The sequence below is a fragment of the Oryctolagus cuniculus genome, chromosome 1 (assembly GCF_964237555.1).
Source record: "Oryctolagus cuniculus chromosome 1, mOryCun1.1, whole genome shotgun sequence".
NCBI lineage: Eukaryota > Metazoa > Chordata > Mammalia > Lagomorpha > Leporidae > Oryctolagus > Oryctolagus cuniculus.
In genome coordinates, this window is record NC_091432.1 from 47,825,215 (window position 1) to 47,958,018 (window position 132,804).

The 132,804-nt window shown below is 44.2% G+C and overlaps 3 protein-coding genes and 2 long non-coding RNA genes across 8 annotated transcripts in view; 2 read left to right on the top strand and 3 right to left on the bottom strand.

Moving 5' to 3' along the window:
- Positions 1-569, bottom strand: part of MISFA (mitochondrial sheath formation associated) — a 3,574-nt gene extending 3,005 nt beyond the window's left edge. The window contains exon 1 of the mRNA XM_051833952.2: positions 367-569. Within this exon, the coding sequence (XP_051689912.2) occupies positions 367-435 (69 nt within the window). The 5' untranslated portion in view covers positions 436-569. The remainder of the gene's footprint in view (positions 1-366) is intronic.
- Positions 570-9,765: 9,196 nt separating this feature from the next.
- On the bottom strand, positions 9,766-11,209 carry LOC138849353 (uncharacterized). Its single transcript, XR_011388103.1, has 2 exons — positions 10,947-11,209; positions 9,766-10,005 (listed from the first exon to the last, which is right to left on the bottom strand). It is a non-coding gene; the product is annotated as an uncharacterized lncRNA (long non-coding RNA).
- UEVLD (UEV and lactate/malate dehyrogenase domains) lies at positions 11,099-66,761 on the top strand. 3 transcript variants are annotated; one of them, XR_007914708.2, is made up of 12 exons: positions 11,099-11,257; positions 21,301-21,385; positions 23,461-23,526; positions 26,910-27,073; positions 35,836-35,971; positions 38,125-38,243; positions 44,821-44,923; positions 51,543-51,687; positions 53,391-53,564; positions 56,322-56,488; positions 63,381-63,441; positions 65,348-65,470. XR_007914708.2 is itself a non-coding variant. In XM_008275125.4 (12 exons), exons 1-12 carry the CDS (start codon positions 11,216-11,218, stop codon positions 66,369-66,371), a joined length of 1,413 nt encoding a protein of 470 aa, XP_008273347.2. In that variant the 5' UTR covers positions 11,099-11,215; the 3' UTR covers positions 66,372-66,761. The 3 variants fall into 3 exon arrangements, 1 of the variants encoding a protein (XP_008273347.2); XM_008275125.4 differs by lacking the exon at positions 56,322-56,488 and adding an exon at positions 66,204-66,761 and having other exon boundaries at positions 51,517-51,687; positions 65,348-65,471; XR_011388084.1 differs by lacking the exons at positions 63,381-63,441; positions 65,348-65,470 and adding an exon at positions 57,951-61,022 and having other exon boundaries at positions 51,517-51,687; positions 56,322-57,591.
- A 2,029-nt stretch (positions 66,762-68,790) lies between these two features.
- LOC103352454 (uncharacterized) lies at positions 68,791-71,582 on the bottom strand. 2 transcript variants are annotated; one of them, XR_519919.4, is made up of 3 exons: positions 71,396-71,582; positions 70,951-71,019; positions 68,791-68,803 (listed from the first exon to the last, which is right to left on the bottom strand). It is a non-coding gene; the product is annotated as an uncharacterized lncRNA (long non-coding RNA). The 2 variants fall into 2 exon arrangements; XR_011388095.1 differs by lacking the exon at positions 68,791-68,803 and adding an exon at positions 70,450-70,579.
- Positions 71,574-116,504, top strand: TSG101 (tumor susceptibility 101). Its single transcript, XM_002721366.5, has 10 exons — positions 71,574-71,782; positions 79,619-79,703; positions 82,016-82,081; positions 86,832-86,995; positions 89,290-89,416; positions 94,584-94,650; positions 102,777-102,868; positions 111,773-111,975; positions 114,854-115,093; positions 116,169-116,504. Exons 1-10 carry the CDS (start codon positions 71,741-71,743, stop codon positions 116,256-116,258), a joined length of 1,176 nt encoding a protein of 391 aa, XP_002721412.1. The 5' UTR covers positions 71,574-71,740; the 3' UTR covers positions 116,259-116,504.
- The last annotated feature ends 16,300 nt before the right edge of the window (positions 116,505-132,804 follow it).

Below are 132,804 nucleotides of genomic sequence, written 5' to 3' on the forward strand. Positions count from 1 at the left end.
CAGAGAGAGGGCCCCATGCCCCAGCCCTGAGGGTCGCCAGCTCTGCGTGATGACTGAAAGGGCTGCTGTGGGGTTCCACCAAACCCCGCCATTGTCGTCCTGCCAGCAACCACTGATGCGCTCGCCCTAAAACCCCGTTGGGTGCTGTCTCCCGCAGACCCTTACACATGTCATCATGCCTTGAAATAACTGAAGTGGGATCCAAGGGAGAAATGAAAACACGTAAACGAAGGATGTCCCACGGGCATGGGAAGAAACCTGCGAAACTCACTCTGTCCCCATCACACCCTGACTTCTGATTGCTGCTGAGACCTCAACTATCTTTCCCGCTTGGTCAGAAGCCCTAACTGGGTAGGGATGCCCTACCGTGAACTCTGGAAATGTGCCCATGTAACATGCAAATCCAACAAAAAGCATCCAGCCAAGCACAATCATGATCAAAAGCAATGGCTAAGATACAGTAGAACAGTGAGAGACTGACTATGCACCGTGCTCATGAGACCCTCAGTTGGTAGAAGTCTCGCGTATCAGTTCTAGTCCTTGGCTCCAAAGGATACACAGACCCCTAGTGGAGAAGCTGGAGCCTAGGCGGGCATTGTGACATCACTGTCGTGTGGCCCAGCCTCTCAACACACCAGTGACTGCCCCCAGACCAGCAGCTGAGCACGAAGTGAGCTCTCTATCGTTATTGCACAGCAGAACTTTAGTACTACTACTATTTTTTTTTTTACAGATTTTATTTATTTATTTATTTGAGAAGTAGAGTTATAGAGAGAAGGAAAGACAGAGAGAGGTCTTCCATCTGCTGGTTCATTCCCCAGTGGCCACAATGGTGGCGCTGCGCCGATCCGAAGCCAGGAGCCTCTTTCGGGTCACCCACATGAGTGCAGGGGCCCAGGCACTTGGTTCATCTTCCACTGCTTTCCCAGGCCATAGCAGAGAGCTGGGTGGAAGAGGAGCCTCCGGGACAGGGATCAGCACCCCTGTGGGGTACCAGCGCTGCAGGTGGAGCTTTAACCTACTGAGCCACAGCGCTGTCCCCTTTCGTGCTGTTATTAATCCCCTCTTGCTGATGAGAAAACTGAGGCTTAATGTAGCCTTCACAAGGGCACACTGCTGGTGCTCCGGATCAGGGCCAAGACGTGGGGCCTGGCTGCCTCTTAGGAAGCTGGGCTCCCAGAGCACAGACTGGGATCTGGAAAGCTGCGTCACTAGGCCTGTGCCAGTTGTGAATGAAAAAACTGACACCTTCCCATTCCTGAAGCACGTCCCCTCCTGCCTTGAGGCCTTCTCACACAATTTTATACTCCCGTTCTTCAACACCCTTGGTCGTTCCTTCCCATTGGTTCTCTTTTCTTCGACATTAAGAAGCCACAGGCACTCAGTTGTTTTCCTCAAATAAACCTCCAACTGATGCTGTGGCTCCTCCCCTAACTTCCTGTTTCTTTTCCTTTTCTGACCAAACTTCCTAAACCAGTGGTCCACATGCCAAGCCTTGCTTCTCAATCCATACTCTTCTCCCACCCATTCCATTCTAGCCAGTCCCCAGTACTAGCCCCATCCCATCATGTTGATGTTTTCTCAGAGTTTGATGCTTTCTCAGAGGTCACCAAAGATCTTCTTTCGTCAAGACTAAGGACCTCACCTTGTTCCCTTTCACCTCCCTGCGCTGTCTCGGTGGACCCCTCCCTTACCCAGAGCTCTTCCAACATACACACTTTCATGTCTAGTATTTTATACCCCCTCTATTGTCATTTTTTTAAATTATGAAAGAGCTCTCATGAAACCATCCAAATATATGTGTGTGTCACCCTTAATACTTTCCCCTCTTCCTCCTCTTGTAACCAGACTGAATCCATCTTTTCCCTTTTCATAGTCTGATGAACAAAAACTAACTACTAAGCTTGTGACTGATTACCGTGTCTGTTCAATTCAGTGTTGCTTGTGAACTCCAGAAACTGCCAGCTAAACTTGCAAAGTAATCTGGCCCTCTCTGGTCAGCATGATCAGGGGTGAGAATTTATTTGAACAGAATGTCTAGGAGTATGAATAAATAAGGACACAATAAGCATAGACCGTAGGCTGAGTAGGCTTCATCCTGGGTAAAGAGACACTGAGATCTCTTTAACACAATACTTCACCTTTCAGACCCCAGCTAAGTCACACTTTGTAGCTGCTTAGTTTTACCAAAGACCCTGCTATTCCGTCCTCATGATAAAGCCAAGCCATTCGGCCGGCGCCGCAGCTCACTAGGCTAATCCTCCGCCTAGCGGCGCCAGCACACCAGGTTCTAGTCCCGGTTGGGGCACCGGATTCTGTCCTGGTTGCCCCTCTTCCAGGCCAGCTCTCTGCTCTTCCAGAGCAGCTCTCTGCTGTGGCCAGGGAGTGCAGTGGAGGATGGCCCAGGTGCTTGGGCCCTGCACCCCATGGGAGACCAGGAGAAGCACTTGGCTCCTGGCTCCTGCCATCGGATCAGCGCGGTGCGCTGGCCGCAGCGGCCATTGGAGGGTGAACCAACGGCAAAGGAAGACCTTTCTCTCTGTCTCTCTCTCTCACTGTCCACTCTGCCTGTCAAAAAAATAAAAATAAAAATAAAAAAATAAAAAGCCAAGCCATCCAACAAGAACAAATAACAAGGGCACAACAAGCGTAGACACTGGGTTGAGCGGGCTTCATCCTGGGTAACGAGATACTGAAATCTCCTTGATGGGCATATTTTGCTTCTTTCAGATTCCAGCTAAATCATATTTTGCAGCTGCTTACTTGTGCAGAACATCCTGCTGTGCCTCCTCATGATAAAGTCAAGCCATCAAACAAGTTTCTCAAGGAAACGTGATGTCTGAGACTGATAAAATACCCTGTAAGCAGATCCACAGTTGGCTCCAGGACTTAGCTGCTCCTGTCCCCCCAGCAGCCCAAACCACTTCTGCACACCTAAGAAACTCCAGATCGCCCTCACAGAGGAGGGTGATCCTAGTCTACCTTCTCATCCACCAGTGGGATTATTGAACGTTCTTTTTCCTTTATCGTCAGTAACATCCTCAACTCCCATCCCATCCTGTAACCAATATTACTACCAGTACAGCATGCAACTCTGTGCCAAAGACTTCTCCATAAATTTACAAGTGTCGGTCTCCACATAGATTTACATAGGGATATAGGTTTTCCCCAGTGTCGTTTAATTAGAGGTGTTCATAATATACATGCCACTGTCAAATTTTGCTTTTCTCCTGTAGCAATACATCACAGACATCCCTCTGGGTCAACTGATAAAAAGATCCTACGTGTTTCATTTTTGTTTTAATAATAACCTTTACTGAGGTATAATTTATATATGATAAATTCATTCATTTTTACTGTACACTGAATGAGTTTCAAAAAAAATGTGTCAATCTCATAACTATCATCACACTTAGGATAGAAAATAATCTGATCATCTTAAAAAGTTCCCTCATGCTCTTTTGCCATTAATCTCCTCCCTCAACTCCTTGGCTCCTGGAAAGAAATAGGTACATTTGTATTGTCTAAAACATCATCTAAGCAGTATCATAACTTTCTTTCACTTAGCGTAAAGCTTTTGAGATTTGCCGAATCTGTTGTATAATAGCATGTTCTGTTTTACCAAATAGTATTCCGTTATGTGAACAGATCTGTTTGTCAATCTACCTGTCAAAGAACATTTGTGTTGTATCCAGTTTTTGGGCTTTTATGAATAGAGATGCTGTAAGTCTTTGTGTGGTGGTCTTCACAGTTTTGATTTGTCTAGGGTAAATACTCAAGAGGGTGATGATGTGATCATATGGTAATTACCTGTTTAAGAGCTTTTCCCAACAGTTAAGATGCCCATATTCCACATTGCAGTACCTGAATTTGACTCTGCTCCAGTTCTTGATTCCTAATTATGCTAATATAGACCCTAGGAGGCAGCAATAATGGCTCAAGTAGTTGGGTCCCAGACACCCATGCAAAAAACCTTGATTGAATTCATGGCCAGTGAACCAGCAGATAGGAGACATCTCTGTCTATGTAACTATCAAATTAATTAATTAAAAGAAAACCTTTCTCTATCATTTGCTCCCACCAATTTGATATTGATATGTCTTTGGTAATTTTCTACATTTCTTCTTGGGTCTGGGAGTTTATGACTTTTCCATCATATTAGAAAATATTTAGGTATTCTTTCTTCTAATATGTTTCCTGTCCTCCTCGCTCCGTCTGTGACTTCTACTGCATATTAGACTAGCTGAAATTGTGCCGTAGCTTCCTGAGGTCATTTTCCCAGACAGTTTGTGTTTTCTTTTGTATACTTCTCGTTGCTATGCCTCGAATTCACTCATCTTCCCCTACACGGTCTAATCTTCTGTTAATGTGTTTCTCATTTGATGTTGTAAGTGCTCTGTAAGTTCAACCTAAAAACAATTTTAAACATTTGAAAGGCAAAGAGATGGGGGAGGGGGACAGAGAAATCTCCCATCTGCCAGTTCTCTCCCTAAATGCTTGCAATTGCTGGGGTTTGTCCAAGCCAAAGTCAGGAGCTGGGAACTCAGTTCAAGTCTCCCACATGAGTGGCAGGGACCCCACTACTTGAGCCACCACCTATCACGTATCAGGGAATTAGCAGGAAACTAGAATCCGAAGTGGAGCTGGGATTCAAACCCAGGCATTCCATATGGGGTGTGGGCATCCCAAGTGCCACCTTAAGTGCTGGGCCAAATGCTCACCCCTAAACTTACACTTGTCGTATCTTTCATACTTCCCTACATTGTCTTCATGTTTTCCTTTATATCCTCAAGCATAGTTTCAAAATTTATAATAAACCTATTAAAAACACTGTTATGGTTTGGCTACTAGTTTGAATGTTAAATGTCCCCAAAAGTGAGGCAGTCATTTGGCCTTATGACACCCACACCCTGTATAAAGGTGCCTGGGTTTGACTCTCAACTCCACGCCTGATTCCAGCTTCCTTGCTAACGCACACTTGGGAAGAAGCAGCTGATGGCTCAAGTAGTTGGATTCCTGCTACTCACATGGGAGACCTGGATTAAGCTTCCCACTCCAGACTTTGGCCTGGCCCAGCCCTGGCTGCTGTGGGTGTTTGGAGAGAAGCGGTGGAGGCGAGAACTCTGCTTGTCTTTCTCTCTTTTCAAATTTAAGTGTTTTGAAACAAGTAAACATGTTGAAAATCAGCATGCATGTTTAACTGTAGTCTTTTTCTCCTCCGCAAAGCTGTCATTAATGCATCTCTCATTCCGTAAGACCTCTAAATCAAGAAACAGATAACACAATTCTAACCTTCAGCTTCCTCATTAGAACTCGGGTAATAACCTGCCCAGGTCACAGGGTTTTGTGAAGATTAACTGAGATAAAGCACGGATAATTCCTGGCAATGTGCCTTCTGCACAGACACACACACACACACACCCCGCCACACACACACACACAAGGATGTAGAGTGCTCTTAGTAATTATACAAGAAAAGAATTGGTGGTTTAGATGGAAGCCCTCTTCCGTAAAAGGCTCCTTTTTTTTTCTTTTTAAAGATTTATTTATTTATTTGAAAGTCAGAGTTACACAGAGAGAGAAGGAGAGGCAGAGAGAGAGAGAGAGAGAGAGAGAGAGAGAGAGAGAGAGAGGTCGTCCATCTGCTGGTTCACTCCCCAGATGATTGCAAGGGCCAGAGCTGTGCTGATCCGAAGCCAGGAGCCTGGAACTTCCTCTGGGCCTTCTAATGTGGGTGCAGGGGCCTAAAGACTTGGGCCATCTTCCACTGCTTTCCCAGGCCATAGCAGAGAGCTGTATCGGAAGTGGAGCAGCCGGGACACGAACTGGCGCTTATGTGGGAGGCAGGCACTGCAGGCAGTGGCTTTACCTGATACAGTCCCAAAAGGCTCTTTGAAGACTTCAGAGCCTTGCTCAGGCCTCGCTGCTAACTTGATGCCTTTCCTTTGATTAATGAACTTCCAGCAGGATCTAGTACACCTTGGAGTCGCTGGGAGTCCTACTGTTTGTAACGTTTGCTAAATCTGGCTGAGGTGCTTCCCTGTAATCTTCCTGCTACCTTGTCTCCCGGCTTCCACTCTTCCCTCCCCCTCCCATGGGTCTCTTCACAACACAGCAGTTTTTATTTTTCTTTTATTTAAAGACTTATTTTATTTATTTGAGAGGCAGAGTTAGAGAGAGATGTCTTCCATCTTCACCCCCTAAATGGCCTCAAAGGCCAGAGCTGGACTGTTCTGAAACCAGGAACCAGGAGCTTCTTCTGTGTTTCTCACGCAGGTGCAGGGCCCCAAACATTGGGACCATCTTCTGCTGGTTTCCCAGGCTATTAGCAGAGAGCTGGATCAGAAGCACAGCAGCCAGGAATCGAACCTGTGCCCATATGGAATGCTGGCACCACAGGCAGAGGCTTCACCTACTGTGCCACAGCATCCCCCCCCCCTTTTTTGGTAAAGATTTATTTATTTATTTGAGAGGCAGAGTTACAGAGAAAGAGAGAGAGAGAGATAGAGATAGGTAGAGAGAGAGAGAGAGAGAGAGAGAAATATGAATCTTTCATCCACTGGTACACCGTCCCCCCCCCCCCCCCCCCCGCCATGGCCACAATGGCCAGGGCTGGGCCAGGCTGAAATCTGGGTCTTCCATGCAGTACTTGGGCCATGTTCTGCTGCTTTCTCAGGGACATTAGCAGGGAGCTGGATCAGAAGTGGAACAGCCAGGATTCGAACTGGTGCCCATAGGAGACACCGGTGCTGCAGCAATGGCTTTATACACTGTGCCACAACATTGGCCCCAGCAGTTATTCTTTTTTTTTTTATTATTTTAAGATTTATTTTATTTATTTGAAAGAGTTAGAGAGTTAGAGAGAGAGAGAGAGAGAGAGAGAGAGAGAGAGAAGTCTTCCACCTGCTGGTTCACGCCCCAGTTGGCCACAAGAGCTGGAGCTGTGCCGATGCGAAGCTAGGAGCCAGGAGTCTCCTAGCTGGGTCTCCCACACGGGTGCAGGGACCCAAGGACTTGGGCCATCTTCTGCTTTCCCAGGCCACAGCAGAGAGCTGGATCAGAAGAGGGGTAGCAAGGACTTGAACTGGTGCCCATATGGGATGCCTGCACTTCAGGCCAGGGCTTTAACCCGCTGCACCACAGTGCCGTCCCCCCAGCAGTTATTCTTTTAACAATCAGTCTATGAGAATATTTCAGACTACTATAGAGAGAGTTTGGAATGCTCCTAACAAAAAGAAATGATAAATGTCCAAGGTGCTAGATAGCCCAATTACCCTGCTCCAATCATTTACGTGTTGTTTACATGTACTGAGATGCCACACTGCACTTCATAGCTATGTGTAATTATAGATCAGGTAAAAATAATTATGTATATTAAAAAAAACCCTCAGATCACACATTACTCCTCTGTTCAAAACCTTCCCATGTCGCCTCTTTCCCTCATAGTAAATGCCTGGGAATGAAGAGCCGGCCCTGACATTGGGGAAGCTGTCTGACACCGACCTCTCAGGATGTGAGAGAAAAATGAATCCAAAATTCAGTCTCTCCTACTCCTCCCTCACAACGCAGATCACTTCCATGACCTCAAAAAAAGGTGGGGGGTTTTCTCCACCAGCAGCCAGCAAGGATTCTGCAGCAGGTACCAGTGGGGCTGTCATGTAATTCAACTCACTCTGACTCTGCCTGCCTGGAGGCAGCATCAGATCCACTGGTTGGGGGGCTCAGTCCCCAAGTCTGCCCGCACTTCACGCCCACGCACAAATTCAGGTCTATAAGACTTTTGTTCAACTAGCTACAAATCGGAGTTTCCCGCCCCCCCTTCTCAGGCTTTATTCATTGGCGAGAGCAGCTGACAGAACTCCGAGCAACACTATACTGACAGTTACTGGTTCAATATGAAGACTGTTTCAAAGGATACAAACAAGCAGACCGGAAAGACGGCGGCGCGGAAGCTTCCGGCCGCGCAGCTGGGGTGTGCCACCCTCCCGGCACCAGAGGACTTCTCGCCGACCTTCCTGCAGGCTTCCACGTGTCCAGCTGTCCAGATGCCCTCCGAACCCTGTCCTTTTGTATTCTCAGGGTGGACATCATTGTCCATGATTGGAGCATAGACAACTATGTAGAAACGCAATAAGTCAGAAAGGGTATCCTCTAATGCTAATAGAGTGGGTGGGGAAAGCCATCAAGGCTGTCTCAGATTCTTAAAAAAAAAAAGATTTACCGGGCCACAGTCGTGGCGCAGCGGGTTAAGCTAATGCCTGCAACACCCACATCCCATAGGAGAGTCCTGGCTGCTCATCAGCTCCCTGCTAGTGTACCTGGGAAAGCAGTGGGAGATGACCCAAGTACCTGGACCCCTGTCACCCACGTGGGAGGCCCAGAAGGACTTCCAGGCTCCAGGTTTGGGCCTTGCTCAGTAAAAGCTGTTGAGACCAATTGGGGAATGAACCAGCAGATGGAAGATCTCCCTCTGTCACTCTGCCTCTAAAGAAACAAATATTTGAAAAAGAAAAGATCACTGTGCAACCCGGGGAACATCTTCCTCTACACGTGACTACTGCTTCTTGCTGATTATAGCTTTGCCTATATTATAGATAATATTTATTGAAATATTCCAGTCACAGAAACATCCATGCTTCCCAACAGCATCCAATCTGGAGTGAAGCTTCATTTACTTAAACCTTCCCTAAACCCTTGATGTGGGGAGCAACTCGGACTAGACTAAGTTACCGGAATTAAGACTTATTCTATGCATCTGCTCTCCCACAATATGGCGCTGAGAAGGGAGTAACAACTTCTACGCAGCTGCCTCTCGCCAATTTGATTGACTGAGCTGCAGGAGCTGATCTTGCTCCTGATTGGAGGAGAGCAGCGTACTCGGCGTGTGGGCAGCCGAGTTGGGATTGGTGGAAGAGGACTATAAAGGAGGAGAGAGACAACATGCACCAGGAACATCTAAGGGGAACATCTATCTGAAGGAACACCTGTGCAGCCCCCGAGAGAGCCGGCCGGCGGTGTGCCGCTCCCCCGCAAAAGTGGGGAAAGTGGCTAGGGGGAACCGCCCTTCCACGGAGGTGGAAGGGACGGTAGCCAACCCGGGAAGAACCAGCAGCAAACCCGGGAAGGGCCGAGCAGACAGAAGAACAGTGCAGGGTCCTGTGTCGTTCCTCCACGAAGAGGGGGAGCGGCACCTTGATAAATTCCTTCTCACACTGTCCTCACTGAGCTGTCCAGCCTTTCCCCACAGCACCTGCTTCCTCTCTGCCAGGAGTGATGAACCCAGCTTGTCCAGAGGTGTGCTGCTGATGGCCTCTGGCAGGACAGCACGGTCTATAAAACCCCACAGAGGTGCTCTGACTTAATCCCAGCTGTCACCTACAGGGCTGGTGCTGGGCCCATCCCCAGAGTCCATGCTAATTAGCTGACTTAGCCATTCCACAATGAATGCGTATTTCAGAACACCATGTTGTACATGGTCAATATTTACATTTTTATCAATTAAAAATTAATTTGTAAAACATGAGTGTAATTTCTAACAAGTCCGGGTGGTGCTGAGGCTGTAGGTCTGAGGATCACACAGGAAGAGTCGCTGTATTCTAAACCATTTGTCCCTGTCACTTCCTCCTCTGACTCAGCTGGTCCACCTGTTATTTCATTCTATGCCAGGCACACTGGTCTCCTTGCCATGCTGAGCTGAGCCTCCCCGGCACATGCCTGTGTTAGGACTGTCCTTTGCTTGCCCTCTCATTTGAAATTCTCTCTCTCTTTTTTTTTTTTTCAAGATTTATTTACTTGAAAGAGTTACAGAGAAGGGGAGCCAGAGGCAGAGAGAGAGAGAGAGAGAGAATCTTCCATCTGCTGGCTCATTCTCCAAATGCCCGAACAGCAGGGGCTGAGCCAGGCCAAAGCCAGGAGCCAGGAGCTTCATCTGGGTCTCCCATACAGATGCAGGGTCCCAAGCAGTTGGACCATCTTCCACTGCTTTCCCAGGCCATCAGCAGGGAGCTAGATCAGAAGTGAAACAGCAGGACTCAAACCGGTGCCCATATGAGATGCGAACACACAGAGGCTTCACCTTGTACACCACCTCGCCGGCCCCCTAATTTGGAATTCTTACTCCTTCACCTTCCAGTGAGACCCACTGATCACCTCCCCCAATCCTTGTAAAACTTTATTCTCCACAACACTTAATCATCTCCTAACATATACTTTCTTTGCCAGATTTACTGTTTTGCTCCCAGTCTACTAATAACAGAAGAGCAGCCTAGGGCAGCATATTTTTATCTATTCCGTTCAATGCTATACCATCAGACCTAGAAAACAAAATAGTTGGCAACTAATAGGTGTGCAACAAAAGTTTTCGGATTGAATAAGTAAATGCTCCTTGTAGCTTTTCATTTTTCCTAACTGAATCAGTGACCTTGGCTTTTCTATGAATACAATCACCGACCCGCGACTTTGTAGCCATAGTGGCTCAAGCCTGGGATAGGGAGCAGCTAAGTAGCCTCCCAAGTCAACGGGAGCAAACGCCTCCAGACATGACTCTGCTGCGGCTCCTCTTCACCTTCCTTCTCCAGAAGACCTCAGTCACCAATCTCCTTCACTCCTCCCATTCTCCCCCCACCTCCCCAAACCTCCCCACCCCACCCCGTCTCCGGTTTTCAACCCCCCCCCCCCCCACGCTGTTTCTTGCTCTTTCACCAACAGGGCTATGGCGCTACCTTACTTAAAAAAAAAGAAAAAAAAGCAACCCCGCCCCCCACGCTGCGCCACTCTGATGCACCTGCTCAGTTCGCTGAAATGGCTCCTGCACGTTGTTTCCCTTTTGCATTCCATGAATTTTGCTTTAACGTTCCACTAACTCCTCCTCCCCAAATTTTTGGTCTTGATCTTTTTCCTACACTCTGCTGAATTTACTACGTTCTTCGGAAAACTCCGAGTGTTACCTCCACCTCCTTTATTGCTTCCACTCGGGTCCTCCTCGTGCCTCTCTTCATGAGTGTCCCCCACTTTCCTTCCAGCCAGCCCCGCGGCCTCTCAGGGTTCACGCGGGACGCGAACTCGAAGCAGTGAACGAGGTGGACTCTAGCCTGCAAGGGGCGTGGTCTTGGGCTGGTCGGGAAGTTTGGTCCTCCGCGGCTTCCGTGCTGGAGCGGGTGCGGAAGAAGGTCCAGGTGCTGGGGTCGTGGAGCGTGGCCTGGGAACCTGGCTAGAGATGGAGTTTGACTGCGAAAGTCTGAGACGGCTGCTCGGCAAGGTGCGAACAGCTCGCTGGGCCGGGGTTGGGGTCCTGGAATTTGGGGGAGCGTCTCCGCCCCTGGCCGGGCTGCTGCTTCGCGGTGCCCCGCCTGTCTGGGCGCTGGAGCCGAGGCGGGCTGGGCAGCAGCCGGCTGTGAGCAGCGATCCCAGGCGGGCAGCGGGGGTCGGAAGGCACCTCTCCCTCCCTCCCTCCGTCCTGGGGCCCGGCCTCTGGCTCCGGCCCAACTCCAGGGCGATTCCTCACGCCACCATCTTCACCCGCCCCAGCTCCCGCCCACCCTACAACCACACCTTTCTCTCTGCTGAGATGACCTGCTCCCTCCCCCGCCTTTGCCACTCGTCCTCTGTGAGCCCCACTCCCGAACGTTGAGTCATTCCCTACTGCCTGCTGTCAAAAATAGCCATGGCCACACTGCGGAGCAATTTTGTGCAAACCTGCTTCTTGGTGTGACCCTTTACCTGCCGCCACACCTGACGGAAGGCCTGGGTAGATGCAGGAATGAAGACAGGGCATGGAGGCCCAGGAGAGGGCGTGCTGATCCTGGACGGTTGAGGAGGGGAAGGCTGACCCACGTTTAGGAAGCCTGACTAAAGTGAGTTCCAGGTCCTTCTTAGGCCAGGCTCTCGTTCCCCACCAGTGCCGGCTGAGGAAATTCTCCTTTTCAACTAGTCTCCTAGTTAAGTGATTTTTAAGAAATTATTTATTTATTTGAAAGGCAGAATTACAGAGACAGAGAGAGACCGAGGTCTTCCATCTACTGATTTACTACCCCAGATGGCCATAATGGCAGGGGGTGGGCCAGGCAGAAGCCGGGAGCCAGGAGCTTCATCCGGGTCTCCCACATGGGTGGCAGTTGCCCAGGTTTTTGGGCCCTCCTCCGCTGCTTTCCCCAGGAACTGTATCGGAAGTGGAGCAGCCAGGACTCCAGCGGGCACCCGGCACCCGTTGGGATGCTTGTGTTGCAGGCAGTGGCTTACCTGCTGAGCCACAATGCGGGGGGGGCCCCCAGTGAGTCTTAACTCTTGACTTCCCCATGCAGAAACCATACATTTAGGTCATTTTTGTTGTTCTTGCCTATGTCTTTGTTGGGGCAGTTGTCAAACCTGTGGGAGGTTTTGAAGCCCCAAGATTGAAATTGTTTATATAGTTGATTTGAATCATATTTTTTTAAGAGATGTATTTATTTCAGAGAGAACATAGAGAGAGAGAGAGAGAATCTTCCATCCGCTGGTTCATTCTCCAAATGGCTGCAATGGCTGGGACTGGGGCCAGTCTGAAACCAGGAAGCAGGAGATTAATCTAAGTCTTCCGTGTGGGTGCAGGGGTCCAGATAGTTGGCCCATCTTTTGCTGCTTTCCCTGGAACTGGTGTTCCAGGCGGTGGCTTTACTAACTTTACCTGCCACACCAAAACACCGGCCCCTGATTTGAATGATTTTATCTACAGTGACAGGTGTTGATCTTGCAGGAAGAGAAATATCACTGTGTATGATTACTACCCTTTCTGTCTCTCATTCAGAGTACATGGAATTAATAGAAATACTCCAAGTTTTGTGGAGAAGATAAATTGTTCAAGGAGAAGAATTGTTAAAGTTGAGAGTAGAAAAAGGACTATAGCATGATTTTAGTGGAACTTTTTTTTTTTTTAAGATTTATTTTTATTTATTTGAAAGAGTTAGAGAGAGAGGTAGAGCCAGAGATAGAGAAAGGTCTTCCGTCCACTGGTTCACTCCCCAAATGACTACAGTGGCCAGAGCTGAGCCGATCCAAAGGCAGGAGCCAGGAGCTTCTTCCAGGTCTCCCACATGGGTGCAGGGGTCCAAGGACTTGGACCATCCTCTACTGCTTTCTCAGGCCATAGCAGAGAGCTGGATTGGAAAGAGGAGCAGCTAAGACTTGAAGCGGTGTCTATATGGGGGTGCCAGCACTGCAGGCCAGAGCTTTAACCCACTGCACCACAACACCAGCCCCTTGGTGGAACTTTAATGAGGGAAAAAGAAGAGCGATAGTTTTCTCAAGGGTAGAAGTAAAATAGTAGGGTAGTAGGGCCATTAAACTTATTGTTACCAATGTATAACATAGAGTATGGCACATAATGCTTAATAGTATTTGTTGGGTGTATAAGTTAAAGAAACCAACCAGAAAGCAGTCAGTCCAGCAGATATTTCTGAGGTGCCTTAGCCCATGCATTAAGCAAATAATAACTTAATTCTAGAAATAATTTTTGTGCAGAAAAGTCTGTAAGTGAACAGTACATTACAAATGAAGTGACTGGTAGAGAAAGTGAAGAATCTTACTGAAGACAAATAAAACCTAAACAGGTATCCCAACTGACCTTTAGAGTCAATGCAATTCCAATCAAAATTCTAACGGATTGTTTTGGGAACTTTTAAAATTGATTCAGAGCCTTTTGAAAATGTAGAAGGTGAAGGCCCACGTTGTGGCATAACAGGTAAAGCCGCTGCCTGTGATGCCACGGTGCCATGGGTGCTGGTCTGAGTCCAGCTGCTCCACTTCTGATCCAGCCCCTGCTAATGACCTGGAAAGCAGCGGGAGATGGTCCAAGTGCTTGGGCCTCTGCCAGTCATATGGGAGAACCCGATGAAGCATCCTGGCTTCATCCTCGCTCAGCCCTGGCTGTTGTGGCCATTTGGGGAACGGACCAGTGGGTGAAAGATCTCTGATCTCTCTTCTCAGACTCTCCTCTTTCTCTGACTCTGCCTTTCAAATAAATCAATATATCTTTCTTTTTTAAAAAAAGTAAAGAAGATCAAGAAAAATCTTGACATTGTTACAGAAGAATAAGTGTGAAGACTTGCTCAACCAAGCATTAATACTTTAGATATTAAGATTTAGCATAGGGGGCCGACGCTGTGGCATACTGGGTAAAGCCGCTGCCTGCAGTGCCGGCATCCTATTTGGGTGCCGGTTCGAGTCCTGGCTGCTCCACTTCCAATCCAGCTCTCTGCTATTGCCTGGGAAAGCAGTTGGAAGATGGCCCAAGTCCTTGGGCCCCTGTACCCACGTGGGAGACCTGGAAGAATTTCCTGGCTTCTGGCTTCAGATCCGCCCAGCTCTGGCCATTACAGCCATTTGGGGAATGGGCCAGTGGATGGAAGACTCTCTCTCTTTCTCTCTCTCTGCCTCTGTAACTCCACCTTTCAAATAAATAAATAAATGTTAAAAAATAAAAAAAAATTAACAAAAAGATTTAGTGGATTTAGTGTAGTATTGGCATAGAATAGACTAACCAGTGAAACAGACTAGAGGACTGAGAATCACATTCATGCACTTTTGGAAACACAATGTAAAACAGAAGTGGCCTTGCATATGGCTATGGAAAAGAGACTGCAGGGACAAGTGATTGTCCGTATGGAGGGGAAACATTATATCCCTACCTCACATAAAAATTCCCAGTGGATTAAAGACTTCAATGTAAACAACAGCTTTAAGACTTTACAAAGACACGGGTGAGTGTTGGGCACAGCAGTTAAGATGCAACTTGGAATGCCCTCATGGGAGTGCCTGGATTGGAGTCCCAGCTGCAGCCTCCACTCCAGCCTGCTAATGCACACCCTAGGAGGTAGCAGGGGATGGCTCAAGTCAGCCACAAGGGGGACCTAGATTGAGTTCCTGGTTCCTGGCTTTGACCTGGCCCAGCCCTGGCTGTTGTGGGCATTTGTGGAGAGATCTCTCCCTGTCTCTCTGCCTTTCAGATCAATAAGATAAATAGATAAAAAAAATTTTAAAGCTGTACAAAGATAAATGCAAGGGAGGATCTTTATGAGTGCAGAGTAAGCAACATTTTTAAAATAAGATGCAAAGCAGAGACTTTTTATCTTATATATATTATTATTATTGTATCTTATTGTGTTGTATCTTATTATATATTATTATTATATATTATTATTAATATAGCTGACAGATTCAGCTATATTAGCATTAACTTATTTATCAAAAGACACCACAAAGAGGCAAATATAATGTTAGATAAAATATCTTTAAAACACATACCTGACAAAGTATTGGTATGTAGAATCTGTATGGCATGTTCACAAGTCAACAGTAAAACCAGTAAATAGAAAATTATTTAAGTAATGAAAAAGCATTTTAAAAAGAGAAAAATCAAAGTTTTCTCAATCTATTAGTCATAATAGAAAAATTTAAATCCATGGTACACAATTCTCTCTCGCTTGATTGGCGTAAATTAAGATAATTTCAGGGGATTTGAGGTATGTGGATGAATGGGAATTTTAAACACCGCTGATGGTTAAATGGTAGTTTCCCTCCTGTGGGAAACAAGTCGGCCTTATTTTGCTATCTTAATTATTTGTGTTCTGTATCCCATCCACCTCTGTGTATCTATGTACCACAGAGAATTCATAGTGATTGAAGAGGGAGACATGTGTAAGGCTACAGCAAAATTATTTATAACTGAGACTTAGAAAGAACTCAAGTGTTCTTGAAAGGAAAAAGGAAAATTTGTTGTCTATTCATACAGTGGAAAATACTATTATGCATCAGTGGAGATGAATGAACTACGACTAAGCTTACAAAAAATACAAATGAATCTTAGCTGCATTGTATTGAGTGGAAAAAATGGAGATTGTATACAAAATTGTATTTTGGGCCGGCGCCATGGCTCAACAGGCTAATCCTCCGCCTTGCGGCGTCGGCACATCGGGTTCTAGTCTCGGTTGGGGTGTTGGATTCTGTCCCGGTTGCCCCTCTTCCAGGCCAGCTCTCTGCTATGGCCAGGGAGTGCAGTGGAGGATGGCCCAAGTGCTTGGGCCCTGCACCTGCATGGGAGACCAGGAGAAGCACCTGGCTCCTGGCTTCAGATCAACGCGATGCGCCAGCCGCAGCACGCCAGCTGCAGTGGCCCTTGGAGGGTGAACCAATGGCAAAAAGAAGACCTTTCTCTCTGTCTGTCTCTCTCTCTCACTGTCCACTCTGCCTGTCAAAAAAAAAAAAAAATGTATTTTGATAAAGCCAAAAGACAAGGAAAACCAAATAAATAATATAAATAAACAAACAAACAGTATGTTGTTTAGGGATACATACATATGTGATAAAACCATAGAGGGGAAAAAATGCAGAAATGAATATACAATTTGGCAGCAGAGGGGTGGGGCTAGGGGAGGCAGCTGATTGAGAGAGTAATGTTATTAGAAAGATTCTAGGTCTGTGCTCTCCAGTATAGTAGCCGCAGGCCACACGTGATTATTTAAGTAAAATTAGATAAAATGTAAAATAGAGTTTCTCAGTCACATTAGCCACATTTCAGTTGTCAGTACCCACGTGTGCTTGTGGATGTTGTATTGAACAGAACACATGCTGATCATTGTCATCGTGCAGAAAGCTTGGTGGAACAGTGCTGTTTTAGAACGTGAGTAGATGATTTACTTCACTAGTATTTATGATTTTTCAAAACGTGTGTGTAGATGCACAGAGAAATATATATTTCAATTTGTATTAAATATTGCACTTGGAAAAACTCTGGTTCGCTAAATTCTGTTTTCTACTCCCCTAGCTAAATTACCATGGATAACTAACTAAAATTTGCTTGCTCCTAAAATGTTAAGATTGAACTTGATCTGTAGATTCCCTCCTGCTAAAAATACATTTTCTGAAGTCATCCCACCAAGTACTCCTCAGTGTATCTTAAATTTGAGCAGTATGATACAGGAGAACCCTTGGTGATCATAAATGCCAATCTCCTGAATAAATTCACTGTAATATAGCAGTTGAAGTTAAAATTTTATTGAACTTCTCATTTTTTCAGTCTTACTGATTTTTATAACACTATAATTGCTTTAGTTTTAGAATTTCTTGGACTGATTTTTCTCTTTAGTGAAGTACCTCTAACCTTTAAGCTCATGGCACTGTTGAAGTCAGACTTCCTTAGAGTGTTAATACAGAACTCTCTTAGGAAAGCTATGCAGTCTGTGTCCTAATATTACACTAAGAAGTTATGTTGAAGGTAACAATAATTTTTTTTTCAGGACAGGTAGAACAAGTCCTTTTTTTCCCCCACGTGTCAAAAAGGCAAATCAGATATTTGATAGTGACATTTGGGTCTTTAGGCTCTAAGGAAGAGGGCTTTTTATCCCTTTTGACATGCTTCCATAGCAGTTTTTCAGTTAAATTGATTCTTTTTTAAAAAATTTATTTTATTTATTTGGAAGACAGAGTTACAGAGAAAGATAGAGACAGAGAGAGAGGTCTTGCATCCACTGGTTCACTCCCCAGATGGCCGCAATAGCTGGAGCTGCGCCGATCTGAAGCCAGGAACCAGGAACTTCTTCCAGGTCTCCTACATGGGTACAGGGACCCAAAGGACTTGAACCATCTTCTGCTTTCACAGGTCACACCAGAGAGCTGGATCGGAAGTGGAGCAGCTGGGAGTAGAACCGGCGCCTATATGGGATGCCGGCACTTCAGGCCAGGGCTTTAACCTACTCCACCACAGTGCCGGCCCTGGTTAAATTGATTCTAATATAGCCCTATCCAGCCATCAGTAATCCCATTTTTAGAGAATGTTAAGGACACAGAAAATAGCTTATACTGTAAACAGAAAACAACATGTTCATGATATGTATATTCCAGGTGACAGCAGTGCAGCGTATTACACATTTTTGTAGTGTTTGAAGATAGAATAAATTTATTCAATTTTGTTGACACTAAGGCTCACTTTGTCCATTGGCCTGCTGGTTTAGTACTGATTAGTTTTTAGTTTCCATGCTCAGTGCTGTAGACAACAATTGATTTCTGTATCTACTCCTATAAATCTACCTGTTTGCTAACTCCTCTCTATAAGGAATATAATCCAATCAAAGGCAAACCTTGTGCCAAGTGCTCTGGGCAGACAGTGATCCTTCCCCTCAAGATGTTCAACGTCATAGACTTTTTCCTCTGTCAAAGTCTTCCTACCTGAGAATGACCTCCCCCTTAATTTTAAAAAGCTTTATTTATTTATTTGAAAGGCACGGAGACAGAGAGGAAGAAAGAATCTTCCCTCCACTTGTTCACTCACTCCCCAGATGGCTGCAGCACCTAGGACTAAGCCAGGTGGAAGCCAGGAGTCAGGAACTCCATCTGGGTTTTTCACATGGGTGGCAGGGATTCAAGTACTTAAGCCATCATCTGTGGCTTTTCAAGCGTTAGCAGGGAGTTGAATCAGAAGCAGTGTAGTCTAGACTTGCAGCCGGCACTCCAGTGTGGAATGTGGGTGTTGCAAGCCATGGCTTAACCCACTGCAACACAACACCTGCTCTCTCTTCCCACTAATTTTCTGCACCATTCTAGACTCTAGGCTGAACTGTTAAGACTCAGTTCCTCCAGAAAGCCTTTCTATAATTGAGATGTGCCTTATGGTGATTTTTCATGTCTTCCCTGTACTGACTGTTGAATACATATATATATATTTAAAGATTTATTTATTTATTTACTTGAAAGAATTACAGAGAGAGAGGGAGAGGGAGAGAGAGAGAGAGAGAGAGAGATCTTCCATCTGCTGGTTTACTCCTTAGTGGGCCATAAGGGCCCAGGCTGGGCCGTGCCCATGCCAAGCCAGGAGCCAGGAGCTTCATCTGGGTCTCCTGGTTGAGTGGCAGGAGCCCAGGCACTTGGCCATTCTACACTGCTTTCCCAGGCACTTGATACTGTCTCATTTTGGTTAGCAGGGAGCTGGATTGGAAGTGGAGCAGCTGAGACCTGAACCAGTGCCCATATGGGATGCTGGTGATACAGGTGGTGGCTTTACTCATCATGCCACCACACTGGTTCCCATATTTTGTTTAATATCTTACTTTAAGTATGTTAATTATGACATTTTCATACATGTTTGTTGAAGTAAGTAGACATTAGAGTTTTATCTCTTATAAATGAAAAATGTAAGGTCAGAGACAGGAGACAGGATCCATTAGCAGTCACCCCCATTTCTTCCCAATCTCCACCCGTCCTAGGTACTCACTGTTCTGTTTTGTTTCTGTGGGTTTGTCAATTATGGATATTTCATATTTGTGGCCTTTTGTGTCTGTTTTTTTTACTTAATATGATGTTTTCAAGGTCCATCCGTGCGGTCACATGAGTGAATATTCCACTTGGTGAATATCCCACATTTTATTAGTTCACCAGTTCATGAACATTTCAATTGTTTTCACTTTTTGCCTGTTGAGAACAATTATGTGGGAGTTTTTATGTGCTTTCTATGTTTCATTTTTCTCGGAGATATACCAGAGAATGGAAATGGTGGGTCCTATGGTAACTCTGGTGTTTTTTTTGTTTTGTTTTTTAATTTCTTTTTATCCACTAGAGAAAGCAAGCGAGCGTGAGCTCCCCCATCTATTAGTTCCTTCCACAAATACTCTAAGCGGCTAGGACTGAGTAGCTGGGAACCCAGGCCAGGCCTCCACATAGGTGGCAGGAATGCAAGCACTTGAGCTGTCGCTGCTGCCTCACGTGGTCTGCAGGAAGCTAGTCGGGAGCCAGAGGCAGACCGTGAACCTAAGCTGTCCATCACAACCGCTAAGCCCAGTGCCTGTCCCTGTTCCATCTTTTGAAGGACCACTAGCTTGTTTTCCAAAGCAGCTGCACCATCTTCTCCCTGGCATTGGTGTATGTGTGCAAGTGTAGGAGAGCTCTGATCTCTCCACATATTCTCCAACTCTTGATACTGTCTCATTTTGGTTCTAGCCTACTTTTTATTTATAGTATGACTCTTCCAACTTTTTTGTTCTTTTTCAAGATTGCTTTTGGCTACTGTGGGTCCCTTGAATTTCCATATACATTTTAGAATCAGTTTGTACATTTTTGCAAAGAAAAAAAGGCAGCAACCGGATTGGGTAGGCATTATATTGAATCTGTTGGATAATATTGACATCTTAACATTATGAAGTCACTGGATCCATTAACATGGGATATTTTTCCATTTCTTTACATGTATTTTGTATCAACAATTTTTTGTAGTTTTCAGTCTCAATTTCATACCTTCTTGTTGGATTTATTTCTAAATATTTTACTCTTTTCTCAGAATAGCTATAGATTCAATATGGTATTTTTCTTTCATTTAATCCTCATCATAAGTGTAGGAGGTGGGTATTATTTCTCTTTGCAGATGAGAAAAATAAATTCAAAGAAATTGCCCACACTACAACCAAGGTTGCATTTCTGGGATGAATGAGGCGGCAGTACACCCAGCGTGATTGCAGTCTCTTGCATACTTTTTAAAAATTTATTTATTTATTTATTTATTTATTATTATTTTTTTGACAGGCAGATTTAAACAGTGAGAGAGAGAGACAGAGAGAAAGGTCTTCCTTTCTGTTGGTTCACTCCCCAAATGGCCGCTATGGCCGGTGCACTGCGCCAATCCAAAGCCAGGAGCCAGGTGCTTCCTCTTGGTCTCCCATGCAGGTGCAGGGCCCAAGGACTTGGGCCATCCTCCACTGCACTCCCGGGCCACAGCAGAGAGCTGGCCTGGAAGTGGAGCAACCAGGACAGAATCCGGTGCTCCAACCAGGACTAGAACCCCAGGGTGCCAGCGCTGCAGGCAGATGATTAGCCAAGTGAGCCACAGCGGCGCCAGCCATCTTGCATACTTTTGACTATCCCCATGTATCCCAGGGTGGGAGGGGGAGGTCCGCTTTCCCGAGTGAGTGAAGTGATCAAGAAAGACAGCTAAATCGTTCATGGTAGTGAATGGCGTCATTCGCTGTGCTCTTCAGGGTGTGTTTGGAGGCAGGCTGATTCAGTATTTAAAGGCTTGGGTCCTGGGTTTGAGTTCTGGCTTCACTTGCTGTCTGACTCAGCAAATATTTTGATTCTCTGGCTTTCATTTTATTCTTCTGTAAAGTAGAGAAATTGTAAGCCCTAACTACCTTGTGGGTCATCATTGAAAAGATGAAATCAAACAGTTAATGTTTAAAAAGCTTAGAGCCTAGAACTCAGTGCATATTGAATGTTCAGTTAAATATTAAATGTAATTCCTGTGTTACTCATAGCTTTATTTTTATTCCATGCTCATTTTTGTCTTTTTAGTACAAGTTCAGGGATCTAACTGTGGAAGAACTGAAGAATGTAAATACATTTTTCCCACATTTCAGATACTCCATGGACACCTATGGTAAGAATCATATCTTCTAGTTTTGCCACATTATTTGAACTTAATTATTTGGCCCTAGAGAGCTTCAGAATCATCATTTCTTATTTTTCCATTTTATCTGATTTTGAGTGAAACAATGTGACCTGTGGTTTCTGAAGAAATGTGAATGAATACAATATCTGTTGTGTTAGTTTCCTATTGCTACTGTAACGAGTCACCACAAGCTTAGCCAGCTTAAAAAGATACAAGTTCACTGTCTTACAGTAGACAGAAAGTCAGCACAGGTTTTTGTGGCATGCAGGTTCAGCTGGGCTGCAGTCAAGGTGTCAGCTCCTTTCTGGAGGCCCTGCAGGAGGATCTGTTTCCTTGCCCTGTCGGTTTCTAGAAGGCATTCAGCATTCCTTGGCTCTTGTTCTCCCTTCTCCATCTTCAAAACCATTGTCTCTAACCATTGTGTAGTCAGTTCTTGCTGTGACCACAGTTGGGAAAGGTTCTCTGTTTATAATCTCAGGGATGTGAATGTTGATGCAAGATTGAGAATACTGTTAGAGAAACCAAAGAAAATCATTATCAATCTTTCTAGAAGGTTATTTTACAAAATAAACTGGGGCCAGTGCTATGTTGCAGCAGTTGAAGCCATGGCCTGCAGTGCTAGCATCCCATGTAGGCACCACTTCTAGTTTTGGCTGCTCTACTTCCAATCCAGCTCCCTGCTAATGGCCTGGGAAAAGAAGCAGAAGATGTCCCAAGTGCTTGCACCCCTGCACCCACATGGGAGACCCAGAAGAAGCTCCTGGCTCCTGGCTTCAGACTGGAGCAGTTACAGCCATTGTGGCCATTTGGGGAGTAAACCAGCAGATGGAAGATCTCACTCTGTCTCTGCCTTTCCTTCTCTGTAACTCTGCCTTTCAAATAAATGAATAAAATCTTTAAAGAAAAAAAAAAAGTAAAGTATTAGGAGCCAACCGCGTGGTGCAGTTGGTTAAGCCACAACCTGTAATACCAGCGTCCCGTGAGTGCCAGTTTAAGTTCCAGATACTCCACTTTCGATCCAGCTCCTTGCTAATGTGCCTAGGAAAGCCTCAGAAGATAGTCTAAGTATTTGGGCCCCTGCCACCCACTTGGGAACCTGGATGGAGTTTCCTGGTTTTGGCCTGGCCCAGCTCCTGCAGTTGCAGCCATCTTGGGGGTGAACCAGCGGAAGGAAGACCTTTCTCTTCTGTTTCTGTCTGTAACTCTGCCTTTCAAGTAAATAAATAGATAAATAAACAAAACTTTAAAAAAAAAGTATTATAAAATGTAGAGATATTTAATTATTGTCATTTGTAACAAATCAGTTATAATCATTTTTATAATCAAAAAGTGTTAACTTATTTTTTCTTTAAAGATTTATTTATTTGAAAGAATTACAGAGAAGAGAAGGAGAGACAGAGAGTTCTTCCATCCTCTAGTTCACTCCCCAAGTAGCCACAATGGCCAGGGCTGAGCCAAGCCGAAGCCAGGAGCCAGGTGCTTCATCTGGGTCTCCCACTGGGTGGCAGGGGCCCAAGTACTTGGGCCATCTGTTGCTGCTTTCCCAGGGTCATTAGCAGGGAGCTGGATCAGAAGTGGAGTAGCTTGGTCTCAAACCAGCACCCACATGGGATGCCAGCACTGCAGGCAGTGGCTTAACCCACTATGCCACAGTGTTGGCCCCCAAATCTTTACTTCTTATGAAGGGTTTTCACGTTATCTCATTTGATCCTTATGACAACTTTGTGAAGCGTTATTATATTTGTTTTATGGGTGACAAAACTGAAGATCAAAGAGATTAAAGTGACTAAAAGTCACTCTATGTGGGGAAGGTGGTCCTAGAACTTGGGACTTATTTTAGTATCAAAGTCCTACATTCTTTCTCTGTACTCTCTGCTTTCTAAGTAAGCAATATCTAATAATTTCTCCTTGCCTACATGTTTAGTGATTGCTGAGTGATGCTATTTAGAGATTGTGTGGTATGTGTATAGGGTTATGCCTACATATAACCTGTGTTTACTACACTCTTCAATACCGTTCTTCCTACTTCTAATGGCACATTTGGGGGCTTTTTTTTCTTTCAGTTTTTAAAGATAGTTCCCAGAAAGATCTGCTGAATTTTACTGGCACTATTCCTGTGATGTATCAGGGTAAGTATGGGCATTTTCTTTCTTTATTTTTTTTTAAGATTTATGTATTTTTCAGCCATAAAGCAGAATGAAATCCTGTCTTTCATAAGAAAATGGATGCAATTGGAGACCATTATGCTTAGTGAAACAAATCAGTCCCCAAAATACAAATGTCTTATGTTTTCCCTGATTTGTGGGAACTAATATGCAGGGTACACAAAATATGTAATGTAAATGAGCAAAACTGACAATTTTGAGATTTGATTAATGCTTATAGTCTATATTCTTGTGGAATAGTGGTTTTTCTACTTACTACTTATTGAATTCCTTATTTAGTGGAGGGTTAAGATTGTGATTATAAAGTAAATTGAAAGTATGTCAGTGTAAAAATGAAAAGAAAAATAAGAAAGGAAGGAGAGAGGGTAGGAGCGAGGAAGGGAAGGAGAGTAGGGCGGGAAGTAGCATAGTCTTAAAATTGTATATATGAGATACATGAAATTTATTCCCTTTATATAAATAAAAAATTAGTTATAAAAAAAGAATTGAATTGGTTTTGTCAAGTCCTAAGCAAATAATAATAAATAAGCCAGGAGCTCGTATAGAAGAGATCCCATGCACATGTACCTAACAAGAACAAGCCGAACCCGAGACTACCAGGACCACAACCTTGCACAAAGGCCAGTGCAACCTTGCACAGAAAATACTCCTGCAAGGAAATATTCATTGTGGCCATGGATTATGGTTTCCGAATAACATATGCCATCCTCTTCATTTTACCTTTAAAAGCTTTCCTTCACCTGTGCCTGTTGAATATACCCATGGGTTCCATGTCATGTGCAGTTTCTATAGTGGTGCTCCCTGTTTATCCCCAAATGAATATCATTATTATTTTTTTTTTATTTTTATTTTTTGACAGGCAGAGTGGACAGTGAGAGAGACAGAGAGAAAGGTTTTCCTTTGCCGTTGGTTCACCCTCCAATGGCTGCCGCGGCCGGCGCACCGTGTTAATCCAATGGCAGGAGCCAGGTGCTTCTCCTGGTCTCCCATGGGGTGCAGGACCCAAGGACTGCACATCCTCCACTGCACTCCCTGGCCACAGCAGAGAGCTGGCCTGGAAGAGGGGCAACCGGGACAGAATCCGGTGCCCTGACCGGGACTAGAACCTGGTGTGCCGGCGCCGCAAGGCAGAGGATTAGCCTAGTGAGCCGCGGCACCGGCCTTATCATTATTCTTTAAAAAAATTTACTTATTTATTCAAAAGGCAGAGTGATGTGAGCTAGCTAGCAAATACATCTATCTGTGAATGCATATAGCCAAAATACCATGCTGCCTTTCATGCATTGTATTTTCTGTTTAATTCCATTCTGAAATGCTGTTTGCAGCCCACTAATTTAATATATTTAATTTCATGACCCATTATTATTTTTTAAAGACTTATTTATTTATTTGAAAGTTAGACTTATGGAGAGAGGGAGAGACAGAGATCTCTTCATCTGCTGGTTCACTCCCCAGGTGGTCACAATGGCCAGGGCTGAGCTGATCCAAAGCCAGGAACTTCATCTGGGTCTTCTTCATGGGTACAGGGACTCAAACATTTGGGCCATCTTCTACTGCTTTTCCCAGGCCATCAGCAGGGATCACAAATCTATAAGAAAGAAATTACTGTTATCCTCAGTTTATAGAAGGAATCCAGGCACAGAGAAGTTAAATAACTTGCCTGAAGCCATATGGCTTGTAAAATGTGGAACTGGGATTTGAACCCAGGGCACACTTTCTCCTGAGCAGCCATGTTCTTAAGTACATATATAATAAGATTATGAAAGGAGCAACTATCAAGAGATATAACAGCTAAGGGAAATTATCAGATTTCTAGTCTAAGGTTAGTTTTCGTACTTATTTTAGGTCTAGCTTTATTCCTGTGTTGTGTCAAGGTAAGTATGGAAGTTTTCTTTTTTTTCTTTCTTTTTCTTAAAGATATACTTTAAAAATTTTTACAAGCAAAGCAGTGAGAGATTGTGGCGTGGTAAGTTTGACTTACCTGGCTGAAACTGGAAGAGCCCACTGAAGTTCCTGTCTCAGCCCCGTCCTTCAGTGGTTTTTTGACCATGTTGTAGTTCCTGTTTAACAGGGCAGCCTGCTTCTCCTGTAGAATGAGAATACAGAAGTGCTTCCACAAGGTGCTATTTCTTTTACTGTTTCCAAAAGATGGTAGACCACTTGCATCAAGATCTGTGTATGTGAGGGTGTAGCTGTGTGAAGATTGTCTCAGATGCAGATTTCGAAGCTCCACCCCACATCTACCAAATCTCACATCTATGGAAGTGCGTGCTAGGTGTCTGCATGTTTTTCAGGTTCTTCAGGTAATTTTGATGGTAAAAAGAAATCACTGGAAAAGGCAACTGTTAGGATTGTTTTCAGTTCTGAGTTCTGTATATCTAACTCAGCTTCACTGTTACAGTATGTGTGATTATTGGGCTCCATGAGGGCAGGTGTCAGACTCAGTTTGGTTCATTCACTCATTTACTTTTTTTTAAAGATTTTTATTTTATTTATTTGAAAGAGTTACAGAAAGAGGTAGAGACAGAGAGAGAGGTCTTCCATCTGCTGGTTCACTCCCCAGATGGCTGCAATGGCCAGAGCTGCACCAATCCCAAGCCAGGAGCCAGGAGCTTCTTCCGGGTCTCCTACATGGGTGCAGGGGCCTAAGGACTTAGGCCGTCCTCCACTGCTTTCCCAGGCCATAGCAGAGAGCTGGATCAGAAGTGGAGCAGCTGGGACTAGAACCAGTACCCATATGGGATGCCAGTGCTTCAGGCCAGGCCTTTAACCCACTGCACCACAGCACCAGCCCCTACTCATTCACTTTTGATCTGTTCATTCTTACTCATATAAGAAGTTTCTATTAAGCAGCTAGTATATATTAGGTATTATATTTGTTGCTAGGGGTATAGCAATGAATAAGACATAATCTCCTGTAGAAGTCTATAGTGTAACAGGAAAACAAATCTGTAAGTAACTAATTTCTATATAGAATTAATATAAAAATGGAGGTGTCCACTCCCTTCCAGGAAAGTTGTAATATCTGCTTGGTTAAGGTACATTAAATTATATAGAGAATATGTTATATTCCAAACTCCTGGCACAGCGGACTGTGTAAATATCCATTGAATCGGATGAACTGGCCATTGTATTAATTGAATTTCCTCAAGTGTTATACTGGTGCTGTAATAAGAACATATTTCTGTTGGGAATGTGGGTGGTATGTGGGAAATTGGCCTTGATTTGCATTAACCCATTATATATCAATTTGATGAACCTACACATTCCTTAAAATGTCTCCTAGCATTATCATGGTATGTATTCTTCATTATTGTTTGAAGATGTGTTTATTTTGTGTCTAATAGGTAATACGTATAACATACCAATTCGCTTCTGGATTTTGGATTCTCACCCTTTTGCTCCCCCAATTTGCTTCTTGAAGCCAACTGCAAATATGGGAATCTCAGTTGGAAAGCATGTGGATGCCCAAGGCAGAATATACTTACCCTATCTGCAGAGCTGGAGCCATGTAAGTTCAATCGGGTTTTCTTTAAAAGGTTTTTATTTTTCTAAATTTTATTTTTGATCCTGATGACACAATTAAGTATAATGCTATGTTTCAGTGTTACTCTTCATATGATCTTTAAAAGTAATTTGGAATTGAGTTTCTTAGGTTCACCCAAGTCCCAGAACCCTTACGACAGCAGCCTGTACAAAGCTGATCTCTGCAGGTCTGGGTGCCAACTATTACTTGCTCGCTGACTTTTTTTTCCCCCTAAAGACTTATTTATTTGAAAGGCAGAGTGACAGAGAGAGGGAGACACACACATACACACACACACACACACACATACAGGCCTTTCATCTGCTGAGTCACTCCCCAAATGCCCATAACAGCAGGAACTCAGCCAGGCTGAAGCCAGGAGCCAGGAACTCCTTCTTTTTTTTTTTTTTTTTTTTTTTTTTTTTTAAACAGGCAGAGTGGACAGTGAGAGAGAGACAGAGAGAAAGGTCTTCCTTTTCCATTGGTTCACCCCTCAACGGCTGCCGCGGCTGGCGCGCTGCAGCCGGCGCACTGCACTGATCTGAAGCCAGGAGCCAGCTGCTTCTCCTGGTCTCCCATGCGGGTGCAGGGCCCAAGCACTTGGGCCATCCTCCACTGCACTCCTGGGCCACAGCAGAGAGCTGGACTGGAAGAGGAGCAACTGGGACAGAATCCTGCGCCTCCACTGGGACTAGAACCCGGTGTGCCAGCGCCACAGGTGGAGGATTAGTCTATTGAGCCGTGGCGCTGGCCAGGAACTCCTTCTGAGTATCCTATGTGGTTGGCAGGAACCCAGGTGTTTGGGCCATCATCCAGTGCCTTCCCAGGTCTTAAGAGGAACCTGGATCAGAAGCAGAGTGGCCAGGTCTCAAACTGGCACTCCAATGTGGGCAGAGGTTCAATTGCTGTGCCACAGTCCCCACCCCGTGCTCTTTGCTACTTGAGAAAGCACATGAAAAGCTACTAGCAAGATATTGGAGCTTTATTTCCTAGTTCCTCACTATTAAAGATTCTTACATAGTATATGTATTTCTTTGCAGTTTTGCTTATTTCTGACCCTTATCATTATGTAATCTTCTGTGATGTGCTTTATTTTAACTGAGTGTAAGTTTTTAAAATTCATCCATGTTGATATATATAACTAGTTGATTTTATGTCCTTATATTATGCAATTTTGTATGCTATATTGTTATCTACCATTATATTGAGCATTTCTCTATATTAAACTTTTCAGAATACATATTTTACTGGTTGTCTGATGATTCATCATGAGTATAATGTATTTATAAGTTGACCTATTGTAAGGCATTTAATGTTAAATATCCCTAAAAGTAAATGTTTGTGTATAGCTTCTGTATCTTTGTTTCCTGATGAAAAATCTCTAAGAATTATTGGATCAAAGATTTCAGGTATTTTAAAGATCTTGTTATGTATTGCCAAACTTACTTCCAGAAGGTAGAAAAAATATGATATTCTTGCTACTAGTAGAAATCAGTATAGAAGGGCACTTTTTAATTAATTAATTTATTTATTTTTTGACAGGCAGAGTGGACAGTGAGAGAGAGAGACAGAGAGAAAGGTCTTCCTCTTGCCGTTAGTTCACCCTCCAATGGCCGCCATGGCCAGCGCACTGCGCTGATCTGAAGGCAGGAGCCAGGTGCTTCTCCTGGTCTCCCATGGGGTGCAGGGCCCAAGCACTTGGGCCATCCTCCACTGTACTCCCGGGCCACAGCAGAGAGCTGGACAGGAAGAGGAGCAATCGGGACAGAATCTGGCGCCCCAACTGGGACTAGAACCTGGTGTGCCGGCGCCACAGGTGGAGGATTAGCCTGTTGAGCCATGGTGCCGGCCCCAGGGCACCTTTTTTTTTTTTTTTTCAATAGTACTCTTGCTCCAATAGACGATATCATTAAAACAAGGCAGGTCTTTGTTTATCTCCATACATTGATATAGATCGATACATCATATGCACTCATCTTTGTACGCAATTAAAATTCTTATAAGAGCATAATTTATAACATACTCATATGTAGTTAGAAAGCCGTAGGGCTGGAAGAAAGGGATAGGTTGAAGTTGAGTGAAGTTGAGATAAATGATTGTGTTGGGAAGATCCCTTCTGTGCTTTTTTATAAGATTTATTTATTTATTTGAAAGAAAGAGTTACTGTCGCTCCCCCTCTTCGTGGAGGAACGACACTAAACCCTGCCTAGGCTTCATATCCGAGTCACGGCACCATTATGTCGCTCCCCCTCTTCGTGGAGGAGCAACACAGGACCCTGCGCTGTTCTTTCGTCTGCTCGGCCCTCCCCGGGTTTGCTGCTGGTTCTTCCCGGGTTGGCTACTATCCCTTCCACCTCCGTGGAAGGGCAGTTCCCCCTGGCCACATTCCCCACTTCCGCAGGGGAGCGGCACACCGCCGGCCGGTTCTCTCGGGGGCTGCACGGGTTCCCTTAGATGTTCCCCATAGATGTTCCTCGTGCATGCCGTCTCTCTCCTCCTTTATAGTCCTCCTCCGCCAATCCCAACTCGGCTGCCCACACGCCGAGTACGCTGCTCTCCAATCAGGAGCAAGTCCTACAGTTAATTGGTTGAACTGGAGGCAGCTGTGCGGAAGCTGTTTACTTCTCTCCCAGCGCCATATTGTGGGAGAGCAGATGCATAGAATAAGTCTTAATTCCAGTAACTTAGTCTAGTCCGGTTGCTCCCCACAGATCCCCCTTTCTTTTTATTTTTTGGCGTTGATACGTGCCTGTCTTCGGTGTCCCGCGGCACACACTCTGCTCTACTTGCTAGAGTTGCCACAGGCTCTTACAAGTCCTATCCATCAGGCAAACCAAATCCGGGTCCTCTCTTCGCCATGTTGTGAGGAGGTTTTTAGGCGCTGATGCGTGCCTGTGTTCGGTGCCCTGCAGCGCATGCTCTGCTCTGCCCGCAGGGGCTTACAAGCTCTATCAGGCAAACCGAATCCAAGCCTTCTCATTGCCGTATTGTGGGGGAGACTTATTAGTGTTGGTTTGTGCCTATCTTCGGTGACCTGCAGCTCATACTCTGGTCGAGCTGCTTGCTGGCGCTTACCGCCTTAAATCAGGCAGACCGAATCCAAGCTTAATATTGTATTGTGGGGAAGCCTTACTGATGTTAATTCGTGCCTGTCTTCGGTGACCTGCGGCGCATAAGCTGCTAGCTGCCCGCAGGTGCTCATCGCCTCACTTGATTAGGCAGACCGAATCCAAGCTCTCACATTGCAGTGTTGTAGGGAGGCCTTTTTATTTCTCTATTTCTCTATCTCCGGGCATTCCTATTTCTCCCATTTTACTTCTATCTTCCAGCATTCCTATTTTTCTCACTTTACTTCTAAACTTCTGTTTCTCTTATCCCTGCGGCTTTCCGGCACCTCGCCCCGCCGGCGGGTTCCCGGCTCTGCGCCGCTTCAGCCCGCGCCTCATCTGCCCGGCTTGGCTTTGCGCGGCTTGGCTTCGCGCGCTCCGCGGTCTCCACGCTTAACCCTTTCGCGTCTGAACCACGGCCTACGCCAGCCCCGTTCCCTATCTATTCACGCCCCGTGCTCTCTCTGCACGCGGCGGCTTCCGCGAGTAACACAGCGTAGCTTACGTGTCCGCCACTAGCATTCAATCTAAGTTCCCCGGGCTAGCCTGGCGAATTCAACCCAGCGTACGTCTCCGCCCCACGGTTTGGCTTCCCGTCCTTTGCTCCCCGGGCTAATCAGACGGATCCCAACCTGGCTTGCGTCTCAGCTTCTAGTTTCAACTTTTCGCCCCCTATTCCCGGGCTAACTTGAGAATCCCAAAGTGGCTTTCGTATCCGCCTCGGCCTGCCCCCCGCGGCTTCAATTTCCCTAACATTTTTCTCTACCCGGTATGTTTCCCCAAGCTTTCCTCCAACAATATTCCTCCCTCATTTCTCCTGGCCTCTCCCCACAGTCCGCGTCCGAGTCTGTTTGTTCTAGCTTTCACTTTCGCTTTCGACCTTAGAGATTTCTCCCAGCTTCCCCCCGTAGTCCGTCTCCGAGTCTATGCCTAGGCTTTCAACAGCTTCTTCCGGCACCTTTCTCGTCCGGCTTTCCCCTAGGCTCTTCGCTAGTCTCTCTCTCCGGTAATTTTCCACTTCTTCCCGTTTCTTCCCTCCTAGGTTTCCTATCCGTCCTAGGTTTCCTATCCGTCCTAGGTTTCATATCCGAGTCACGGCACCATTATGTCGCTCCCCGTCTTCATGGGGGAACAACACTAAGCCCTGCCTAGGCTTCATATCCGAGTCACGGCACCATTATGTCGCTCCCCCTCTTCGTGGAGGAGCAACACAGGACCCTGCGCTGTTCTTTCGTCTGCTCGGCCCTCCCCGGGTTTGCTGCTGGTTCTTCCCGGGTTGGCTACTATCCCTTCCACCTCCGTGGAAGGGCAGTTCCCCCTGGCCACATTCCCCACTTCCGCAGGGGAGCGGCACACCGCCGGCCGGTTCTCTCGGGGGCTGCACGGGTTCCCTTAGATGTTCCCCATAGATGTTCCTCGTGCATGCCGTCTCTCTCCTCCTTTATAGTCCTCCTCCGCCAATCCCAACTCGGCTGCCCACACGCCGAGTACGCTGCTCTCCAATCAGGAGCAAGTCCTACAGTTAATTGGTTGAACTGGAGGCAGCTGTGCGGAAGCTGTTTACTTCTCTCCCAGCGCCATATTGTGGGAGAGCAGATGCATAGAATAAGTCTTAATTCCAGTAACTTAGTCTAGTCCGGTTGCTCCCCACAGTTACAGAGAGAGAAGAAGAGAGAGAGAGAGAGGAAGAAAGAGAGAGGGAGAGAGAGAGAGGGAGAGAGAGAGAATCTTCGATCTTCTGGTTCCCTCCTGAGATGGGTGGGGGTTGGGACAGGCCAAAGTCAAAAGCCAGGAGCTTTTCTGTGTCTTCCATGGGGGTGGAGCGGCACAAACACTTGGGCCATCTGCTGTTGCTTTTCCTAGGCCATTAGCATGGAGCTGGATTGGAAGTGAAGCAGCAAGGACTTGAACAGGCACCCGTATGGGATGCTGGTGCTTCAGGCAGCAGCCTTAGCCTCTATGCCTCAACATGCTGGTTCCAAGATGATCACTTCTTATTTTATGAACATCTTTTGAAAGATGTGCAATTATGTGCATTTTACTCTGTTTCTATGGTCTTCTATATTTTTCATATGTAAAACTTTTAAAAGAAGAGAGAAAAAAGAAAAAGTACAGATACCAAATTGTCAGTAGTATTGATGTTTTACTTTATGAACATATATTATTTACTTACTTTCTAATATAAATAAGACTACCATGTAAATTTAGCATAATGAAAATTGGTGAGTTAGAAGGACAAAAATGGTATCTTAATCTTAGCCTTCAGTTATTTGAGAAATTAAAGTCTTTTTCATGTATTTATCAGTCATGTACTTTTCTTCATTTTTAAAAAAATTTTAAAGATTTATTTATTGGGGATGGCACTATGGTATAGTGGGTGAAGCCACCGCCTGCAGTGCCGGCATCCCATATGGGCACCGGTTTGAGTCCCGGCTGCTCCACTTCCAATTCATTCCCTACTGATGCACCTGGGAAAGCAGTGGAGGATGGCCCAAGTGCTTGAGCCTCTGTACCTATATGGGAGATACAGAAGAAGCTCCTGGCTCCTGGCTTCAAATCAGTCCAGCTCCAGCCATTGTGGCCATTTGGGGAGTGAACCAGTGGATGAAAGATTCTCTCTCTGTGTCTGCCTCTGCCTCTGCATCTCTGTAACTCTGACTTTCTTTTTTAAAGATGTATTTATTCATTTGAGAGGTAGAGTTACAGATAGAGAGAGGGAGAGACAAAGAGAAAGGTCTTCTATTTGCTGGCTCACTCCCGCGATGGCCAGAGCTGGGCTGATTCAAAGCCAGGAGTCAGGAGCTTGTTCCAGGTCTCCCATGCGGGTGCAGGGGCCCAAGCACTTTGGCCATCTTCTACTGATTTCCTAGCCATAAGCAAAGAGCTGGATCAAAAGAAGAACACCTGGGATACAAACTGGTGCCCATATGGAATGCTGTCGCTGCAGGTAGAGGCTTAGCCTACTATGCCACAGTGCCAGCCCTTTCATTTTTTTTTTTTTTTGAATTGTCTATTTATGTCCTTTGTCCATTGTTGGCTTTTTATTCTGCAAATTGTATTTTTTAAAATTTGTTTTGTTTAAGGAATACATTTTCATGCATTTAATATAGACAGATTTGGGAAGGTGATGCTTCTTCCCCCGTTGCAAACAGTATTTTGATACCTGTGCCCTGTTGCAGGAATTCACATATCCTGATTCTTTTCTTTGGATTTCTTTCACATCTCTTTTCATAGTTTTGTCTGTTTAATAAATACTCAATGATAATACTGTAATTCAGATGAGGTTGTGCTTGATTTCAGTTAAAACAGTATTGATTTCATTTTGCTATTCTTAGTCTCTCTATTATAACCTAAGACTAGTCCCTAAACGTTACTACAATATCTAGATTGCCCTATTTGGAAGTACTAAAATACCTTTATGTTCCACATGCAGTTGGGATTATGGAGTTTTGGGGCTGGAAAGAATCTAGAGGTCATCATGTCAAAGGTTGCAGACAATTCCCCCAAGAGATTTGGAGGGCCACATTAAGCCTGAAGAATTTCACTTGAATAGCAAACTGATTGTGTTTTCCTCCCTTGTTGTTGTCCACAATATGAACTTGAATGCCTATAGATGTGCTCTGACCAGTTCGTCACAATAACCTATGCTTGGCAGCTTCACACATTTAATGTTATTTGCTCAATCTCTGAAGGTATTTGATTTTTTGACCCTAATGGCTTCGCTCTTCCTCCCTCCCTCCCTCCCCTCCCCCTCCCCCTCCCCCTCCCCCTCCCCTCCCCTCCCCCTTCCCTCCCCCTCCCCTTCCCCCTCCCCTCCCTCTCTTTCTCTTTCTCTCTCTCTCTCTTTCTTTTTTAAAGATTTATTTTATTTATTTGAAAGACAGAGTTAACAGAGAGAGAGGTCTTTCATCCACTGATTCACTCCCCAGATGGCTGCAACAGCCAGATCTAAGCCAATCCGAAGGCAGGAGCCAGGAATTCCACCTAGTTCTCCCACATGGGTGGCAGGGACTCAAGTCCTTGGGCCACCATCTGCTGCCTTCCCAGGCATATTAACAGGAAGCTGGATCAGAAGGAGAGTAGCCGGGCCTCACACCAGGCACTCTGATATGGGATGTAGCTGTCTCAAGAGCACCACAACACCCGTCTCAATTAAGCAGTTTTTAAATGAGCATACTACTAAATATTCCTAATAATAATAATAAACAACACTAGTTTTACTCTCAGAGCTTATAGTTTCCATGCCTTAATTTTTCTCATATTAGCCGTTTGGGATTTGGTATTCACATTGTATTACTGATGATACTGAAGTTCAGAAAGTTTCATGGAATTTCAGCAAGGTTGCTGAACCAGTTAAATCTAAATATTCGGGAAATATTTTATCATTACTAATTTTCTAATTTGGTAATGTCTGTGTTGGAGAATGTCTTTTTTTTTTTTTTTTTTTTCCTTTTGGAAAACACACTAAAGTAGGAGTAATGGAGTATCATAACCATAGTTTACCCTCTCTGGTTCAGAAAAAAATAGAAAGACTAATAAAGCAATTCTGATAAAATGAAAGCATGTGAGTATTCCAGGTGAAGAATATATATATTGTTTTTGCAGCTTTTCTCTGAGTCTGAAATTATTTGAAAGTAAAAAGATTTTGAAAAAGGAAGAGAGATAGTTCCCAAACCTAACTGTTTACCAATACAGTAATGCTGTTTTCCTATTTTGGGGAGGTGTTGACTTGGCATTTTTCACTCTTTGTTTTTCAGTATTAAAACAATTAAAAGTATAACATCATTTTTATGGTGGCCTTGGCAAAATGAGAACACGGTTGAGTACTCCCCATTGGCTATATCTGAGTCAAAGTACAGGTTTTTTTTGTTTTTGTTTTTTAAGGATTTATTTTATTTATTTGAAGGAGTTACACAGAGAGAGAAGGAGAGACAGAGACAGAGACAGAGAGAGAGAGAGAGGTCTTCCATGCATTGGTTCACTCCCCAATTGGCTGAAATGGCCGGAGCTGTGCCAATCCGAAGCCAAGATCCAGGAGCTTCCTCCAGGTCTTCCCGCATGGGTGCAGGGGCCCAAGGACTTGGGCCATCTTCTACTTCTTCCCAGGCCACAGCAGAGAGCTGGATTGGAAGTGGAGCAGCCGGGACTTGAACTGACGCCCATTTGGAATGCTGGCATTGCAGGTGGCAGCTTTTACCCTCTATGCCACAGCGCTTGTCCCCAAAGTACGGTTTTTGAAGATGTATTCTTCTTGGGACTGGTCCTGTGGCATAGCGGGTTAAAGCCCTGGCCTGAAGCGCCAGCATCCCATGTGGGCACCAGTTCTAGTCCCTGCTGCTCCTCTTCTGATCCAGCTCTCTGCTATGGCCTGGGAAAGCAGTGGAGGATGGCCCAGGTCCTTGGGTCCCTGCACCCATGTGGGAGACCCGGAGGAGGCTCCTGGCTCCTGGCTCCTGGCTTCGGATGGGTGCAGCTCGGCCATTGCAGCCATCTGGGGTGTGAACCAGCTGATGGAAGACCTCTCTTTGTCTGCCTCTCTCTGTAACTGTGTCTTTAAAAATAAAAAATAAATAAAAATAAAAAAGATGTATTCTTTAGCAAAGTTTGTTTGTAACTTTTCCCTTTGTATGTGTTCTACAGCCTAAATCTGTCATTGTTGGATTAATTAAAGAAATGATTGCCAAGTTTCAAGAGGAACTTCCCTTGTATTCTCTGCCGTCATCTGATGAGGCTCGGCAGGCGGACTTGCTAGCTTATATTGCAAAAATCACGGAAGGTGTGTATTGTTGTCAGTCAGGTTGCCTTGAGAATTAGGAGTTTATAATTTTACGTTGTTTATCCTCTCCTACTTCATTTCTTTTTTTTTTTTTTTTAAGGTTTATTTTATTTATTTGGGAGGCAGAGTGACAGGGAAGGAGAGAGAGAAATATATATTCTATCCTCTGGTTCATTCCCCAAATGGTCTCAACAGCCAGGGCTGGGCCAGGCTAAAGCCAGGAGCCCAGAGTTCCATCTGGGTCTCCCATGTACATGGCAGGGACCCAAATACTCAGACTATCTTCCACTGCTTTCCCAGGCAGCTGGATCAGAAGCAGAGAATGAGGGACTTGAACCAGTGCTGTGATGTGGTATTTGGGGGCTGCAAGCAGTGGCTTAACCTGCACCACAGCATCAGCACTTTCTTGATTTCTATAATTAAATACATGCAAATATATGTGTATAATGTATATTGAATCAAAAATTCCTATATATTTATCATAGGGTATTCATATAGTTCCAATGAATATGGTTTCTTAAAATGTAAAAAACTACTCTATACTGACATAAAATAATTCTCATTTTGTTCAGAACCACTTGATATCTATTATTGATACCAAACCTTTATAATATGTTTATATACTTTTTTTTTTTTTACTTATTCAATATATTAGACCAGAAAATCTGTGATTCTCAAGGTTTCTAATTGAGGATAAAGCCAAATACTCAAGGTGAGTGTAATGGCTCAGTGGACTAAACTGCCACTTTGGATGCCTGCATTGAGTCCTGCCTCTGCTCCTATCCAGCTTCCTGCTAAATCACCTGGGAGGCAGCAGATGATAGCCTAAGTATGTGGCAGACCTGCCATGCATATGAGAGACCTGGATGGATCCTGGCTTCAGCCTGAACCAGCGCCAGTTGTTTCCAGCATTTGCGGAGTAAACCAGCAGATGGAAGATCTCTGTTTCCCCCTCCTTCTCTGTTACTCTGCCTTTCACATTAATCAATCATTTTTTTTTTTCTTTTTAAGATTTATTTTTTATTTGAAAGAGTTACAGAGAGAGAGAGAAGTAGAGACAGGGAGACAGAGATCTTTCATCCACTGGTTTACTCCTCAAATGGCCACAATGGCCAGGGCTGGGCCAAGCTGAAGTCAGGAACCAGGAGCTTACTTACTCTGGGTCTCTCACTTGGGCCATCCTCTGCTGCCTTCCCAAGTGCATTATCAGGGGCTGGGTCTGAAGTGTAGCAACTAGGAATTGAACTGGTGCCCATATGGGATGCTGGCATTGTAGGTGGTGGCTCAACCCACTATGCCATGACACCAGCCCCTCAATCAATCTTTTTTTTAAGATTGATTTATTTACTTGAAAGGCAGAGTTACAGACACAGAGAGAGGGAAAGACAGAGAGAGAGAGAGGTCTTCCATCCACTGGTTCACTTTTTTAAAAAAGGCAAATACTCATGTTTTGAAAACTTCAGAGACTGGCGCTATGGTATAGTAGGTTATAACCTCTTGCTGTGCTGACATTCCCCTATGGGCACCGGTTCAAGTACTAGCTGTTCCACTTCCAATCCAACTCCCTGCTGATGACCTGGTAAAGCAGTAAAAGTTGGCCCAAGTGCTTGGGCCCCTGCACCCACATGGGAGACATGGAAGAGGCTCCTAGCTCCTGGCTTCGGATTGGCGCAGTTCTGGCCATCGCGGCCATTTGGGGAGTGAACCAGTGGATGGAAGACCTCTCTCTCTGTAGCTCTGCCTCTCATGTAAATAAATATTTCAAAAAGAAAACTTTATTAAGGTATTAAACATTCTTCTGTGCTATAGACCAGAGCAGTTAAGAGTCAGAATTATTTTTTTTAGAATTATGGAAATACCACTTTTTTAGGATTTTATATTTTTAAAATGTTTAGAAAGACCCTTTCTTTTATTTAGCAGAACATTTTAAGTGAGACTGCTATATTTTTTTCCCTAGAAATCATGTATGTGAAGAATACAAACTTCATACTGCTATGTTTCTTGGATTCATTTGTTCAACAAGTATTTTTTGAGTGCCTCTATGGACCAGCACCACGTTTTCTGAATTATTGAGTAGTGTTTTTTTGAAAATCAGTAAGAAGATTTTTAATGTTATTTTTTAAAATTCTGAGCATAATCACTTTCCTTTGTAGGGGTCTCAGACATGAATTCAAAGAGCTGGACAAACCATGAGAATAAAACAGTCAATAAAATCACTGTGGTTGGAAGTGGAGAGTTGGGTATTGCCTGCACATTAGCACTTTCAGCAAAGGTATGTAAGCATATGGTTATAAATACATCTGTCCCAGCACCATACTCTTTCGCAGTTTATATTAAACATCTAAAAAATGGCAGCATCATTTTGACATGTAGGAAAATGTCATTTTGCCCTACTGTAGGGCTACATTTTTGCCTTATTGTAGGGCAAAAAAGTAGCTGAAAGCTCTCAGTGATGTTACTTCTTAATTAGTAGTTAGTCATGGAATAGGTTTTGAAAAAGTGATTGGAACAATGGTCTCCTCCCAATCCAGCTTGACGTTCGTCCGGCTTAGTCACAAATTCTTTTGTGTTTTCTGAGTCATGCTGCTTTAATTAAACTCTTATTTAATGTAATACTGAATTTTATTTTAAAAGTTTTTAAGTGCTGTAATATTTTTATCATATATAATATTTAATTTTAGCTCTTTCTAAAACTAGCATTTTTCAAAAAAGATTGCCTTTAATTATATAATTACTGTCTTTTAAGGGCATAAATTCTGAGTTGATGTTTTATACTAGGTTAGCGTTTATTTATTTCTTCATCAATCTTTTTTTTCGAGATCTTCTCTATCTAAGTTCTTTTTTATTTATTTATTTTTGACAGGCAGAGTGGACAGTGAGAGAGACAGAGAGAAAGGTCTTCCTTTTTGCCGTTGGTTCACCCTCCAATGTCCGCCGTGGCCGGCGTGCTGCGACCGGTGCACCGCAACCGATGCACCGCGCTGATCCGAAGGCAGGAGCCAGGTGCTTCTCCTGGTCTCCCATGGGGTGCAGGGCCCAAGCACCTGGGCCATCCTCCACTGCCTTCCCTGGCCACAGCAGAGAGCTGGCCTGGAAGAGGGGAAACCGGGACAGAATCCGGCGCCCCGACCGGGACTAGAACCCTGTGTGCCAGCGCCGCAAGGCGGAGGATTAGCCTAGTGAGCCGCGGCGCCGGCTTCTATCTAAGTTCTTTACAGAAAGGCCTACCATCCTCTTCCAGGGAGGCTCAAAAGACCTGCCCGCTCCCCCAGAGCCCAGTGTCATATGAGAGAGGTGGCCTGGAAAAGAATAGCTGTCTGTCCCCTGTGTATTAATTGGGTGGCTGATAGTAGTTTTTCTTTTCCATTAAAATATGATTGCTTTGCCATTTAAATTACTCCCAGTCTGTTTAAAGTTCACAACCTTGCATGTCTTACAGGTAGGTTCTACTTCAGCAAATAATTTAATTATGTGCAGAGAGCTAGAAAATTTTAGAAACTAATGGCTCAGAACCATGTTTGGTAACTTTCTTGTTTCTTTCCTCCATCCTGCATCTGAATACACTGCTCTCTTAATTAGAATTTGGGTTGTTTTCAGTTCTTTTGTTACTAAATAAAATGCTCCCATAAACATGACTTCACAAGTTGCTTATTTTCTTGTCTGAGTTGTTTTCTGTTGAGTGTTCATCATCTCAAAAATAGTGCTAGTGAGTCAGAGGGCACGGGTGCTTTCCTGGTACTTGTTATAGTTTGCTAGGTTGCTCTTCAGGACAAACCGAATTATGGGAGCAATAACAGGCACATCTGCTTGATCTTTGACATCCCTAACAGTACTGAGTTTTATTCTTTTTATTTGTAGTTATTTGTCTACTTTTGGTAAGCACATGAAGGCACCTTAAAGTCATGTTTGTTTATTAGAAGAGTTTCAGTGTCATTACTCATCTGGGGACTGCCCTAGAATGGAACTCTTTTTTTTTTTCATTTTTCTTGATAAACATTTTTATTTATTTATTTTTAACTTTTATTTAAGGAATATAAATTTCCAAAGTACATCTTATGGTTTACAATGGCTTCCCCTCCCCATAACTTCCCTCCCACCTGCAACCCTCCCCTTTGCCTCTTCCTCTCCCCTTCCATTCACATCAAGATTCGTGTTCAATTCTCTTTATATACAGAAGATCAGTTTAGCATATATTAAGTAAAGATTTCAACAGTTTGCACCCATATAGAAACATAAAGTGAAAAATACTGTTTGAGTACTAGTTATAGCATTAAATCACAATGTACAGCACATTAAGGACAGAGATCCTACATGAGGAGTAAGTGCACGGTGACTCCTGTTGTTGACTTAACAAATTGACACTCTTGTTTATGGCGTCAGTAATCACCCTAGGCTCTTGTTATGAGTTGCCAAGGATATGGAAGCCTTTTGAGTTCACCGACTCTGATCATATTTAGACAAGGTTGTAGTCAAAGTGGAAGTTCTCTCCTCCCTTCAGAGAAAGGTACCTCCTTCTTTGATGACCTGTTCTTTCCACTGGGATCTCACTCGCTGAGATCTTTCATTTAGGTTTTTGTTTTTTGTTTTTTGTTTTTTGTTTTTTGCCAGTGTCTTGGCTTTCCATGCCTGAAATACTCTCATGGGCTTTTCAGCCAGATCCACGTGCCTTAAGGGCTGATTCTGAGGCCAGAGTGCAGTTTAGGACATCTGCCATTCTATGGGTCTGCTGTGTATCTCGCTTCCCATGTTGGATCGTTCTCTCCCTTTTTTATTCTATCAGCTAGTATTTGCAGACACTAGTCTTGTTTATGTGCTCCCTTTGGCTCTTAGTCCTATCATTATGATCAATTGTGAACAGAAATTGATCACTGGGACTAGTGAGATGGCATTGGTACATGCCACCTTGATGGGATTGAATTGGAATCCCCTGGTATGTTTCTAACTCTACTGTTTGGGGTAAGTCAGCTTGAGCATGTCCTGAATTGCACATCTCTTCCCTCTCTTATTCCCACTCTTATATTTAACAGCGATCACTTTTCAGTTAAGTTTCAACACTTAAGAATAACTGTGTATTGATTACAGTATTCAACCAAAGTATTAAGTAGAACAAACAAACAAACAAAAATACTAAGAGGGATAACAGATTAAGTACCAGAAGCACAGGCCGTCAAAGCCAAAATTAACATTTGGGATTGCATCAAATTGAGAAGTTTCTGTACTTCAAAAGAAACAGGAGAGTGAAGAGGCAACCAACAGAATGGGAAAAAATATTTGCAAACTATGCAACAGATAAAGGGTTGATAACCAGAATCTACAAAGAAATCAAGAAACTCCACAACATCAAAACAAACAACCCACTTAAGAGATGGGCCAAGGACCTCAATAGACATTTTTCAAAAGAGGAATTCCAAATGGCCAACAGACACGTGAAAAAATGTTCAAGATCACTAGCAATCAGGGAAATGCAAATCAAAACCACAATGAGGTTTCACCTCACCCCGGTTAGAATGGCTCACATTCAGAAATCTACCAACAACAGATGCTGGAGAGGATGTGGGGAAAAAGGGACACTAACCCACTGTTGGTGGGAATGCAAACTGGTTAAGCCACTATGGAAGTCAGTCTGGAGATTCCTCAGAAACCTGAATATAACCCTACCATTCAACCCAGCCATCCCACTCTTTGGAATTTACCCAAAGGAAATTAAATTGGCAAACTAAAAAGCTGTCTGCACATTAATGTTTATTGCAGCTCAATTCACAATAGCTAAGACCTGGAACCAACCCAAATGCCCATCAACAGTAGACTGGATAAAGAAAGTATGGGACATGTACTCTATAGAATACTATACAGCAGTCAAAAACAACGAAACCCAGTCATTTGCAACAAGATGGAGGAATCTGGAAAACATCATGCTGAGTGAATTAAGCCAGTCCCAAAGGGACAAATATCATATGTTCTCCCTGATCGGCGACAACTAACTGAGCACCAAAGGGGAAACTTGTTGAAGTGAAATGGACACTATGAGAAACAGTGACTTGATCAGCTCTTGTACTGACTGTTGATGTACAATGTAATACTTTATCCATTTTAGTATTTTTTTTGTTTTTGTTCTAGTACTATTGGTTGAACTCTGTAATTAACACACAATTATTCTTAGGTGTTTAAATTTTAACTGAAAAGTGATCCCTGTTAGGAATTTGGAAAACAACTAACTGAGCACCAAAAAGGAAACCTGTTAAAGTGAAATGAACACTATGAGAAACGGTGGCTTGATCAGCCCTTGCCCTGACTGTTGATGAACATTTTTATTTTTATACAAGGTATAAAATTTATTTTTTAAAGATTATTTGAGAGGTAGAGTTACAGAGAGAGAGAGAGGTCTTCCATCTGCTGCTTCATTCCCCAAATGTTCCTAATGGCCAGAGCTGGGCCAGCTCAAAGCCAGGGGCCAGGAACAACTTCTGGGTCGGGTCTCCCACATGAGTGCAGGGGCCTAAGTACTTGGGCCATCTTCCACTGCTTTCCCAGGCTGTAATCAGGGAGCTGGCTCAAAGTTTGAGCCAGGACTGGAACTGGCACCCATATGGGATGCCAGCACTGCAGGCGGAGGCTTATCCTACTACACCACAGTGTCAGCCATAAGGTATAAAATTTAAATACAGCAACAATAGTAACATTTATAGTAGTGGTATTAGTAGCACCAGTAACTAACCTTTATTATATGCTTACTAGTGCCAGGCCCTTTTCTAAACATGTGACTCATTTTTACAGTAGCCCTATTAGGTACTGTTGTTACCGCCATCTTACAAACGAAGAAACGGGGGCACAAGAGGTTACTCAATTTGCCCAAAGTCACACTATTAATAAATAATGGATTTGAAGATAGGTAATCTGTTCACCAGAGCCTGTATTCCAGGTCCTTACTACTCAAGTGTGGCTTTTAGATCAACAGCATTGGCATCCCTGGAGGTTTTATTAAAAATGGGCAATCCCAGGCCCCAACCCAGACCTACTGATGCAAAATCTGCATGTTAGTAAAATCCCTAGTGATCCACATTTTTCACTGAACTCTTAAGTCAAGACCCTTTAAAGCACCAGATGATCTGCTCAGAATCACTGCTTTACGCTGCTTCATTGTTGTTGTTGACAAGCATTCTAGTTGTTTCTAATCTTTGGCATATCCTTTATGAATATCCTTGTACATCATGTATTGTGTTATACTACTAAATGTGTGGGATCATTTCCATAAATGAGATTGATGGACTACAGCAGTGATTAAATTTAAACATTATTATGTGTTGAGGTTTTTATAGAAGTTGTCAAAATTTTCCTTTTGTCAACTGTACAGAGTTTATTCCCAGATCTACAGTATACAAGAGTGCTTGTCTTCTCACAACTACTGTTAAACTTTTGGATCTTCACGTCTCTGATAAATGAAAATGGTTTTCTTTGCATTTCCCTTACTGATGTGATTAGCACCAGTTAAAATAGTAGCTATGACTTAGAGAGGACTGCTCTCTGCCACTCCTGTGTCTGGTAATTTAGGCTGACAGTTCTGTGAAGAAAGGCTGAGTTCAGTGACTTGCCCACTGTTACATAGCTACAACTAAGTATAGCAGTTTGTTTTCCTAACCACTACACTTTCTTAGCAATAGTCTGATAGATCTCTGGGTACTTTTGCCCTTGCAGCCCAAGGTTGGAGAGATCCACAGATTCCTACTACTTTGGATAAAGACCTTCCACATAGGGAAAATGACTCCTAGGAGTTCTGCTGTTTACAGTCAGCCCCCTTGCCTTTCAGGGAGCCATATTTAGAGAGAGAAGTGGGGGGGGGGGGCCGAGAAAGAGGTAGGGGTGAGCGAGAGGTGGAGAACAGAGAGGGAGGTGGGGGAGGGAAGTGATAGGGGGGTGAAAGAGAGGTGGGGGGAAGGGGTAGGGGGAGAGAGGTGTGGGAAAAGAGAAATATGTGTTGGGGAGAGAGGTGGAGGAGAGAGAGAGGTGAGAGGGAGGTGGGGGGAGAGGGCAGGAGAGGGAGGGAGGAGGAAGTGGAGGAGAGGGAGAGAGGGAGGTGAGTGGAGAGAGAGGGAGGTGGGGGGAGAGAGAGAGGTTGGGGGAGAGCGCCCTCATCCACATCATTCACTGGTTCATCCCCCCAAAAGCCCACAGCACTTGTGGCTGGGTGAGGCTGAAGCTGGGAGCTAGGAACTCAACCCAGGCCTCCTGTGTAGCTAGCAGGACCTTAACTACTTGAGCCATCACTGCTGCCTCTCAGGGTCTACGTTAGCAGGAAGCTGAAGTTTCTCAGAAGCCAGAGCCATCACTTCTTGGCTGCTTGGCTAAGATCAGGTACGGAAACTGGAGCCCGTTGTCTAACCCAAGCACTTCAGTGTAAGACATTACTCAGACTAAATGCCTGCCCCCAGTCCTCACTTCTGAATGAATTTTTTAAAATCAATTGTTTTGTTTGAAAGGTAGAGTTACAGAGAGAGAAGGAGAAATGGAGGGAGATCTCCTATCCACTGGTTCATTCCCCAAATGTCCACAACAGCCAGGGCTAGGCCAGCCAGCAGCCAGAAGCCAGAAGCCAGGAGCTTCATCCTGTCTCCCAAGTGGGTGGCAGGGGCCCAAGCACTTGGGCATTTTCTGCTGCTTTCCTAGGAGCCTCAGCAGGGAGCTGGATTGGAAATAGAGCGGCCGGGAATTGAACCAGTGCCCATATGGGATGCTGGTGCTGCAGGCCATGGCTTAACCTGCTATGCCACAGCATCAGCTCCCTGAATGAATTTAAACTGAGCAACTGGCCATGTCTACTGTAATGCTATTCTTTTCCTTTCTGTATTTTACAGGGTATTGCAGACAGACTGGTGCTCTTAGACCCCTCAGAAGGAACTAAAGGAGGAACAATGGACCTTGACATCTTCAACCTGCCTAATGTGGAGATTAGCAAAGGTTTGGTTATTTTGTTTTAACATGTTTGCCTTATTTGCTCCTGTGTTTGAATTCTAAAATTTTTTAAAAGATTTATTTATTTGAAAGGCAGAGTTAGAGAGAGAGAGAGAAAGAGAGAGAGAGAGAGAGTCTTCCATCCGCTGGCTGCAATGGTTGAAACTGGGCTAATCTGAAGCTAGGAGCCAGGAGCTTCTTCCAGCTTTCCCACATGGGTACAGGGGCCCAAGACTTAGGCCAGGGCATCTTCTGCTGCTATCCCAGGCACATCAGCAGGGAGCTGGATTGGAAGTGGAGCAGCCGGGACTTGAACCGGTATCCATATGGGATGCCAGAGCTGCAGATGGTAGCCTTACCTGCTATGCCACAGTGCTGGCCCTATAATCTCCCCCCCTTTTTTTTTTTGAAAGATTTATTTGAAAAACAGAGTTACAGAGAGAGGTAGAGACAGAAACGTCTTCCATTCTCTGGTTCACTTCTCAGACGGCCGCAACGGCCAGAGGTGTGCCAATATGAAGCCAGGAGCCAGGAGTTTCTTCCGGGTGTGGGTGCAGGGGCCCAAGCACTTGGGCCATCTTCTACTGCTTTCCCAGGCCACAGCAGAGAGCTGAATGGGAAGAGGAGCAGCCAGGAATAGAACCGGTGCCCATACGGGATGCCGGCACTTCAGGCCAGGGCTTTAACCTGCTGCGCCACAGTTCCGGCCCCTAATCTTCCCTCTTAATACTGCTTTTGCTGTGTCCTGTAAGTTTTGGTATGTTTTGTTACCTTCATTTGTTTCTAGAAATTTTTTAAAAAATTTCTTCTATGATCCACTGTTCATTCAGAAGTATATTGTTCAGTCTCCATGTTTGCATATTTTCTAGAGTTTCTTAAGTTGTTAGAGGAGATTCCTTTTTTAACAAAATATTTATTTATTTGAAAGGCAGCATTACAGAGAGGAAGAGGCAGAGAGAAAGAGAGAGAGAGAGAGAGAGAGAGAGAGAGAGAGAGAGAGAGAGATATCTCCATCCACTAGTTCACTCCCCAAATGGCTGGGCAGATCTGAAGCAAGCAGCCAGGAACTTCTTCTGGGTCTCCCATGTGGGTGCAGGGGCCCAAATACTAAGGCCATCTTCCACTTCTTTCCCTGCATTAGCAGGGAGCTGGATCAGAAGTGGAGCAGCTGGTGTGGGGGCTGGCACTGAGGTGTAGCGAGTAAAAGCTCCGCCTGCAGTGCTGGCATCCCATGTCGGCACTGGTTCAAGTCTTGGCTGCTCCATTTCCAATCCAGGTCTCTACTATGGCCTGGGAAAGCAGTATAAGATGGCCCAAGTGCTTGGGCCCCTGCACCCACGTGGGAGACCGAGAAGAAGCTTGTGGCTCCTGGCTTCGGATTGGTGCAGCTCCAGCCATTGTGGTCATTTGGGGAGTGAACCTGTGTAGGGAAGACCTCTTTGTCTCTCTCTCTCTCTCTGCCTCTGTAATTCTGCCTTTCCAATAAATAAATAAATATTAAAAAAAGAAGAACCAGAAGAAGTGGGGCAGCTGGAGTTTGAACTGGCACCCATGTGGGATGCCGGCACTGCAGGTGGCAGCTTTACCCGCTACGCCACCGCGCCAGCCCCTAGAGAGAGACTCTTTAATGCAGAGACTCTAGAGATAGTGAGGCTGCTTAGGACCCAAGGGAATAATTTTCCTATGTTCTCGTTACTCATCAGTAACGATTGCTTCAGATAACTGAAAGGATGGAGTCTTTAGAATAGAAGCATAGTGCATCCTGCTTGCCACTGGGAATTCAGGGGTTAACTGTTGAATATTGAATGAATATACAGCATCTGGGGCAACTTTCATGTCCCCTTTATTAATTTTGGTTGTACATTTCTGGAAATTACTACTACATAAAATAACTTTAAATATAACATTATCATCTCATAAATTTATCTTATGATATGGAGAAGTACATTAATGACTTAGAGAATTAAAGCTCATTTAGAAATCTTAGTAATGCCTCAGCATGACATCCGTAGATGATTGCAACATACTGATCACTATGGAGTGCTACCTTGCCCCATTTGGATTTTTTTTTTTTTTTTTAAGTCAGAATTACAGAGAAAAGGGGAAACAGAAAGAGAGATTTGCCATCCGCTGGTTCACTCCCCAGGCAACTGCAAGAGCTAGCCACTGGGCCAGGCCAAAGCTGGGAGGCAGGAGTTTCATCTGGGCCTTCCACATGGGTGGCAGGGATCCAAACACTTGAACCATCTTCCACTGCTCTGCCCAGGCCATTAGCAGGGAGCTAGATTAGAAGCAGAGCAGCTGGGACACTAACTGGCACCCCTATAGAATGCCGGTATCGCTGGTAGCAGCTTTACCTGCTATGCCACTGTGCTAACCCCTTGGATTTTTTGTTTTTAAAAGATTTATTTTATTTATTTTAAAGGCAGAGTTAGAGAGAGAAGGAGAGATCTTCTATTTGCTGGCTTCAATGTCGAGAGCTAGAGCAGGCCAAAACCAGGAGCCCGGAACTCCATCCAGGTCTTCCTACGTGGGTGGCCAGAGCCCAGGTATTTGGGCCATTTCCACTGCTTTCCCAGGTGTGTTAGCAGGGAGCTATATTGGAAGTGGAGCAGCTCGGACTGGAACTGGCACTCATGTGGGATGCTGGTGTTGCAGGCAACAGCTTAACCCGCTGCACCACAATGCCAGCCCCAAGTGTCTAGATCTTAGAGGTGGAAAGACAAATAAGGCACAGACAATCCCTGTTCTCATAGAGCTCTTAGCATGTTGATAGAGTACAGAATGAAGCAGATATTTCTCAAACACATGGTAAATGCAGTGAGAAACATTCCAGGTGGAAAGAATGTAAAAAAAAAGCCAATATCAAGAAAATGAGAGAAATATTCTGGGGAATGAATAGAAATGGATTCATCCTGAGCTCAAGGTTTTTTGAGGAGAGCGTTATAAAAATACTGGCTTCTGCGATGGATGTTTAGCCCATCAGTTAAGAGACTCTCTTGTCAGGCCGGCACCGCGGATCTCTAGGCTAATTCTCCACCTGCGGCGCCAGTACTCTGGGTTCTAGTCCCGGTTGGGGCACTGGTTCTAGTCCCGGTTGTTCCTCTTCCAGTCCAGCTCTCTGCTGTGGCCAGGGAAGGCAGTCAGTGGAAGATGGCCCAAGTGCTTGGGCCCTGCACCCGCATGGGAGACCAGGAGGAAGCACCTGGCTCCTGGCTTCAGATCAGCACAGCGCCAGCGGTAGCAGCCATTTGGGGGGTTAACCAACGGAAAAAGGAAGACCTTTCTCTCTGTCTCTCTCTCTCACTAACTGCCTGTCAAAAAAAAAAAAAAAAAAAAAAAAAACCCTCCTGTCATATCAGGATACCTGGGTTCGATGCCTGGCTCCCACTCCTGAATTCAGCTTTCTGCTAATAATAATTTCTGTGGTGAAGGCTCAGGTAATTGGGTCCTTGCCACTCATGTGGGAGATCTGGATTGGCTTCCTCCTGGCTCCTGATTCTGGTTCTGCCCCACCCTCCCCTCTAGTAGTCATTTGGAAAGTGAACCAGCAGATGAGAGTTCTGTTTCTCTGTCTCTGTACTACTCAAATGAATAAATAAATTAGTTAAAAAAATATTGGCTTCTAGAGACTGGCATTTGGCCTTGTGGTTAAGATGCTAGGTTGGGACCCCTGCATCTTATATCAGAGTGCCTGACTCCTGCCGAGTCCATGCCAATTCTGGCTTCCAGCTAATGTAAACCCTGGGAGGCAGTGTGCAATGTTTTAAGTGGTTGGGTCCCTGCCCCCCATGTGGGAGACAAGACTGGCTTCCTGGCTCCCAATTTTAGTCTGGCCTAGCCCTTGGCCATCGTAGGCATATGGGAGAGTGATCCAGTAGATGGGAATGCTTTATCTTTCTCCCTCTCAAATATTAATAATAATTTTTAAAGATTTATTTGAAAGACAGTGTTACAGAGGCAGAGGCAGAGAGAGGTCTTCCATCCGCTGGTTCCCTCCCCAAATGGCCACAAGAGCCAGAGCTCAGCTGATTGCAATCTGGGAGCCAGGAGCTTCTTCTGGGTCTCCCATGCAGGTGCAGGGGCCCATGCACTTGGGCCATCTGCTGCTGCTTTCCCAGACCATAGCAGAGAGCTGAATTGGAAGTGGAGCAGCTGTGTCTTGAACCAGTGCCCATATGAGATGCCAGCAGTGCAGGCAGTGGCTTTTCCCACTAAGCCACAGCACCAGCCCCTATTAATAATAATTTTTTAAATATTTATTTATTTATTTGAAAGTCAAAATTACAGAGAAGGAGAGGCAGAGAGAAAGAGAGGCCTTCCATCTGCTGGTTCACTCTCCAGTTGGCTGCAATGGCTGGAGCTGTGCCAATCTGAAGCCAGGAGCTTCTTCCTGGTCTCCCACGTGGGTGCAGGGGCCCAAGGACTTGGGCCATTTTCTACTGCTTTTCCAGGCCAGAGCAGAGAGCTGGATCAGAAGAGGAGCAGCTGGGACTCGAACCAGTACCCATATGGGATGCTGGCACTGCAGGTGGCAGCTTTACCTGCTAAGCCACAGCACCAGTCCCTATTAATAATAATTTTTTTTAAATACTTGATTTTAAGCCCAAAGGAAGAGATTAAAAGACCTTGGAGCTTGATGGGAAAATCATATGGAATAGAAAGCCTTCCTTGTACTTTTTTTAAGACAGAGAGAGGAAGAGACAGAGAAAGAGATCTTCCATGTGCCGTTTCACTCCCCCAAATGGCCACAATATCCAGTGCTGGGACAATCTGAAGTCAGCAGTCAGGAACTCCATCCGGCTCTCCAGTGTGGGTGACAGGGACCTAACTACATTGTCTGTTTTCCATTGCTTTCCTGTGCACATTAGCAGGGAGTTGGATCAGAAGTGGAACAGCCAAGACTCAAACTGGATGCCATATGTGATATTGACATCACAGGCAGCAGCTTAACCCACTGCACCATAACACTGGCCCCTGTCTTGTGCTTCTGAAAACCATTCAGCTACTACTCTGTTACTCAAAGTCAACCTTGAGAGTGTTTCTTTCTTTTATTTATTTATTTATTTATTTATTTGACAGGTAGAATTACAGACAGTGAGAGAGAGAGAGAGAGACAGAGAGAAAGGTTTTCCTTCTGTTGGTTCACTCCCCAAATGGCTGCAATGGATGGAGCTGCGCCAATCCGAAGCCAGGAGCCAGGTGCTTCTTCCTGGTCTCCCATGCGGGATGCCAGCACCGCAGGCGGAGGATTAGCCTAGTGCCCTAAGGTGCTGGCCCTGAGAGTTTCTATCATTCAAGGTAGAGGGAGCTAGAGGAAAAAAGGAAATATTGGCAGGCTGTGTTGGGGCCAGGTTATAGAATTGTAAACTGAACTGTTGACTAATGTTTACTAACAGGGACAAGCCACCTGAGCTCTCCAGTTGCCAGTTGCCTGATTTGTAAGAGACTATAGTAAGCCAGTGCCGCAGCTCAATAGGCTAATCCTCCGCCTTGCGGCGCCGGCACACCAGGTTCTAGTCCTGGTCGGGGCGCCAGATTCTGTCCCGGTTGCCCCCCTTCCAGGCCAGCTCTCTGCTATGGCCCGGGAGTGCAGTGGAGGATGGCCCAAGTGCTTGGGCCCTGCACCCCATGGGAGACCAGGAGAAGCACCTGGCTCCTACCATCGGATCAGCGCGGTGCGCTGGTCGCAAGCACGCCGGCTGCGGCGCCTATTGGAGGGTGAACCAATGGCAAAGGAAGACCTTTCTTTCTGTCTCTCTCTCTGTGTCCACTCTGCCTGTTAAAGAGAGAGAGAGAGAGAGAGAGAGAGAGAGAGAGAGAGAGAGAGAAAGAGAGAAAGAGACTATAGTACTAACTTCCTAAATATAGCATAATATTTAACAGCACTCTGAAGCCAGATGGCCTGGGTTTGACCTCTGGTTCTTCGACTTTACAGTTCTGTGACTTTGAGGAAATTAATTCACCTCCCAGTGCCTCAGATTCCTCATCTGTGTATGCTAGCATTGCAGGTGGCGGCTTAACCTGCTGCACTGATGTTGGCTGCTCTCTTATTTCTCATCCTGGTAACATCTGGTCACTGTTTTGGCAAGCGCTCACTGTAAAATGTACTGTGTGGTAGAGAGTAAGATAGTTGTGAAATAGCATATGTGAGCTTGAGGGTCAGAGCAGTGAGCTCCATGGACCAGCTTTTCCTAAGTCAGGGGTGGGGAACGTCCAGCCTGCAGGCTGTGTGAGGCCCTTGAAGTCATGTGTTCTGGCCCTGCCAAGGCAACCTCAGGTGAGACTTGCAATTCAATAAATCTATAGCAGGCTAATTTTTCAGTTGATGATTTTGTATGGCCCATGCATGATGTTATCAATATCCAAATAGCCGTTGGCAGAATAAAGATTCCCCACCCCTGTGACCCTAGTCATAACGTTTGCTTCCCTGAAGCGCCCATTGGAACAAGTTACCCATGGATAGTTGGGCTTCAGTGTAATAAAAATCCAGTTAAAACTGAGCCAAAATATTTTAATTTAATGTGGAAGAGAAAAAAAATTTAATCATCAACTAGAGCCGATATCTTGAGCTCAGATTGTTTCTTTTTATTCATCAGATTTGTCTGCCTCTGCTCATTCCAAGGTGGTGATCCTCACAGTGAACTCCTTGGGTAGTTCTCAGTCCTACCTCGATGTGGTGCAAAGCAACGTGGATATGTTCAGAGCTCTTGTGCCAGCTCTGGGGCATTATAGTCAACACAGTGTCCTGCTCGTTGCGTCTCAACCAGGTAAAAGGCTCTGTTTGAAATCAGCATGATTGCCCAGCGCATCAGGAAACCTGCCTTTAATGATAAAAGCCTTAAAGCTTTAAATACCTTGGATGGACTATTCAGTAAAATTGCTCTTATAATGAATAATACTGTATTTCCACATCCTGTCAATTAGTTACTTCTTCCAACTGGCATTAACTACTTGGTTCCAACTTACAGATTTTTATGAAGTGTGGTGTTATGCTTCAGGTTAATAATACCTTCTTCAGGGAGAAAATGGGTAATCCCCCAAGAGAAAAATACAGCGACTTAAGTGAAAGAAAGATACTTTGTTGACTCTGAAGTATCATAAAGTATTAGTGGGTATGCCAGAGTGTATTTTGCATTTTGCAGACCATCTTGGAACTGTTTAACTTTTCCTTTTCTTCAAAAATTTTTATTTGAAAAGCAGAGTGACAGAGAGGGGGCAGGAGGAAAGACAAAGAGAGATCTTCCATCTGCTCGTTTATTCCCTAAAAGGCTGGGCCAGGCCAAAACCAGGAGCCTAGAACAACATCTTGATCTCTCATGTCAGTGGCAAGGGCCCAAGCAATCAGGCCATCTTCTGCCGCCTTCCCAGGTCCATTAGCAGGGAGCTGCATTGTAAAAAAGAGCAGTCTGGGTTCATACCCATGTTCATGTGGGATGCTGGCATCATAGATGTCAGTTTAACCTAGTGCACTACAATGCCGGCCTTGGAACTGTTTTACTTCCAAAAATATTTTCAAAGAGTTAGGTGATACTGAACTTAAATTGGTGAGCCTTTTTTTTTTTTTAACGTTTCCACAATAGGGATCCAGTATACATTTCATATGTTTTTCTATAGCAAGCAGTTGGGGGACCTTGTCTTTTTTTTCTTTTTTAAGATTTATTTATTTATTTGAAAGTCAGAGTTACACAGAGAGAAGGAGAGGCAGAGAGAGAGAGAGTCTTCTATCCGCTAGTTCATTCCCCAGGTAGCCACGACGGCCGGAGCTGTGCCTGTCTGAAGCCAGGAGCCAGGAGCTTTTTCCAGGTCTCCCACACAGGTGCAGGGGCCCAAGACTCGGGACATCTTCTTCTGCTTTCCCTGGCCAGAGCAGAGAGCTGGATCAGAAGTGGAGCAGCCGGGACTTGAACCAGCGCGCATATGAGATGCCAGCACTGCAGGCGGCGGCTTAAACCGCTGTGCCACAGCGTGGCCCCCAACTTTATTTTTCTAATTCCAGACACCTTTCTGACATGTAAGAGAAAAGTAGTTGTGTTTTATTCTTAATGGCATACTACCTAATGGTAGGATGTGAATCAGTATTTTAATTTGTAGAGAAATTCAGGTTAATATAGATGTAGAACAAAATTTGATCAGTGAAAAGAAATGATTGTTTCTGGCCTTCTCTACCCAGTTTTTATCCTCATTGCTTAACCATTCTAGGAAGTTACACTTCAGTGTTTTTTTTGTTATACTTCAGTGTTAACAATTTATATTTAACAACAAGGGTATGTAAAATCTTGTTGAAATCTGATTAATGTTTTAATATACATTAAAAAGTCATTCCTCAGTGCATTCAGGACCCAAGAAGGCTATCTAAAAACTCTAATATGCATCACCTATTAAAATACTAAATATTTTGTTTGTTAGCTAAGGTAGAAGTACATTTTTTAAAAAAAAATCTTTACATTTTAACCTTTTATGCAATATTTAGTGGAAATCATGGCATATGTGACATGGAAACTGAGTGCATTTCCTGCAAATCGAGTGATTGGAATTGGCTGCAATCTGGATTCACAGAGGTTACAGTATATTATTACAAACGTTTTGAAAGCACAGACTTCAAGCAAAGAAGTGTGGGTTATTGGTGAGCAGGGAGAAAACAAAGGTAAGTACTTTTCTGTAGTTCTACTGATAACCTATGTCACCATCCAGATATGTCTGAGAACCCCAGACTTCCGAAGCTTAGTGCTTTTGTTCCATATTTGAGTCTTTAACAGGCTCTGCACTGTGCATAGACTCTTCGTAGGTATCAATCTCATTGTCTTTACTTTTCTATAAGTTTATGTTAGATATTGGGCAAAATCCTCAAGTCAGAGTTTATAGTTTTTTAAATGATTTTCAGAGTCCAAGGTTAAGATAAAAATTCATTTTTCCAGAAACATTTAAACAAAGCATAAATATATACACAGCTCTTTCCTTTACTCTGTCCACCCTTCAACCTGGCTCACCTTGCTTAAGTTCAGACCTTTTCCCCATTTCTCACCTTTTTAAACAGAATTCTCACTGTTTATCCTTTCGGCTTTTTTTTAATCAGCCGTTTTCTCTCTCCATTCCACAAAAGCATTTAGTTCCCTGGAAGGGAAAGCCCGTCTTCCCATCTCAAGAAAATGCTCCTTATATGCTTCTCTCGTGCTATAAGTCCAGATTGGCCCCATGATAAAAATGCTGCTTACCCTCATTTTGTGTGTTTTTTAGTCACTTTTGAAAGTATATGAGTGTCTACTCGCCACTGTATTAGATGCTAATATGATATAAAAGAGCTTCACACTAATAGAGCACAGTCTCTTTCATGCCACTTTATTTTAGACAAATTTATAAGATATCTTTAAAGGTATTTGATAGTATATGATTAGGTGCCAGAATGAGTATACTATCCTTTAACAGCTTAGACATCTATGAGTGAGCATTTAACTTGGGTTGAAATGACTAGAGAACATTCTATAAAGGCCTTTATTGAGCTAGACTTTGGTAGAGTGAATAGGATTTGAATACATGTCATAGAGTAGGAAAGTCATTCCAGGAAGGGGAAACCAGCAGAGGCACTTAGTTAAGTATGGCATGTTCTTGGGATAAAGAATCTGGGCTAGCTCCTGCAGATAAGCCTGGTTAAAATCACATTTTGGAGATCTTGAATAGCTGACTGATGAGTTGGATTCTCAGACATAGAGGAGCCATGGAAATGATATGTTGAAATAGTAATTTGGGTGGCATTGATCATTACTTCATCATTTGAGACCCATTATGATTGCTTTATTAAGCACATCGGTGCTGTGGGGTAGCATATATGCTGTAGCAAATGACCCTCTGCCTGTGAAGAGTTTAATAGAAGAATTGGAGGAGACCATGCATATTAAAAAGTCAAATAGATGTAAAACTATAGTTTCATGAAGCAAATCATAAACAAACAAAATATTTTTTAAAAGATTTATTTTATTTATTTGAAAGACAAAGTTACAGAGAGTGAGGTAGAGACAGAGAGGTCTTCCATCTGCTGGTTCACACCCCAAATGGCCACAGCAGCCAGAGCTGGGCCTACCCAAAGTCAGGAACCAGGAGCCAGGAGCTTCTTCCAGGTCTCCTACATGGGTTCAGGGGCCCAAGGACTCAGGCCATCTTGTACTGCTTTCCCAGGCCCTAGCAGAGAGCTGGATTGGAAGAGGAGCAGCCAGGACTAGAACCAGGACCCATATGGGAATGCTGGTGCCTCAGGCCAGGGCTTTAACTCGCTGTGCCACAGCACAGGCCGCTAAACAAACAAAATATTAACAGTGGTGACATCTGAGTTAGAAGTAACTTAAGGGGGTGAACCAACGGTAAAGGAAGACCTTTCTGTCTCTCCCTCTCACTGTAACTCTCCCAAAATAAATAAATAAAAATATTTATATAAAAAGTAGACATACTTTATGATTGACTTTTTGTATTATTTTAATGTGAATGTACAACTTTTTCAATTAAAAGGATAACTTCATAATTTACAGTTTAGGGGTCAGCATTGCGGCACATCAGGTAAAGCCACTGCCTGCAGTGCTGGCGCCCCGGCTCAATAGGCTAATACTCCACCTAGCGGCGCCAGCACACCGGGTTCTAGTCCCAGTCTGGGCGCCGGATTCTGTCCCGGCTGCCCCTCTTCCAGTCCAGCTCTCTGCTGTGGCCCGGGAGTGCAGTGGAGGATGGCCCAGGTCCTTGGGCCCTGCACCCACATGGGAGACCAGGAGAAGCACCTGGCTCCTGGCTTTGGATCAGCGTGGTGGGCTGGCCTCAGTGCACTGGCCGTGGCGGCGGGTGAACCAACAGTAAAGGAAGACCTTTCTCTCTGTCTCTCTGTCTCTCACTGTCCACTCTGCCTGTCAAAATAAAATAATAAATTAAGAAAAAAAAAAAAAAGAAGTAACTTAAGGGGCCAGTGCTGTGGCTCACTTGGTTAATCCTCTGCCTGTGGCACCAGCATCCCATATGGGCAACAGTTCTAGTCCCAGTTGCTCCTCTTCCAATCCAGCTCTCTGCTGTGGCCCGGGAGGCCCGGGCAGTAGAAGATGGCCCAAGTGCTTGGGCCCCTGCCACCCGCATGGGAGACCAGGAAGAAGCACCTGGCTCCTGGTGTCAGATTGGTGCAGCACCAGCTGTAGTGGCCATTTAGGGAGTGAACCAATGGAAGGAAGACCTTTCTCTCTGTCTCTCTCACTGTCTATAACTCTACCTGTCAAATAAATAAAAAAAAATTAAAAAAAGAAGTAACTTAAAACTATGTGCTTCTTGTATTTTCTAATTTGGTATTATGTAGCACTTATATAATTTTTAATAAACAATTTTAATAAAACATACCAACATTTTAAATCTGTGTAAATCTGTTCTGGCTTTATAGAAGTTCAGTGCTAAAATGAGTCAGGCTGCAGAATAAAGCCTTAAAAACCTGACAGTGTGATTGAGCTGAAATACTTTCCAGGCTCCAAATGCTCTGTGACACTAGACACTAATCAACAGCACCCTAGAAAAGTGTACTCAACAAGAACTTGGCACAGATGTGTTAAGGTAAGGAATGTCTAAGGAAGCAAATAAACCCAAGATGCTGAATTTTCATCACCACTATCGTTTGAGTTCTGGTCCGTGTTGCTATCTTGTCTTGTCTTGCGTATCTCCCACCCTCCCCTCTACTGGAGTGAAATAAATGATATTACCCAAAATTTACATAATGTTTACTCTATGCCCTTACATATTAATTCTATTTTCCTAAAACATTCTTCTCTTTGGAAACTTTCAGAGGCTTCCATTGAGCAAATCATCAAATTCCTTTGCTTGGCAGTTAGGTGAAGCCAAACTGTAGCCCTGATCTTTCCTAATTATAGTTATGAGATAGCCGTGTTATTATAGAGCTGGAAGAGATCTAAGAAGTCATCTATCACATTTTGGTGTATGTAACCAGCAATGAATGCAGGGATGGTAAGAATGACTCGCCCAGGAGCTTATAGCTTTTAGGGTCAAAGAACCCATAGGTCCATGTCTTGTGCCTCTCGGGCCCACCCGACAGCTTTGCTTCTGCCATACACTACATTTACCTTCCCTGGAATCTCTTACTCCTGTCTGCCAGCATTTTCAAATATCCTGAAAGATCTAAGTCAAGCCCCCTTTACACTGTGAAGGTTATTCTGATCATATTACTTAACAGCAGGGATGGGGAACATCTGGCATGGGCCATATAAGGCCTGAAAAGTTATTTGGTCTGGCCCTGCCAAGGCAACCACAGGCAGGACTCAAAATTCAATAAATCTATAGCAGGCTAACTCTTTTTTTTTTTTTTTTTAAGATCTGTTTATTTGAAAATCAGAATTACACAGAGAGAGGAGAGGCAGAGCGAGAGAGAGAGAGAGGTCTTCCATTTGCTGGTTTACTCTCTACTTGGCCACAAAGGCTGGAGCTGAGCTGATCTGGAGCCAGGAGCCAGGAGCTTCTTCCAGGTCTCCCGCGTGTGTGCAGGGAACCAAGGACCTGGGCCATCCTCTACTGCTTTCCCAGGCCATAGTAGAGAGCTGTATCTGAAGTGGAGCAGCCAGGACTTGAACTGGCTGGTGCCCATATGGGATGCAGGTACTGCGGGCAGCAGTTTTACCTGCTACACCACAGCGCCGGCCCCCCAGGCTAACTCTTTTTTTTTTTTTTTTTTTTTTTTGACAGGCAGAGTGGACAGTGAGAGAGAGACAGAGAGAAAGGTCTTCCTTTTGCCGTTGGTTCACCCTCCAATGGCCGCCGCTGCAGCCGGCGCACCGCGCTGATCCGATGGCAGGAGCCAGGATCCAGGTGCTTTTCCTGGTCTCCCATGGGGTGCAGGGCCCAAGCACCTGGGCCATCCTCCACTGCACTCCCTGGCCATAGCAGAGAGCTGGCCTGGAAGAGGGGCAACCGGGACAGAATCCGGCGCCCCAACCGGGACTAGAACCCGGTGTGCCGGCGCCGCAAGGTGGAGGATTAGCCTATTGAGCCACGGCGCCAGCTTCAGGCTAACTCTTAAGTAGATCATTTTGTATGGCTGGCTAATGATATAAATATCCAGATGGAAAAAAGGTTTCCTATCCCTGCTTTACAGTGATTTCTTAATCCCTTCAGCTAAACGCTACTGCAGTCTGTATGGCAATTAACCTTGTATTATCTCATGATATTTCTTCTTTGTTGTACTGCTATTTGTTACCCAGTAATTTTTGTGTTTGTACCTTATATAAACTGTAAATTTTTTTGTTTATTGAAAGTCAGAGTTACGTAGACACAGAGAGAGAAAGAGAGATAATCTTCCATTTGTTGTTTCACTCCCCATATGGCTACAATGGTCAGGGCTGGACCAGGCCAAAGCCAGGAACTAAGAGCTTCATCTGGGTCTCCATGTGGGTGGCAGGGGCCCAACTACTTGGGCCATCTTCCGCTGCTTTCACAAGACATTAGCAAGGAGCTGGATTGGAAGTGGGACAGCCAGGACATGCACTGGTACCCATATAGGAAGCTGGCATTGCAGGCAGTGGCTTTACCTGCTGTGCCGCAATGCTGACCCCTAAACTGTAAATTATGAAGTTATCCTTTTAATTGAAAAAGTTGTACATTCACATTAAAATAATACAAAAAGTCAATCATAAAGTATGTCTACTTTTTATATAAATATTTTTATTTATTTTGGGAGAGTTACAGTGAGAGGGAGAGACAGAGAGAAAGGTCTTCCATACGTATGCTGGTTCACTCCCCAAATGGCCGCAATGGCTGGAGCTGAGCCTATCCGAAGCCAGGAGCCAGGAGCTTCTTCCAGGTCTCCCATGCAGGTGTAGGGTCCCAAGCACTTTGGCAGTCTTCTATTGCTTTCCCAGGCCATAGCAGAGAGCTGGATCAGAAGAGGAGCAGCTGGGACTCGAACCAGCAGCCATATGTAATACCAGCACCACAGGTAGAGGATTAACCTACTGTACCACAGCGCTAGCCCTTCTACCTTTTTTTTTTTTTTAAAAAGGTTTATTTATTCATTTATTTGAAAGGCTGAATTACAGAAAGAGGGAGAGAGAGAAAGAGATAGAGAACTTCCATACTTTGGTTCACTCCCCAAATGGACACAGTGGCCAGTGCTGGGCCAGACCAAAGCCAGGAGCTAGACGCTTCTTCTAGGTCTCCCAATGTGGGTACATGGGCCCAAGTACTTGGGCCATCTTCTACTGCTTTCCCAAGCACATTAGCGGGGAGCTGGATCAAAAATGGAGTACTTGGGAGCCCATGTGGGATGTTGGCGTTGCAGGCAGCAAATGAACCTGCGGTTCCTCAATGCTGGCCCCAAATCTACATGGTGTGCCACATACTTGGTCCCTTTCCCTAAGGGATCACAGTTACATAATGTTCCAAAGTATTCTATACATAGATATAACCTAAAATAGACATCATACATCATTTTCCAGCTTGCCCTTTTACTTGTTGACATGACTTAGAAATGATTGGCTAATAACATATATAGATCAAATTCTTTTTAACTACAGGAGATCCTATAATTTATTTAAGCTATCTCCCTAATAAATTGCAATTTTTGAGGAATAGTTTATGTGTAATATTGAGTAAATAAGAGCATTTCAAGATATGGTTTTATATCTCACATTGTAAAGAGAAAGCAAAAGATGATGTGACTTGATAAATACGTCCTCTGCCTTAACCTAATCTATCAGTGGGAAGAAAAAAAAATAGAACTTGTGAGCTTTTCAAACCCTACCAAAATTCTGTTCATGTTTGGTTAAATGACTTTTTTTTTTCTCAAATATAGGGATTTATTTTCAGAGACATTTATTGAGCACCTGCTTTGCCTGAAGCACTGTGCTGATTGCTGTTAGAACCAACTATGCAGGTGTGTGGTTTTTAGGAAGCATGAAGTCTAATACAGGAAATGGCCAGAAGGCAGAATGGACTTGCTGCAAGACAGGTGTAGGGGAAGTAGGATCAAAGCACAGGAAGGAATGTGATAATTCTGTTTTGTGCTCCCAAATGGGAACCACAGATAGTGGGATGTAGGTACGTGTGAATTGAGATCACCTAAATAAAATAGTTTATGAAATATTTGACACACATAATATATATAGAAATTGTAAAGCATAATAATAGAACAAACGCTCATAGATCCCCACTTAATCAGGAACATTACGAATACCACTGAAGCCACCTGTGTACTTCTCCCCGGTTTGTCTGCCATCTAGAGGAACCATCACATGCCTTACCTTGGTCTTGAAATCAGAAATGGATTAGAGGCTCCCCCTGCTGGCTTCTTGTGTTAACACCAATTAGTTATATTTGCATGACACCATCACAATAATAGCAATTATAATTATTTTTATTGAGTGCTTACTGTGAGTATTAAATGCCTCATATGTCTCAATTGAATTTTAAAAACAACCTGTGAAGGTGGTGGTTTCCCAGATTTATAGAGGAGGAAGCTTGAGCTTGAATGAGGTTAAATAATTTATCCAAGTTTACATATCTAGTATGCACAGTGCTTTTTCTTATATAATGTATCTAAAGCATTTAGTACATTGTCTGGCTGAGAGTAAACACTTAGCAAATGGCAGCTATTATTACAGTGACTGGCGAGACAGTGATGAGTAGAAAATTGGCAAAAGGACATATAAAACTACACTCTGAAGTAAAGCAACTTGGGATTTGGAAACATTTATAATAGCAGCTGTGGAAGTAAAATTAGTCTCTTCAGTATTTCAGAGACAAATGACAGTGACAGCCTGGGGAGGAATCACATGGTACAAGACCTTTAGGATCTGTTTCCTGCTTCCCTCCCCAGTTCCATCTTCTGCCATTCTGCTCTCACTCTATGCCAGTCAGATGGCCACCCTTCCCGGATGGCACACAGTGTGCCTCCTTGCTTGTGCACCCCTGCTTCCTTTCCCTGAATACTCATTCACTTAGCAAACTCTTCTCACCCTGAGTCCCACCTCTCCCATGAAGCCTTCTGTAATTTTCCAGACTAATAAGTTCATCTATTTTAATCATTAGTACATGGTCATATTTATGCCTGTTACATTATTACACAATGTTCTAATTACCTAGCTGTTCATCTCACCCGGGTGTTAGCTTCTTGAGCTTGCAGTAGCTTTAGTAAGTGTGTTTTGGAATGAACAAGTGATCTTGATACCACCTTTTTGTAACCAAATGTTATTTATTTGTACTACACTAGATTAGATGCTAGCAGAACATGTGTTTGGGAGGTGCTATTTTTATTTTTTTATAGAAAGCTTTTATTTAATAAATATAAATTTCTTAAGTACAATTTTTGGATTATAGCAGTTCTTCCCCCATACCTGCCCTCCCATCCACAAACCATCCCACCTCCTACTCCCTCTCCCATCCCATTCTTCATGAAGATTCATTTTCAATTATCTTTATATACAGAAGATCAACTCTATACTAAGTAGGGAGGTGCTATTTTTACCTGCAACATTTAAATCATATATAAACTGCAAATAACTCAAATGATGTTTAAATTTTTTTTAAAGATTTACTTATTTACTTGAAAGTCAGAGTTAACACAGAGAGAGGAGAGGCAGAGAGAGACAGAGACAGAGGTCTTCCATCCGCTGGTTCATGCCCCAAATGGCCACAGTGGCCGGAGCTGTGCCAATCTGAAGCCAGGAGCCAGGAGCTTCTTCTGAGTCTCCCATGTAGGTGCAGGAGCCCAAGGACTTGGGCCATCTTCCACTGCTTTCCCAGGCCGTAGCAGAGAGCTGGATCAGAAGTGGAGCAGCTGGGACACGAACAGGTGCCCATATGGGATGCCGGCACTGCAGGTGGCAGGTTTACCCACTGCGCCACAGCTCCAGCCCCTCAAGTGACGTTTTAGAAATCCAAGGACTGGACTTCAGAAGACAGGGTTAGATCATCTACTTTGAGCGCAGGGGTGAGTGCTCTAAATAATGGAAAAGAACTTCCCTCTGGACATTTTTCATTAATTTTTTTAAAGATTTATTTATTTATTTATTTGAAAGTCGGAGTTACACAGAGAGAGGAGAGGCAGAAAGAGAGAGAGAGAGAGGTCTTCCATCCACTGTTTTACTCCCCAATTGGCTGCAATGGCCAGAGTTGTGCTGATCCGAAACCAGGAGCCAGGAGTTTCTTTTGGGTCTTTTCCATGCGAGTGCAGGGGCCCAAGGACTTACTTATTGTGAATATGCCAGTAATTTAATAAAAGTTTTAATAATCCATGTGAAACCCTTCTGAGTAAAATATTTTTAATTCCTTAATCTGTCCACATGTATTTATATTTTTTCATATAACAACTTTTTTTTACTTATATAAAAACTTTCAAAACTTTTCCATGTTTTTCAACTTAACTATTGTAAGAATGTTTTCCTCTTTACTACCAAATAGAATTATGGATTAGTTCTCTGTTACGTGTTAGTTCTCTGTTGTCTTCTGAGTACGCAACACCTTGGTAACTAATAAGCACGAGGGGACTCGGAAGACTACATGGTCCCTTCCCTCTAGAAGCTTATGCATAGTGTAAGGAAGAGAAGCCTGTGGGTGCATGCAGGGTCCCTGGTTGCTGACACATCAGTGAGTGGCCTAATTTCAAGTGCAGTTTAAATATTCTTATATAGCCAAATGTATTTTTGGTTTTTCTTAAGAAAATACAGATTTGTACCCAAAACTGCCTTCACCCAGATGAGACACAGGTGAATACTGAAATGTCTTCAAAATATTACTGGCAATTTCAATTTAATATTGACGTGGATAGAAATACCAGAGGGGTGTGTGTGTGTGTGTTTGTGTATGGCTTTGTATACGTTGTTTCTACAGATGGTATAGTCAGAGGAAATGGGTAACCCACAGAATGCTCTTAGGAAACAGGAGCCTGTCTCTCTAACAGCTGTGGAAATTCTAATAGAATAGAAATTACTATCTTCCAAAATAGAAGGCCACCAGATTATTCCTCACCTAGTGGGAGAAATGGGTCCTGGTGCAGTCCCCAGCAGAACAGACGTCAAGAGCTTGCAGCATGTGAAAGCCTATTCTATGTATTCTATGGAGCCTGCTGCGGAAAGCTTGCAGCACGTGAAAGCCTATTCTATGTATTCTATGGAGCCTGCTGCGGAAAGAAAGCTTGCTACTGGCACAGCAAAATGGCCCTTGTAGAACTGTTATCGATGAGCAGGAACAGGGCAAGAGGCTACAAGTAGACGTCAGGGATCACCTGTTTGGGGAATTGTGGTTTAGACTTTATTCATCCCAGGCAAGTAGTACAGCACATTCGGTGCCATCAGTGGGGGGATAAACAAAAACTGTTGATAAAAGGAAGGGACACTTCTATATAAGGATTAATAATGGTACCCATGGCTGCAAAAGATCATTTGTGATACCTTAATCCTAAGAGAGTTGTCGGCAAAAATATAATTCTTCCTTTAATTTTTAGTGCCCATGTGGAGTGGCCAAGAAGTAATGAGTCCTAACTCTCAGGTGCAACTGTCCAACAGGTAACACTGAGTATAAACTTGCACTTCTAACCAATAGCCTGTACTTCATAGCTAAAATAACAGCTATTTATGCAGCTGTACTCACCAGGCTTCTGTAAGCAAAACTAGCTTACCAAGGAGTCGTGCTTTATATTCTCAGATTTCTTATCTGAAGGCCGAATCTAAGAGTGCTCTGCAGACTGTTGTAGATAGCACAGTTGACCTTTAAAGAGTAGAGCAGGGCCCTTATTTGTAGATTGTGACTTCTTGCTCCCATATCTGGACACCTGCGGATATCAACAGTTTTCTTAAAATGGAAGAGAATTTGCCATACTGCCTAAAAATGAATATGTATTAATTACACATAAATAATTTTGGAAATCGGTCTAAATGGATAAGACATACAGTGCAGATCCTTGTATCTTTTCCATTATTTGGAGGCCTTCCAGGAGTTTGCACCCCACAGGTTGGATGCTGCATACTCTGTGTTTTCATGCCATTTATCATTTCGTCATCACATAGATTTTTCCTGAAATCTGGTGGTGGTGATTTTTAGCTTTCTAAACCTTCAGCTTATGGTTTTAGAATATAACAAGTGGAAAGAATGTTCTCTTACTGAGTAGTATGTGATATATGTAGTATATTCTAATCTGATTATGACATTTAGTTTTTAAAAGGAATACATTTAAATATTTTTGTACCTTTTTGATTATTTACAAAAAGAATGTATACTTATGAAATTTCAAATACTGAAATATCTATAAAGTGGAAAGGAAAAAGCTTGTGTAATTCCATCTTCCAGAGATAATCACCGGTAGCAGTTTAGTGTCTACATGTCCAAAACTTTTTTCAGTGCTTCTATAAACATATTACCATTTTTTATTATTTTTACAATATACTTATGGCTGTTCATACCATGTTGCAGCTTGAGTCATTTCCTTTATGGTAAATGTTGGTTGTCTTTCCATATTGTACAGGTAAATCTACCTTTTTCTTTTTAAGAGCTATGTAATATTACATTTGGTAGTGATTTATTTAACCAGGCCTCTTTTGCTGAGTTGTTTCCAAATAGAGTAGACATGCTCTTTTTTTTTTTTTTTTTTTTTGACAGGCAAAGTAGACAGTGAGAGAGAGAGAGACAGAAAGGTCTTCCTTTTGCCGTTGGTTCACTCTCCAATGGCCGCCGCGGCAGGCGCGACATGGCTGGCGCATCGCACTGATCTGAAGCCAGGAGCCAGGTGCTTCTCCTGGTCTCCCATGCAGGTGCAGAGCCCAAGGACTTGGACCATCCTTCACTGCACTCCCGGGCCATAGCAGAGAGCTGGCCTGGAAGAGGGGCAACCGGGACAGAATCCGGCGCCCCAACCAGGACTAGAACCCGGTGTGCCAGTGCCGCAAGGCGGAGGATTAGCCTATTGAGCCACAGCGCCGGCCTAGACATGCTTTTGTGTGTTTGTTTGCACATTTGAGCCTGCCACTGTAAGATAAATGCATAGAAGGGGAATTTCTAGATCAGATGTTGCCAGATTTTCCTAAGAGGTTAGATTAGTCTACAGTCTCAATAACAATTATGGGACTGCCTGCTTATACCTTCTCCAAAATTAGTTACTAGTCCTTTTAATTTTCAGCAGTTTTGATAAATAAAACTGGTATTTATAGTTTTAATTCATATTTAGTTAAATATTGATGGCTGTGAGCATCTTTTTATGTTATCAGGCCACGTATAGTTTCTCCCTGTGAACTGCCTAACATCTTAAGAAAAACTTAAGTAATCATTAGACTATTTACAAGCTTTCCTAACAAATACTGTATAACTCTTTTCTGTATCAGAAAAGCATCTAGTTAATACCTTAAACAGAACTAAGTGTGCATATTTTGTGCATTTTCTGAGGTTTTTGTTTTGTTTTGTTTTGTTTTGGTAACCTAGAGCCATGGAACTCTTAAGGGTGAAAGGTCAAAGATCCTGGTCTGTGGGACTGTCAGTGGCTGACCTGGTTGATAGTATTGTAAGGGATAAAAAGAAAGTGCATTCTGTATCAATTTTGGCAAAGGTAATTGCTATTCTCATTTTCTACTCATATTTTAAACTTTCATGTGAATAATATAAAAGGAGTAAAAGTGTTCACTCTAACCCAGGTGTTTTCAATGTCACCAGCTTTTATGGTAACATGTGAAAGGGTTCAGTTTCATCTAAACGCTATCCTGCTTAGTTATGCAAATCTGGACTTCTGGCTTCTACCAAGTTGCCCCCTCACCCACATGTAATTTAGGGAAATCCCCAAGAAGTGTTTGTACATTCCTTAAACTTCTTCCCATGGTCATTTATCACTCAGCCAGCCAGATCACCCCAGCATGACATACCACCCGGCCTCAGCTGGTCATCAGCCTGCCTCTCCACTTTACTCAAAGTGTAAAATCTCTGAAATATAGCTAAGATGCACCACGGGAAGGAAAACTTAGAGGTTACTGTTTTGGCACACAGAGCCCATGACATGCCCCTCCCCAAGGAATCCACTCTGTCTCTTAGCCCCCAACCTGCTCCCTGTGTTGCAAGGGGCAAGCCTACTTTCCCACAAAGGAGGTGTCTTTGACCAAGATCCTCCTCTCAAAAATTTTCTGAAACAATGACTTGAGTTTAGAAAATAAATGAATACATGCAAAAAAAATTTTAAGTTCAACTTTTATATCACTTTGTACTAGGACTAGAAAAACAAAATATGCATTTTTATATTATTAACTTTTTTGGAGTAATCCAGCTGTGTATTTGTGTTTTTTCATTTCAGGGATATTATAATATAAATAATGATGTATTTTTAAGTTTGCCCTGCACCCTTGGAAGCAATGGAGTATCTGAAGTCATTAAAACCACAATGACAGAAGACATGGTGACTGAAAAACTCAGGAACAGCGCGTCTTCAATCCATGATCTCCAACAACAGTTAAAATTTTGATTCTCAAGTGCTGTTAACTGTAAGGGAAGCCCATGTAATTTTGCTAACACATTGACAACAGGTTTGAGAACATGTGTATCTCACCACTTATCCTTACAAACTGCTTGGTTAAGGTAGACGGTTTTTTGAATAGCTTTGTAATTTGAATCCTTAAGGAGTCAAATAAGGACCGGGGGAAAAATCTAACTTTCTTTGGGGTTCTTGAGATAATCTTCCATTCTGTAAACCTGCAGCAGGGATGAACACTCATCTGCAGTGTGCATGATTTTAAATTGTATATCCTAAACTCAAAGCACGTCTAGCACTTTGGAAGTATTTTGAAAGTAATACATTTTTAAAAAAAGATTGTTCTTTGGCATTTATAATAAACATGGTAAGCTGAAGACCTGGTATAGATGTACAAAATCTGTGCTAGGTGTACATTTAGAGGATCCACAGCTCAATGTAGTAATGTTTCCTTTGGAACCTACAGCTGCTAGTAATGACAAAGCATTTTATTTTTCTTCTTCAAAATCATTAGCTACCAAATACTGGGAAATAACTTTATATGCATGTCGCTCCCCCTCTTCGTGGAGGAACGACACTAAGCCCTGCCTAGGCTTCATATCCGAGTCACGGCACCATTATGTCGCTCCCCGTCTTCGTGGAGGAACGACACAGGACCCTGCGCTGTTCTTTTCGTCTGCTCGGCCCTCCCCGGGTTCGCTGCTGGTTCTTCCCGGGTTGGCTACTATCCCTTCCACCTCCGTGGAAGGGCAGTTCCCCCTGGCCGCATTCCCCACTTCCGCAGGGGAGCGGCACACCGCCGGCCGGTTCTCTCGGGGGCTGCACGGGTTCCCTTAGATGTTCCCCATAGATGTTCCTCGTGCATGCCGTCTCTCTCCTCCTTTATAGTCCTCCTCCGCCAATCCCAACTCGGCTGCCCACACGCCGAGTACGCTGCTCTCCAATCAGGAGCAAGTCCTACAGTTAATTGGTTGAACTGGAGGCAGCTGTGCGGAAGCTGTTTACTTCTCTCCCAGCGCCATATTGTGGGAGAGCAGATGCATAGAATAAGTCTTAATTCCAGTAACAGTCTAGTCCGGTTTGCTCCCCACATATGCACTTTAAAATAGCAAAAGATAAAAGTGAACATATTTAATATATAAAGTATACATAATTGACTTTCCAGTGGGGCCTCCTCCTGGGCTATATAATATCTCCAACATCTCGTAAACTTATTATGCTACTGGTAGAAACATAAAGAAATGTGTAATTTTTAGTGGAAATAAATTATCAGTGAAAGTCAGTTTACTTTAAATCCAAAACATAAAGCCTTCAAAAAACCACTAGTCTTAAGAGAGAGGGGTTAGATGGACTCGTGGATCTGAGAGACTCCTTTAACCATTCCAGAAAAAAAGATTCAGAGCACATATGCTTTGGTGATGGGCCCCAGTGGCAATATTTTTATATGTGAAAGGCAGCATATTCTTACTGTTGTGACATACATCTGTAGTTGCAGCTGATTGTAACAGCTAACATCAGCACTTCTCATACACCATGCAGTGTGATGAGCACTTCATTATTTTATTGGATCGAAGGTAAAAGAATATTATCATCATCATTTTATAGAGGAGGAAACAGGTCTGGTAAGTGCCCTGAATCTCCTGGCAGTTGTGGGGCGCTTATCTGTACAACCCCTACTTTTTCTAGACACTAAAAGGGAGAAAAGGCCTAACCATCAAAATGGTTCTTACAAGACACTGAAGTTGGGGTTCTGTGCATTACTTCCATTCTCATTTAGGGGCTTACTTTACTTTTTTTTTTTTTAAGATTGATTGATTCCCTGGCTTCCCAGACCTGTCCTCAGCAAATGGCAGAGAGGTGTATTCAATGAGTAGGTGTTTATTTAGTCATTCAGCTAGTTTTTGTAGCCTGTTGTATACCAGGCACTAATGGTGAACATACCTGGACTAGGAACAAGCCCTCATGGTCCTTACAATCTAGTATAGGAGGTATGGTAATCACATCTCACAAGTAAATGTACAATTGAAAATTAATAAGAGCTGTCAAGAAGTCCAAGTTTTGTTTTTTTTTTTAATTTATTTATTTGAAAGGCAGAATGACAGAGGAGAGAGAGAGCGAGCGAGATCTTCCATCTGCTGGTTCATTTCCCAGATGCCTGCAATAGCCATGGCTGGGCCAGGCTGAAGCCAGGAGCCAGGAACTCTATGTGGTTCTCCTATACGAGTGGCAGGAACCCAGTACTTCAGCCCGCATCTGCTCCCACACAGGTGCATTAGCAGGAATGGGCTGCTGGTGCAGAGTAGCTGGGACTCAAACTAGCGGTCTGATATGGGTTATGGGCGTCCTGAGAGGCGGCTTCAACCGCTGCATCGCATGCGCACCTGACTGCAAGGTGTTTTGAAAGCGTGTGATAGGTGAATGCAAACCTGGTCAAGAAGGTAAGAGACAGGTGGTTTATAAGGGCAGACACATCCTAGGTAGAGAAGAAATATTCAATCTAATGCTGACCTAGTATAAAAATGCATACAGTAGGGGGCCGGCACTGTGGCTCAGCGGGTTAACGCCCTGGCCTAAAGCGCTGGCATCCCATATGGATGATGGTTCTATTCCTGACTGCTCCTCTTCTGATCCAGCTCTATGCTATGGCCTGGGAAAGCAGTAGAAGATGGCCCAGCTGCTTGGGCCTCTGCTCCCACATGGGAGACCTGGAAGAAGCTCCTGGCTCCTGGCTTCGGATCAGCGCAGCTCCGGCAGTTGTGGCCATTTCGGGAGTGAACCAGTAGATGGACGAACTCTCTCTCTGTCTCTACCTCTCTCTGTAACTCTGCCTGTCAAATAAAAAAAAATAAATCCTTAAAAAAATGCATACAGTGATGAACTTCAGCCGTAGAGAGGTGAAATTCAATACTCCATGTTTAGAAAAACATTTAGTATACTTGGAAAGATTCACACCAAAGTTAGCTGAAGAAAAACCTTGGACATTTCAATACACAGGTTATTTTGGTGTTGCTGTAATAAAACTTCTGTTTGAAACAGCAAAGTGTAACTGAAAGAACCATTTCTTGCATTTTTTTAAAGATTTTTATTTATTTATTTGACAGGTAGAGTTATAGACAATGAGAGAGACAGAGAGAAAGGTCTTCCTTCTGTTGGTTCACTCCCCAAATGGCTGCTACTGCCGGAGCCACGCTGATCCAAAGTCAGGAGCCAGGAGACAGGAGCCAGGTGCCAGGTGCCTTCTCCTGGTCTCCCATGCTGGTGCAGGAGCCCAAGCAATTGGGCCATCCTCCACTGCCTTCCGAGGCCACAGCAGAGAGCTGAACTGGAAGAGGAGCAACTGGCACTAGAACCCAGAGCTCATGAGCTGCAGGTGGAGGATTAACCAAGTGAGCCACGGCACCGGCCCCCCAACTTGCATTTTTTAAAACTACTTTCTAGTATCCGATATGCAAGTATTTCTTGATCAGTAACCCAACTACAAAATATTGTAGTATAACAGATGAATTACTAAGAATTTACTGTTAATTATAAAAGGAACATGTAAATACACTTACTGAACACTTACTGTTATTCCAGGTGCTGTGTTAGAATCTGAATATCCAAAGATGAATAGCAGTCCCTACCTCCTTACCCTCCATAAGGTCATACTATAGAAATAATTTTCTTTATGATATTTCTCGAGTGTTAAGTATTAGCAATCATGTTGTCAGTCCCATGTTATAAGAAACTGTACTATCACCATCACCACCACCTCACTATGGTTTGGTGATAATTTGACATTGATAATGCTTTTATTAACTTTAACTTCTTCATTTTTCTAAAATGATGCAGTGCCTCTTGTTATGATTTTTAATGGGGCTTGGATTAAAATGCTTTTTTATATTGTAGCAGAGTATATATATTTTCTTTTTCAATATACATGTGTGTCCTTACCTATCAAGAATAATGAATAAAATAAACTTTGATTTTAAAATCACCAGATGATGCCTGATTTATTAAGAGAAAATTTTATTCAGATTAAGCAGAAATTTCTTTTCATACAGTTCATACAGCACTCAGGACGTTCTGCATTTCAAACATCATTTTCAAACTTTTAAAAACAATACATTCCCTGGTGCTCCTCCAATTCGTAAGAGTGGAATTGCTCTTGTTGAGGGTTTTCCTGAGTAAGCTGTGGCTTTAAGACCAGTTTGAAATCATGCCTTTAAAGTAACAAAACAGCAGATGCAATGGAAGGATAGACTGACCCATAGTTTGCTTTGACCGGAGCTGTAGGCTTAACCAACAGAGTTTTCCAAAATGTATCCATTGGGACAGTGTGTTTTGGCAGGAGTTTATGGTGATGCTTCCACGTGTTTTCAATCAGGTTCTCTTAGTGGACCTTCCAAGGGGATCAATACCACAGCCTTATTCTCGTTAGTGCTCTACTAAAATCGTGCAAACTATCATACTTCACGCCATCAAACCCAAGATCTACTACGACAGTGTGCTTAAAAAACTGGCAGTGGTGTGGGGTAATAATACGAGTCACTATGATGAAGTTTTATGGGAAGTAGCAGTTAAGATCGAATACCTGCTCTTGCACTGTACAAGGCGACGAGGATCTGAAGATAATCCCGCCCTCAAGGTCTCGGTGGACAGGCTAGTAGTACAAAACACACGCAAGGTAGCTACGTTATCGTTTATGTCTGGGGAGGAAAGTGTCCTGCAGAAGAAATCGCTTTGTTCCTGAGAAAGAACAACGCTACACTTTGCCTTTGTGGGTGCAGTATGAAGGACTTTAGGGTGGGAGAGGGGAGTCGCCTGATAATCAGAGAAACCGCGGGCATCACCTAATGCAAACCTCTCAGAGTTGGAGAAAATGTAAGCCCGAGCTCGTAGTGCGCTTATTTACTACAATCACCGGGGCAAGTTCCACTTGATGAGTCAGTCGTTAGGGCTCATTCGCATGCCGCTGGTGCCTCTTGTCCGCCCTGCACCTGTTTCCTTAAGTCTAAGGGCGACTGTGAAATACCCACCACTCTCATCCCGGCCCCAGATTCCACCCTCGGAACAGGCTGGCTCTCATCTCTGGGATCCGGCTCTAGGACGCTGTGGGTCGGCTGGTCGGAAGCCGCCGGCCCAGGGGCCGCGAGTCCGCAGGGCGTTCACCCTCCGCAGGACCGCGGCCACCCTTCTCCGCAGGACGGCGGCCTCGGAAGTGACGTGAGGGAAGCGGAAGTGCCTGGTGGTGCTGACTTCCTGTTATTAGAGGCGCGGGTAGGGGGCTGGCCGCTCGGTTTGCGATTGTCTGGGGCAACCTGGGGCAGCCCCGGAGCGGCTGACCCTCTGCCTGCAGGGACGGGAGTCGCGCAGTGGCCGTCATGGCGGTGTCGGAGAGCCAGCTCAAGAAAATGGTGTCCAAGGTGAGGTCGCGACGCCGCGCTCGCCGTCCCGCGCGCACCCACTACTCCCTTCCGCGCCCGGTCCGGACCCAACCGGTCCGGCCCAGCCAGCCTCCCGAGCGGGCCGGAAGCCCCAGCGCAGCCCTCCGCCGCCCCCACGGCCCGGCGCCCCGAGCTGTCGCCTCGGAGTGCCCGCTCCCGAGCCAGGGAAGGTTGGGGAGGGGCGGGGGGCGCGGCGACAGTCAACAAAGGCGGGGAGCGAGGCTGCCTGCCACCTGCCGCCCGCCCTTGTCTGTCCGGGAGAGTTTGGAGCTGACTGTGGGGCACTGTAGTTTTCGTGCTAGCGTTTACACACACACACACTCGGGGCGGAGGAGGGGAGAGTCGTACCTGTCCCGGCGCGGGGGTCTGACGGCCTCAGCCCCTCCGTAGTGGCCCCTAGAGATTGTGGCCTTTTCCGTCGTGCAGTGCCCACGCGGCTCAGCACAGAATCGCGGGCTGCATCGGCTGCGTTAAAGCTGCACGGGAGCCAGGGGAGCCGTCCCGCCTCGCCCCAGGTGAAATCAATAGAATCCCATCGCCGCGTCGGGAGTTGGCTAGCAGCGACTGCTGTTGGTCGTATGCCTCTTAGGGTGCGGGTTTGTTAACTTTGAGCTTAATTCACGGCCTTCACAACTCAAGAGCGGTGTCATTGTTTGTTACGAAGCAGTTAGGCGTCTTATAGTTTAAAGCTGTGATTTATTTTGCTGAGCCTTTCTAATGGGTCACCGGATGCCCGTATAACATAATTGACCAGAGGTGAATGGAAGACGTACGTACTCATAAAGTGGTTGAGAGTTGATTTTTCTTTTAAAAGGGTTAGCTTTAGATACACGGTCAAAGCAAGAATGATAGAAATAGTTTGTTTCAGCAGGTTTCAACTTCTAGTGAAACGTACTTAAATAAAAAAACGTACTTAAATAAAAAAGCCATTTTCTGGTAAAAATCGTCCTCCTCTTGACTGAAGACCAGGTAACCTCCAAAGAGACACCGACAGTTTTTCTAAACTCATGTGGTTAGGTTGTCTGAACCTATCTGTGGGACCTCTTGATTTTCTTTGGTAGAGTAGTTATCGTTAATTATAGAGCAGGTTTTGGGGGAATTAGAGAAGATTGTGACTCAGGTAAAGGTCTCTGTTGTAACAGTTATATATTACTTCACGAAAAACAGTATTTTGTATACCAAAATAAACTTTTAATTCCATTTTTCTACGATCTTTTTGAAGTACCCTCATACTTCGGACTGTTCATGCAGAAAACTCTCGTGTTCTTTCTTACTAGTGTATCTATGTTATTCCTATACTGGGGTGCGGAACTTTTTTTCTGCCAAGGGCCATGGGATATTTCTAGCAGCATTCACGGGCCATACAAAATGATCAACTTAAAAGTTAGCCTGCCGTAGGTGTATTGAATGTTGAGTCCCACCTGCGGTTGCTTTGGCAGAACCAGGCCAAATGATTTTGCGGCCCTGGGCTGATGTTCCCCCACCCCTGCCTAGGAGGAGTCACTGTTAAGTCTGTAGAAGAGAGCTGACAGGTTAACGATCGTACCTCATGCCTTTTTACATTCTAGGTGTACCACAGTGAGCAATCAGACAAAATAAATAAAACACAAATCACTACACTTCTGGAGTTTAAATTATCATGGAAGGTAATAAACCAGCAAAAAGTACATAAGTACATTAACTACCACGCTGAAAAGTGACGAGTGCTTTAAAGAAGAGCAAGCAGAAGAGAGACGAGCGCTAGGATGGTGAAAAGGGATGGCTTGTAGTCTTATACCAGCTAGTAAAGGAAGGCCTTTCTTGGAAGAGCTGTTTGGGCAGAACCCTGAAAGAGATAAGGAAACACACTTTGGAACAGTGTGCAGTAAGAACCTTCCAGGAAGAAGGAAAAACAAGTACAGAGAGAGAGAGGTTTGTCACGCCTGGTGGAAGAACGCAAAGGTGGGTAGGGTGGCCAGGCTGCACAGAGCGAGGAGGGAAGTTGGGCTGGGTTCAGACCTTGCCTGTGGATGGTGTGGGAGGTTTTGGAGGGCATTGCAGGACCTTGGAAAGACGTTGGCATTTCCTTGCAGTCTCATAGGAAGCCTCTGATGTGTTTTAACGGTACCAGAGGATTCCACAAAGTTCGTGGGAAAATGGAATTGAAAGATAAGTTTATTTTGGTACAGAAAATTTTGAAATTATGCGCAAGAGGGGTCTTCAAAAAGTTCATGCAAAATGTATATTATGAAAAATGTGTGTGGTTTTCTAACTGCACCAAAATATACCTACTTAATTCTATTTTCCATGAACTTTTTGAATTAATATATTACTCCAGCTGGTATTAGACTGTCAGGGGTTAAGTGTGCAGATCCCTTAAAGAGACTTGCAATTTCATCTAGATGAGAGGTGCCCTTGGCTTAGACAAAAACTGTTAGCTGTGGAGATAAATATATATATATATTTTAAAGATTTATTTATTTATTTGAAAGTTGGAGTTACACAGAGAGGTCTTCCATCCGATGGTTCACTCCCTAATTGGCTGCAACAGCCAGAGCTGCCCTGATCTGAAGTCAGGAGCCAGGAGCTTCTTCCTGGTCTCCCATGCGGGTGCAGGGTCCAAGGACTTGGGCCATCTTCTACTGCCCTCCCGGGCCACAGCAGAGAGCTGGACTGGAAGAGGAGCAGCTGGGACTAGAACCAGCACCCGTATGGGATGCCGGCACTGCAGGCGGAGGCTTTACCCATTATGCCACAGCACCGGCCCTTCTAGATATATTTTGAAAGTACAGTTAGCAGGATTTTCTAACAGATGTGCCGTGGATGCAAAGGAAAGGCATCAAGAATAGTATCCAGGTTTTTGGCCCGAGCAGCTAGAAGGAGGAATATGTATGTGTGTGCGCGTGTATACACTCATGTACTTGTATGTGGAAGATGCAGGAAAGTACATTTGGAGGGAAGGTAAGAAGTTCAATTCATGTTCAAATTGCCATTCATTAATTATCCAAGTGGAGATGTCACATTGGTAATTGGATAGATAGTATTCTCCTCTTTTCTAGGGAGACAAGTTCTAAGACCCCTGGTAGATACTGGAAACTGTGAATAGTGTCAAGACCTATATGTTCTATGTGTTTTCTTATATCTATGATAAAGTTTATAAATTGGGCATAATAAGAGATTAACCACAACAATAATAAGGTAGAACCATTAAAACAATACACTGCAGGGCCGGTGCTGTGATGTAGCAGATAAAGCTACCACCTGCAATGCCAGCATCTCATATGGGTGCCAGTTCGTGTCCTGGCTGCTCCACTTCCAATCTAGCTCTTTCTTGTGGCCTTAGAAAGCAGTGGAAGATGGCCCAAGTCCTTGGGCCCCTGCACAGGAAACCTGGAAGAAGCTCCTGGCTCCTGGCTTCAGATCAGCCCAGCTCCAGCTGTTGCGGCCATCTGGGGAGTGAACAGTGGACGGAAGACCTCGCTTGCTTGCTCTCTCTGCCTCTCCTTCTCTCTCTGTGTAACTTTGCCTTTCAAATAGATAAGTAAATCTTTAAAAAATGTTTAAAAAACAAAAATAATGCACTTCAGTATTAATGCCAGTGTCTCTTCTCTTGTGCCTTAAGGCCATTAAGTAAAACAAGTTACTTGAACACAAGCATTGCTACAGTCAGTCAGATAACCAAGGTGGCTACTAAACAGTTAAAAGGTGGGTAGTGTATACAGAGCGGATATGCTGGACAGAGCTGGACAGCACATGATTTCATTATGCTATCATGCTACGTAGAACGGCACACATTTTAAAACTAATGAATGACATTTCTGGGATTTTCCATTTAATATTTTTAGACTCCAGGTAACGGAAACTGAATAAAGGAGATTACTATGAGTATCTGGAATTGAAACAGGTTCAGCCTACAAAATTTTAATCGTGGAGTTTCCAAGATTTATATGGTATTTAAAACCACAAGGGAGAGGTTGGCATTGTGGCATAGCAGGTAAAACAGCCAGCTGCAACACCGGCATCCCATATGGGCTCTGGTTGGAGTCCTGGCTGCTCCACTTGCAGTCCAGCTCCCTGCTAATGTGCCTAGGAAAGTAGCAGAGGATGGCCCAAGTACTTGGGCCCCTGTACCCACTGGGAGACCCAGAAGAAGCTCCTAGCTTCAGCCTTGCCCAGCACTGACAGTTGCAGCCATTTGGGGAGTGAAGCAGTGGATGGAATCTCTTTCTCTCTCTCTCTCTCTCTGTCTATCTCTAACTTTGCCTTTCAAATAAATAAATAATTTTTTTTTTTTAATTTATCTGAAAGAGTTACACAGAGAGGTGGAGAGAGAGAGGTCTTGCATCCGTTGGTTCACTCCCCAATTGGCCACAACGGCTGGAGCTGTGCTGATGTGAAGCCAGGAGCTTTCTCCGGGTCTTCCATGCAGGTGCAGGGCCCAAGGACTTCAGTCATCTTCTATTGCTTTCCCAGGCCATAGCAGAGAGCTGGATCAGAAGTGGAACAGCTGGGACTCGAACCAGTGCTCATATGGGATGCCAGCACTGCAGGTGGTGGCTTTACCCGCTATGCCACAGCACTGACCCCCAGATAGATAAATAAATGAATCTTAAAAGAAAAAACAAAACAAAAACAAAAACACAAAAACAAGGGAGATCACCAAATGATTAAGTTTAGAAAGATAGGAGCACTATGGACTGAGCCCTAGGGTTCAATGTTAATTGATTAGAAGAGAAAGAATCAGCAAAGAAGCTGAGAAAGAGTAGCCAGAGAGGATGAAACCAAGCATTGGTGTTCTGGAAATCTAATGAAGAACATTTTTTAAGAGGAAGGAATCAGTTTCGTCAAATACCGCTGATAGACAAAAACAGAATTGGCCATTGCAAATCATGTGACAGTTATTGGTGACCTAAATGAGCAATTTTAGTAAAGTGGGTGGAAAATATATTTTTATATATACTCCCTTCCTGGTCAAAACCCTTGAAGTTTGACTTGATATTTTTTTTCCTTTGCATCCACAACAAATCTGTCAGAAAATCCAAAAATATAAAAATTACACAGATGACCATAACTTATGAATTCAACTACTAATCCACAGTAAGATATATTGAACTATACCAAGGAGATGCAGTTAGTAGATTCCAAACTGTGGGAGCCTCTGTAGGACCAGTGAACAGGTTTCTTCAACAAGCAGAGACCAGGGGGGTAAAAATGGAAGTGAGCCCAACACTTGACTATTTATTAACTGAGCAAAATGTGGTATAATCTTTTACCAAGATTATTCACTGATAAGAAATGAAGAACTGAAATATATACTACACCATGGATGCACCTTAAAAACACTAAATGAAAGAAGTTAGGGCTGGTGCCGTGGCTCACTAGGCTAATCCTCTGCCTTGCGGCGCCGGCACACCGGGTTCTAGTCCTGGTCGGGGCACCGGATTCTGTCCCGGTTGCCCTCTTCCAGGCCAGCTCTCTGCTATGGCCCGGGAGTGCAGTGGAGGATGGCCCAAGTGCTTGGGCCCTACACCCGCATGGGAGACCAGGAGAAGCACCTGGCTCCTGCCATCGGATCAGTGTGGTGCGCCAGCCGCGGCGGCCATTGGAGGGTGAACCAATGGCAAAAGGAAGACCTTTCTCTCTGTCTCTCTCTCTCACTGTCCACTCTGCCTGTCAAAGATAAAATAAAAAAAAAAAAGTCATAAAAGTCACATACTGTATAATCTTATTTATATGAAATGTTCAGAAAAGGCACATCTATAGAGCCAGAAAGTAGGTAAGTGGTTGTCTAGGGTGAGGAAGGGGCAGATGCCATGTGGGATGATTGCAGAAGGGTATTGGTTCCTTTTGGGGGCATTGAAAATGTTCTGAAACTGTGGTAGTGGTTGCGTAATGCTGAGTGGACTGGAAGACATTGAACTGTGTACTTGAAATGTTGAGTTATGTGGCGTGTGAGTTACAGCTCAATAAAGCTATAAGAAAAGAGGTGGGTGAGAGAATCTATATGGTGAAAGAAATTTTAAGAATGCTTTAATATTGTAAAATATGAACATTATTTGGATCCTGAGTCAAAGAAACTTTAAAAAAAAAAAGGAAAATACTGGGTATTTGATATTAAAGCATTAATGTTTATCTTAGTATACTGTAGCATTTTAAAAGTTATTATCTTTTAAAGATAGCATATGTTATTTACTTCCGAATACCACAGGATGGAAAAGTTGGTGGGGTTATAGATTAAATGATTGGCTGCCGGCTGTTGGATTGAGGGTATTCATTATATTATTCTCTTTACCTTTGGAAATGTAATTTTCCTTAACAAAAAGTTTTAAAAAGCATAGGAAGAGAATGATCAAAGACAGCAAGTGTAAGCAGCTTATTGCACAAGCTTTTCTGATAAAAGGAACTGGGAGAACTGTGGTGATAACTGGAGGGACAAGAGTTCAGTAGTGGGTTTGATGATGTGAACAAGATGGGACAAATAAGAGTTTGTATGCTAAAGGAACTGTTCTCATAGCATGGAAGAATTGGTGCTACAGAGTAAGGGAGGACCAGAAATTCTGAAGAGATGCCTCTGAGTAGGTGTCCTGGATTTACCCTCTGATTTTTCTTGTATTTTCTCTCTTGTTCTCTATCACTCTTTGGCTCTGTAAGATTTCTTTGGCTTTATAAACTAATCCTTCTGTCTGTTCTAAGTCAGTGTTATGTGTTTGTTCCCACATTTTTTACATCTGAGTGTGTTTGTTCCTTAAGAGCTTTTGCTTCATGAACACAGTACCTCCTTGAAGTTACTCATGCTAGTTCTTTTTAGAAGTTTTCTTCTGTTCCTCATTAACTGCTTGACTTGTTAGTTCCTTGACCTCTGACTTGCCTATTGGAACCTTACTAGAATAGGTGACTGCTCCACATTGAGAGAGAAGCACTGAAAACTGTTAGAAATCTTTGTGTGCATACACGGTGCTTGTCAGCTGTTGAACTTCAGTACACTTTGATCTGGTGATGCTCAGGGCTCCCTATCTCCTGCCAGGAGTGTGTAGACCAGGTTGCTAATTCTCCTGGAGGGGAGTGATACAAGGTGAGTTGAAAAATACTATAAGCTACACTTCTGAAAGTTCATGGAAAAAAATAGAATTAAAATATAATGCAAAATTTCCATGAACTTTTTGAATTCCCCTCATGCAGTAAATGATGCATTGTAAAGTAGATTCTAGAGTAAGTGCTGCCGCTTCAGGAGAAAAGAGATATTTACTGGCCAAAGGGGAGTCTGGTACTCTTAAAGAAGCTGGGGAGGAATGTAATCTAGCTCTTTGAAAATGATCAGCATTCTTTTAGGGGCAGGTGTGTGGCACAGCGGATAGTCACCTCTTGGGCACCTGCATCCCATAGGGGAGTGTTGGTTTGAGTCCTGGCTGCTCTGCTCTGATAACACCTCTCAGCTAATGCCCCTGGAAGTGCAGATGCTAGCTGAAGTACTTGAGTCCCTGCCACCCACTGGGAGACCCAGATGGAGTTCCTGGCACTTGGTTTTGGCCCGGTCGAGCCCTGGCTATTGCAGCCATTTGAGGAGAGAACCAGCAGATGGAAGGGCTCTTTCTTTCTCCTTTTCTCACTGTCACGCTGCCTTTCAGATAAATAAATAAAAAATTTGATTACTGGAAGGCCTTTTAAGTTAGAAGAACTAAAGTAAAATGAAGGTAACTTCAGTGAAGGGTTCAGCTGGAGAAAGCTGTTGCAGTTCTTTCAGCTTTAATATTAATAATAAGTGAAAACCATTATTCTTTGAGTGCTAAGAGGGAAATAGAATTTTAAACTGAATTCTTGTGTGATTTTGCTTTTCAGTACAAATACAGAGACCTAACTGTACGTGAAACTGTCAATGTTATTACTCTCTACAAAGATCTCAAACCTGTACTGGATTCCTATGGTGAGTTTGTGCAATAAACATACCCATTGCTGTTGAATTTACTCTTTTTTTTTTTTTTCATGCTCATAGTTTTCCCATTTTCCTTTTAAGTTTGTTGATTTCTCAATTGTGGGACTAAACCTCCACTTGACTAGAGTGTTGGGGGATAGGAAATAACAAAATTCAGCAATAACAATATATTTCTTAAGTTATTAAAGAAATGCTCTACTATAGAACCATGCAAATTTAAACGTAGGAAGGGATGTTAAACATAGTTTCGTCCATTATTTCACCGCGTTTTATCCATAGACACATAATTTTGAAAAATGTTTCAGGGGATTAGAGGCAGAATTCTGTGGTTAAATATGAAGTTATGGACTATACTAAATTAAAAGGGTTTCCTTGTAGCTAGATTTCTTAGCCTTTAATATGCTGATGTGTTGTGTACTACCAAGAAGAGAAGGGACAGTATATGCTAAAGCTTCACCCCCCAGCCCCAGTAGCATCTCTCTGTGGTTTAGGAACACATTTTTGCAAAACTAGACTCTGGATATCCTTTTCTTTTTATAGATGGAAGTGTTTTTTTTTTTTTTTTTTTAAATATGGTCTTTAATTCTGTGAGTAGGAAGGTAGCAATTTGTTTATACTTTCTGTTCAAATAAAGTTGGGATTTAAGTAAGAAATCACAACATTTGGAGGTTTTCCCTTTTTGAATACAGAAGGTTTTTTTTTTTTGGTTTTTTTTTTTTTTTTTTTTTTTTTTTGTCACACTGAATCTGAAAATAATCTGCTCAACCCTGTGTCCTTGAAAACACCTAATGTGCCAGGGCCAAAGGAAAGCCCATGCTACCTACTTGGCTATGAAGGCAAGAACTGTTTTTTTGTTGTTGTTGTTGTTGTTGTTGTTTTTTAAGATTTATTTATTTATGTAAAAGGCAGAGTTACAGAGAGAGAGGGAGAGGGAAGGAGATAGAGATAGGGGGAGGGGAGAGAGATCTTTAAACACTGGTTCACTCCCCAAATGCCCACAATGACCAGGGCTGGGCCAGCCTAAAGCCATGTGTCTCCCATGTGGGTGCAGGGGCCCAGGTACTTGGGCCATCTTCCATTGCTTCCCTAGGCACATTAGCAGGGAGCTGGATCAGAAGTGGGGCAGCTGGGACCCAAACTGGCACCCATATAGGATGCCACTGGGCAGCTAGGAGCTTAACCCCCTCTGCCATAACACTGGCCCCACGAACTGAATTTTGTGGCTGAGACTTCTAAATTCTATTCACCTCTAAGGCTTTGAAACATTAAGAGCCTGGTGAAGAGAAATGGGTGGCAAGAGTGGTCAGGCAGTCCTGCATTTTCTGAGCGACCAAGACATGAACCAGAAGTTCCCTTTCAAACCTAGGGTGTGATTGCCCCTCATTTTCCTCCCTTACTGCTTCCACATATTGTACCATGGTATTTGATCTGTGAAAACTTCATGTTACCAAGGCCTTTAAGTGTATAGTTTCTACTTCATGCTAAAAGAACAGATTGGTGAAAACTGATTTCTAGGAGATTTCATTATCAAATAAATCTTGTATAGCTTCTTATGGCTCGCCCAATTCTAAATCATTGTTATGAAAATACTTTTAGAATAAACAAAGCTCCAAGTTTAAATAAAGTATTTTTAAAAAAACACAAAATCAGAATAAATTGAGGCAGTTTGCTATTTCCAACAGTAAGTAAAATCATCATGGTCACCTGTGTAGTTCTGTGTCCTGTTGCACATTATAGCCTTTTCCCCGTATGATTCAGTGTTAATCCCAAATCATGCTTACAAATAATAGCACTCAGTGTAACACAAATTATGTATCCTAATTATTAATAGGAAAAGATAATGTGGTATTAAAAGAACATGCCTGTATTTGTGAGAACTTATTTTTGATTCTGTGGTTTAATACTACATTGGGATTGAGAATGAAAGTGAATGGGGATAAAGACCTGAGGATTTCTAGAATATATAAAGATACTAGGTTAATGTTCAGTACAGTATCACTTGGTAGTGACTTTTAAACATTTTCTAATCATGTTCGTTGGGGACCAACAGCTCCTATTTACTAGGTCTATAACACTCACATCCATTTTTCCAAGTATTCAAAGCATCTTTTCTTTTAATCATTCAAAGCTGATCCCATTGAGTGAGTCAACAAAGGATTGTTTGTTACCGGACAGAATGGATGATGCATTGGAAGTTAGCCCCTTTCAAGAACAATAATGAATTTTAGCCAGTGTTTCTGAAAGAGTAACTTATGCTCTTATACCAAAACGCTCATGATTCAATCATTGTTCTTTCCTTTCAGTTTTCAATGATGGCAGTTCCAGAGAACTAATGAACCTCACTGGGACAATTCCTGTGCCTTATAGAGGTAAATAGTTTTCTAGTAAAGATGTATTTTGATTACATAATCAATTCAAAGTAACTTCAAAAAGTTAGTGGAAAATAGATTCAAAAGAAAAGTTTATTTTGGTGCAAAGTTTTTTGAAATACATGCAGTTTTTGTCCTATGCATTTGCCGTGTACTTTTTGAAACCCTTCATATATTGCTAGCGTAGAAGTCAATTAAACTTTCTTGTTGCTTTCAGAAATTTTTACCTCCTGGGTTCTTCTATTTGTGTGGTTTTTTTTTTTTTTTTTAATGTTTATTTGTTTTCTGTCTACTTGGAAGGCAGAATGAAAGAGATATCTTCCACCTGCTAGTTCACTTCCACATACTCATAATAGCCAAGGGTGTGCTGGGTCAAAGCCAGAAACCTGAAACTTGAACTGGGTTTCTCCCCTATAGGTGACAGGAGTCAGTGCAAGCACTTGAGCCACCACCTGCTACCTCCCAAGACACATTAGCAAGAGACTGTATCAGAAGTGCAGTCGCTGGAACTCAAACTGGCCTCCTGATGCAGGTTGAGGACATCCCAGGCAACAGCTTAACTTGCTGTTTCACAGTGCCTGCCCCAAACAGTAACTCGTGATTGACCATCATTTGGCAGGGCAATTCACATTTTCAACTCTCTCTCTCTCTCTCTTTTTTTTTTTTTTTTTTTTTTTTTTTTTTTTTTTTTTTTTTTTTTAAGAGAAACAAAAGCAGAGATCTTCCACCTGCTGGTTCATTCCCTATTTGCCCTCAGCCTCTGGGACTGGACTGTACTAAAGCCAGGAACCAGGGACTCAGTCTGAGTCTTCTGTGTGAGTGGCAGGGACCCAAGAACTTGAGCGCTCACTTTCTACTGCTCATGGTGAGCATTAGCAGGAAGCTGGAATCGGAAGTGGATCAGGAACTCAAATCCAGGGACTCCAGTATGGAAAACAGATGTCTCAAGTGCTTAACCACTGTCCCAAATACCTGTCCCTTAAAAAAAAAAAAAAAAAAAAAAAAGATTTATTTATTTGAAAGAGTTACACAGAGGCAGATGAAAGTCTTCCATCTGCTGGTTCACTCCCCAAATGGCCAGCTGGGCTGATCTGAAGCCAAGAGCTTGGAGTTTCTTCCAGGTCTCCCATGTCGGTGCAGGGGCCAAAGAACTTGAGCCATCCTCCACTGCTTTCCCAGGCCATAACAGAGAGCTGGATCAGAAGAGGAGCAGCTGGGTCTCAAACCAGTGCCTTTGTGGGATGCTGGCCTCATCCCTCCTTTTTTAAAACTTCTTTACCTAGATATATCAACAAATAAATATAAGTACCCAAGTACACTGGAGGAATTTCATGTTTCGGAGAATCAAAGAATCTTAAAACTACAAAGGGATCTTAAATGCTCCCTACATTATTCAGACCTTTTTTTTTTTTTTTAACAACAGGAAGCTATATGATGGAGTGACTAAAAGAATTTAATGTCAGGACAGAGTTAGGTGTGAGTTCTTTGTATTTTGTGATCAGTGAGCATCGATAACATTTGGATAATGATATCTCAGGGGGAATAAGAATTATGATAATATTTGCCAACAACCTGGCTCAGAGCCTAGTATATAATAAACAAACGGCCGGCGCCGCGGCTCACTAGGCTAATCCTCCGCCTAGCGGCGCCGGCACACCGGGTTCTAGTCCCGGTCAGGGCGCCGGATTCTGTCCCGGTTGCCCCTCTTCCAGGCCAGCCCTCTGCTGTGGCCAGGGAGTGCAGTGGAGGATGGCCCAGGTGCTTGGGCCCTGCACCCCATGGGAGACCAGGAAAAGCACCTGGCTCCTGGCTCCTGCCATCGGATCAGCGCGGTGCGCCGGCCGCAGCGCGCCGGCCGCGGCGGCCATTGGAGGGTGAACCAACGGCAAAGGAAGACCTTTCTCTCTGTCTCTCTCTCTCACTGTCCACTCTGCCTGTCAAAAAAAATAAATAAATAAAAATAAATAAATAAATAAACAAACAATAAAAAGTAGCTTTGTGGAGCTGATGTTTGGCCTAGTGGTGAAGACACCAGTTAGGAGACGCGTCCTGCATTGTAATGCCTGGGTGTGACCACCAGCTCTAGCTCCTGATTCTCTCTTCCTGCTGTTGCAGACCATGGAAGGCAACAGTGATGGCTCATGTTCTTGGGTTCTTGCCATCCATGTGGGAGATGTGGATTGAGTTTCTGGTTCCCAGCTTCAGTTCAGCCTAGTCTTGGCTGTTACAGCCATTTGCAGGGTAAACTAGTGGATGAGAGCTCTTAGTCTGTCACTCTGCCTCTCAAATTAATAAATGTTTTCTTTAAAGTAGCTGTTATTTGGGGTATGCATTTAGCCTAGTGGTTCAGATGCCCACATCCCACGTCAAGAGTAACTGGATTCAATTCCTGGCTCTACCTCCTGACTCCACCTTCATGCTAATGCAGACCCTGAGAGGCAATGATGATGGCTTAAGTCATTGAGTTCCTACCACCCACGTAGGAGATCTGCATGGCCTTCATGGATCCTAGCTTTGATCCCTCCCCAGCCTCAACCCTTACAGCGTTTGGGGAGTGAACCAGCTAATGGGAGCTCTATGTGTGTGTATATGCATGCATACTGATAACGGATAATGCATCTCTGTTAGACAGTCAACTGCCCTCTGCAGGAATACTTAGTTGACATTGATAAGGAAGCATTCAACTTCATAAGAATGTTCCTAGGAAGCTCTGTTTGTTAATTATTACTTGTGACTAACATGATCTATGTCCCTATAACATACCCATTGATTTCCCATGGTACCTGCTATACATAAGCCAATAGGCACAGGGGCCTGTGAAGATAAAAAAGTAAGTAAAGATTTACCTTCTCTGGAAGAACTCTCTCAAATAGGAGAAACAGAGGAAATTATAACAGATATATTTAACTATTCTGTAACTGCTGTAGAAGAACATGTAAGGGGTGCTGTGAGATTACAGAGGTACACTAGGCCGCATGGGAGGATCACAGAGGAAATGAGACAGAACTTGCTATTCAAGAATGAGTCAGCCATTTGTCACCAGGTATACATTCCAGGTAGAGGAAAAAACCAGTTGAACAGCAGCATTATATAAAGCAAATAGAATAAGTTTAGGGAGGTTCAGTAAAATTCAAGATGAGTGACTTTGCCTTTGCCATTGCCCTCAGGAAATAAATCTGGCCAGGGAACTAAGTATGGTGATTATGTGTGTGTGCGTGTGTATAAAATTTAACTCAACATTGTCTGCTCCCTCAGCCATTCTTCATGTGGCATAGTTCATAAGTCTAAGTTACTATGAGGAATTCTTTATTTTCACAAAGCAAATAATTCTAGAAAAATAAACTTAGGCTTATATATCCTGTTGGTACTTTTTGTTCATTGTAGAATAATTGGGATAAAACTATAATAAACCCCCAAATCCCACAGCTATCTGATTTTTTAGATGAAATTTATGTGGATATATTTACATGTAGTGAAACTTTCTAAGGGGAAAGAATGCATCTAAATTGTTAGGTGGTTCAAATGATTACCTGGGACCTGGGCTTTCAACAAACCAAGAGAAGACTGATTTATTCTGAATGAATTCACTCCATTGGTTCCTTTGAAACATTATTTGAAAGCATATTCTCGTTTCTCAATTGACATTATAATACAGAAAGCAACATTAGTGATTCTGAATAATTCCCATGAACATACCATGTGCTTTGCTCAACTAATGGATACCAGTTAGCATCTGTTTAGTTGGATTTGGTCTTTCTGTTTTTAAGATTTTGTTTATTTACTTATATGAAAGGCAGAGTGACAGAGGTCTGTCTGCTGGTTCACTCCCCAGATGCCTGCAACAGTCAGCACTGGGCCAGGCTAAAGCCAGGAACTCATCTGGGTCTCACATATGGGTGGTGGGAACCAAGTACTTGGGCCATCATTTGCTGCCTCCTAGTCAGTCCATTAGCAGGAAGCTAATTTAGAAGCCAGAATCCCCGCACTCCTGTAGGGGATGCAGACATCCCAAACAATAACTTACTTAACCCACTGCACTGAATGCCAGCCCCATGGATCAAGTTTTGGCAAGGGAGTTTTAAGTCTATACTATTCTATCACTTTCTGATGTGGCACCTTAACTCATGCTCTTATTTCTCCTCTATATTCCTTTCCAGCAAGAAATGACAAAAGTCAAATAGCAAAGAATATATGGAGCCCAAAGATAACTTGTGGGATGGGAGTGTGGCACAGTGGTCTTTAGATACCCGTATCTCATGTAAGAGTGCCTGGTCAAGTCCCAGCTACTCCACTTCCAGTCCAGCTTCCTGCTAGCATACATTCTAGGAGGCAGCAGATGACGGCTTAGTACTTGGGTTCCTGCCACCCATGTGGGAAGCCAAATGGGGTTCTGGGCTCTTGGCTTCAGGCTGGCCCAGCTATGGCTGTTGGATGCCTTTAGGGAATGAACCAGCAGATGGAAGAACTTTGTGCCTTTCAAATAAAAATGAAAATAAATTAAAAAAAAAATAATTTGTGAAGAATTTTTTGTAACAGCAAACAGACACTGGCAGAGTAGTGATCAGTTAGCTCGTTCATCCTGTTAATGTATTTTACAAACTGAAAACTTGAAAAACTAATCTTGAATAGAGCTTTGAAGCTTAATGTTTGTAGTTTCTTTTAATTGTTGCTTAGTTATAGCTCTGTTCTTTACCTGTTAAGCTATAATTGAAAAATCATAGCGTAACTGAAGTTTCTCTTTCTTTCTCAGGTAACACATACAATATTCCAATATGCCTGTGGCTGCTGGACACATACCCATATAATCCCCCTATCTGTTTTGTTAAGCCTACTAGTTCAATGACTATTAAAACAGGAAAGCATGTTGATGCAAATGGGAAGATATATCTTCCTTACCTACATGAATGGAAACATGTAAGTACTGCCGGTGTCCTTTGAATTCACTGTATTTTAAAAATTTTGCTCACTAGCATCTGCTTTTTAACACATGGAAGATGAAGCAGGATAGATAAACTCAGATAATGGCCTTAATCACTGAACTGAAGGTAATTAGAAAACATATTTGTAAAATGCTTATAGTTTGCAGAATAAATAGGCAGTTCATTGTTTTATTTACTTGAATTGAAACTTTAAAAATAGTTAGGGTTCACTTAGTGGGAAGTACACTTTTAAAAATGTCAAATTGGTGGGATTTTGGTTTTAAAGATTTATTTATTTGAAAGGCAGAGTTACAGAGAGGCAAAGACAGAGGCAGAGAGAGAGAGAGAGGTTTTCTGTTTGCTGGTTCACTTCCCAATTGATTGCAACAACCAGAGCTGAGCTGATCAGGAGCCGGGAGCTTCTTCCAGGTCTACCATGTGGGTGCAGGGGCCCAAGAATTTGGGCCATATTCTACTTTCCCAGGCTATAGCAGAGAACTGGTTTGGAAGTAGAGCAGCCAGGACTCGAACTAGTGCCCATATGGGATGCTGAGACTGCAGGTGGCAGCTTTACCCACTATACCACAGTGCTGGCCCCTGGTTACCCAAAGCATCCTTGCCAAGATAATAGTAGGGAACTTCTATTTCTGTCCCTCATGGTATTGCTGTGGCAGACGTATAAACTCACAAACTGTCAAACATGAGAAGGATATTGAAGCAGAATCATCAGATTTTCACTAGAAGCTTTGAGAAATGTTACTGTCATCTTTCATAAGTTAGGTTGAAATTTGAACCAGAGAGATGAGTTTATTAGTTTTTTGGAAAGGTAAAATCTGCTACTATTTTTTTTTTAAGATTTGTTTATTTATTTATTTGAAAGAGTTAGAGAGAGAGAGAGAGAGAAAGAGAGAAGTCTTCCATCCACTGGTTCTCTGCTCACATTGGCCACAATGGCCAAAGCTGTGCCGATCCAAAGCCAGGAGTTTCTTCTGGGTCTCCCATGCAGATGCAGGGCCGCCTTCTACTGATTTCCCAGGCTGTAGCAGAGAGTTGGATCGGAAGTGGAGCAGCCGGGACTCAAACTGGCACCCATATGGGATGCCAGCACTGCAGGTAGCAGCTTTACCCAATGTGCCACAGCATTGGCCCCGTGCTACTGACTATTCTAGCAGAAGTAAAAGAAGTTATGAATATGGTTAGCTGATGAAATGATTTAGTAGTTCTTGAGAATTTAATGAACTCATGAAAGAGAATCATATGAAATGAGACATACACAAAATAGATTAAGAGCTGAAATTAATACCACTAAATAAGCCAGCCAGTCTGAACAACTATTTCATAATTTGTCTTAGTCATTGATAGATATTTGAGAAAATTTTTGCAACTTTCTTGGAAAAGCAGGTACTATGGCCGGCGCCACGGCTCAATAGGCTAATCCTCCGCCTGCGGCGCCTGCACACTGGGTTCTAGTTCCGGTCGGGGCGCCAGATTCTGTCCCGGTTGCCCCTCTTCCAGGCCAGCTCTCTGCTGTGGCCAGGGAGTGCAGTGGAGCATGGCCCAAGTGCTTGGGCCCTGCACCCCATGGAAGACCAGGAGAAGCACCTGGCTCCTGCCTTCGGATCAGCGCGGTGCGCCAGCTGCGGCAGCCATTGGAGGGTGAACCAACGGCAAAGGAAGACCTTTCTCTCTCTCTCTCTCTCTCTCTCTCACTCTCACTCTCACTGTCCACTCTGCCTGTCAAAAAAAAAAAAAAATTAAAAAAATAAAAAAAAGCAGGTACTGTCTTTGTAGCTATTATTGGAAGGAAAGATCCTTTAACAACTTGTTATCTTTCTAAGCTAGAGATTACCTATAATTTTAGTGTTCATAATACTATCTTCAATAAAATTAATTTTAAGAATATGTGTTTTCAAGGTAACATTGTTATTTATAAAAGGCCATAAATAGTATGGCTACTGTTTATACCTTCCCTGAATTTGCACCACTATACCTAAGTTGTCCATTGGCATTAAAGTAAATTTTGTTAACTCTGTGGAGTCAAATGAAAGACAATGCCATCTGAGTTTTGCAATATACTGCTTTGGCTTGCTGTTTTTAAACACATGTACGTGAAGCAAGAGTCACAAATATTTAAAAACTTCTAAATTTATTAAATTAAATATGGCACTTTCACAATTAGTTATTCAAAGAAAATTGTCAAATTGAGTTAAAAGTGATGAGAAATGGCCAGACTTCCTCTTTGCTGAAAAGTGACTTGATAATTGACTTGAATTTCTTTTCCTTTTTCAGCCACAGTCAGACTTGTTGGGGCTCATTCAGGTCATGATCGTGGTATTTGGAGATGAACCTCCAGTTTTCTCTCGTCCTACTATTTCAGCATCTTATCCATCATACCAGGCAACAGGGCCACCAAATAGTAAGTAGAATTGAGATTTGATTTTAAAGTTTATATAAACAATATAGCCTTGTAAAAAAAATTTTTTTTAATGGCTTTACTTTGCTTTTTAGCATGTCAAGTTAGTGGAATTTTTGGAAGTATTCTGAGGCCCCACATCTGCATGTACAGATTTCTACCAAAGACTGGCATTTGGGCTTCTGTTTGTGGGTAGTAATTGAAGCATGGGTGTGGTGGATTCCAAACTGGAGGAGAAAGAATGCTGGAACAGAGCTAGATTTTTTTAAAATTGTGCTTGCTGAGGAATAGTCTGATCTGATCAGCTTGGAAGCAGATAAAACTTGAAAGGTAGTCTGACCTCTCCTTTCTCTTTGTGATTCCAGGATCAGTGTTATGAAGGAGAATTATAAGGTCAAAGTATTCATATTCAGTTATTCTGGGTATACACAATTGGAAATCTAGCTCTCAGATTGCTTCTGTTGTGTACAGCCAACTCCTGATTTTAACTTGGTGGAAGGGTAGAGGCGTGGATGTAATACCAGTTCTCCCCAGTTGGTATATTTGGAGGTACTTCACAAGTCCAAGGGAAATGCAATTAAATGTAAGTTTATTTTGGTGCAAAAAAGTTGAAATACATGCATAATTGTACTAGAAGTTTGTGGGAAATGCATATTTATATTATAAAAAATTGCATGGATTTCAAAATTTGTGTGCCAAAATGAAGCTTATTTTTTAATTCCATTTCCATGAACTTTTTGTAGTACCCTGTAATATGTATTACCTTTTTATAAATCTTACTAGTACTTAAATTCACTCTGAATAATTAAGAGTTGGTTGTTTTGTTTTAATTTTACTATATCTCCATTAATTTCATTGTGTTTTGAGCTGCAAATTCTTTTGTATGTTCTATTTAAGATTATTATTAGTCAAATTTATCTTATAAGACAAATTATGTGAGCCTTCCCTTCTGCTGAAAATCATTCTCTTTCATTTTTCATTTCATTTAATGGAACTTTTTTAATCCATTTCCCTTTTCCTCCCTACTTTCCCATAATCTTGGTTTTAGGAATGATATCCTTTAATAAAGATAGTGATTCCTTTGGATCAGAGGTTTTTTTCATGTTACTATATTCTGTTGACTAAAGTACCCAAGAGTTAAAAATATTGCTCCTTTAAATTCGAAATACCCAGATATTTCCTAGTTTTGTCAATCTTGCTTATTTGCTCAGATAACGTGGGAGTATTATGCCCAAGTCCCACTTGGAAGTTTGGTCTCAGCTTCTGCTCTGACTACAGCTTCCTGCCTGTGCAGATTCTGGAAACCAGTGGAGATGGCTCAAATAATCGGCTTCCTGCCACCCACATGGGAAACTTAGATTATATTCCCAGTTCCTGGCTCCAGTAGCTCTGGCTCTCTGTCTCTCCCTGTCTCTCTGCCCTTTTTCTTCTTCTTCTTTTTTTAAAAGATTTATTTTATTTATTTGAAAGAGTTAGAGACAGAGATGTCTTCCATCCACTGGCTCACTCCCCAGATGGCCACAACAGCTGGAGCTGTGCCAATCTGAAGCCAGGAGCTTCTTCCAGGTCTCCCACGTGGGTGCAGGGACCCAAGGACTTGGGTCATCTTCTACTGCTTTCCCAGGCCATAGCAGAGAGCTGGATCAGAAGAGGAGCAGCCAGGACTAGAACTGGCACCCATATGGGATGCTGGCGCTTCAGGCCAGGGCTTTAGCCCGCTGCACCACAGTGCCAGCCCCTCTCTACCTTTCAAACAAGTTTTTTAAAAAGAAAAAATAACCTGTCCAGAAATTTTGTTTCCTCTGAGTTTCTTCAGGATATTGACATTGGAAGCTCAATATTCTAAAAGAGGCCACCCTGTAGTCACTATTGCAGTTCAGCTTTCTATCCTCTAATTGAAAGTCACATTAAATACTAGAGGTAATTTAAGAAAATTACTGAAAAAGACTATTTTATTACCTCTCATTCCAGTTTTAATATATTTTATATGTTTAGATAATATCCATTAATACTAGATATGACTGTAGAAAAATGAAAATCTTGATTCCACTCCTCTCAATCTCACGTACACACACACACTCAGAAATTTGATTGTATACTTGAATAAATATCTTACAGTTGAGAAATTATGCACTTAAAATTATTATGATTGCTGAGAATTTTTATTTTAATCTCTTATACAATGGCTGTTGAGCTAGCACGAATCACCCTCGAAAACAGTGTTAGGATTGGGAACGGCAATGGCTGTTTGACCTAGTAGTTAAGGTACTGGTTGAGATACCCACATCCCATATTGAAGTACTTGAGTTTAAGTCCCGGCTCCACTGCCATTTCCAGCTTCCTATTAATGCAGGCCCTAGGAGGCAGCAAATGATGGCTCCAGTAGCTGGGACCCTGCCACCATGTGGAGATTTGGATCGAGTTTCCCAGTCACGGCTCTGGGCCTCTCTTTCTGCTGCTCAAATGAAAAACATAACTTTTTAAAATAGTATTGTAGTCAAATGTCATTTTTGACAACTAATTCATATTTGTTGAGTGGTAATTATGACTCACAACTAAGTACTTTATGTAACATTCTTGCTTAATCCTCACAATAACCCCATATGTTAAATATTTTGGTATCCCATTTTATTCTGGCTCTAAAGTTACTTCACCCTATTACCTCCTCCTTTGCCCTTCTTGGATCCAAACAGCATTTGTTATTTCCCAAAACAAAAACTTGAAGGCTTTGGAATTGTTAATTTTTAGAACCTTAGAAAAAATTGCTTATAATTATGAGGTGATTTTTTTTTATTATTTTTTATTTATTTATTTTTGACAGGCAGAGTGGACAGTGAGAAAGAGAGAGAGAGAGAAAGGTCTTCCTTTGCCTTTGGTTCACCCTTCAATGGCCGCCGCGGCCGACGCGCTGCGGCCAGTGCACCGCGCTGATCCGATGGCAGGAGCCAGGTACTTATCCTGGTCTCCCATGGGGTGCAGGGCCCAAGCACTTGGGCCATCCTCCCCTGCACTCCCTGGCCACAGCAGAGAGCTGGCCTGGAAGAGGGGCAACCGGGACAGAATCCGGCGCCCTGACCAGGACTAGAACCGGGTGTGCCGGCGCTGCAAGGCGGAGGATTAGCCTAGTGAGCTGCGGCGCCAGCCCTAGGTGATGGTCTTAATGTCTGAGAGGTTTTAATGGGAGGGAGTGTTCATTGTATGTATTACAAATAATTAATAAGGACCTCATATTTTCACCAAGATGTTTGTAAAAATCAACTGTGCTTTGTGCCTGGGGAATATCTTTTAAAGGAATCTCTCAGTTGTAACATTTTGAGAGATTTTTCTCTTTATAAAATTGCATTGAATATCATCATATTTAAGAAAAATTTATTAATGACATCTATGGATTTATCCTAACAAAATTGTTGAATACTAGTTATTTGTAGATGTGTGTTCAGCAATTCTGGTAAAGGCTCTTTTTCTTTTTTTCCCCATTTTATTGATTGATTGGAAGGCAGAGAGACAGGCATGGAAAGACAGAGGTCATCCATCTGTTGGTTTACTCCCCAAGTGCCTGGAACAGCCAAGGCTAAGCCAGGCAGAACCTAGGTGCCAGGAACTCAATTCAGGTCTCCCACATGAGTTACAGGGACCTAGTTGCTTGAGCCATCAACCTGCTGCCTCCCAGGGTGCACATCAGTAGGAGACTGGAATTGGAAGCACAGCCAGGACTCAAATCCAGGTGCTGTGATGCGGAGTGTGGGCATCCACACTAAACTGAGGCTCTTCCTGATGTGAGCCCACCATCACTTCCCGTACCTAATAGATTTCTGTGCTGTAGAAGTTCACTCCTTGAAGATTCCGCCCCTCTTGCCTGCAAGCCTTCACCTGTCATTCCTCTGCTAGATCATTTTTGGTTATCCCTATGTCCTAGCTTCAAGTTAGCTCTGTTTCCTGGATGCTCTTTTCCTGTCGCAGCCCTTAGCAGCAGTGTTGCTTGCTCATCTCCCTAGCAAGGATTCTGGATTTTTTTTTTTTTTTTTGCGCTTTTTTTGGCTTTTTTGATCATCCCAATCCCTAAATCCCTAGTTCCTACCAATAATGGACAATAGGATATTTATTGTTTGAATTAAAGGGCTGGCCGGTGCCGTGGCTCGCTAGGCTAATCCTCCGCCTGCGGCCCCGGCACCCCGGGTTCTAGTCCCGGTTGGGGCGCCGGTTCTGTCCCGGTTGTTCCTCTTCCAATCCAGCTCTCTGCTGTGGCCTGGGAGTGCAGTGGAGGATGGCCCAAGTCCTTGGGCCCCGTACCTGCGTGGGAGACCAGGAGAAGCACCTGGCTCCTGGCTTTGGATTGGCGCAGCATGCCAGCCATGGTGGCCATTAGGGGGTGAACCAACGGAAGGAAGACCTTTCTGTCTGCCTGTCAAAAAAAAAAAAAAAAAAAAAATTAAAGGGCTAATTCATCATGTTAAAGAGAAAAGTTTCACTGAAGAAAAATTGATTCAGAGAAGTCAATTCTGGTTAAGGCCAAAATTAACAACTTCTCTTTTTCTTCCTCTGATATGATTAGCCTCTTGTCATCACTGGCCTTGTTCTATGCCATTAGCATTCTCTTTAAAGGATACATAAAGCATTCATTGCATTTGCTAGATTCGAACCTTTTTTCTAGTATTTCCAAACTTCCATTTTCTTTTTTAACTAGTCTAGATGACTATAAGTTTCATTTAGACTTCTCATAGTAATATGAGGCCTCTTGAAATTTGTAAATAAGCCAACAAAACCAGCTGTGCAAACTGGTTAACAGTTTTAAAGGAAATATCAAAAAAATTCTTCAGCATAGTAAAGAAGTCACTTTCTAAGAAGCTGGCCTTGAACCAGAGGTCAGAATTACCTTTCTCTAAATTTCTCATTGACAGCTATGTGAAGCTAACCAGGTTGGTTGACCTGTTTGCCAGTTATTCCTTGTTGGGCTTGTCATGAGTGTCGTTGTCAGTCATATTTACTTTGAGTTACATGATTTGAAAATGTTTACTGCTTGAAATAAAGAACTAACACGAGTGGGGTGTTTGTTTTGTTTTGGTGTTGAGGTTTGGATTCTTTAACTGAATGAAACCTAACTGTGGTTTGACAATAGCCTACATATTCAGGACTATGCGTATTACTTTAAAATATTAAAAATTGTTTTTAGCTTCCTACATGCCAGGCATGCCAGGCGGAATCTCTGCATATCCTTCTGGATACCCTCCCAATCCCAGGTAATGGACAGTTATCTTTTGAATAATTGTATTAGTTCTAGAATCACAATAATGCCCTGATAATTACTAATTAGGGCATTAAAATAAATTTAGTTGCAATTTAGCAGAAGATGAAATTTGGTGGAATTCTATGGTATGTGTGCTTAGGTTGAAAGGAATCTCTCCCAGCCCGAGAAATGCTGCTCTGTTTTATATCCAGAGGAAAGAGGTGGGGCGGATGATGATAATCTTGATTGGTTTTGAACCTTAAATCTTCACTACCTTCCTTTTAAGAACTTTGTATTTCCAGTGTAGAAAGCTAAGTAAAAACTATTTTAATACCTTATGAGCTGAATGAATAAATATCATTAGACAAGTCTGATCCATCATATGAACCATTATTTGGTTCCCCTCAGTACATGGAAAACTTGTGGGGATGTTCAAGGGCAGCAGTGGTAAACCCTTCGGGGACATATTCACACCATAGCACCCTGTCCTACATAAATATACCCATGGTCTTGAAGGTTAAGCTTACAGACTTACTTTACTCCTGAGTCTTTCTTAGTTTTAGAGGCCAGCTTTAGGATTTAGTAAACATTCTGTCATTTTACATAAGAAAGCAGATACCAAAAGGAAAAAACTTCTCTCAGAGACAATAAAGATTCCTGTGATATAATATAAAAGCAGGTGATAGGTTCTTAACGACCCTAAATTTTCTGATTATGTTCTGAAAATGGAATACTGTTTAAAGGATTGAAATTACCGGACTTTGTAATTAGCAGTTGTAGTAAAAAGGAACTTTGGACTTGGAGTAGTTGAAAGTACAGGAAGGAAATGGTCTTTCTGAATAGTAAAGTCATTTGAAACAAACTTGTTGATAAAAATGAAAATATTGACAAAACATGAACATCTTATTCATTTGTCTTAGGTAGCCAAGAAAATGGCCTTTGGGTTTATTTTTAAGAAATTCCTTCTTAAAAAACAAATTCCTTTTTTGTTTTGTTTTGTTTTAAAGATTTATTTTATTTATTTGAAAGAGAGTTACAGAGAGAGGTAGAGACAGAGAGAGAGGTCTTCCATCCGCTGGTTCAATCTCCAGATGGCTGCAACAGCCGGAGCTGTGCAGATCTGATGCCAGGAGCTTCTTCCAGGTCTCCCACATTGGTGCAGGGGCCCAAGGACTTGGGCCATCTTCCATTGCTTTCCCAGGCCATAGCAGAGAACTGGATCGGAAGAGGAGCAGCTGGGACTAGAACCGGCGCCCATATGGGATGCCCGCGCTTCAGGCCAGGGCTTTTACACGCTGCGCCACAGCGCTGGCCCCAAGAAATTGCTTTTTTGAGGAAATTACTTTTCAAAGACTTAATGCCTCTTTGTAAAATGTAACCTTTAATCTCAAATCATAACATGCTAATAAGTTGTTATGTACTTTAATCGTCATCTCTATCTTTCTGTATATAAGATCTTCTCAGAACAGCCTCAGAACTTTTCTACTTTTGTTATAAAGCAGAATTAATGAATCAGACTTAGGAAGAGTCTTTATCTTAAAAGAGTAAGTTCAAGACAGCGTTTATTGTTGCTTTGGAAGATTGGACTAGTTGATCGCTCAGATCTCTTCCAAATCCTAAGATCTTTTGAAAGTTTAATTTAGTACTTGTAGTACATATACAAGGAAAGTAAAAGATACATAAAGAGTAGTTGTTCTAGTTTTGATACAGGTACTGGCAAGCATGTTACTACAGAATTGTTGCTGGGGCCGTTGTTTTGCCTGTGGTTCAGATTATCACCTTGGGGCCAGCGCTGTGGCGTAGTGGGTTAAAGCCCTGGCCTAAAGGGCCGGCAACCCATATGGGTGCCAGTTCTAGTCCTGGCTGCTGCTTTTCCTATCCAGCTCTCTGCTATGGCCTGGGATAGCAGTGGAGGATGGCTCAAGTCCTTGGGCCCCTGCACCCACATGGGAGACCTGGAAGAAGCTCCTGGCTTCGGATCGGCACAGCTCCAGCCGTTGCGGCCACCTAGGGGGTGAACCAGCAGATGGAAAACCTCTCTGTCTCTACCTCTCTCTGTAACTCTGTTTCAAATAAATAAAATAAATATTAAAAAAAAAAAAAAGATTATCACCTCATAGTACATGGGTTCAATACCCAGCTCCAGCTCCTAACTCCAGCTTCCTTCTGATGCAGTCACCAGAGGTGGCTTAAATGATTGACTTCACCCATGTGGGAGACCTGATTGCCCTCCTGGTTCCTGGCTTTGGCCTGACCTTGCCCTGGCCAGTGCAGGCATTTGGAGGGGTGAACCAGGGTGGGATCCATCTTTGTGTTTGAAAGAGGATCTTAAAGGAAAAAATCAAATATTTAGAGGTGAAGGAAGTAACAAAGAGATAACAATGTTTTAAAAGCTTATTTATTTGAAAGGCAGAGTTACAAAGAGGTCTTTCTTTTTATTTATTTTTTATTTTTATTTTTCTGACAGGCAGAGTTAGACAGTGAGAGAGAAAGAGAAAGGTCTTCCTTTTTCTGTTGGTTCACCCCCCCCCCCCCAAATGGCCACTACAGCCAGCGTGCTGCTGCCGGCGCTGTGCGCTGATCTGAAGCCAGGAGCCAAGTGCTTCCTCATGGTCTCCCATGAGGCTGCAGGGCCCAAGCACTTGGGCCATCCTCCACTGCCTTCCTGGGCCACAGCAGAGAGCTGGACTGGAAGAGGAGCAACCGGGACAGAATCTGGCACCTCGACTGGGACTAGAACCTGGGGTGCTGGCACCACAGGCAGAGGATTAGCCTAGTGAGCCGCGGCGCCAGCCAGAGAGGTCTTTCATCTTCTGGTTCACTCCCCAAATGGTCCCAGCGGCTGAAGCTGGGCTGATCCAAAGTGAGGAGTCAGGAGCTTCTTCCAGGTCTCCCGTGTGGGTGAAGGGGCCCAAGGACTTGGGCCATGTTCCACTGTTTTTTCAGACACATTAGCAGGATGCTGGATTGGAAGTGGAGCCACTGGGACTTGAACCAGCGCCATATGGGATGCTGGCATTGCAGGCGGTGGCTTTACCTGCTATGCCACAGTGCTGGTCCCGAGTTAACAGTGTATAACAGGAAACTTAGCAACTGGTAAGTTCACTTGATTCATTTTATTTGAGCAAAATATAAGAGCCAAAAAAATTTTTGGACAGGCAAAGTGGACAGTGAGAGACAGAGACAAAGGTCTTCCTTTTTGTCGTTGGTTCACCCTCCAATGGCCGCCGCGGCCGGCGCACCGCACTGATCTGAAGGCAGGAGCCAGGTGCTTCTCCTGGTCTTCCATGGGGTGCAGGGCCCAAGCACTTGGGCCATCCTCCATTGCACTCCCTGGCCATAGCAGAGAGCTGGCCTGGAAGAGGGGCAACTGGGACAGAATCCGGTGCCCCGACTGGGACTAGAACCTGGTATGCTGGTGCCACAAGACGGAAGATTAGCCTAGTGAGCCGCGGCGCCGGCTAGACTATAGGATTATGAGTAGGAGAATTGAAGAGAATAAAAATGCAACTTCCATACATATTCCAGATCTCCCCAAACCGTCCCTAGTCTCCTCCAGCTGGTATTGATTTCTCACTCTGCATCTCTTGAACTTTTAGTTAGCCTTTGTTATTATGTTTGTCCCTGTAACCCCATTGTTTACAGGGATCTTGCTCTATTTATTAGCATCTGGAGGAAGAGATAGTCATATCTTTGCTCCTACTTCAAGCACATAGGAAAGTGCCTTGATTGTAAGAATCATAAATAGTAAATTCGGAAAGGATACATAAAGAAAAAACATAAAAATATTTTTTTGTTTTTTTTTTTTTTTTTTTTTTTTTGACAGGCAGAGTGGACAGTGAGAGAGAGAGACAGAGAGAAATGTCTTCCTTTTGCCGTTGGTTCACCCTCCAATGGCCGCCGTGGGCAGCACACTGCGGCCGGCGCACCGCGCTGATCCGATGGCAGGAGCCAGGAGCCAGGTGCTTTTCCTGGTCTCCCATGGGGTGCAGGGCCCAAGCACCTGGGCCATCCTCCACTGCACTCCCTGGCCACAGCAGAGGGCTGGCCTGGAAGAGGGGCAACCGGGACAGAATCCGGCGCCCCGACCGGGACTAGAACCGGGTGTGCCGGCGCCGCTAGGCGGAGGATTAGCCTAGTGAGCCGCGGCGCCGGCAAAACATAAAAATATTAAAAAATTCTTTTTAGAAATACTTAGCTCAAGGAGCTAGGACAGCAGCAGGCATTGTGGTGTAGCAGGTTAAACTGCGGCTCGGGATGCCTGCATTCCATGTCGGGGTCCCTGAGTCCTGGCTTCTTGGCTTCCAATCCAACTTCCTGGCAGTGGTCCTGGGAGGCAGCACATGATGGTCCAAGTACTTGGGTTCCTAGCAGCTACATGGGAGACTCAGGTGGAACTCCTGGCTGCAGCCTGGCCCAGCTCTCCCTATTGTAGGCATTTGGGAAGTGAGCGAGCAGATGGAAGATAGTGCACGTGCACTGTCTCGCACTCTCCACCTCCCACTTCTCTTCTGTCCTCTCCTTCTCCCTGTACTGTGCTTTTCAGATGAAATGAAAATAAATTTTAAAAGCTTAAGTCAGAAGAGGCTCTTTAAAATTTCACAAAAGGGGTCAGGCATTTGGCTTAGCGCTTAAAACGCCTGCATCCCATACTGGAATGCCTGTGTTCGGCTCCAGCTCCAGTTCCTGATTCTAGCAACCCTGCTGATGCACATAGATTGAGTTCTAAGTCCTGGCCATGCAGGCATTTGTGGAGTGAACCAGCAGATGGAATCTTTCTCTATTGTGCCTTTCAAATAAATGTTTTTTTTTTAAATTAAATAACATTTCAAAAAAGATTGCTGCATAGAACAAATTATTTAGTAATCTACAAAGATAGAAAATGGTACCACTCAGTTTTCTACTTATTTATTGGGAGACAGAGACAGATAGAAAGACAGCTCTCATCTGCTGGTTCACTCCCCCAAATACCTGCAGCAGCCTGGGACTGGGCCAAGCCAAAGGAAGCAGCTGGAGAGCCAATCCCAGTCTCTCATGTGGGTGGCAGGGATTAAATCGCCTGGGCCATCACCTGCTAGGATACACATTAGCAGGAAGCTAGAATTGGGAAAAGAGCTGCGACTCAGAACTGAGGCATCCCAACATGGGATGTGGGCATGGTAACCCATTGTCTGTTTTGTAAGATTTATTTCATTTTTATTTGAAAGAGTCGGAGAGAGAGGTAGAGACAGGGGGAGAGGTCTTCCATCCACTTCACTCCCCAAATGGTTGCAACGGCCAGAGCTGGGCCCGCCAGGAGCTGCTTCTGGCTCTCTTACATGGGTGCAGGGGCCCAAGGACTTGGGCCATCCTGTGCTGCTTTCCCAGGCGCATTAGCATGGAGCTGGATTGGAAGTGGACCAGCCAGGACTCCAACCAGCACCCATATAGGATGCCAGCACTGCAGGCCTGGGCATTAACCTGCTGCGCCACAGCACTGGCCCCAACCCATTTTCTAAATAGTTGGACCAAGTGATTACCTCAACAAAAATTATTAACTCTCAGCCTCAAGAATTACCATTAGGAGAAACTGAACAAACTGGGTAAAGTTTCAGGAAGTTCTCTGAAGTTATTATCTGTAGGCCTAGAAAAATTTTATACCAAATTACTGAAAAATCCAATTTGATCACAGATTGTCTTTAAAAAGGTATGCAAAATAAGAGGAACTCCAGGGAAAAAAGAGCAATTTATCCTCAGCTTCAAAAAGGTGGATTCAGAAATTTGATTAAGAGTGACATTTCCCTCCAACATTTTAGCATGGGTTGCTAAAGAGGCTAGAAACAAAGGTGCCTCCAGCAAGAGTGTGCTAGGAACAAAAATGCTTGACTTTTTTTTTTTTTTAACCAGTAGGTAAGTGAATACTATTATTACAATGAGTTTTATCACTTCAATCCCAGACTTTTTGTTGTAGACAAGTTATAAAGTGTGAGCTCATATTACAAATAGGAGAATCTTTGAACCACTATACTGAAAAAGGATAACTGACCATCAGCTCAGAAAGAGGTCTCGTCCCGGGGATGTGGGCTGGCTGTACCCCTACCCCACCCCACTTCCCAGATTTTTTTTTATTTATCTGAGGGCTTAGAACTCACATCCAATGGTTCATTCCCCAAATGCCTGCAGCAGCTGGGGCTGGGCTAGGCTAAAGCTAGGAACCAGTAAGACCCCAATTACTTGAGCCATCACCACTGTCTCCCATGGTCTCCATTAGCAAGCGCTGGAGCTGGGTTTGGAAACAGGGCTCTTCGATGTGGGATGCAGGCATCTCAGTTGCTAGGCTAAATGCCTGCCTGTGGGGCTCTTTTTAGTCCATAATTTTAACAGACTTTTAGAAGGTATGTTGATAAGAATTGTGAATGTCATAGACTTAGCAGTTGTAGCTAAAATAAGTTTACTTGAGACTTATTGTCCAACTGAAAGGTGACTGATAATCTTCCAAACTAGTAAGTTATTGTGTAAAAAAGAATCCTGTGAATGGGTGAAGCAATTAAGAATGTTTAGCCTGAAGTAGAGAAGACTGAGGGGAAAATGTTAGACGTTTTCAAACACTGTAGTTGAAGTAGTCTTCAAATGCTTAATTGCTCCTACAGAATGCAAATTTAGGAACTTTATTTGAAAGTCATGTTGAAATTGGAATTTGGGGTGCCTTACGATATCACCATATGCTTATTAATAAATTCCCAGTATTAATAAGCCCGTGTGGGTTCTTGCCTAATATTCAGAGAAGAATTCTGAATACCGGCATAAATGAATAAGGTAGCGTGGTACATTTTTAAACTTTTATTCAATGACAGAAATGCATAGGAGAGTGAGGGCCCTATCTATAGGAGAGAGGTAAATCTGGGTTCACACCGAGTACCAGGAACCAGCCACGTGGAGGAGCATATAGGCCAGGAAGCATGGGGCAGGGTGGCCCGAAGACCGTGCACCTTGGAGGCACAGGACTGCAGCCAGTCCCGTACTGGCAAAAGGCCAAGGGAAGGAAGGGGCGGGCACACCGTGTCCCAGGCTTTTAATCCACTTCCAAAAGGGAGTGGTTAATTAACCTGATTGGCTGGTGGGTGCACAGGTGTGGTCAGGTAGAGGCATGAGGTCACACAGGGGCGTGGTGAAGGCATGGTCTTGCAGCTCACAAACCTAATCAGTTTTAACCTGTATGCCTGCCTACAACAATGTTGAAATCATGTTTAGTGCTCACTAGAGGAAAATGAAGATTTGTCAGGGATGTTGTAAATGATATTTATAGATAGGAAGTTGTTGGATAGGAGACTGATTTTAATTTATTTATTTTAAAGATCTGTTTATTTACTTGAAAGAGTTACATAGAGAAGGAGAGGCAGAGAGAGAGAGGTCTTCCATCTGCTGGTTCACTCCCCAGATGACCACAATGGCTGGAGCTGCGCTGATCCGAAGCCAGGAGCTTCTTCTGGGTCTCCCACGTGGGTGCAGGGGCCCAAAGACTTGGGCCATCTTGCACTGCTTTTCCAGGCCATAGCAGAGAACTGGATCAGAAGTGGAGCAGCCAGGACTAGAACTGGCGCTCATATGGGATGCTGGCACTGCAGGCGGCAGCCTTACCTGCTATGCCACAGCACTGGCCACATGAAGGAGAATATCTCTAATCAAAGTTCCTTCTGACTTTAGCATGAACACATAGATAACACAATCCATGAAGAAGAAATTGAAAACTAAATGGTAATATTTCCAGATTGAATATTCACTGAGGATACCAGAGTGAGCCACAAGTAAAAATTTGTTTCATTTCCCTGTAGAGTAGGAGGGTGAGAATAAAAATGTTCTCAGAAAATATTTGTTGTCTCTGTTACTGTTGGGTTGTTCTTAGGAAATACTCAGTCACTTTCTGCTGTTGTGAAATCAACCCTCAAATAACCAGGGCCAAGCAAAGGAATTTGACCATTTACTTTAAATCCAGTAGGATTAATAGAATTCCTATAGGCTGTTACTTGAATGAAACATCGGTAGCTCTAAAAATCTAACTTCATTAACTGGTAAAACAATGGTATGTCAATAAACTTCCTGAATTCAGGGGTACCCTAGTGTGGGGCCATCCTAACTTTGAATGGTTTTTGTTTTCTTTAGTGGTTACCCTGGCTGTCCTTACCCACCTGGGGGTCCATATCCTGCCACAACAAGTTCTCAGTACCCCTCGCAGCCTCCTGTGACCACGGTTGGTGAGTAACTGAAAACTTCTATTTCTCCACATAGGCAGAGCCTCCTGTTGTGAAAAGTGCATTTCACTTTTACATGTGATGTTTTAGAATACACTTCCTAGTGGTCAATGGCCTATCATCCAAAACTTACAGTAAGTGATGTGTCATATAAATGACCCTTCCACCAAGGCGTAAAAAGAAATCAGACACATAACATTTGCCTGTTTGTCACACAGCTTTATTGGTAAACCTTAAATGTGTTGAACTATTAGCAGATACTTGGGTTTTCCTAGGCATGGCTGTGTATAAAAACAGATGAGTATCTTCAGGTGAAGAAAGCACTATGGGTTAATATGGGTGGGGCAAGTAAGTCAAGTTATTGTAGACCAGTCGTTGCCAGAAATAGTTTTCTTCGACTGAGAAAATTACAGTAATGAGAGAACTTCTATAGATTCCCACTCCAATGTGTGCCTCACTGACACCACCACCTATGCCTCCTCTCCCTGTGACCTTAACTCGTTTGTTTGGTTCGATCTAAAGCTGATTCCTCCTCAAAACCTCTCCCCTCTGTCTTATTTAGGGGCATTGCTTCAGCAGTTCTTCCCCTTTGTTAATTTTTGTTCTCTGTTGGATCACCTGATCAGCACACCAAATGTGTCATAAAATCATCTTGAAGAATCCTCAACTCCACTCTCTCTGCCACTGTTCATTCCTTCCTTCCCTTTTGTGGTAAAACTCCTTGAAAGAACTGTGTGCTCTTGTTAGCTCAGCCTCTCTGTATTCGTCGGCTTTTCCTTATCATAACAAAATACCTGAGGCAGTCTGCTCATGAAAAAAAGTTTCTTTAGCTTAGTTGTCAGTTCTTGTCTGGTGAAGTCCTCTGAGGTGCATCACATCATGATGGATGACAGTGGTGGAAGCACAGTGTTTGGAAGGGGCCAGGCTTAGGCATTTATAATGACCCTCTCAGAGCAGGTGTTTGGCACGGCAGTTTTGTTTTTGTTTTTTTTTTTTATTAAAATTTTTTTTGGTAAAGATTTATTTATTTGAAAGGCAGAGTTACAGAGAGGCAGAGAGAGACAGGGAAAGAGAGAGAGAGAAAGAGAAAGAGAGATGTATCTTCCATCCACTGGTTCACTCCCCAATTGGCATCAACGGCTGGAGCTGCACTGATACAAAGCCAGGAACCAGGAGTTTCTTCCGGGTATCCCACACGGGTGTAGGGTCCCAAGCACTTGAGCCATCTTCTGCTTTCCCAGGCCATAGCAGAGAACTGGATTGGAAGGGGAGTAGTTGAGACTAGAACTGGCACCCATATGGGATGCTGGTGCCACAGGCAGAGGATTAACCTACTGCACCACAGTGCTGGCCCCTCTACCTTTTTTAAAAAAAGATTTATTCACTTATTTGCGGCATCCTGGTGGGATGCCAGCACTGCAGGAGGCAGGTTTACCTGCTTTGCAGCAGCACCGACCCCAACCCTGGCACAGCTGTTTTGATGCCACCTGAGACATCTGCATCCCATGTTGGAGTGCCTGGTTCAAATCCCAGCTCCTCCACTTCTGATCCAGCTTCCTGTTAATGCTCACTCAGGGAGGTAGCAGGTTTTGATTCAAGTACTTGGGTTTCTGCCACCCATGCGGGAGACCCAGATTGAGTTCTGGACTCCTGGCTTGAGCCTGGCCCACCCTTGGGTGTTTGTGGTTACTTGGGGAGTGAGTGAGTAGATGATAGATCTCCATGTCTGCCTTTCAAATAAAGTGAAAAGAAATTAAAAAAAAAAAAAAAAACCTGTTGCAAGAACTACCAAGGGATACATGAGAAATCTCTTACCCCTAAGGACTTCCCAGTAGCCCTTACCTCTTAAAGGTTCTACTCTCATCTCATTTTGTAGCTTTTTGGTAACTTAGTTTCCTCCCTAACCAGACTGAATACCAACCCATCATAAGATCCGGAGCTCATCAGAGAATTGACTAAGCAGTGAATTTAGCATTGCATAATGACAGTATGTGGCCTGTTTATTTTCAGAAAGTATAAACTTCCTGGTTTTTTTTTGTTTGTTTGTTTGTTTGTTTTTTTTTTAGGATTTGCTTATTTATTTGAAAGGCAGAGTTAAGAGACGGAGAGGGGTCTTCCATCTGCTGGTTCACTTCCCAGTTGGCCACAACAGCCGGATCTGTGCCCTTCTGAAGCCAGGAGCTTCTTCCAGGTCTTCCATGCAGGTGCAGGGGCCCAAGGACTTGGGCCATCTTGTACTGCTTTACCAGGCCATAGCAGAGAGCTGCATCAGAAATGGAGCAGCCAGGACTTGAACTGGCGCCCATATGGGATGCTGGCACTGCAGGTGGTGGCTTTACCCACTGTGCTACAGCACCAGCCCTGGCTATAATCATTTTAAAAATAAAAACCAACCACAAACATGAGGCAATAACCGTAGATTTTACCCCATCCCTTATTTCCTGAAAAGCCTTTATTATTGTTGCTATAAATAAATGCCCAAGACTCACTCAGGGTCCATGGGGGATTGTCCAGGCCTTCATCCCTCTGCTAAGGCTTGTGATGGCTTTCTTTAGACCTTTTCTTATTTATCGTGGTTATAGGAACTTTCTAGAACTTAAGCAAAGAGCACTACTTTGATAGTGTTTACAATAAATTGAGGTTACTGATTATTTTGGGAGAAAAGTTCTGTAGCCTGCACAGAGGCTGCAGTACTGTTAGTGCTTACATATTTGTAGACTATACACCAAAGCCTTCGGTAAGCCGCAGAATGAAGTTTCTAGGTATACAATTAATCACTCCTACCCGAGTGCGGATTCTGTTGCTCACATCATTGTTTGAAATGTCTTTCCTACTTTAGAGATCAGAAATCAACCTGGTTTTTGTTTTTATTCTCAAAGGAAATAACCTTCACATGGACTTCACCTCTGAGTAGATGTTCAGTAAGTTACTGTTTGGGATTACCTGGAGTAGTTCCTCCTTATCCAGTTTCAGTTACCTGCAGTCAACTCCAAAAATACATATATGTGCCTTGACTTTCAAGGAAGATCATGTTTACTTTTATGGTCCGCTGCTATAATTAGCTATATTGCTAATCATCTGTCTAATTGATAAATGTATCATAAATATGGATGTATAGGAAAAACATATAGGGTCACCACCATCCGCAGTTTTAGATGTGCACTGGCAATCTTGGAACATATGCCCCATGGAGCAGGAGAGACAAGCACAAACGCCAGACCAGAGACTGGTACAGGGACCTGAGCAAGTAAACGTTCTAGATAAATGATTCATTTTTGCTGGTGAAGGGTGAGATCAGAAAAGTTACTTTTTAGTTATATTTTACTTTGGGGTTATCATGGATTCTCTAATATAAAATAACTCCTCTTTGAGCTATGGGAAGTGAACATCAGTAAATACTGTTAGGAAATAAATGAAACTTGATATTTTAAGTGTTTAAAGATACCAATATGATTATTAACTGAGTTATCAGATCCATTGGTTAGAGTGTTAGTTTCCTAATACTAAAAAATAACATCATCTTTCCTATGGATTAAGACTGGTGATATGGCACTGGTATTGTGGTGTAGAGGGCAAAGCCACCGCCTGCAGCACCAGCATCCTATGTGGGTGCCAGTTCATGTCCTGGTTGCTCCACTTGCAATCCAACTCCCTGCTAATGGCCTGGGAAAAGCAGTGGAGGATGGCCTAAGTGTGTGGGCCCCTACAACACACAAGGGAGACTCAGATGAAGCTCCTGGCTCCTGACTTTGGCCTGGCCCAGTGCTGACCATTGCAGCCATCTGGGAAGTGAACTAGTAGATGGAAGACCTCTCTCTTCCGTCACGCCCTCTAACTCTTTCAAATAAATCAGTCAGTCTTAAAAAAAAAATAGATTGGTGATCCATCCATCTTACCTGACATTTAGAGGAGGTTTTGCTTAGGTTTGTTTCTGTGTTATTTCAGTAGCTAATTTGGAATTAAATGGACACCTCTGAAATCTGACTCCTTGGGTAAAGGTCAGTGTGGGTGGATATCGGGTATGGCAGTGTGCCATGCTCTTCTCATCCAAGCCTTGTTTAGCCCATGAGGAAAATATTAAAAACTTCTCATAAGATGTTTGAGGGAGAAAAAATCTGAATAGTGATTGAGAAGTAGATGACACTCTCCCATCAGATATTTTTTTCTTGTTTATACATAAGCAATCTCCAGCTCTTATCACATTTTGAACTTTAATGGGTTTTTATTTTTCTGATTTTGAAAATCGCTGGCATGTTTTTACTCTTAGTTCACATCTTTATTACAGTTCTTTTCAGAAAGTTATAGGATTTAAAATAAGCTTAGATAGACTTTATAATCAGGTTTGCATGTGAAGGAGGTAGCAGTGGGTCTGATCTTGGCATTTCTAGCCACCTCATGTGAACTCTGCCATTTGTAGGCCAGGCAACTGCTGCCTGTCTTGGTTCCCATCTTAAATGTTAATCGCTGTGCCTGGAGAGTCTTAGGAAGGACATACTTGGTGCTATATGGTAGCATTTGCCTTAACATATTTTATAAGGGAAACAATATAAATGCTGGGATTTAAGTGTTTATTTTTAAAATTAATGATTAGAAGATTAAGCATCCATATAACTTGATCCATCAGGCCATACATAATAAGTTGTGTGTGAAAAGTCCAAATTAGTTAGGAAGAGACCCTTAAGCCTTTATGAATTCAGATAAGTGGAATACTATCTCAGCATGCTATTAACCACACATTTGAACACATAATCCTACTCCTGGCATTTGGATACTGATCTCTAGAAGGATGTCTTTCCTCAGGAAAACCATTAACAAATTTCAGGTTGGTTATAATAAGTGCGTTAACAAATTTTTAAATTCCATTGCTAATGTGTTACTCTAAAATGGGGACTTAACAAGATAGCATCTTTACTAGTCATTTCATAAATCACTGGGCACAGAATTTTAAATTATACTTTGTGGAAATGAGCTTTTAAGAATTTGAAAGACAGATCTTCCATCTGTCTCTCTTCCATCTGGTTCACTCCCAGGTGGCTGCAACAGCCAGGGTTGAGCCAGGCTGAAGCCAGGAGCTTCATCCAGGTCTCCCACTGGGTGGCAGAGGCCAGACACTTGGGCCATCTTCTGCTGCTTTCCCCAGGCCATTAGCAAGGAGCTGAATCAGAATCAGAGTTGCTGGGACACGAACTGGCACCCATATGAGATGCTGGAAATCAACCTTTTTTCTTTCTTTTGCTGTCTTTCAAGGACTTCAGTAGTGCAGTATTAAGAGATTTTTATTTTGGCCAAATTTGTCCAAAGGATCAAACAGACAAGTCTCAGTCATAATGAGCCTGTGAAAGTATCTCGTAAAATAGAGCTCTGTGATTTACTTCATTCTGTATGGTTAGCAGATGAGTAAAGATGTGTTACTTTTCACACATCCTCATTTAAAGAATGAGTTTCTGTGCAAATTGCCATGAATGACAAGCCCAGCCTCACTTCTAATCACCAGATGCAAGTTTAGAGGGTTCCCAAGACCACCCTCAGATTCTGTAATGATCAAGACAGACTTTGAGAACTTACTGAAAGCTTTGTACTCACAGTTAGGGCTTACTACAGCAAAAGAATACAGATTAAAATCAGATAAGGAATGAGGGATTAGGGATTAGGAGGATGCAAGTTCAGAGCTTCTAGTTATCTTCTCCTAGAGTGAGTTTGTGAACACTGTCAACTCTTCCCAGCAGTGATGTGCGTGTTGCACAGAGTATTGCCAACTAAGGAAGCGCATGTTGTGGGCTGGTCATACAGTTATGGTGACTGCCCATGTGGCCGACCTTTAGGACTGCCAGAGATTGCCCTAAAAAACATGGACAAAATCTAGACCTGTGCTTAAGGTAGAGTTAATTCTTGACTGCACAGAACCAAATCTGGGAAGTATTTTGTTTTGAAATTAAGAAAACTCAACAAAAGATATGCCAAAATTTCCTGCCTGATACTGTAATGTAATATGTGAAAGATAACACTGGCTGTTAGAGAAGATATAATTTTATTTGAAAGGCAGTCAGAGAAGGTCTTCCATCCATCTATTGGTTCACTCCACAAATGGCCTCAATGGTCGGGGAGGGCCAAGCTAAAGCCAGGAGCCAAGAGCTTCTGGGTCTTCCACATGGGTACATGGGCCCATGCACTTGGGCCATCTTCTGTTGCTTTCCCAGGCTCATTAGCAGGGAGCTGATCAGAAGTGGAGCAGCTGGGACTCAAACCAGTGCCTGTATGGGATGCCTGCACTGCAGACAGTGGCTTAACCTGCTACACCACAATGCTGGCCCCAAAGAAGATGTAATACGTAGTCCAACTTGTATTGTTTCATTAAAACAGTCTCAAAATGTATTGTATTTTTATAAATCAGTTTAGACCTCTTTGGCATTCTTGTTCCAAAGAAAACAATGGAAAGCCCTCACTGTACTTTCTTCTGTGATGATGTTCCAAGGATCCTGCCTCCGTAGGAAGATGGTGATCCAGAAGGGATGGGAAGGATTGAGGTTTGTATTGTGGCAGATGAAGCCTCTGGAGTTGGAAGTCCTGGGGATCTGGCAGGATATGAATCAGGCTGCATTGGCCAGGAGACTGTCCGCAGAGATACACCAGCTGGCTGAGGGAGAGGCTAGGGGAGGTGCTCACTGCGAACGGGGTGGTAGAGAGGTCACAAGCACCAGGAGGCGTGAGGGGAGAGGAGTGGAGGAATCCAGTGAGGCTGTTGGTCGTCCTCGTGTCTGACCTGTAAGGAAAGAGAATGAATGCCAGAGGAAACCAGCGTCAGAGGGGCAGTGAGGTTAGAGCTGATGGCAGTGGCTGGTAAAGTGATGAAAACGCTTTGGAAGTTAGGTACTAAGCTGGGTGTATATCCTCGGGGAAATGTGATCACCCTCTAGCTCTGCAGCTCTGAAACCAGATTCCAGGCTGCCTGAAAGAACTAACACTTCCATTTCTCAAATGTGAATAAAGTGAAATACCTTTGTAAAATCAGGAGTAAATTCTGACAAAGCATATACTATATGAATGTGTATATTTATTTTTTTATTTTTGACAGGCAGAGTGGATAGAGAGAAAGAGAGAAAGGTCTTCCTTTTGCCGTTGGTTCACCCTCCAATGGCCGCCACGGCTGGTGCGCTGCAGCCAGTGCACCGCGCTGATCCAAAGCCAGGAGCCAGGTGCTTCTCCTGGTCTCCCATGGGGTGCAGGGCCCAAGCACTTGGGCCATCCTCCACTGCACTCCCTGGCCACAGCAGAGAGCTGGCCTGGAAGAGGGGCAACCAGGACAGAATCCGGCACCCTGACCGGGACTAGAACCCAGTGTGCCGGCGCCGCAGGTGGAGGATTAGCCTATTGAGGCGCAGCGCCGGCCTACTGCATGGATCTCTTATAGAGACAGAGTACCTTGGCACCAGGGAGAAGTTTGGAGTGGGTGGGACAGGAGTGGTGAGCATTTGAGCATAATTTTGCAAACAAACTAAATGTATTTCCCTAATGAGTGGAACTCGCATCAATTGGTAAAAATTTTCAGTTTACGTAGAAATAACTTATTAGTCTGCACATGGTATTCACTAATCAGACATAGTTGATAAGTTTATCAATGTATGCATCTTATACAATTGCTAATTTAGGACCATAACTAATCAGTGTTGACAGACATAAAGAGATGTATACTTTTGTTAAAGAGAATTACTTTTTGAGTATCTGAGAAGTCAGTTCATTGAAGTATGCAAGAAAATTACCTAAGATGCTGACTAGAAAGACATTTGAAAGAATAGTTAAAAGTTTTTCAGCTGTTGAGTGTTTTAGATGTCATTCTCTTGCTCATCTGTTCTATCCTGTTCTTTTGTTAAGCAGTAAAGGAAAAGAGGAGCCTTGTTAACCTGCATATTGCTTTAGGGAGAATGCCCATTCTGGTCTTTGTCCTGTCTCAGCTTAGCAGTGGAGCTTGAGAATGATTTGATTTGAATCAAATATTGTCCCTTGGTTATCACATTGTCCCATTTGCTGGAGACTAATAATCTATAGAGGCAAAGTTCTACCTCATTAAGACAGTAGCAGATTGTTTAGGTTATACATAAGGAAAGCAGGTAAATACAGAGTACTAGTAATTATTTTAAGATTTATTTATTTGAAAGGCAAAGTTGCACACAGAGAGAAAGAAATCTTCCATCCACTGGTTCACTCCCCAGATGACCACAACAGCTGGAGCTGTGTGAATCCGAAGCCAGGAACAACTTCTGGGTCTCCCACACAGGTGCAGGGGCCCAAGGACTTGGGCCATCTCTACTGCTTTCCCAAGCCATAGCAAAGAGCTGGATCAGAAGTGGAGCAGCTGGGACTCAAACCAGTGCCAATATAGGATGCCAGCATTGCAGGCGCCGGCCCCACTAGTAATTCTCTAGCAGGGTGGGTGTTGTGGTGCAGCTGGTTGAGCCACTGCTAGGGACACCCACATCCCACATCGGGGGTGCCTGGGATCAAGTACCACCTCTGGTTCCAATCTCCAATTCACCTGCGAGGCAGCAGAGAATGGCCTAAATACTTGGCCAAGCCAAGTGGGAGACCCAGATGGAGTTCCTGGCTCTTGACTTTCACCTGGCCTTTCCTTGGCTGTTGCAGGCATTTGAGGATTGAACTTCAACCAGCAGGTGGAAGTGCTCATTCTCTCTCCCTTCCCCCCAAATAAATGCTTTTAAAAAAAAAAAGTAATCCCTTCTAAGGATAGTAGTTCTGAATCAACTGGAATTTGTTTGATGCAGTTGTGACATTTACATTTTTTTCCTCCCATTTTGAAAGCATTAGCTTGTATGTTGTCCTGTGTTCAAAGATTCCTGTGAGACACACAGAGGTTAGGAAGCAAGCAATGAGTTGTGCCTCTGTCTCCTGCAGGCCCTAGCAGGGATGGCACAATCAGCGAGGACACCATCCGAGCCTCTCTCATCTCAGCGGTCAGTGACAAGCTGAGATGGCGGATGAAAGAAGAGATGGATCGCGCCCAGGCAGAGCTCAATGCTCTGAAAAGAACAGAGGAAGATCTGAAAAAAGGCCACCAGAAACTGGAAGAGATGGTTACCCGCTTAGATCAAGAAGTTGTAAGTAACTCATCGAAGATTTCCGACTTTTGGATTGAATTATAGCCATGACACAGTGTTCTATATGTACCCTGGGTGTCGTGGATTTAAGTAAGGATTCAGAAGATTTAACAGATTGGACTTCTTTTAATATAACTTCTCTATACCATTGTTAGAAATGGAGCCCAAGTTTGGCATTTGAGAAGTGAGTGATAAGCTTTAACACTTTTTGCTTGCACATATTTACCCTTAGGCAGTATTATTTTAACCCAAAGAAGGACTATTTGAATGCTTGATGTTACCAGGAAATACAAATTTCAGAAAATTTTTAGACTTTTTAATTTGAAAGGCAGAGTTATGGGACCACATGGGAGGTTAAAGTTTCTGTTGGCAGGATCTGCATCTTACATGACACCAATTCAAGTCCTGGCTGCTCCACTTCCCATCCAGCTCTCCGTTATGGCCTAGGAAAGCAGTGGAAGATGGTCCAAGTCCCTAGGCCCCTCTCTCACATAGGGGTCACCACACAGACCCCGGGAGCCAGGTGAAAGCAGGCCAGAGGCGAGCAGCCTGCAGAATCATTTATTTCAGTTGGTACAGCTCATATAGCCAAGGCAGCCAATCCGGTCAAGGGGTGGTCTGTGCCCTAACCAATCACGGCCTGTTGCCAGGCAGTTTCTGTTGCCAGTGGCCATCTTGGCATGGCCTTCTCATTTTACCACACCCCTGCACCCACGTGGGAGACCTGGAAGAAGCTCCTGGCTCTGGCCATTGTGGCCACCTAGGGAGAGAACCAGCAGATGGAAGTTTGCTCTCTATCTCTGCCTTTCAAATAAATAAAAAATGTTTAAAAAGAATATGAAAGGGTTAGAGAGAGAGACTGACCTCCCATCTGCTGGTTCACTCACAAATTGCTGTAATGGCCAGAGCTGGGTCAGGCTGAAACCAGGAGCTTCTTCCAGGTCTCCCATGTGGGTGCAAGAGCCCAAGCAGCTGGGCCATCTTCCACTGCTTTCCCAGGCCATTGGCAGGGAGTTGGATCAGAAGTGGAGCAGTGGGCCTTCCCTGGCCCTCTGTTCAAGCTATTTTTAAAAGTATCTGCCTCAAACCTTCTAACTTGATTAAGAGCCTCATATAAACATTGTATATGCTTTCCTGTGTTTATCTTCGCTTACTGATGAAATAGAGGCACTAGCATAATTTATACCAGGCTCATGCCACACTTTTCAACCACATGAGGGAGAATTTCAGTACATTTTTTAAAAGATTTATTTATTTGAAAGAGTTACAGAGAGAGGTCTTCCATCTGCTGGTTCACTCCCTAGATGGCTGCAATGGCCAGAGCTGTGCCAATCCAAAGCCAGGAGCTTTTTCTGGGTCTCCCACACAGGTGCAGGGGCCCAAGGACTTGGGCCATCTTCTGCTTTCCCAGGCCATAGCAGAGAGCTGAATCGGAAGTGGAGCAGCCGGGACTCAAACCGGTGCACATATGGGATGCTGGCACTTCAGGCTAGGGCTTTAACCTGCTGTACCACAGCACCGGCCCCAGTAAATTCTTTTTAAGGTTTGATTGATTTAAAAGGCAGAGTTGGGGGGGGGGGCGCTAGCGTTATGGTGTAGCAGGTTAAGTTGTCGCCCACAATACTGACATCCCATATGGGTGTCAGTTCGAGTCTGGGCTGCTCTGCTTCCCACCCAGCTCCCTGCTAATGTGCCTGGCTCAAGCGTTTCAGGACCCCTGCACCCACATGGAAGACCCAGAAGAAGCTCTTGGCATTTGGGGAGTGAACCAGTGGATGTAAACGCTCTCAAATTCTGCCTTTCAAATAAATAAAATCTAGAAGACCTTCCATCCTCTGGTTCACTCTCCCAAATGGCCACACAGCTGGTACAGGTCTAACCAAAAATAGTAGCTCCATGTGGGTCTCGCACATAGGTGGCAGGGGTCCACACACTCAGACCATCTGCTGCTGCTTTCCCAGGTGCATGAGCAGGAAGCTGGTTTCTAACTGGTACACCAACTCAAGAAACTGCTGTTGGCAGGTGGTATCTTAAACACTGGAGCTGGTATTGGGGGCAGTGGATTATCTTTGATAAAAGCATAAAGGTTAGGGCCGGCTGGCACTGTGGCGTAGCAGGTAAGGCTGCCATCTGCAATGCTGGCATCCCATATGGGCACTGGTTTGAGTCCCAGCTGCTCCACTTCTGATCTAGCTCTCAGCTATGGCCTGGGGGAGCAGAATGTGGCCCAAGTCCTTGGACCCCTGCACTCATGTGGAAAGACCTGGAGGAAGCTCCTGGCTTCGGATCAACACAGCCCCAGCCATTGCGGCCAGTCGGGGAGTGAACCAGCGGATGAAGACCTCGCTCTGTGCCTCTGCCTCTCTGTAACTCTGCCTTTCAAATAAATAAATCTTAAAAAAAAAATTAAAATAAAGGGTTAAAGTTCAAGGGCTTTGAGAAAGTGATTTGTATGTACATATAGTGCCTGTACATAAAAGTTCTAGTATGTAAACAGCTCAACAGCCAGCTGTTTTCAGAATTTTAGGAAAGGGATACCACAGGTCACCACCCACAGTATTTTATCACTACAGTGAAGTGCTGGGAGCTCTGTACACTGACTCCTCTGCACTGACTGGGGGAAGCTACTCCTCTGTGGCAAATGCCCACTTTGGAGGAAAAACCTCTTTTCGAATGTTCTATGTAGAGAGGAATGTCCTGATGGCTCGGAGTGCTCAGCTCAGGGTGATTCCATGTTTCAGGCAACATTAGGTCACACCCTCCCTCTACCGTGAACCACTGTGTTACTGGAGACATTAACCTCATCCTGAGTTGTTTATACTGATGTACACATGAAGCAGTGTTTAAAGTCATCATACTTGGACTGTTCTGTTTTCAGGCTGAGGTTGATAAAAACATAGAACTTTTGAAAAAGAAGGATGAAGAACTCAGTTCTGCTCTGGAGAAAATGGAAAATCAATCTGAAAACAATGATATTGATGAAGTTATCATTCCCACAGCCCCACTATACAAACAGATCCTAAATCTGTACGCAGAGGAAAATGCAATTGAAGACACTATCTTTTACCTGGGAGAAGCCTTGAGGCGAGGAGTGATAGACCTGGATGTCTTCCTGAAGGTATGTCCTCCTCGCTCTGCTTTCCAGGATGTGGAACTCGGGTTCTAGGGGCCCCGATTTTGAGAAGCACAAACCAGAGAGGCTTCTCCGTGGGGTGGGTTTAGAGCCCTCACCTACCGAAAGAGAACATGTGGCGAGTATGGCTGGGAGCAGTGCTATGGGTCAGTCTGAGTGGGAGAAGTAGGCTGGTGGCTGCGTTGCTCCCCACCCCACTACTACCACGCAGCATCAAGGTAAACATTTTTCTCTTGACTCCTGTGCCTGGGTAGATCAGGAAGAAGTGCAAGTCAGATCCCTTGGTTCACTGAGGTCATCCCACCCCCAGTTTTTGGATTTCCCCAAAATCCAAACAACCTTTCAACATGGTAGACAATCCTTTCAAATTGAAGGTTCTCTCAAGCTCAGTGCTGTTGTACAGACATGAATATCTATTAAGCCAAATGTGGTTATTGCTGTCTGTTGGCCGATGGAGAATATGGTTTTAGAAATAATAGCTGCTCTGGTTATTTAACCCAGCTGCCCTTGGCACCTCAGAATTCATGCAAGGCTGATCAGATCACTTGCTGGTCTTGCCTAGCTCATCTGTCTCCCTGGGGTTGGGTGGCCAGCCCCTCTTCTTGGACCTGATGCAAGCACATAAATGATGAGGCATAAAGCAGAGACCCAGAGAAGCATCTCTGTACACTGGCTCCTGCGTGGGTGGCATCGCCTAAAGGATGCGCAGGAAGAGGCAGGCTGTGGACTAGGGACAAAAGCTGTCCTTCCCCCTCTTCTAGCCCAGTGGAGACCGTCATAGCTGTGCACGCTATTTGGGAATTTTTATTTCCTGGCATCTTGTTTGCCTCAAGGTGTAGGCCAGATCCTGCAGTAGTAAGGTGTAGGACGACCCACCTCTAACACCTTCTGCTAGCATCAGTGTGTGTGTGTTGGGGGGGGGGGGGTTGACAAAAGTTCTGTGTAAAGAGCTGTTGCTTCCAAGTGAAGCCTGAAGCTGCCTGCGTTATAACTGTTTGCTGCTTCCTGCCCGATCTGGGTCAGAGCCATTCTAAACTACTGCAACTTCTTCCCCTCCCAGCACGTACGGCTCCTGTCCCGTAAACAGTTCCAGCTGAGGGCACTAATGCAAAAAGCAAGAAAGACTGCCGGTCTCAGTGACCTGTACTGACTTCTGATACCAGCTGGAGAGCGCTCTTCCTAAGACATTCTTTTCTTCTCTTCCTTTCTCTTATCGGTAGGTGCCCGAAATAAGTTATTGCAGTTTATCATTCAAGTGTAAAATATTTTGAATCAATAATATATTTTCTGTTTTCTTTTGGTAAAGACTGGCTTTTATTAATGCACTTTCTATCCTCTGTAAACTTTTTGTGCTGAATGTTGGGACTGACCATGCTAAATAAAACTTGTTGCATAATTTTTCTTCTTTATTGATCATGGAACCTTAAGAAGCCCAGCTTTTCACTTAGAGTACAACTTGTATTATAAAGTGCAGTTTAGTATTCTATAGAACACAAAGTGAATTCTACTTACCATGGGATATGCCACCTAGAAATGTAGAGGTAAATATTTTAAATTGAACAAGTTGAGTGACCTTTTCCCGAGGAAGGCCCAGGGTAGAGACCTCCTCCAGGCCTGACGCAATGGTTACTACTTTCATCAAGTAGGAAGGAGCACTGTAGCAGGTACCTTGCCACACACCTGAGAATTTTAGGCGAGACAGCCTGGCCATGATTGCGGACAGAACCGCGTACCTGCTTCTTACTGCCAGTGGAAGTTCCATCTTCAAGATGAGGGACCTTGTAGGCAAGTGAGCTCGTCTGGAAGTTCTCTATCAGAATCTAGAAGGCTGACAAGGTTACAGAGAAAAAGGGCAACCAGCACAAACAACTCAGCCTCCATTCTTGGAAAAGTAAAACCAGCAAGGTTTTATTTAGTGTTAGTGTAAAAAAAATAGGTAAGTTTTAATACTGTAGAGGAAGTTACTTTTAATAGCATGTAAATGAACATAAGTATACAATATTCTACTGGTCAAAATAATTACCATGTTACTAATGAAAACCAAATTTCTGTAACACAAACATTTTTTTTGGCTATATCGTGTCTCTCCCATTATATGTAAATGAGGTCTTTTAAAAAGTTCATGGAAAATGCATATTATGCAAACACCACATGGATTTCCAAATTTTGCACCAAAATAAACTTAATTCTGTTTTCCATGAACTTTTTGAAGTACCTGCATGTATACACACATGCATACAAGTATTGCTACAGCAGAGGTACTGAGAGCAGTGCCCATGATGTAGTCATGTAGGTATTGCAAGAATGCATCACAGCATCTGGATGCCAGAACCACTGGAGAGGCAGGGGGTGTGGCACACTGGATTAACTTACCTCTGCTCCCCATATCGGGGTGCTGCTTGGAGTCCCAAAAAGCAGCAATGACGACCTGGCTGGAGCCAAGTTTCTGGCTCTTGGCCCAGGCCCAGCCCCTTGCAGCCATTTGGGCAGTGAACCAGCAGATGGAAGATCTGTGTGTGTGGGATTCAAATAAGTAAATCTTTGGAAAGATAACACTGGAGGGATAAGTGCTAGATAGGACAGCCACTGTCCTCCCTTCTATCAGCTTTTTAAATGTTTGCCACACACAGTCCCATAACTGCTACCTTCAGTGTAATATCAGGTGGTGGCTTTAGCATCTGTTGGGGTCCACCATCATTTTCCAATCTTCCTTGCCCTCAAGCCATTTCATACCAAGGAACCACTTAAAAATTCCTTTGACTTTATTCTCAGTGATGTATATTTGCATCTTGTTGTAACCTCTCCAAATTCTGATGAGCAGAAGGATCTCACCTTAGGAGACTGCTAGTTTAATGCTGCTTTGCTCAGTCCCTTCATTGGAAATAACAAACAGTGAGAAACAATTCCAAATATAGCAAGATCTGCCCATGATGTGACCCTAGATACGCTACAGTCTGCCCAGTGATACTGGAGAGTTGCAGAGTTAGTTCATTGTAGGAAAAAAAGAAAACTTTATAGCTAAAATATGAGAAAGGACAAAGGTCTACAAAGATAGGTCTCTTCCTCTCCACCCACTCCCTGTTTAGCAGCAAAGAACGGAATTTGGGAAGAGAGGTGCTTTTACAAGATCAACCCCCAAAATAACCCTCAAAAATGTTACCAGGGCCTGCCTTGGGGACGGTGGCTTAGCCAAGGCTGCCAGCATCCCTTACCACGGTGTTAGTTTGAGTCTTGGCGCTTCTAGAGCTCCCTGCTAACAGGCCTAGGAAAGCAGCAGATGACTCCAGTGCTTGGGTCCCTGCAGGCCTGGATGGAATGCCTGGTGGCTGGTGCAGCCACTGGGGGAGTGGAGCAGCAGATGGAAGATCTCAGTGTCTATCTCTGCCTTTCAAATAAATCTAGCCAGCGCCACAGCTCACTAGGCTAATCCTCCACCTTGCAGCGCCAGCACACTGGGTTCTAGTCCTGGTTGGGGCACCGGATTCTGTCCCGGTTGCCCCTCTTCCAGGCCAGCTCTCTGCTGTGGCCCGGGAGTGCAGTGGAGGATGGCCCAGGTGCTTGGGCCCTGCACCCCATGGGAGACCAGGAGAAGCACCTGGCTCTTGGCTTCAGATCAGCGTGATGTGCCAGCCGTGGCGGCCATTGGAGGGTGAACCAACGGCAAAAAGGAAGACCTTTCTGTCTCTCACTGTCCACTGTCTGTCAAAAATAAAAAAAAATTTTTTAAATCAAATCTTCTAAAAATTTGAAAGTGTGACAGAGATCTTCCATCTACTGGTTTGTTCTCTACATCACTGCAACAGGGTCGGGGCATGCCAGAGCCCTCCCAGGCCTATTGGCAAGGAACTAGGTCAGCAGCAGAGCAGGACCCAAGCTGGCGCTCCAGTACGAGGCTATGGGGTACTGGTGTCTCGCTGCACTGCAACACTTGGCTCCATCAATTTGAAAAAAAAAAAAATTACCCCTATTTTATGTTAAAGAGTGATTTTTTTCAAACAAGAACATCCTTCCTTATCTACGGTGGAAACTGGATGCACTGTCCTGTCAGCCAGACAGGCTCCCACCCCAAGAAGAGAACTTTTCACTTTAATCTCCGCCACTGCAGAGTCAGTTTGGAAGAAAATATTTGTCATTAAACATCATTTTGTGGCAACCCATCTGAACAGTTGTACCAAACTGAAAGATTTCCATTTCTCCTAGAAATTTCTTACATAAACCAGAGTTAGGAGGGTAAGTTCAGAAACCCAAATAAACTATTAAAAAAACATTGTCGGGGCTGGCGCTGTGGCATAGCTAGTAAAGCCACTGCCTGCAGTGCTGGCATCCCATATGGACGCCGGTTCAAGTCCCGGCTGCTCCACTTCCAATCCAGCTCTGTGTTAAGGCCTGAGAAAGCAGTAGAAGATGGCCCAAGTCCTTGGGCCCCTGCACCCACGTGGGAGACCCAGAGGAAGCTCCTGCCTTCAGATCAGCGCAGCTCTGGCCGTCGCTGTTATCTGGGTAGTGAACCCGCGGATGGAAGACCTCTCTGTTTGCCTCTTTTCTCTGTGTAACTCTTTCAAATAAATAAATCTTTAAAAAGTAAAAATTTGTTGGGTCTGGCACCATGGTACCTGCAGTGCAGCATCCCTTATAGGTGCCAGTTCGAGTCCTGGCTGTTGCTCTTCGGATCCAGCTCTCTGCTAACAGCTTGGGAAAGCAGTGGAAGATGGCCCAATTGCTTGGGTCCCTGCACCCACATGGGAGACCCAGAAGCAGCTCTGGGTTTCAGATTGGATTGGCCCAGCTCCAACATTTGTGGCCATTTGGGGAATGAACCAGTGGATGGAAGACTGTCTCCCTCTGTAACTCTGCCTCTCAAGTCTTTAAAAAAGAAGAAAAAACATTAGTCAACAAATGAGTCCCTACCATGTACTAAACGCTGCATCAGGCCCAGCAGTAAGACAGAACCAGTCCCTGACTGCTTAAGAACCTGTTTTTGTTTTGTTTTGTTTTGTTTTTTTTTAAAAAAAAGGCAAATCGGAGCAGGCACTTTGCCTCGCTGTTAAGATGCCGTGTTCCACACTAGAGTGGATTCAGTTCCCAGCTCTGGCTCCTGACTCCAGCTTCTTGCTGATGCAGACCCTGGGAGGCAGCAGTGATGGCTGCAGTAATTAGGTAACTGACACCCACGGGGGAGATGGATTGAGCCTCCAGCTTCAGCCCCAGCCATTGTGGGCGTTTAGACAGTGAAGGAGAGTCCAAAGCAAGACCAAAAACCAGGGAAAGTAATAAATCCTCAAGTCCCAAGTCCAGTATCTCCTGCACTCCGCAGTGAGAGTTGGGCCTCGCTGGCTGTACACACGTGGCTGCTCCCCGAGACCGCAGACCGCTGCCAGAGCGTTCCTGGGGGTGTGGGGCACACGGCCCTACCTTCCTACCTTCTAGAGTCCCCGCTGGGCGTCCCTCGCCAGGCAGCCTGCCAGGGCTCCAGTGCCTCAGCAAGCCCTGCCTGACCTCTCAACTTTCCTCTGACATTTCCATGTAAACCACCATGACAGCACAGCTCTCATTCTGCACACTTGCAGAATCAGCTCCACACAGATGCCAACACGACCGGGCTGCTGCCAGTATGAGCTGCACCTCAGCCTGCTTCAACCACAGCTGCAGCCTTGGAGCACTCGGGCTGAACGCGCGGAGACAAACTCCGAGACAGTCCTGGGCCCGGGATGGGAGAAGTGCCCAAGATTCCTGAGCGCCCTCAAGGCCTCCAGTCATCTTGCTTCTTTTTAGCCACATTCACCTCTATAGCAAGCAAGCTGGTTGCACACTTGTCTTCCAAACATATTTTGGTTTTTTATTAAAGATTTGCAGCCATTGTGGAAAACAGTATGGAGACAGCCCAGAAATCTGAATACAGATCCACCATACGACCCAGACGTCCCACTTCTGGGAATTTACCAAACAAAATGAAATCTGCATATGAAAGTTATATGTACCCCCCCATGTTCATTGCAGCTCAATTCATAATAGCTAAGATATGGAATCAACCCAGATGTCTATCAACTGATGACTGGATAAAGAAATTATGGTATATTACAGTATGGAGTACTATTCAGCAGTTAAAAAATTAAATCCTGTCTTTTGCAACAAAATAGAAGCAACTAGAAACCATTATACTTAGTAAAATAAGCCAGTCCCAAAAAAACAGACACGATATGTTTTCCCTGCTCTGTGGTAACTGAGTACCTAAATATGATGTATTGGAGTAAAAAGGACATTTAGAGATTCAATGATTGTTTACAGCCCTTGTCTCTGTTGAGGAACAGTGTGTTTTCTCCATACTACTTGTTAAACTCTTAGTTTAGGGTTACCCTTATGAGTACTAAGTGAACTGAAAATAGATCTTTGTAAAAATTCATAGTGGGGTCCCGGTTGCCCCTCTTCCAGGCCAGCTCTCTGCTGTGGCCCGGGAGTGCAGTGGAGGATGGCCCAGGTGCTTGGGCCCTGCACCCCATGGGAGACCAGGAAAAGCACCTGGCTCCTGGCTCCTGCCATCGGATCAGCGCGGTGCGCCGGCCGCAGCGCGCTGGCTGCGGCGGCCATTGGAGGGTGAATCAACGGCAAAGGAAGACCTTTCTCTCTGTCTCTCTCTCTCACTGTCCACTCTGCCTGTCAAAAAAAAAAAAAAAATTCATAGTGGGAACAGGAGAGGAAGAAGGGTAGGATGGGAAGAATCACTCGGTTCCTAAGCTTGTATATGTGAAATACATGAAACTTGTATACCTTAATTTAAAGCACAGAGAGGGATGGACGCGTGCACACACACACACAGCGAGAGGGAGCAGGAGGGTCTTCTATGTACTGTTTCATTCCCCAAATGGCTGCAACAGCCAGGGCTGGGCCAGGACAAAGCCAGGAGCTTCATTGGGGTCTCCCACGTGGGTGTAGGGGCCATCTTCCACTGCTTTTCCAGGCACATTAGCAGGGAGCTGGATCAGAAGTGGAGCAGACAGGACTTGAACAGTGCCCATTTGGGATGCCAGTGTCACAGGCAGCAGCTTTACCCTCTGTGCCACAACAGCAGCCCGCATACTTTTTTAGCTCCATCTGTGGTCAAGTTACAAATCTTACAAATCTTTCTTCAGCTTCTTTCTGCTTCCAGGTGTCACTGTAAATCCCCCTTAACATGGCCAGAGATATACCTGCCACATCCTAAAGGTTTGTCTGTTTTGAAATCTCTTTTGCCAAATAAACTTTTAAGTTCAGCTTTGCACCAAGTCTTAGGGCACAGACACAGGGCAGCCAGGTTCCCCTGTTGTGGTGCCACCATCACAATGAGGACCAAAGCTCCAACACATGACACTTTTGAGGACAAACCACATCCAAACCATAGCAACCCAGAAATGCAAAGATGGTTTAGAAAATCTGTTAACATATTACATGTGAGTTAAAAAAAGATGTGATCATTTTATAGAAAAGACCTAAACCCGTTCAAGGTTAAACAGCAACAACAATGTAGGGATGAAAAGAAACTCTTCTTTAGCCTCAAAAGTCTGTCGGGCAGGAATTATGGCAGGTGGTTAAGCCACCACTTCAGACTCTGTGCCCAAGTGCCTGGTCGGAATCTCACCTCCACTTCCAATTCAGCATTCTTTTTGTTTAAAAGATTTACTTATTTTATTAGATGGGGCCAGCATGGTGGCGCAATGGGTTGACCCTCTGCCTGAGGTGCCGGCATCCCATGTGGGCGCCAGTTCTAGTCCCGGCTGCTCCTCTTGCAATCCAGCTCTCTGCTATGGCCTGGGAAAGCAATAGAAGATGACCCAAGTCCTTGGGCCCCGCACCCACATAGGAGACCAGGAAGAAGCTCCTGGCTTCAGATCGGCACAGCTCCAGCCATTGCGGCCACTTGGAGAGTGAACCAACGAAAGGAAGACCTCTCTCTGTGTCTCTTCTTTGCACTGTCTTTACCTCTCAAATAAATAAAATCTTAAAAAAAAAGATTTACTTATTTTGTTAGGCAGAGAGAGGTATCTCCCATCTGCTGGTTCATTCCCCAGATGGCTGCAACAGCCAGAGCTGCACAGATCCGAAGCCAGAAGCAAGAGCTTCTTCCCGGTCTCCCAAGCAAGTGCAGGGGCCCAAGGACTTGGGCCATCTTCTACTGCTTTCCCAGGCCACAGCAGAGAGCTGGATGGGAAGTGGAGCAGCTGGGACTCGAACCGGTGCCCATATGGGAGGCCACCACTGCAGGTGGCGGTTTTACCCACTACACCACAGCACCAGCCCCACAATCCAGCATTCTTGCTCTAATGCATACTGTGGTAGACAACAGCTGATGGCTCAAGTCTTCGAGTCCCTGCTACCCAAGTGGGAAAGCTGGATTGAGTTCCTGGCTCCTGGGCATTTGAGGAATAAAACAGCAGATGTGAGATTTGACCATATTTCTCTGCACTTCTCTAATAAAATAAATTTTTAAAGTTTGTCTCTTAATTGATTCTTGAAAAATTCAACAGAATAATATTTAAACAAATGTTCACTAGCCAAGCCAAACCAAGGGGGAAAAAAAGGCAATCCAAAGTACTAAAATTGGGAATGAAAGCACTATCACTACTCACTCTAGAGATACAAATTATATGGATATACTAAGACAAATGAGAAACCACTTAGATAAATATATAAATTCCTAGAAAGAAAAAAACTGTTGACACTGACTTGAATAAAAATCTAGCCACTTCTTAAAGAAATCCTAAATAAGTGGAAAGAGATTGAAATACTCTACTGTAGATATGGAAATACCTCCAGAAGTAGTCTATAGTTTCATCACAATCCCTATCACAGGCCCTGCTTGATTGACAGGATGAGTTTTAAATTCACACAGAAATCTAAAATCAGAATAATCTTGGGAGGAAAATGTTGGAGGACTTTACATCTCATATTTCAAAACTTACCACAAAGCCTAGTGATAAGTACATCTCTAAATACTACCATGGGGTGAGCTTCATGATATATACTGTTCAGTTAAAAATAAGATGGAATTGTAAATATAAGAATAAGCCTCTGCCTGCAGTGCCAGCATCTCACATGGCCACCAGTTCAAGACCCGGCTGTTCCAATTCCAATCCAGCTCTCTGCTATGGCCTGGAAAGCATAAGATGGCCCAAGTGCTTGGGCTCCTGCATCTGCACCTACACAGGAAACCTGGAAGAGGCTCCTGGCTCCTGGCTTCAGAATAGCAAAGCTCCGGCTGTTGCAGCCATTTGGGAAGTGAACCAGCAGATGGAAGACGTTTCCATCCTTCTAACCCTACTTCTCAAAAAAATAAAATCTTTTAAAAAATTGTAAATATAAGAAATTGTAAACCATAAAATAAACAGCTTAAATGGCTACCTGTAAAGGACTGGAGGCTACTGGGAAAAGGAGACAGATGGAAGCCTGACTCTGAGTCATTCTTGTTCTCTAGATCTGAGGCTGGAGCCATTCAACACTATAGAATTATGAAACATTTTAAATAGCAGTTGTCTGTACCAGAATAAGCAAATAATCAGGGACTCGAGTTCTGACCTACCCAGAGAAAAATGATTCCAAGTTACTTCAGAATACGGTCATTTAAACCTCCCTGAATTCTGAGCTCTGGACTCAATCGGCTGTCTGACATTTCCTCTTGGATATCTTTTCAGATGTCTCAAGTGAAGCACATCCCCAGACCTAACATCCCACAGACCTGACTTCACCTGCCACTTCCCTCACTGCCTCCCATCCCCCTGAGGGAATCCCAACCCAGACCACCAGAACTCAAGAGAAAAATCGAGGTGGTCTTGTTTCTTTCTCTTGCTCCATGGAACCTCACAGAGGTCCTGCGTAGTTTATCTCAAAGCACATCCTGCATGTGCGCACCTTGCACATGCACCTAGTGCGGTTTTGGAGATTCAGTGGGTTCACTTCGCACACGGTGATCTGTAAAACCAGCCTCAGTAGTACAGCCTGTAGGATGTAACCTTGCAGTCACATGATAAAGCAAATACCTTATAGAACACACTGTTAAACACTCATTATGATACAAGCCCTCGTTACATTGTGTAGTACACATGTTACACTAACAAAAAAGGAAGAGTCTAGATTTTGGTAGCTTAGAAGTTAATTCTCATTAAATTCATTTCTACAAAGTTCCTAAATCATCTTCCTAACAGATTCTTCACCAAACAGTTAAAGCTGATCTCAACTGGTAACTACACAGGGGCAGGTGCTGTGGCGATGCAGGTAAAGCCACCACCTGCTGTGTCAGCATCCCATGTGGGCGCCAGTTGAGTCCTGGCTGCTCCACTCCCAATCCAGCCCCCACTAATGCACCTGGAAAAGCAGCAGAAAGTCCAAGTGCTTGGGCCTCTGCATGTGCATGGGAGACCCGGAAGAAGCTTCTGGCTCCTGGCTTTGGATTGGCTCAGCAGTGGCCATTGCAGCCATTTGGGCAGTGAACCAGCAGATGGAAGATAGCCCCCCACCAACTCGTGCACACTGTCTCAATTTCACTCACTCTGCCTCTGCCATTCAAATAAATATTTTAAAAAACTATTAGGCGGCCGGCACCGCGGCTCACTAGGCTAATCCTCCACCTTGTGGCGCCGGCACACCAGGTTCTAGTCCCGGTCGGGGTGCCGGATTCTGTCCCGGTTGCCCCTCTTCCAGGCCAGCTCTCTTCTGTGGCCAGGGAGTGCAGTGGAAGATGGCCCAAGTGCTTGGGCCCTGCATCCCATAGGAGACCAGGAAAAGCACCTGGCTCCTGCCATCGGATCAGCGCGGTGCACTGGTTGCAGTGCGCTGGCCGCGGCGGCCATTGGAGGGTGAACCAACAGCAAAGGAAGACCTTTCTCTCTGTCTCTCTCTCTCACTGTCCACTCCTGCCTGTCAAAAAAAAAAAAAAAAAAAAAAACTATTAGGCAGCAGGGTCTATATGAGGTAATGGAATCAAAGATGGACATAAATATAGGCATTTCTCCTTTTCTAACATGATACTTTACATGTAAGAAAGGAGAAAATGTTTATATTTGCAAAAGCAGCACTGAATTATTCCCAAGAAACCTATTTAGGGACCCATGTTGTGGTGCAGCGGGTTAAGCCGCCACTTGTAATGCCAGCATCCCATGTGGGAGTGCCTGGCTGTTCCACTTCCAACCCAGCTCCCTGCTGATGCGCCTGGGAAAGCAGGGGAAGATGGGCCAGGTCCTGGGTCACTACCACCAAGGGAGACCTGGTTGGAATTCTGGGCTCCTGGCTTCAGCATGGCCCAAACCTGGCCATTGCAGCCCTTTGGGGAGTGAACCAGCAGATGAAGCCTCTCTCTCCCACTCTGTCATTCTGCATTTCAAATCAATCAACCTTAAACAAAAGCTGATTAAACATCTGCCTAGAGTGGATATTGAGGCAAGGTTGGATGGGATAAACGAGAATGTGATTTCTCCATCAGTTACTTTTAGCGGTATTTCTGAACCTTGTGCAGGAAACGCCCTTTTTGGGAAAAAAAAGTTCTAACTACATATTTTTTATTTTTATTAACATTTTCCCCGAGGAAAAAACCTTAAAGCCTTTGTGCTGGTACAGTACCAGTACATAGAAAGAAACAATCAGGGCTGGCCATGTGGCGTAGCGGGTAAAGCCGCTGCCTGCAGTGCCGGCATCCCATATGGGCGCCAGTTCGAGTCCCGGCTGCTCCACTTCCAATCCAGCTCTCTGGAAAAGCAGCAGAAGATGGCCCAAGTCCTTGGGGCCCTGCACCCACATGGGAGACCCGGAAGAAGCTCCTGGCTTCAGATCAGCACAGCTCTGGTGTTAGACTGGATTTGGATCAGACTCAATTAACCCAATGAGAGACTTCGGTGAAGTAAAAGCAGAGAGGTTTACTGTTCTAGCCCGGGCTGGGGTCCACACCTCCAAACCAACGCAGCAGTCTTCTGACGAGGACCCCTCCTGTTTCCTTTGCAGGGTTGATATAGGGTTTTCAGAGACATTCCATGCATTATAGCACCATTCAGCAAATCATCTCATTCCGCGGGAAATTTATTTTTTATTGATTTTTTTTAAACTTTTATTTAATGAATAAATTTCCAAAGTACAGCTTATGGATTACAATGGCTTCCCCCCCCCCATAACTTCCCTCCCACCCGCAACCCTCCCCTTTCCCTCTCCCTCCCCCCTTCGTGGGAAATTTAAAGACCCTCTCTTAAAATCGATTAGTGCATCCAGCAGCGGGAATGGACCTAGTAAAGGTGGTTGGATGGCTTTTGGAGTTGATGCTTTTTAAAATGATTGGCTAAAGTATAGGGTCTAGCCGCTAGGGTGTACGTGCCAAACTGCAGGGTTTCGGGGTGTTATCAATCACCTTAACTGCCTGAAAAGACTCCTGGAACTTTAGGTATTTCCCTGCTATCCGCTGATTGGCTATTGCTAGCGGAGTTTCTCACAAGGGGAGTTTATTTTTTCAGGAGCTTTTGGCTTAGCGTTCAGGGCCCGGTCAGGCCCAAGTTACAAGAGGGAGGCCTAGTCTAAAATAGCTGCGCCTTGATCCAGGCTCGGGTTCTTCACTGGCCGTTCAACCATCTGGGGAGTGAACCAACAGAAGGAAGCGCTCTTTCTCTCTCGAAGTCAGGTATCTATAATTTAACCATATATCCACACACACACACACACACACACACACACTGTTGGATCTTTTCCCTTTTCCCTTTGTGAAAACCCAAAGCCACACACTGACTTTCTGAACCACACGGTAGCTGGTTAGCCTAGAGTTCTAAGCCGTAACAGGGAAGCAGCTGCTGCTTCATCAAATGCCCATGCTCTCTTGATACTTCGAATTATTCAGATTGGAGTAGAAAGGAGTGAAATTATTTAGTACTGATAAAATATTTGAAAAATGGTTTTTAAAAACATAACCGGGTGCCAGCACTGTGGTGTAGCAGATAAAGTTGACGCCTGTAGTACCAGCATCCCATATAGGCACCAGTTCAAGACCCGGCTGCTCCACTTCTGATCCAACTTCTTGCTTATGAACCTGGGAAAGCAGTAGAGGATGGCTCAAGTCCTGGGGCCCCTGCACCCACGTAGGAGACCCGGAAGAAGCTCCTGGCTCCGGATTGGCTCACTCCGGCCATTGCGGCCAATTGGGGAGTAAACCAGCAAATGGAAGACCTCTCTTTGCCTCTCTGTAACTCTGCCTTTCAAACGAATAAATAAATCTTAAAAAAAAAAAAAAAAAAAAAAAAAAAAAACTAGTAGCCATGAGTAAAGGACTTATGGCACCTTTCCCCTCCTCCCATTCTTCCTACCCCCTCCCCATCCTCCCTTAGGTGCCAAACAACCCTTCCCGTCTCTCTGCAATGCAAATAGCAAAGCCAATGAGTGGCACAGAGCATCTTGTGAAACAGATAAGAGGGAAACTCCAGGAGACTTCAAGAGCCCCTGCTCTTCTGCCAGCTGCCTTCTACACCTCCCCACCCCCAGCAAATTCCCTTCTAACCAGATAAAACTGAGTCCCAAATGCACCCTGCACTGCAGTCTCTTCGCAAGCCAACCTCTTTGCTTCCAGTAAAGCAACCTGTCTCTGTGGAGGTCGGTCTCCATCTCCTTTTTCCATCTCTCCTTTCTGGGAGTATGAAAGGCCAGACCCCCAAACTATTCCAGACCTAACAATGAGCACACCTCATCCCAGATCTTGGCTTCTCATCCCATTCTCCAATCAGGAGCTCGAGTTCCTGGTGGGTAGGAAGGTTATTTAGTGCTGGCACAGAACATACGCAAGATGAAGAAGCTGAAACATCATGGGAGTGAGAGGAAGTAAGGAAACCTGACGGAGATGGACTCTGTCAAAGAGGGTAGCATTCACAGAGCTCCCGAGGACCAAAGCTAGAACAGTTTGAGAAATAATTAGATTATAACCCAAGGGGTGAAACAATACTGCTATTACTAAGTGGCCAGGCCGGCGCCGTGGCTCACTAGGCTAACCCTCCGCCTTGCGGCATCGGGGCGCCGGATTCTGTCCCGGTTGCCCCTCTTCCAGTCCAGCTCTCTGCTGTGGCCCGAGAGTGCAGTGGAGGATGGCCCAAGTGCTTGGGCCCTGCACCCCATGGGAGACCAGGAGAAGCACCTGGTTCCTGGCTTCGGATCAGCGCGGTGCACCGGCCGCAGCGGCCATTGGAGGGTGAACCAGCGGCAAAAGAAGACCTTTCTCTGTCTTTCTCACTGTCCACTCTGCCTGTCAAAAAAAAAAAAAAAAAAAAAAAGTGGCCAAATTACTTAATAGGAGAGAGAGCAATCTACCATGCAGAAGAACTAAAATAACGTCACACTCCAGGAGGCTAGACAGTCCACCCCTTGGGAAGGGAGCCTGAAGTGGGGGCTGCGCCTGGGACTCCCTTCTGAACAGCAGGGAAAGGGCAATACAATAACCCGTGTGGTAAAGAAAGCGATCAATACCACTGCGGCCGGGGGAGCACGGTCTACACCAGCCCGGATCATCAGGTTGACAGTACGTCCCCTGGATATGATGTGATGGAAATGGCACTTTCCCCTGGTCATCTCCTCCAAAACCCCCAGTGTGACAGACACCAAATTCCAATAGAGAGGATTTCTACAGAACACCTGCTCAGGCCTTCTCGGAATGGCCCGGGTCATCAGAAACAGGGAAAGACTAAGCAACTGGCACCATCTGGAGGAGCCCAAAAAGACATGACCGTGGGGGGGGGGGGGTCACAGAGACACAGGACAGCTGAGCTGGAAGTCACAAGCCCCCATGTGATTCTGTCCTACTTGTCCATCAAAATGCTCCCCTCTGCCAGCCTCCATCTGCTTCATCCTCATTCGGGACCTAAGAGAAACAGCATGAAAACATGGATATTGGGGCCCGCGCTGTGGCGTAGTGGGTAAAGCTGCTACACGCAGGCTGGAATCCCATATGGGCACCGGTTCAAGTCCCGGCTGCTCCACTTCCGATCCAGCTCTCTGCTAAGGCCTGGGAAAGCAGTGGAGGATGGCCCACATTCCTGGGCCTCTGTTCCTTCATGGGAGACCTCGAAGAAGCTCTGGCTCCTGGCTCCGGATCTGTGCAGCTCCAGCCATTGTCATCTGAGGAGTGAACCAGCAGATGGAAGACCTCTCTTTCTCCTGGTTTTCCTGTATGTGTATTCTTCATTAGCAATGGATACAATAGTTGATAAAAAAATCCCATGAGTCATTTGTCCTTAAAAGATTTATTTGAAAGGCACAGTTACAGAGGCAGAGAGAGAGAGAGAGAGAGAGAGAGAGGCTTCCATCTGCTGGTTCACTCCCCAGATGACCACAATGGCTGGAGCTGCGCTGATCCAAAACCAGGAGCTTCTTCCAGGTCTCCCATGCGGGTGCAGGGCCCAAGGACTTGGGCCATCTTCTACTGCTTTCCCAAGCCACAGCAGAGAGCTAGATCTGAAGTGGAGCAGGCGGGACTCGAACCAGCACCCCTATGGGATGCCGGGGCTGCAGGCGGCGGTTTTACTCTCTATACCACAGCGCCAGCCCTATGGGGAATTTGTATACCAGCAAAAGCAGCTTTTAACAGTAGCTGGTATCCTTAGTGCCATGGTTGTATGCAGACATATAGAATAAAATTGATCAGGTTTGTGAGCTGGAAGACCACGCCTTCACCATGCCCCTGTGTGACCATGTACCTACCTGGCCACACCTGTGTGACCACTGGCCAATCAGGTTAATTAACCACTCCCCTTTGAAAGTGGATTAAAAACCTGAGACACAGTGTACCCAGCCCTTTGGCCCTTTCATTTTCTGGCCTTTTGCCAGTATGGGCCCTGCACCTCCAGGGCATGTGTGTGGCCTTTGGGCCACCTGCCCCAAGCTTCCTGGCCTAGATGCTCCACGTGGCTGGCTCTTGGTACTCCGTATGAATCTAGATTTCCTTCTCTTTTAGACAGGGCCTATCGCTCCCCCATTCGCGGAGGAACGACACCAGACCCTGCTCGGCCCTTCCCGGGTTAGCTGCCGTTCCCTCACTCGCGGAGGAACGACGCCATCCCGGGTTAGCTGCCAGCCCCTCCACCTCCGGCCCTCCCTTAGCCCCCCTATAGCGGCTGCGCTCACTGGTGCGGACCCGGCACCCGCACACCTGGCGCTCGGGCGGCGCGGAGCGGGTGCACCTGCGCTCCCGCGGCCTCCTGCCGCCGCCTTGCACCTGTGTGCCGGCGGCGCTGAGGTTCCTGCGGTTGACGGCACGATGAACTGCAGGCGCTGGCTCTGGAACAGTCCTGCTTGCCCAGACTCCAGGTGATCTTCCTAACCAGGCCGTCCGTGTCCCCACGTCCCAGGAAGGGCTTTCTGATTCTTCTGAGCATAATTCACCAGCGCTAACCTCACGCATTGTTTTTTGTTTTTCTACCACTTAAAATGTGAGCTAAAGTAGAAAAAAAAATTTTTGAGCCCCTGTATACAAAGGGAACTTTGGAATATAAAGCCCTTAGAATTTGATCAGTATGGTGCTAATTGGTAACCAGTTCTCCAAGTGCAAGGGAAAGTTCAACCCACTATTTTATGAAAGTTCAATGTGGAATCCAACATTTCCCCCTCATCCCTTAGTCTGGGGCAAACCAAGGTTTACCTAATTAACTGTTATCTAACTCATGCGTGACCCATAATGGTACATAATACACACCTGAAAATCATTATAGACCATGGTGCAGCGCTTCTCAATCTTGCTTCCTTAGCACCCTTTCAAGAGCCTTCTAGGACAACCCCCCCCCCTTCTGCTACCCTGCCCCGAGAAGTATTTTCTCAGTGTAGGTTGAAATCTGGAGCACCAAACCCTTGTAACAGCTACGTTTTTTCACCTCCCCAGCACCCAGAACCAAGTTTCAACTGCTTGGGGCCAATATTGCCTTGTGGAGAGTATATGACAAAAAATAAAATAAAAACAAAACCCACAGATGATTCCCCTCGCCCTCTATCCAAACTGAACCATAACCATATCTTATCCAATCAAGAGATGAATTAAAAAAAAAAAATAAAAGAAACAATGGGAAATGAATCATGTTCCGTAAGTGACTGGACTGAATGCTACCAAGATATCGAGATCAGCAGACAGTGAGCGAGAGCGCCGCCTCCGACCCCGTGGGGACGCGGGAGTCCACAGCACCTGCGGATCCGCCTTCTCCTTCTTCCCTCTGGTCCTGTTCTGTGGCAACTTGAAAGTTACCTGGGTCTTGATTTTTTATTTCACTGTTTACTTTCCTAGAGTTGCCTTAAATTCTTCCTGTAGTTAAGGAACTATTTCATTTACACATCTATTTGTATGTATGTCTGTATCAAAAGAAACATACACATACTCCCTTGAACAACAAGGAATTATTGTTACCAAACAGCAGGCAATAATCAATTAGTTGAGGCACCTTTAAATACTGTGGATTCTTGAGAGCAAAGATTGTAACTTGTTAGCCCTAACAGCAGGTGCAGTAAGTAGCGCAGTAGCAGCTGAACAAGAGCTAGAAGATGGTCTGCATTTCCTGTGTGACGTGTCAGGAAAGACACCAAAGCAGCTATTGGAGCTGCATATACTGCAGTTGAATATATCATCTCCTTGAGACATTTTCACATCATAAAGTTATACCTCCATTTTTCCTTCTGACACCCATGGTCTTAGAAACAGGTATCTAGTAAAGTTTATACAGACACATGAAGTAATA

What these genes read in the sequence shown, in the direction of transcription:
- UEVLD (XM_008275125.4), top strand. Translation starts at nt 11,216, where the DNA reads ATGGAGTTTGACTGCGAAAGTCTGAGACGGCTGCTCGGCAAG. An exon ending in TATTCCTGTGATGTATCAGG is followed by an intron (nt 23,527 to 26,909) that starts GTAAGTATGGGC and finishes TGTGTCTAATAG; the next exon opens with GTAATACGTATAACATACCA. An exon ending in ATCTGCAGAGCTGGAGCCAT is followed by an intron (nt 27,074 to 35,835) that starts GTAAGTTCAATC and finishes TGTGTTCTACAG; the next exon opens with CCTAAATCTGTCATTGTTGG.
- TSG101 (XM_002721366.5), top strand. Translation starts at nt 71,741, where the DNA reads ATGGCGGTGTCGGAGAGCCAGCTCAAGAAAATGGTGTCCAAG. An exon ending in ACCTGTACTGGATTCCTATG is followed by an intron (nt 79,704 to 82,015) that starts GTGAGTTTGTGC and finishes CTTTCCTTTCAG; the next exon opens with TTTTCAATGATGGCAGTTCC. An exon ending in CCCGCTTAGATCAAGAAGTT is followed by an intron (nt 111,976 to 114,853) that starts GTAAGTAACTCA and finishes TTCTGTTTTCAG; the next exon opens with GCTGAGGTTGATAAAAACAT.